Source organism: Pezoporus flaviventris, unplaced genomic scaffold (assembly GCF_033815535.1).
Source record: "Pezoporus flaviventris isolate CSIRO_AGI_PZ_B2104156 unplaced genomic scaffold, CSIRO_AGI_Pfla_v1 ptg000045l, whole genome shotgun sequence".
Classification (NCBI taxonomy): Eukaryota; Metazoa; Chordata; class Aves; order Psittaciformes; family Psittacidae; genus Pezoporus; species Pezoporus flaviventris.
In genome coordinates, this window is record NW_026892593.1 from 3,369,622 (window position 1) to 3,511,445 (window position 141,824).

Genomic DNA, 141,824 nt, shown 5'->3' on the forward strand with positions numbered 1-141,824 from the left:
CTTCATTTGAGGGGTTTGGTTCAGGGTCCACCTTGCTTCATCAGCACCAATCTCAGTATTCCCCTTCAGCAAGTGCCAGGGGACAAAAGACTGGCTGTGCTGATATACAGCACCCTCCTCTTGCCTTGCACCCATCGGGGTGGACATGGATCCTCTGGAAGTGGATCCATTGCAGATGGATCTGTTTTGAACCCACCTGAATGCCCTGCTCTTCTGCACAGCACCATGGGTGCCTGTCTGAAAGTTTTGGGCTCTGATTTTGGCAGCAGGTAGATAAAAGTTCAGGTGTTTCTTTTACCTCTTAACTTTTAAATCACTTCAGTTCTTTACTGGATTTGACCAGGGATGCTTCTTGCTCTCAATTTCTAACTTACTAAAGGTAGATAATAGTACTTGTTTGTCTCATGGATGTTAAAACATTGTGAGCTGTATCACAGCACTGGAAGCCTGACAGGATCAAACTCTCAGATCAGGGAACTTCAGAAGCAGAGGAAGCACCCACAACCCTGGGTATCCATTTGAGCCTTACAGACCCATTGAGGATGTCAGGCTGGATCTGTGTCACAAAACAAGCTTTCCCATGGGATTTCTGGTGCCTCCATTCAGTCTTGGGCCCAGCAGGACAACGGGCACAGGAGAAATGTTTCCAAGAAACTACTGAAATATTCAGATCCTTGGAAGAGGATCAATTTAAGTCTAGACATAAACAAAAGATTAGAGATTATCTTATTTCTTGTAGAGCAAGTCCCCTCTAAGTACATTTCCCTTTACTAATCCTTAGGCTTCGTAAAAATGCCTAATAAAAGGTGGTAAAACCCTCTAGGAGTTTCTTCTGTGTTACTCTCTAAACATAGCTTTGCATTTCTGAGTGTTTATATATTATCCCATGACTGGAGTAGATATCGTACTGCTTGGACATGTGATGTCCAAATGTTGATAAAGCCATTTCTCCATGACTGTATTAAACAAGGATGTTCAGGTGCTCTCAGCATGTCCAGAAGGTCATGGGCATTGATTACAAAAGGCTTTGTGGTCCACAGTGGCTGAGACTTCAGCAGCGGACAGACACCAGGTACAGAGGCCTGAGCAGTATAGATGGCAGTGGGCACACAGACAGGTTTGGTGGCTGTGAGAGGCAGCGCCAGACAGCCAAAGCAATAACTGCTTTCATGTGGGAACAGCATTCAGTGTTTAGATGGGAACAGCGTTTCAAAGTGATGCACAACTAAGACTTCAGGCAATATGACACATCTTTAATTACACAGGAAAGTGTCCTTGGAATTAAAATCATTATTTCAGCAAGTCAGTCAGTCAACAACCTACATCCAGTTCTTTCCAGGACTTCAGTTGGCCATGCCAGCATTTCTTCAGCTCTGTCTGAGATACTCGTGAGTTTATAGGGATGCAAAGAACAGCTTAAAGTCACTGTGCAGCACAGATGAACACCTGTGTGAAGAGGGGTTGTTCTGAAAATCAGGCGTCTGCTTGTATTATCTCTGAGGAGGGAGAACATTCAGTGATGCTTGCTGTGAGAGCCACAGAGAGAGGCTTTTTCAGTCAATAAGAAGAGATAAATTCTTCATTATAATTCCAAGAGAACTGATCAGGACAATGGTAAGTAATCCATGAGTTTAAAGGAAAACATAAGAACTCTTCACAAGACCAGAATGTCCAAACTGAACTGGTGACATCTAAGAGGTGATAGCCATGAGCCCCAGCAGTTAGACCTGGGCCCAGCCTTATCACAGCTTGGGGCTGCCTTAAGCCCCATCATTCCAATTAACACTAAAGACACAATTCAAGGTTTCTCTCATTCAAGCAGATCTCCTTGCACCAATCACCCAAGCGTGCTGCCATATCTTTATGGGTGATGAGATGCTATAGCACAAGTGACAAGAGTCACCTTATTCTTCCTGAATTTGCTCATAAATTAACTATGAGCTGCAATGCACTGTCTTAATGCCTCAGCAAGCTGGACATGTTGAGTAAATGGAGAAGGTGAAGTTCAGCCAACTCTTCACCTGTCTTCAGCATTATTCCTTCAAGAGACATTTTTCCTTCACATGGTTGGTATTATACTCCCTTCTCAGCAGGAGACACAGGGTCAGATTTAGCTCAGGTGCCCTATGCTTACAGCAAGGACTAAGCCTATCTGCTTATGTCACTGTGCAGGAACCAGTTTTACAGCATGTCATCCTGCTTTTGTGTTTCTGCGTTGTCCCTTCTTTCCTAACCACTGAGCCCCTACAGTAGCACTGACTCCCTAAACATCTCCCAAACTCATGTCTGCCTAATGGAGGTTGGCAATGCTCAGTATTCCCCAACATCTCCTCTTCCTCCTCCTGCCATAAGCCCCAGCCTGTTTCTGCTGCCTCTGTGCTTCCTGAAGAAGGAATATATTCATTGTACCAAAGTAGGTTGTAGATTAAATGTGAGAGGTTGATGATAAATAAAGCTTCACTGCCTTCAAGTTATGGAGGTCTGAAAGGGTGATCAGAGAAATTAAATCCAGTCTCTGGCTATCTCCTCTACCTCCCTTCAGGCTGCCCAAACTTCAGCTGAAAACCACCTAGGCTTCTGGCTTCCCCTACTTCACATATACTTTCTATATATACACACTATATATATGTTCTATGGAAAAAGGTGAGTAGAATGTAAAGAGAGTGTAACTAAACCATAAATAAGAGCTAGAAGCAACTTGGCAATACCTAGATGGAACTTAATAGAAGGGAGTTAAGAGAAGAGCAATGTGATGGCAGAGGGAGCAGCTCACGAGAGAAGGTTTAAAGAGCTCAACTGAACATGCAACAAGAAACCAGTAAGATAAGCAATAAGATAAGAGGCTCTGTGTTTATCTGAGAAGCATGGGGATTGAGGTTGAAAAAGAAGCTGATTATGGTAGACAAAGCATTCCCTAATAACTTCAAAGTTTCTTTCATCATCTGTTGTACCTGCTATTAGGCATCGCTGAGGGTAGCTGACTGGGTTACAGGAACCATTAGTCTCATACACTTATGGCAGAACCTGTCTTTCTAGTCACAAAAAATTTACACTTATTAGCAAAATAAATTATTTAATAGTAAACCAGTTTTAAAAATGCAAAGGAAACTCCTTCAGTTGTTTGGTTGGGGATTTTTTAACTCTTTTTCTGAAATTTCTTGATGTTTTGACACTTTTAAGACATAATCACAATGTCTGATGTTTGAAGAATTCCAGCTAACTCCGCAGCTCAAGCATTCAACAAAAAATGCCCCTTTTTGTCAAAAAAAAACCCCAAAAAACCAAAACCAAACAAAATAAAAACCAACATTCCACTGGAAATCTGAATTCTGAAGGTCTTGAGCAGAACATGTTCAATAAGCTCCAAAATCTTGGTCTTGGGAGGCTGCAAAAACCCAATACCCAACAGGACTAACAATCAGCTGGAGGTAGATCCTGGTTGTAGCCCTATCTGTCTTCCCAGGAAAGGTGAAAATACTTATCCTATAAGGGATTCATGCTGGCCACTGAATAGCTGGGTTAAAAACACAGGTAAAAAATAAACTCAGCTGGTGAGATTGCAGAAGGCTGGAAATGAAGGGCTAAACTAAAATCCTTTTCAATGGATTGTGTTATCCTACTGCAGAATTAAACACAGGACAATTCCCAAAGTTGGATGGATGCACACATAGAATCATAGAATCATAGAATGGTTTGGGTTGGAAAGGACCTTAAGATCAGCCACTTCCAACCCCCTGCAGTGGCACTCTTGAAGAAAGTCACTGTTCAGGTTTTCTAGTTTTGGCCATGTAAATTGTATTCATATCAAACCAAAGTCCTGGGAGCCAAAACCTTTTGTAAACCAAGACTTGATTCTGCTGCTGAAAGGGATACAACAAAGATGATGACATTTATTCAGACATTTCCTGCTGGGCATGAGTGGAAGCTGGGAAAATCTGAAGGCTGCTTAATAAATTAATTCTATTACAGTAAATGCTACCAGTTTCTGAGTTGGACTTAGAGCCTTGTTCTTATACCTGGAGTAACAGCAATGGAAATGAAACTTCTGTCTGAGCAGAAGTTGCCATAGAATCATAGAATAGTTACAGTAGGAAAGGACCTTAAGATCATTAATTTCCAACCCCCCTGCCATGGGCAGGGACACCTCACACTAAACCATGTTGCCCAAGGCTCTGTCCAACCTGGCCTTGAACACTGCCAGGGATGGAGCATTCACAACTTCCCTGGACAACCCATTCCAGTGCCTCACCACCCTCACAGTAAAGAATTTCCTCCTTATATCCAATCTAAACTTCCCCTGTTTAAGTTTGAACCCATTACCCCTTGTCCTATCACTACAGTCCCTAATGAAGAGTCCCTCCCCAGCATCCTTATAGGCCCCCTTCAGATACTGGAAGGCTGCTATGAGGTCTCCACGCAGCCTTCTCTTCTCCAGGCTGAACAGCCCCAACATTCTCAGTTGTTTCAAGTTGTCCTTGAGACAGGAGGAGAATCTCTTCTGTTTGTAGTTTAAAAGATCGAATATTAAAATCATATTGCTGTTCTAAAATGTCCTTTCAAACACTAATGACACTTGAAGCTTTTATCGACACTTGTGTAACCGATCAGCTTCATTTACTTTCTGCTGTACTCTCAGTTACACAACCAGCCTTCCCAGCCTCAAACATTACAGCAATTTTCCATTTTTCACTCTCACCCACTGATGTTAACATGGTGTGACTGCGAGCATTATGTAAAACAAAGGAGCAATGACAGGATACTTCCTCAGCTTCAGTGGTTTTACTTCATGGAAAGAATCCTTTTGAATTCCAAATAAGCACTCTAGCCTCTGTGAAGCCCTTTTTAAATAACACAGACCTGCCCAATAGCCGATTTTTAGCAACCACCCCAAAAGACAGAAATAAAAGAAAGGGAATTATCTTGTTTGCAACTCGGAATCACAGAATGGTTTGGATTGGAAGGGACCTTTAAAGCTCATCCAGTTCCGACCCCCTGCCACAGACAGGGACACCTTCCACTAGAGCAGGTGGCTCCAAGCCCATGCCCAACCTGGCCTTGAACACTGCCAGGGATGGGGCAGCCACAGCTTCTCTGGGCACCCTGTGCCAGTGTCTCAGCACCCTCACAGGGAAGAACATCTGCTAAGAGCTCACCTCAGTCTCCCCTCTGGCAGGTTAAAGCCACTCCCCTTGTCCTGTCCCTACAGGCCCTTGTCCAAAGCCCCTCTCCAGGTTTCCTGTAGCCCCTTTAGGCACTGGAGCTGCTCTAAGGTCTCCCCTTAAGGAGCCTTCTCTTCTCCAGGCTGAACCAGCCCAGCTCTCTCAGCCTGGCTCCAGAGCAGAGCTGCTCCAGCCCTCGGAGCATCTCCATGGCTTCCTCTGGACAGGCTCCAACAGGTCCATGTCTGTCTCATACTTAGTACCCGAGACCTGGACACAAGACTGCAGGTGGGGTCTCACAAGAGCAGAGTAGAGGGGGAGAATCCCCTCTCTTGACCTCCTGGACGCTCTTTAGCCTGGAAACATATCTTAGATACAGCAAGTGCATCTCTGGACTCTCATGGCCAGATCCAGTGCCCTGGATCCATAGTCCCATCCCAGCCATTTGCTCTGCTGGCACAGGTTATCATATGGATGCAGCAAACTGCCAGATGCCCTTTCGGAAATGGGTGAGACAAAGGCCACTTTCCCGGTGGGGATTATCTCAAACAACTCTGATTCTTCCAGCTTCTGCATCACTGGCATTGGAAAGTGGGGGTCTCAGCCTTCCCTTTGCTGGTCTGTAGTTGTATTACTGCTCCCCAGTGCAACAGCCAGGCTCTGCTCTGGTATAAACTGAACTGCTGGCCAAGCCCAGACTGGGTGAATCATTCTCTGGCTGCCCCTTTCCTGCTCTGCTGGCTGAGCCAAGCCCCCTTCCAGTTGCACACCACAGATGGCTAATTAGGATCATGGAGAGAGGAAATCTGCTCTGTGGCCTTCTGTGCTGGGAACGCGCTCTTCGTTATGCAGATGAGATCCATCACTGTGTAATTTTGTCTCTACAGCATGAAATGCAGGCAAATGGAGGGAGCCCGCATGTTGCAGTGGGAGGACAGTATCCGAGGCTCTGGCACAGTCCTGCCCTCAGGGACCAGGAATATGGCCTCAGGTATGGATAAAGCAGAGAAATGGGGCATGCAAAAGAGGGAGCAATGTCTGGGAGAAGGAAAGCTGGGCTTCCAGGTTCTTTTAGTTCCCACTGATCTCTTCTTTGAACTCTCCAGGCATTCACCTAACCAATATCGTTAGTGCTATTTAACTTCAAGGCACCATCATTATCTCTCACCCTTAAAACTGCCTTTTTCTGTTTGAATATGATAACTACAATGCAACAACTAACTCTCAGTATAAACTCACCCAATTCTTTTGTCTCTGTGAGTCCTTAACTGACCAAGTCTCTGTGGCTAACAGAGTGATCTGCAGATTTGGGAGGAACTGTGCCAGGTACCCTGTGTCACATATGGGACATGCAATCTCACTCTGAGACTTCTGATGCAGGGAGAAGTACTTGTATTTCCTTCTCCCTTCACAGAGGCTTGAAAACACATCATCAGATACGGTTTCAGCCATATGTTGTTCTTCCTATTCTGTGTGCTCACCGAACAAAACCTGGTCTTCATCTCAGCACAGCAGTGATTTGAATTGACCAGAATCAATTTAAAAGGGCAGCACAGTGAGATATGTTAAAACTGCGTAATTGCATTTTGGTTCATATTTCCCTGCAAACCTTTGGGTGTTCTGTAGAAACACTGCAAAAATGTTAATATTCCATCTACATGAAGAAAACCTCTTTTTTCTCTGAAATAAAGAAGTCATCTTTCTTGCTAAGAATGAAAAGAACCTACCAAAGCAATTACCATCTGACAAAATGATTACTTTGGTAAATGACCTTTCTTTTTTGGAAGCCTATTTTTAAAAGCTCTGACTAAAACCTGCACTTGTGATGGCCCTGAGCAGAGCTAAGTGATTAATTCAAACAGGCTCCTCAATCATTAGGCTACTTTCAATTTAGTGTTGGCTATGTCTGCACACCACTTGGCTTTGTTTACTTTGCAGCATTCTTGCTTGATGCTTCAGAAAATGGATGGTCATGCCTATGGCCAAGATCCTATAGTTAATCAAGGAACAGGATCACAGGATTGCAGAAAGGTTGAGGTTGGAAGGGACCTCTGGAGGTCACCTCATCCAACCCTCTGCTCAACCTACAGCCAGCTGCCCTGGACCATGTCCATACAGTATCTCCAAGGACGGAGACTCCAGAACCTCCCTGGGCAACCTGTGCCAGTGCTTGGTCACCCTGACAGTGACAAAGTGTTTCCTGATGTTCAGAGGGAACCTCCAGAGTTTCAGTTTGTGCTCACTTCAGGTTGGTCCTGTCACTGGGTACCACTGGAAAGTGCCTGGCTCCACCCCCTTTCTCCCTCCCTTCAGGTATCTATATACATCAACGAGACCCCCTGAGCCTTCTCTTCTCCTAGCTGCAGTACCAGCTCTCAGCGTTTCCTCATAGGAGAGATGCTCCAGATACTTGATCATCATCATGGTCTTTCCCCGGACTCTCTCCAGTATGTCCATGTCTTTCTTCTACTGGAGAGCCTAGAGCCCAATGTCATGCTGCCTGCCTGCATATGCAATACAGGCAGTTTCTGACCAACAGGCTGAAATCCATGTGTGTGCTGATGCAGTGCACTTGCTTAATGTTTGCTTACAGTGCCTCAGCTAAACACAGATGGTAGGGTTTGCTACTGCCTCTGCACCAGGGCTCTGCAGACATTTCACTGCCTCAGCTCCTTGCTGAACCACCACAGGCAAACAATCCAAAGGCATCCCTGCAATATCCTTGTACCTCATTATCCAGAACTCCAGGCAGTGGGAATGGTGACCCTGCTACAGAAGTTTAAACTGAGGGTTGTCATTTTTACAGACATTGGGAAATGTTCCTAAGCACAGATGGCTCCTCACCATGATGCCACGAATCCTCTCTCAGCTGAGCCTGCAAGATGGTGTGTGATGGAGCTGCTGCCATTTAACCTCTGTACAGCTTCCACACTTCAGCTTTCATTTGTTTGATCAAGTCTTTAAACCTCTTCTTCTTCTTAGCCCCACAACAGGCACATACACAGCTCATTGGTGCAGCTTTCCATCACTTGACATGCCACGGGTGGTTGTGCTGTCTGCCTCCAGCTGCCTGATTAAACAGGCAGGAATTCCCATCTCAGTGCCCACAGTGCATCTAACAGCTGCCCTGCTCTCGTGGACTGCTCTGATTTTAATGAAAATGGTTTTAAATAGCTGCTTCCCCTTCACACCCACCCTTCGAGTTCATGGCAGTATAATCAGGTCACGATCAACCACAGCACAGGTGTGTTTGGCTCTACTTTCAAGAACAAGTGCTTGGCAAGAACAACGGTCACAGGTGCATTCAAGGTGCTTCACACTGGGAAAATCTGGCCATTTAGTTCACATGCCTCAGATCTGTAACAGCCAAATTTAACGTGTGAGTGTTAAAACCTTACTGTAGGAAAACGTCTTCTGAGGACAGGAGGTAACAGCAATCCAGAGTGCGATTTAGGTGTGAAAGAGCTGAGTTGAGCAGTTGTAGGGTTGTTTAAGGCTGGATGAAGGAGTTGGTACTGCTGTGGTTGGAACTCCTGGTTCCCAAAGGCATGTGAAAATGCCAGAATTGCAGATTCCACTTCAAAAACACATCACTGAGCCGCTGGGCTTGTAAAAGAGCTTCTGAAGCCTTACCTTGGGAGTAATCAGTAATGCTATGGCTCTGAGCAGCTTCCAGCAGGGAGGAGACAGCAAGCACCCTTCGGCAGAGAGGGAACAAATCCTTCATTACCACACAGCAGCGTGCTATCAGAGCAGTGTTCCATACTGCACCCCTCTTCTGCTCTGCACCCGCTGCAGCAGACACGGGATCACAGTATTGGTGTCCCACCAGATCTAGCTACATCGAGCATCCTGCGGAAAGGAGCAGCAGGGGCTGCTGGGCTCTGGAGGGGACCAATACAACGCATCTCCTGTGCCCAAAGGCACCTCATCCTGCTGCTCTGACACTCCGGAGCTGATGTTGCACAAAGAGGACAGGCACAAGCAAAAACTGTTTAGAAGGTAAATTTTAGCAAATAGGAAAAGATGCCAAATTTGGCCAGCCTGAAAGCTGGTCAGCTCCCCCCTCCTCCAGGATGTTATTTCATCTGGGATAGCTACCGAGCTGCATTTTGAGAGCCATGGCAATTGCCCGAGTGGCAGAAATCCCTCTGTAGAAGACTGAGGGGAAGCATTGTCCATGTTTCCAACATGGACCCAGATCTCTGCCCCAGCACTAACAGTGCTGTTGACTTCCAAGGAGTTCTTGGCTCAGTTCAGCACACAGACCACCTCCAGTGCCCCCTACAAGGCTTCACCTATATACACTGGCTATGAGCACTGAAAGGAGGTCAGATCCCAGCCTGTGTCCTTTTGGCAGAACTCTCCCTTATGGCTCACTTGCCAGCAACAGTAACTGGTGTTTCACTACTTCCTTCTCCTCCACTAACTCTATTGTAGGCAGACAAAAGGCTTTCTCTTGGCATGTGATGTTGGGAGACAGAAGGCACCTCTTTTGCCAGAGCCTGTGAAACGGTGGTCTCAGCAGTAGGGAAAAAACAGCTTTTCAGGCTGCTGAGTTTGCTGGCATCAGCAAATGTCGACTTACAGAACGAGACAGCTCCAGAGCGCTGTGGGCTGATGGCAGCTATTTCTGCATCAGTTGATTGGGTGCAGGAGTTCCACCTGGTACACAAAGCATTTCCACTCCCCTGTTTTGTCCAGAGGGAATATTTCCCTTCCTAATTGTACAACTGTTACTGAAGCATGTATGTGGCTTGAGTGCCCTTCCTGTAAATGATTTTGCACAGGAACCCCCACTGATGGAAACTGTTTGGGCTCTGCTGAGCTCATTTGACTCATGGCAACTGCAGGTCTATCTTTATGTACACACCTGGCTCCATGCTCACTTCACAGGCAAATAAGTCACAGCTGAGCAGACAACAGGTCTTGAACCAGGATCTGAACATCTGTATATATTTATATATAAGTATTTTCGTTACTGCTGAGCAATGCTTACACAGAGCCAAGGCCTCTTCTGCTGCTGTCCCTAGGAATGCAACACTCCTCTCCCTCGTACAAGAACTGTACCAGTGGGCAGATGGATTTAAGCCCTCCAATCAGCAAAGGATAAGCCAAGTGGTTTGTAATGAAAATAGAGTGCATTAGTGTAAAATGTATTGAGAGTCTTTATGGAGCACCTCTGATGTGAAGACTACTGCGTGGAAATCTCAGAGCAGCTTCCTGTGTCTGAAGGGGGGTACAAGGATGCTGGGGAGGGACTCTTCATCAGGGACTGTAGTGATAGGACAAGGGGTGATGTGTTCAAAGTTAAACAGGGGAAGTTCAGGTTAGATATAAGGAGGAAGTTCTTTACTGTGAGGGTGGTGAGGCACTGACACAGGTTGCCCAGAGAAGTGGGGAATGCTCCATCCCTGGCAGTGTTGAAGGCCAGGCTGGAAGAGCCTTGGGCGACATGGTCTATTATGAGGTGTCCCTGCCCATGGCAGGGGGTTGGAACTGGATGAGCTAAAGATCCTTTCCAACCCAAACCATTTTGTGATTCTATGATTCTATGTGTTCATCAGAGCATTTCAACCACATTTGACAGATTAGTTTTAATGTAGATCTCCACTTCCTTTTTTTAAAACAGATGTACCCAAATAACTTACAAATACACAATATACGTAGTTATCCATCTATCTGTCTACCTATGTTTGTGGCAGGAAACAGTGAAAATTCACTGCAAACCCAAATAAGACAGGCTCAATTCAGTGACTTCAACACATGTATCTAGAGCCATTTCAAGCTCTCTCAACTGAGACAGGCACCCACTACAAGACACATTCAGCCCAGCTCAGCATCCCAAATGGCACTAGAGATGTATGCTCAGCCGAGCGATTCAAGTCCATGTTTTCTAGACAAGACAAGGCTGCCATGGTTTAGCCGTGAACTTTTAGGCATTTATTAATTTGTATCATATTAAAAGTTTGCTTTTCACCATTTTTTCCATTACATTTCAGCAACTGTGATCTGAGTCCTTTTTCTACTGGTGTTTGACATGTCACTGAGCTACAGGAATAACAGCATATTTTAAGGTCTTTCTATGCATGAACTAACTTCTTTCCTAAGTCCTTGTTTTATTTTGCTCCTCCAGCGAGTAGGAAGTAGGTCTTGTGTCTTCCACAATGGGTCAAGTTGCCAGAGGAAGGTTTCTTCCTGCCATTAAGGGACCTGCTGCCAGTCTCAGGCTTGGGGACCAGCTCAGATCCTCCTCTCAAGGCTGAAGCTGTTCATTCAGGACTCAGTAGGTCATAACCTGTCCTGCTTCCTCCAACACCTTTCATGGTATGAGGTTGCCTGGACAGTGCAACACAGGCTGGGAGACAGCACACTCCTATCTGGTGGGGTTGGAAGGAATTCTGCTCACTCTCACAGGCACACAGGGTCTTTTTGAGGTAGAAACACAATGAACAAGCCCTCTGCTTTCTTTTTACGAGTTGTACCATGGCCATCTGCTGATCTTCCTGTCTCTTTATTTTCTGTACTTAAAACTAAGCTCACAGACTCTGTCAAATATTCCTTTAAATTAGCAGAATGTCCTGGGGTAGTAGGATTTTCTGTTTGTGCTGTTATCTATTGTATAAATCCCTGGGATTTAAAGAACACCAAAATAAGAATAAGAGAGTTGAGAGCTCAAATTCTATCGAAATCCTCTAAAAACTTCAGTTCAGTAGCGTAAAATGAGGTGGGAAAGCCCTTGGATATCTATAGATTTTGGCAAAGTATAATACACCATGGTGGGAAGAGATGTATTTAGAGTAGGTCTCTACAACTGCCTAAAAGGAGGTTGTAACGAGGTGGGGCTCGGTCTCTTCTCCCAAGTAAAAAGTGATAGGACAAGAGAAAATGGCCTCAAGCTGTGCCAGGTATTTAGACTGGGTATTAGGAAACACGTCTTCACTAAAAGGATAGACAGACACTGGAACAGGCTTCCCAAAAACATACTCAAAAAAGCACAAACCCCATGATTGTTGCTAAACTTCAATTTTCTAATAGAACTCCATTGGGAATCACAGAATGGTTTGGATTGGAAGGGACCTTAAAGCTCATCCAGTTGGGAACCTAGTTGCTCATCCCATGGGCAGGAACACCTTCCACTAGAGCAGATCGTTCCAAGCCCCTGTGCTCAACCTGTCCTTGAACACTGCCAGTGATGGGGCAGCCACAGCTTCTCTGGGCACCCCATGCCAGCGCCTCAGCACCCTCATAGTGAAGTTCTTCCTAATGTCTAACCTGAATCTCCCCTCTGGCAGGTTAAAGCCATTCCCTTGTCCTGTCACTGCAGGTCCTTGTAAAAAGCCTCTCTCCAGGTTTCTTGTAGCTCCTTTAAGCACTGGAGCTGCTCTAAGTTCTTCCTGGAGCCTTCTATTCTACAGGCTGAACCAGCTCTCTCAGCCTATCTCCACAGCAGAGCTACTACAGCCCTCGCAGCATCTTCATGACCTCCTCCAGACTCGCTTGAACAGGTCCACATCCTTCTCAAGTTGGGGGCCCAGAGCTGGACACAGTCACATTTGGTCAGAAGACCTCAGCAACCATCAGCAGACTGCAAATGCATCACTGTAATCCCTCCCACTCCCAGCCTAAACCCTAGCAGAGCTTGGATGCATCTCTTGCAACGTGGCCAGAGAGATTTAAAGCTGCCCATATCAATACATCTTGTGCTTGTGAATTACAAATGCCACCAGTGTCAGGCAAGCTTAAAATCAATGGGGAACCTCATATCTGCTCCAGTTGGGTATTGATTTAACTGCATTGACTTAAATTCAAATACAGTAAATCAACACACCTTCCTAGCATTGACATAAAAACACAGGTTAAGGGTATTTCTATCAGTGTAGCTTGTCCTAAGAAAATAATTTTAGCAGGATTCATTTTTTTTTGCCCAGGTTTCCCTCTGGATATGGTTGGATGGTCACAAGCAGGCAGGTGAGTTCCTAAAGATATATAAGAGGCAACAGCATCGCTGAAAGGAAGAAACCTCCAAGAGAGGCTGGAAAACTGGAATTACATATGGCTATGTAAAGCTCAGCTGTCCTGTCTGCATATCCCCTTGTGCATAAATAGGAATGTGAATTCTGTCAGTTTTTTCTGCCAAAACGAAGTAACTGAAGCCACTTGCAGCAGTCTGAGGTTAAATTAAACCATCGTTGGACCTGGAGAGGACTGGACTCTGTGCCAACCTGTAGTGGAAATTCCTTATTGGGTCTGAGACAAAGAATATGAATAAGAAAGTCAGAAGAGTGGATGCATACAAATGGCAGCAGGGCATAGGAAGAGGCAGGGTGTTTCCTAGCAACACCAGCTTGAGGCTGCTTAGTTTTGGTTAGCATTTTGTGACTAATAGCTGTGATTTTTATCTGTGCTGCTTCTCACTCGCCTACCTGTGCTGAAAGAGAGAGAAAAAGCAATAGAGAGCTTAGCATAGGCTCCATCTGTGCTAGACCACATGTCTGAAGTGAGACCTCTGTGTGTGAGGGACCTGCCAGCACTCTGAAAGCCGATGGGCTGACAGCGTCTTTTGAGATGCTCATTTCTGCCATGGGTGAAGAAGCTCAGACACGGACCTTGTGCTTCCAGCAGCTAAGCCAGAGCACATGAGTTTCTCCACTGTGTTTTGGCACTTCCTTCCTTCCCTATCTCCATTCCATGTGCTCCAGGAATAACCCATGATTAATTCTGCTCTCAGTGTCATCAGTGAGAGACCCTTGACTTCACTGGTAATAGAGCAGAGCGTTTTTATTTATTTATGGATTTTGTCTATGGCTTTATTTACACCATGTCCCCAAAGAATCATATAGGAAACCAGCTTCTGTGTGTGTGTCTGTGTGTATGTACAGGTCTTGGCATATCAGGACCTCTGTTCATCTATTGCAAGGTAAATAATTGATGATTTTATATCTGTTGGTAACCTTTTGGAAAATGCCTTCTACTGCTTGGGTGCTACAAAAGCAACTCCTAATGAAAACTCCAGACATCCCTTTAGACTGTACTATGACCAATACGGGCTTGATGCCAGCATCAGCTAAAGGTCTGACCTGTGGTTTCTGCACAGACACCTCAGGACAATGCCTTTAATCAGGAGCTCAAGCTCTGCTTTCCCCGTACAGACCCTGCTCACTTCTCTCCAGCCTGTCAGTACTTCCAGAGCTCAGCCTCTCTCATCCTCCTGGAGAGTTCCATGTGTTTTAAGTCCAGTTTCCTTTCTGCAAGAGGAAAGAATGTGAGAGATGCTTTAGAGAGCACATAAGTTTTCACGTTGTCCTTAACTCCTCTGTGCTGCCAGAGAGGAAGAAATCCCCCACTTCATGCATAGGCTGTAACACAGGGGGTGATGGAGTCAGGGGGAGCAGCTGTGCCCCAGATAACATGGGTTTGCACTACTGTCCCTCCAGGGATTTGTTTGGAGAAGATTTAAAGCCAAGGAACAGGGCTTTGCCAGTCTATGGCATCTCTAGAGGTGATTGCACCAGCTCCTCTGTTTAATTCTTTCCCCACAGTTTGGGATCTTCACAGCCTTCCCCTCCCCAAGAGAGAGGCTGTAGAATAAATCTCAGTAGACACTAGAGAAATCAGGCAGGAGAATGAATCGCAAGTGCCCAGCCATGAGAAAAGCTCATGCCAGCCCTTGCACTTCACTAGGACAAGAAGCCACTGGAAATGAGGTTTCATTCAGTCCATGGGATTGTCTGTTTCTGTCCTACATTCAGTTTTTCTCTGCCATGAAAAACTGCTCGGGTAAGAGGAAAGCAAGCAGGGTTTTGACGTATAAAGAAAGCAGGACCTGATTAAGTGAAGAGGGAAAAGAGGCTGCATTTATCCAGGTTATTTAAGACTCGGCAGCCTTTGTTAACAGCTGCTCAACTTGAACAAGCAACCTCTCTCTGATGGAGTCAGCGCTGCTCCTCCTGCACTGCAGAGCTGGGAAGGTGCCATTGCAGCTGTGAGTCACCCGCACAGGCCTTCAGCAAAGAGGCTCTGGCTGGGAGGAAACCATCAGACCAAAAACTCTACGTTCCTGGCCTAAGCTGTAAGTAGATGAGAAGAAAGAGTAAAGAATTATTTATTTCCCTTTCTACTTAGGTTTAGAAAGGCTAAAGAACAGAAAGAGTCTGCGGGCAGGGACCCAGAGGGATGAACAAACATGACTAGACAATGAGACCGCAAAGGGCAGCAATTTGCTCTAAAACCTCACCCTGCTCTATCTGAGCTCACCAAGACGGATATCTGCTGTCTTAAACTTTTTGCAGATGTGTTGAGTTTGCATGGCAAGCTTTTGGTAGAGGGGGGTTACAAAGGTGGCTTCTGTTGGAAGCTTCCCCTATGTCCAATAGAGCCAGCAGCTCCAAGATGGACCCACCGCTGGCCAAAGCTGAGCCCATCAGCAATGGTGGTGGTACCTCTGGGATAACATAGTAAAGAAAGGGGGGAAATGTACAGCTGCAGCTGGAAAAGGATTGAGAATATGTGAGAGAAACAGCTCTCTAGACCCCAAGGTCCATGCAGAAAGAGGGTAGCAGGTGCTCCTGGCATTGGAGCAGAGATTCCCCTGCAGCTGGTAGTGGAGACCATGGCGAGCCAAGATATGCCCTGCAGCCCATGGAGGTCCATGTGGAGCAGATCTCTACCTGCAGCCCATGGAGGAACCCACGCCAGAGCAGGGGGATGCTCAAAGGAGGTGTGAGTTTGTGGGAAACACACACTGGAGCAGCTCATGAAGAACTGCAGTCCCTGGGAAGGCCTCGCATTGGAGATGTCCGTGGAGAACTGTCTGCCATGGGAGGACACCACACTGCAGTAGTGTTCTTAAGATTTAGTTTTATTTCTCTTTACCCTACTCTGATTTGATAGGCAATAAATTAAACTGATCTCCTCAAGTTGAGTCTGGTTTGCCCCCTTTCATGGTTGTCCTGGGTTCAGCAGTAGCAGTCATGTTTCTCCTCCTTGGTAGCTGGTGCAGTGCAGTGTTTTGACTTTCGGCTCGGGAACAGAGCTGATAGAGATGTTTTGGTTTGGCCAAGGACTTTGTGAGCCTCATGCTCTGCCAGGGAGGAGGGGAAGCTGGGAGGAAGCAGAGACAGGACACCTGACCCAAACTGACCAAAGAGCTATTCCATACCACAGCACGTCATGCCCAGGATGTAACTGGGAGTTAGCCGGAAGGGCTGGGAGACTGCAGGGTTGGAGGAGGTATCGGTTGGAGCTTGGTCGGGCTTGGGGGGCGAGTTATCGGTCAGCGGGTGGTGAGGTGTTGTATTCTGTTCCCTTGTTATTTCCTTTATCATTATTATCATTGGTGGTAGCAGTAGTGATTTGTGTTATACCTTAGTTACTAAACTGTTCTTATCTCAACCCGTGGGAGTTGCATTCTTTTGATTCTCCTCTCCGTCCCTCCGAGAGCAGGGGGAGGGCAAGAAAGGGGGGGAAGTGAGCGAATGAATTACCTGACTGGGTTTAAACCACGACAATGGTAAATTACCTTGACACACAAGCCTTTTGTTGTATTTTCTCTCCCCGGTCCTCCTGCTGAGGAGGGCAGTGACAGAGCAGCTTTGGGGGGCACTTGGCCTTGACCCAGGGTCAATGCACCACAACAGATCTTTAGCAGAGGCATGTGGGCACCCACCATGCAATGATTTTTATGGGTATGTTACTGGCAGCTCCACAGTAACAGAACTGAAAAACACAGGACAGGGAGTTAATGCCAAGACAAAAGACAGGGGATGCTACAACGTGGGGAATGCTTTCACACTCCTAGAAGCCCATGGAAATAGAAGGCACTCAAAAATCAGGGATGGTGACTGCCATAAGCCACTTGCCAAGATCATGGCACTCCTTCCATGGGATAAAACACATGGTAAAGTGGAGGGCAGAGCAGTGCCAGACCTGCTCATAAAGGATGTTGATAATGTGAATATAATGGATTTTCAAGGTGATATTGGATAATATTATTACAATTTGGCAACATTTTGTTTAATTTTGTACCTATAATAAATCCTAAAGGTATTGTGTCACTCTGCCACATGAGAAAACATAACGAATGTACAATTAACTGAATTAATGAGTAAGGTGATACACCAATGAAGCACTCCTCTTCATGGTAGAATGCATCCCATACTTTTACAACCTATGGGAGGCAAACCGATCACTTGTGGCAGTAAATCAAGGAGTCATAGAATCACAGAATACCAGGTTGGAAAGGACCTCAAGGATCATCTGGTCCAACCCTTCTTGGCAAAGCATGACCTAGATGTCCAAGCACCCTTCCTAGCCAAATCTTGGAAGTGTCCAACACTGCGGCACCCACCACTTCCCTGGGGAGATTATACCAATATCTTCTTCCACCTCTACCCATCTAATCTGCTCCACCAGGAGCCACAGTGAATAAACCCTCTTCAACACAGGGGGAGGAAGCTGCACCTTGCCTGGCCAGACTGATGCACTGTTTCTCTGCACCAAAAGGAATTCTTGATGGTTTGGCTCTTCCTTCACTTTCCACTTCTATTATGACTGTAAGTTCTTTGAGTAGATCTTGTCTTTTTGCTCTGTGGTTGAACAGCACTCCGAGGAATAACCTCTGGGCATGAGAACAGGCCGGGAAAATCCCCAAATGATAACCTGGGAAAATCCAGAGCTGAAAATGCAGTGTGTGCCTTTCTTCAAAGGGCAGGCCTGTGGAAGAGATTGGTGCTGCAGATATGTCTGCTGAGGATGTCCTAAAACTGCTTCTCAGTGCAGTGACACTTGTCCCTTCTGCGTTATCAGAAAGCACCTTGCCTTCTGTAGCAGCTCTTCTGCAAACACCTTGGGATTCTCCTCCCACTTCCCAAGAAGTGAGGAGTCCTTGCAGCATGACTGGTTAATATCAGAGCGTGGAGAGACTTTACAATATGATGTAATGTGTCCCAAGAGCTTAGACCTCAGGTCTGTGCTGGACAAGAAGTCCTTCAGTCTCTGTAAACACATGTAGCTTTCCAAAGGAGTGACAGCTTTTCTTGTAGAGGCAGCTCTCTGGAGCTGCTTCCTTTGAAGCAAAATTCGATCGACACCAGTGAACAGGGAGGATGATGGTAGCTCCTCATTCTGGAAAGTCAGACATCCCAATCTAGTTGGCCTACTTGTATGCCTACCCAATGTAATTTCCTTTCAACTCCATTGTAACACTGGTGGCAAAGGCATAAAGTATGGCTGTTGAGTCCCACCACTGCTGGGTGGATTTCTCCTTCTCATTAGAGTGTCTTTTTTTTCTCCACCTTCCTAATCACACTTGGACATTCATGAGGGAGAGCATGCATTTGGGTAACTGGTGAGGAAGCACTGAGCAGCCAGGTGGTCTGAGCACAGAGGTGTATCAGAGCTGGGTAGCTACAAAGGAAGTTTTGCTTTGTGGCCCTGTTTTCTTCCCTTTTGTGAATTGCCTTGGGTAGACCCCACTGATCATAGAGCTTTTTATCTTCATTAAAATAGTAATCGACAACAGTATTGGTCAGTATCTACCTTGATACGAGGCACTGGAACAGATTGCCCAGGGAAGTTATGAATGCTCCATCCTGGGCGGTGTTCAAGGCCAGGTTGGACAGAGCCTTGGGTGACATGGTTTAGTGTGAGGTGTCCCTGCCCATGGCAGGGGTGTTGGAACTTGATCTTAAGGTCCTTTCCAACTATTCTATGATTCTGCAATCACACATTACAAAATATTGTGTGCCTGCAATATTTGTGAAGCCCTGAAGTTGTCACCAAGGAAGAACAGCGCAGCCGTTGGCACCATATCCTCCCTCCTCTCACCCCTGGAAAGGTGGAAGGGGACTTCAGTGCATCTATTCGGTCATCTGCTGATGAGCTGCCAACAACTATGTTAATTTTCCTCTGTTGTAATAAGCCGTTTAGGGCCCCAGCCAATGACCAGGGAAGCTGCTGGAAAGAGTCCCATTGATTTCAGTGGCTATTCAACAGCTTGCAGCCATATATGCTGAAAATTAAACACAGCTCCTCCAAACTCACTTCACACAGGCCACAGGCCTGCCCTTTGTTACTCATAATTATCATTATTATTGTCATTACTGGATCGGAATTAATGTCCATGAGCACAAATGGACAGAAATTTTTATTGAACACAAAATTGTGCCATTTAACTGGGACTTGCTCAGAACTTGAAACAAAGGAGAACGGTTCCAGATGCTGTTCTTTTCCCTCTGCACCCCACAGCTGCTGACCAGTTTATGGGCTCTGCAGCAAAATCTGAATTTAAGTGAATTGTAAAATCTGTCCAAAGATTCTTTACATACTGCAACAAGAACATAAAAACCTTAAGCTGACCAGCAGAAACTAATAAAGCTGCCAAAGGAATGTTAACAAGTTATAGTTTAGACAGTGATCTTTAACACTCAAAACCAAAAATATGACTGCTCTGTAGTTTAAAAAGAACTCTGATTTCATCTTTCATCTTTATAGATAATGGTAGTTTTGTGGGAAAGGAAATTGCTCTATCAGCTCTGCGTGTATCCCATTAACACTTCCTTAACAAAAGGAGCTCAGAATCTATCGCCACTTTGATCTCAGTCCTATAAAGCTAATCTTAGCCTTGGTTTTAACATGGACATTTAATTGTGTTTAATCACCTTCTGAGAAAATCAATTTAATTGACATGATACTGACCAGGACTGGTCAGCAGAGATAAGGAAGAGCTATGTTCCAGCTACTCCATCCTATCGCACACACCTCTAAGCAGGCAACTAATTAATGTGGTTATCCTCATAACACTCTTGGGAGCAAAGGAAAATGTTACTCTTGCTTATTGGGGATGGCGAACTCAAGAAACAGTAAAAAGACTTCCTCAACATCACACAGTAAATCTCCGGCAGTGCATAGAAGGAACATCTTGTTTCAAGCTGGTACCCTCATGCCTAAATCATAGAATCATAGAATGGTTAAGGTTGTGAAGGACCTCTATGCCTAAAATTTAAGACATCTATTACTACCTAACCTGATGCTGATCACAACTTGGTTTGGTAGCTGTCTCTCCTCAAACTGCTAGTATAAACACCACTCAGTTCTGTATTGAACTCTTGCCCTGCAGAGTATAAACTGCACTCCGGTGTTCAATGAACACAAGGTTTTCCACCCAGAGCACAAACATGAATTTCAGGCATATTTTATCATGGAGTTTGCCTGGAAAGCTCTAGGATTGCCTCACAGCACCCTTTGTAATTCATGTCATAACATAGGTCTGTATTATTAACCATAACATTTTGTATTTCCAGAGCATCCTCCACCCAAGGATCTCAGTACAGTTCCCATCTATTATTAAAACCTTTCAACTTTCCTGCAAAATGAATTTGACATCATTTAGGAGATGGAAAAACTGGGACATGGAGAGGAAAAGGGCCAAAAATGTAAAACAAAGTAATTTGAAGATTTTCATATTATTTTCCTTTGGGAAAAAAAAAAAAAAAAAGATGTTTGTATGTGTAAAGTTCTCAGACTTTACAAGAATAATAAAGTTATTCATCCAGCTGTGACCACCAGAGATGCGCCTAGAGATGACAGAGCCTGATACGGTCTACTGCAGTTCTCAAAACATCAATGAGAATATCACGCATTTCTTGATTTATTAGCACAGACTGCCCATAGAACTATCTGTGGCATGTTTTGTTCTTACTGTAAAGACCATTATATATGTTTGATTTTCACAATAGACAACAAAGCCTTGTCAAAGATGAGGTGTGCTGGTTCTCTGTTCTAGCTATGAAGGAGGTTTGCTATGTTTCATTAGCTTTTAGCGCCTCCTTACTCCTGTCAGGAATAATCTGCAATGAGCTGAATGGCAGCAAAGAAGAACCAAACTGGATCTGCTTGGATGAGGTTCGTATCGTCAGTGACACATTGCTGTTAGAGAAAGCTGGGTTCCCTGGGTAACTCCCTTGGGATACTTCAGCATGGGCCAGCAGCTCCTCCAGTGAACACTGATCAATGTCCCAGGGACAGGCTGGAGGTTTGGTTGTTTGGGGTTGTAAGAAATCCAGACTTTCTGATTCAAGTTTGTGATGTGGAGTGCAATAAAGAATGCTTTATTTAGCAGGCACTCAAAGGTTCATAAGGAAAAGAGAAAGGAAATTAACATTCTGTATGTACAAGCAAAACCAAATAGATGCTTAATATACTTTATGTCTTCTAAGGGTTTTTTATAAAACGCTTGGATGTTCTCTAATAAGCACTCTGGTGTAAGTGAAAAAAAGAAATAAATCTGGCTTCAACTTCCCTGCAAACCTCCTGAGCTGCCAAACAGACTAAATGCTTCGCGTGAGTTGTAGCGCTGCAATTACATGCTGCATTTATGCCACCTACAGGCACTCCAGCTTTCCAACAGTTCTGCCTGCCAGGCTTGCTGCGCGCTTCTTTTGTGGACTGCTGCGAGAAGACTCCATAGCAGTGAGCCCTGCAAACATCCTGGTATTAAAAACTAACACAAGTCTTTAATTAATCTGATCAGCTGAATTTGCCTCCCCACATCATTTAGGTACTGAAATTACGAAGTAATGACAATACTGACATCAACTTATCAAGTACCTTTTGCAGCAGGTGGCAAGTGTTAGAGAAAACCTAGGAATCACATCCAGCAAGTCTGGGGGTGATACACAGACAAACCCCCCAGCAGTGGGCACTCCTGTGTACAAAATAAGCAATGCAATGAGTAATGATGGTGTCGTCACTTCAAGGGATTTAGGCAATGAGTTTGAAGCATTTTTGTTTTTTTTTTCATGCAAAAAAAAACCCTTATATATGCTTTTATGAAGGCAAGTGGTGCTATAGAAGTTTTCCAACATAGACATCAGCATCTCCTCAGGGACTGTAGTGACAGGACAAGGGGTTTAAACTTAAACAGGAGAAGTTTAGATTGGATATAAGGAGGAAGTTCTTTACTGTAAGGGTGGTGAGGCACTGTATGGGTTGCCCAGGGAAGCTGTGAATGCTCCATCGCTGGCGGTGTTGAAGGCCAGGTTGGACAGAGACTTAGGTGACATGGTTTAGTGTGAGGTGTCCCTGCCCATGGCAGGGGGTTGGAACTGGATGATCTTAAGGTCCTTTCCAACCCAAACCAGTCTGTGATTCTATAGTTCTATTTTCAAAGCTGGGGAAGTGCCCCATGGGGGACCACTGTCCAGGTCCCTTCGCTGCTGGCGTCCTCCACAGCTCTGCTGAGTATTGACTCCACTGACTCCGTACACATCCCCAGGCTGGAGACAATGACAGGTCTGGTCTTGCTGCTATCATCTCAGACTCCTCAAAGCTTAATTTCCTAAGATTTAAGTCAGAACACACACAGGATAATGAAAAGAAGTTCTCTCATCCTTCTTTCCTCACCCCAGGAAACATTTTAGAGTATATGCTACTCTAAAACAGCAAACAGACTGTTGTTCAATACAGGTACTTGCTTCTCCTTTAAATATGATGCTATTTAAAGTTATGTTATGTTTAAAGATGTTATTGCCCTTCTGTTGTAATCGCTGTGTATCCCTACAGTCAGCAGCTACAGCGCTGGGGGATCCATATCTGTATTCAGACTTCTCAGGGTGCCTGCAAGCAGCTCTTGGTACAGAATGAGCTTGTGCAAGCTCAATTGTACCAGGTCTGATGTTGGCTGCCCTAGTTTTAATGGCTGAGGTGTGCCACAAACGACTAGAGAAGGGGCAGCTGTGATGCTGTGAAGATTTGCGCCATTGCTTTGTCAGCTGGGAACAATGCTAAGATGTTTCAGCAGAGCATGTGGCTAACCCAGAGGTGAGTGTTGCAGGGGGGAGTATGGCAGGATTGTTTGATGGAGAGCTGGGCTTGTTCAGCCTGGAGACAAGAAGGCTCCAGGGAGACCTTAGAGCAGCCCCCAGTTCCTAAATGGGGCCTGCAAGACATCTGGAGGGGTACTTTTTACAAGGGCCTGTAGGGACAGTACAAGGGGGAATGGTTTTAAGCCGAAAGATGGTAGATTTAGATTGAGTATTTGGAAGAAGCCTTTCCCTGTGAGGGTGCTGAGGCGCTGGCACAGGGTGCCCAAAGAAGCTGTGGCTGCCCTATCCCTGGCAGTGTTCAAGGCCAGATTGGACACAGGGGCTTGGAGCAACCTGCTCTAGTGGAAGGTGTCCCTGCTCGTGGCAGGGGGTTGGGACTGGATGAGCTTTAAGGTCCCTTCCAACCCTAACCAATCTGGGACAAGGAAAAACTTTACTTTGGAATGACGCAGTGAGGTGGTATTGCAGGGTGTTTGGATTCCCTGTAGAAGTGAGAGGCAAGCAAGTACCACACGTGCAGCACCACTGTCATCTTTACTGTGAGAGGCCATGAATACAAGGTGACCAGCTCCCCATTAAGGCACAGAAAGCTGCTGTGCACCCATGATATGACACGAAATCTGAGGAGCCCAGATGGCCAGGATGAAGTTAATTCTGTATGGATGATGTTAAATTCCCCCAGGATTGATTAAATTTCCTTCTTTTCTATTTACATGGTCGCCATGTGCTTCATTGCCCAGAGCTGAATCATAAGAGATGCTACAGACATAAAACATACACCCCCAGCACAGGCTCCATTTGCCATTCTCCATCTTAACCCATTTCCTATGCCCAGCTAGCCAACCACATCCAGCCAGCGCCAGCAGGACTAAGGCAGTGATCATTCCCTGCACTGGGCACTGGTGAGGCTGCACCTCAAATCCTGTGTTCAGCTCTGGGCTCCTCACTGCAAGAGAGACATTGAGGTGCTGGAGCGGGGCCAGAGAAGGGCAACGGAGCTGGTGCAGGGCCTGGAGCACAAGTGTGATGGGGAACGACTGAGGGACCTGGGGGGTTCAGTCTGGAGAAGAGAAGGCTCAGGGGGGACCTCATCGCTCCCTACAACTGCCTGACAGGAGGATGGAGCCAGGAGGGGCTGGACTCTTCTTCCGAGTAACAAGGGATGGGACAAAAGGCGACGACTACTACCCCGGTCCCGGTCCCGGTCCCGGTCCCGGTCCCGGTCCCGGTCCCGGTCATCCCCCCCCTCGGAGTCTCCCCCCATGGCCATGCATGATGACGCCCCCCGCCCCCCCCAATTTTTCTCATTGGCTGTTCCGTCCCGATGACGACACTTCTAAGCGCTCCTCTCCGTGATTGGTTGAGGATTGAGCGCGGCGCGGGCTTTGATTGGAGGCGAGGGAGAAGAGGGGAGTGGATTGGTTGGGCGCGCGGTGCAGTGTGGGGCGGCCGGTTGTGGGGAGAGGGAGGTGCTCATGGCGGCCATTGGCGTACACCTGGGCGCCACCTGTGCCTGTGCTGCCGTATACAAGGTGAGGGGACCCGGGGGGAGCAGGTGGTCTGCGGTCACTTTTAGTTCTTTGGGGCGCTGCTGGCTCATAGGTGGTGCCTGTGTCCGCAGGATGGTCGCGCCGACGTGGTTGCCAACGACGCCGGGGACAGGGTCACTCCTGCGGTGGTTGCGTTCTCGGAGAGCGAGGAGGTGAGGCTTTCCTTGTGTGTGGTGGGTTGGGGAGGGAGAGAGGGAGCTCGGTGCTGCCTGGTGCTCACTTCTGTTTTCCCTTCTTTTCCATGCAGGTTGTTGGCTTAGCTGCAAAGCAAAGTAGGATAAGAAATATTTCAAACACTGTAGTGAAAGTGAAGCAGATCCTGGGGCGGAGGTAAGAGAACGGGTGTGAAAGGGAAGGTGATAACGGTGGCTTTCCCTGTTAAAGCTGGTCTGTGAAATGTAGTCTCAGTACCGGTGTTGAAGGCATCTTATTCTGGTGTGCGAGTAATAACAGGAGGGTAAGTCATATCTTGAAGATTTCTTATATTATGAACTTCTCATCCTATATTTCACTATAGGAGTACAGAGATGTAGGATTTTGTGTCTGAATTTGCAAAAGTAAAAAGGTGAAATTTAGTAATGAGTTGCATATGTTCTTTTGATATACACTTAAGTTTCTTAACTAAACCGCCTTGTTCTTACTTGCATGATTTCCTGTGGCTAAAACCCGCTGCAGTTTTACTCGCATGAAACTTTGTATTGCTTTTATTACAACTGTGAAACACACTGATGTAATGCCTGTTGTGATTTTTCAGTTAGTGGAGCTGTGACAGTTTGTGCTCACAGGTACGGTGATACTGGAACAGAGCTTGTTGGTTCAGGTCTAACATCAGAAACATGACAAAACTCAGTGATAACCTGGCTGTGTGGTAGAGCCCATTCACTGAAAGGAGTTGAGAAGATGATGTTCATTATGATGTATTTCTTAGCACTTTCCGTATGTGTAACTTCACACAGGTCATAGATGATTAAGGATGGTCAGTTTATTGCTGTGACATTATTTCAGGGAAGGCAACAAAAGTGCCACTAAAGTGATTGTTTGGGATAGCAGCTTAGAACAATGTGTTGGAGTTTGGTTTTCCTTTTCACTATTTTTTCCGTCATTGGTTTGGGGAAAGGAATTTAAAAGATACCAGCAGTCAGAACTGTTAGTTTTTCTTCTCATACATGAATGTGTTCATACACTGGAAATGGGAATTTTGTTTGAAGTAGATCTTCATCTGCTGTAGATGTTACAAAGAACATCAGCAAGATGAATTACCCTTGAGCATATGATTGATTTTGTTATTTTCAATTTGTTTGAACAGCCCTGGTGATCCACAGGCAGAGAAATACATTGCAGAAAGCAAATGTTCAGTGAGTATGATCTATTTTTTTCTGTTTTGCCCAGAATAACTTGTATCATCTAATACTTCTAGCGTTGTTATTCGTGCCGTGCCATGCCATGTTTGTGTTCTGCAGTGAGGTTCATTTTCTGATACATAGGATATTCGTCTTTATAAAATAGAGAACTTAGCCATGGTCTGAGATCTGCCACTATAACATAGTCCAACAGAAAAAATAGAGCTCTCTCTTTGCCATTCCCAAAAGGGACAATTCTTAATATATCTGGGTAGTAGCATTGTGGTGCTTCTTAGCAGGCAAGTACATTTTGTTCTAAATGTTGGCTTTGTACTGAGTAAAACTTAATAGGAAAAGGAAGTCTGGGGTCAAATGTAGTTCATATGAATGTCACTGTCATGTGTGGTGGGTAAGGCAGTTTATTTTGTGGATCATTGATAGCATCTTGGAAGCATTTATTCTGTCATCCTAGAGTTTGAACACAGTATTTACACAGAACAGAAACTAAATTAAACATTACTTTTTGTTGGAATGCAGGTTATGTGTCTAACAAAGGTTTGTTGGTTTTGCTTACAGGTAATTGAGAAGAATGGAAAACTTCAATATGAAATAGATAATAAATTTATTACCCCAGAAGATGTGGCAAAATTAATTTTCAGTAAAATGAAAGGTAAGTATAAGTAAAATCATAACATGTTTTAGTTAAAGCTGTCCTCATATTTTTAAGATGTGGTATACTGTTTCTTTTGCTTTTAATCAATATGTTCTGCCTGTGTTTATAAACAGAAACTGCTCAGTCTGCACTGGGCTCAGATGTGAATGACGTTGTTATCACCGTACCGTTTGATTTTGGAGAGAATCAGAAGAATGCCCTTGGGTAAGGGGATTAAGATTTTCCTGTTATTTAATATGCCTAAAGCAGACCAGCCGGCAGCTCAGCAGTGGGAATTATCCTTCTGGACTCCTGTCAAAACATTGGGATATTATTTGAATTGGGAAAATTTTGAAAACAGGAGATTAAATCCTGACTTTAGTAACTTTTCAAGGAATTCACTGTTGTAACGAAAATGAGATTCTGAGTCAGCTGAAGTGAAAGGGAATATTGGTATCATCCAGGATAGAATGTCATTTCAGATATGGATCTTCAGTGTCTCCTGGGATATGCAAATTGTTTCTGAGCCGCCCTCCATAATTTTCCATCCCTTCATAGAACACCAAACCAAGTGGTGTTCCATGGCTGTTGAGGACTGTTTTGTCAGAGAGTAGATAACTGAATACACAACTAGTATCCCACTTGGAAGCTCTGTTTGGAAGAAGTTCTGCTGTAAAAGTCCCTCCATATGAAAACATAAGTAGACTTGAAACTGAATAATTGGCAGCTTCTGTTTCTTGCTTAACTGTCAGGAGGTACTTAAAACGTGTTTGAATTTAGTCATAAAACCTTGGTGAGCTGGGAGTTTGCAGTATGTATAATGAAACATCCTGTTGCTTTGGTGTACAAGTTTAAAAATGGCTTCAAAATGGAGAAGAAAACTTGCAAGAAAACATGTAAAGAAAATGTTACAAGTGAGGTGTGGTGACTTGATTTGGAAGTAAAACCAATTTTCATAGCATGATTGAAATAATGTTCCAGGAACTTTTAGAACAACATCTAAAGATAAGTTACCAAGTTTGATTGAGGGTGGGTTTTCTCATCCTGTAGTTGAGCAGGGTTGCTGTTTATATGGGGTAGGTAGACTGATACATCAGTGTTTCCTTTGACGATGAGCATGCAGCAGATCCAACTACCTGAAGAACATGGTAGCAACTGAACATCTTGATACCTTTCTTTTCCAGTCACTTAGCTTTGTTAATACCATGCTGTAAACAAGGTCTGAATCAGTGACATATGTAGTTAGATGAAAACTTAATAGCATGCATGACTATAGCGGAATCATTAAAATAAAATGAACTGTTCCCTTATCACAGGGAAGCAGCTGCAGCTGCTGGATTTAACATTATGAGATTAATTCATGAGCCATCTGCAGCTCTTCTGGCTTACGGAATTGGCCAAGATTCACCCACTGGGAAAAGGTAAAATCCTGGTATTTTACTTCTTAGATTTAAGCAGCTGTACTTAAGTCCTGAGAAATCTCAAATGAGGGAATGCAGTGCTGCCTTAGGAGTCAACACACAATTAATGATTAGAGGCTTGGTTTTCTCTTCTTTTCTCTCAGTAAAGCCAATAACAATTTAGAAGCTGTAAATCCAGAGTGGTTTAAATACCTTTGTTTTGGATTTTATTTTGTCTTTAAAGATTTGTCCCCAGATTCTGTCTTGCTCTTTAATGAGCTGATTGGCTTGAAGAAAAATCCATCCCTTCTTAAACAAATTTGGGCATAGCTGGTTTTTAAGTGAGGGAGATGGGGTCATTTACATACACTAGCAGAAATGAAGTGTTGTTCCTGGGTTCAGAGGTTCATTGGATTTCCTTTATGAATATTTAGATAATTCACATAATTTTCAAATACCAGAGACTGCTGTCAGTTCAAACAGATGGGTTTTGTCTTGGTATTTTTTTACCCTTCTCATACAATTCTTGCCTATAACCTTGAATGTAATGTTCAATTCTCAATTGTATTACAGGAAAAATGTTGGCTGCTCTAGCTATTTTTCAGGGAACATTGTCAAGTAGTCTGTAGTACTAAGATGCATTAAATACAAACACCCCAAGTCAAAGTCGCTTGACAAAACTTGTTAAAACCTGCAATACATGATATGTCAGTAATGTTTTTAGACAGTGTATCAAAGTTAATATAATTTTTGATGGCTTATTAATGCTAATTTCTTTTTTTTTTAAATGGAAGCAATGTTTTGGTTTATAAACTTGGTGGAACATCCCTTTCTATCACAGTCATAGAAGTGAACAGTGGGATATATCGTGTGCTTGCTACGAACACAGATGATACCATTGGTGGTATTTGCTTTACAGAAGCTCTAGCACAACACTTAGCTTCTGAATTTCAGAGGTAGGTACCGAGTACCAAGCATGTTGCTGTTAGTACAGGAACTTCATTCTCTCATGGTAGCTTTAAAAAAGATGCTGTCAGATGTAGCAGGTTGTCTGTGAGTGAAGTGGCTCAAAGATATTAGAGGAACAGTCAATTGTTGGGGGCCAAGGAGGAAGACTGGTAAATACTTGGGTTTGGGTTGGTGTTGCCTGAAGTTGGTGTTGAACTATAAGGGCTCACCTAGGAACCACTCTGTTTCAAGTGATGTATGTGACTGCAGGCTGCTTATGTCCTTTCAGTCACAAGCTTTTGGGATGGCAGGCAGTTCACCTGTGTGGGTTTTGTTTGGTTTTCTTGTTGGCTTGAGGGACTGTGAAAGGGCTTAGGTTTTCAGATTGAAGTCCGTGTGGCACATCATCCTGTGATGAACAAATATGAAGATATGCATTACCATTAACTTCAGTGAGCTTGAGGTGGTCAGTTGCATTAATTCCACAGGAAGAGACTGTTTGCATGAAACATACTACTTTGTGAGGTGCCTCATTTTTAGTGTTTTATTTCTTCTTATCTGTGGTTAAAATGGGTTAACTTGAAGCCCTTGTCTAGCTTTTCTTTGCAGTTATGGGATTTGTTCAGCTGAGAATCTGTTCGAAAAGACTCGCATCTGTATGAGCAACACTAAAGCCCAAGGTCAGGGTGTCTCTGCACAGAGTTCTTTGGTTGAAATTGAAAGGCAGTATTTTTTGTGAGCTTTAAATAGTGGCATTGTAAATAATACTAGCGTGTCTACAGAAAAACAAGTTCAATAGCTTTAACCTGGTTTTCCTTTCAGAAAGTTAGCCGGATCACAGAAATTCCTGCATTTCTAAACTAATATCTCTTCTTTTTTTTGTAATCTAGGTCTTGTAAACATGATATTAGAGGAAATCCCAGAGCCATGATGAAGTTAATGAACAGTGCTGATATTGCAAAACACTCTTTGTCAACCCTGGGAAGTGCAAACTGTTTTGTGGATTCATTGTATGATGGATTGGATTTTGATTGTAACGTGTCCAGGTAAAGCGAATTTTGAAGCTGTTGCCTTAATATAAATTGAATGTTGTGGTTTAACCAGGACAACTATGCTTGAAATCCTTCTAGGTGGTACCTAGTATATTCAACAGGATTTTGTTTTGGTGGCATTAATTTTAGAAATGAGATAGAAGACCAACTTGCTTTCTTTCAGCTTTGTTTCATGTTGATGGTTCTGTAGTAGTTAGGGTAGTAACGCTAACAATATTGCCATAACGGTTAGAAAGTAAAGTACAAAAAGGCACAAGGAGGCCTTTGGGGTCTGGATGTTGATGAAAGGGAAGTAGATAGTGTCATTACTTAAGGTAGTTCCACCCCCTGACTGGTTTTGTTATCATAGAATGGTTTGGGTTGGAAAGGACCTTAAGATCGTCTGTTTCCAACCCCCTGACATGGGCAGGGACGGCTCACACTAGACCTATGTCACACAAGGCTCTGTCCAGGCTGACCTTGAACACTGTTGCTGTTGGGTTTTCCTTTAAGAAGTCCAAAAGCTTTCCCTGTTAATCTAAGTGAGCTCCAGAGTGACAGGAGTCACGGGCGTTTTGATGTTGCCTCTTTTTGGCAGCTCGAGTAAAAGATGTTCTGTGTCTTTTTGCTCATACCGCTGTGTCCTCTGAGCTTCTTCTCTCTTGAAATGATCTCTCATTGAGTGAGATGTTCAGCTAATTTTGATTGCTCTTCCAGCCAGCAGCAGCTTTGGCAAAATAAACCACTGTTCAGTTCCAGAAGTGTGCATCCACTGCTGCAGCAGTTGGAGCTGGTAAAGTAAGGCATAGTGTATTTACAAGTGTGAGAAGCAATACTGTGTAACTTGTTTTGCCTCAGTGTTGGGTGAGGATGCCAGTCCTGTGGATTGGAATTTGACTGCTATTCTCACACAGGGTAAAACTTCCTTGTCAGGCTTGAAAGAGCCTGAAACAAGCACAAATTTGCTTTTCAAGTTGCTTGAGTGCAAATCAGGACATGGCTTGATTTGCCTGTGGAAATTCAAAAGACACATTTGCATTTTTGTGTCTCCATTTTAAAGGGAACAGAAGTAGTTCCAGGATTGTTGCTTTTTTTTCAGATGTGGATCAAGACAACAGTACTGGGTTTTGTCAAGACAACAGTATTGAGTTTTCTTTACAGTACACTGAAGAAGAATAAATGTTCCGTTAGGTGTTAATAGTGGAATCAATAGCGCAGATATTTTCACAACAAAAATCACTTTGTCAAGATGAATAATTGGGAAATGGGGATTTAAAAACAAACAAAAAAAAACCAAAACAAAAACCCCAACTCTTTAGTACCAGATATAACTAGAAAATCAAAGTATATTCTATGTATTAATCATAGAATGGTTTGTGGTGGAAGGGACCTTAAAAATCATCTACTTACAGCCCCCTGCCACAGGCAGGGACACCTTCCACTAGAGCAGGTAGCTCCAAGCCCCATCTAATCTGGCCTGGAATACTGCCAGGGATGGATCATTTACCCCCTCTTTGGCCAACCTGTTCAGTGCCTCACCACTCTCAGTAAAGAACTTCTTCCTTGTATCTAATCTGAACTTCCCCTGTTTCAGTTTAAACCCATCACCTCTTGTCCTGTCGCTAAAGTCCCTGATGAAGATATATTCTTTCATTTCAGGTATTTGTCTTTAATGGATGAGATGACACTGACTTACTGTTTTTATTTTTCTTCATTGTAGGGCCAGGTTTGAACTTATCTGTTCTCCGCTTTTTAGTAAATGTGTAGAAGCAATTAAAAAGCTCTTGCAGCAAGTTGGATTTACAGCAGATGATATTAATAAGGTAATAATAGAAATCACTTGGCTGTAGTATGCTTTATAACTCCACAAGAAGAATATTTATGGGGGCCTGTTCTCTTTGCAGACTGAGATTATTTCATTACATACTTAAGCATTTTTGCTTAGATCCAACAAAGTATATAGACTCAAGATCTTTAGAACTCTTCTCTTTGCTTTGATTATAGGTACCTGAAGCTAAGTTTAAGGTAGAGTCAGAGTCATAGAATCAGAGAATGGTTTTGGTTGGAAGGGGCCTTAAAGCTCATCTGGTTCCCAACCCCTGTCATGGGCAGGGACACCTTCCACTAGAGCAGGTTGCTCCAAGCCCCTGTGTCCAACCTGGCCCTGACCACTGCCAGGGATGGGGCAGCCACAGCTTCTCTGGGCACCCTGTGCCAGCGTCTCGGCACCCTCACAGGAAAGAATTTATTCCAAATATCCAATCTAAATCTACCATCTTTCACTTTTTAGCTTCTCTCCGATTTCTTGCAGCCCCTTTAGGCACTGGAGCTCCTCTAAGGTCTCCATGTAAGGAGCCTTCTCCAGGCTGAAGAAGTCCAACTCTCTCAGCCTGGCTTCAGAGCAGAGCTGCTCCAGACCTTGCAGCATCTCCATGGCCTCCTCTGGACTCAATCCAACAGCTCCACATCCTTATGTTGGTGGCCCCAGAGCTGGATGCCTGTAGGAGGAGGCTTGGTGGAGACTATTGCTGCTTACAGCTACAAAGTAGGAAGGTGTACACAAGACACAAACTGACTTACGTGACAGATGGGTGAGTGGCAAGCAGCCCAAGTGACAACACAGGAAAATTTTGGATACCAAGAAAAGAATTTGTAGTGTAAGGGTAATCAGGCACTGAAATAAAGGCCTTCAGAGTCTCTGGAGTCTGTATCCACGGAGGTATGGTCCTGAGCAGGCTCTAGTAACTGCTCTTGGTCTGGACAGAAGGTTGGACTAGATGACTTCTAGAGGTCCCTCCCAGCTTGATGTTATTTTGTGATTAACTCCTTAAGTTTTAAAAATGGAGCTTACTTCAGTAAGCTGATGCTTACTGTAAGCAACACTTTTTTCAAGACACCATTCAAACTTGCAAGCTCGCTCTTTTCATTTCAAATACAGAAGTAACAGAAGTCAGGCAAAGATGGCATCAGTTTTATTTCTAACACCTGCAGATGGTAAAATACCCCAGAGCTGTTTGCATTTCTGTATTGCAAGTTATGATCTGTCTCTTATCTGTCAGAAGAAAGAATTGAAATGATTAAGGTATGTTTTCCAGGTAGTCCTGTGCGGTGGGTCTGCTCGAATCCCAAAGCTACAGCAGCTGATCAAAGACATTTTCCCAACTGTGGAATTACTGAATTCAATTCCTCCAGATGAAGTTATTCCCATTGGCGCAGCCACAGAGGCAGGAATCCTGCTAGGGAAAGAGAATCCTTTGTTAGAAGAAGAAGCACTTATTGAGTGTTCTGCCAGAGATATTCTTCTTAAGGTAAGGCTAAAATGATTTATCATAGAAAGCTTTACTGCTGCAGTGAACGTAGAACACTACTTATGCATGACTGATGTTAGAAAAACAGTATTGTTTTGTATTAGTAATTCTACAGATTTGCTGTAGATCAGCAGTGAGTCATAACTTCTGTTTATTGACCAAAAATTGACAGGAAAAGCTGCCTGATTTTAAGGGGAGATAGATTTGAGTCTTTGCTGTATTGTAGTAGCTGGGCTTTTACATTTATTTATGTCAGTTGCATTTCTTTATGTCAATTTTCTTTACTTGCTGTGATGATAAATGTGGCAGAGAGAACCAACCTGGCATTTCTTCTCTCATGGAGCACTGTTGTAACACCTCCAACTCAGTCAAGTACTTAAAAAAAGGCATGAATTATCTTTGTTTTCTTTTTAAAGGGAGTGGACGAGTCAGGGGCTGACAAATTCACAGTGCTGTTTCCATCAGGGACACCACTGCCAGCTCGAAGGCAGCACACCCTACATGCTCCTGGAAACAGTTCCTCCGTGTGCCTTGAACTGTACGAGTCACTGGGGAAAAGCCCCCTGGGTAAAGAAGGTAAATTTGCACAGGTGAGTATATGCATGTTCACATGCAACTTTAGTATCAACCACTTTGAAATCAAGTAGATCTGAAAAGAACCTGAACCTTACCACATCCCTACCGAAGCTTCTGGTTACAAAATTGGAATGAGACGTGTCTCATTGGAAATGGTCCTTAAACATTCTTATGTAAAGGTGTTATGAAATATTGAAGCTCTTTCCAACAACATTGAAGCTTCCCTTTTGCATTTCTGAATGTCTGTGTTTGATGTTTAGCACCACTGTAGTAAGTTCACCTGGGATGACTGATTGTAACCAGTCATTCCAGTAGCACACTAGAAGTTCAGTAGCATTCTAGAAATACAGCTGCTGGAGGTGATGATTTAGCAGGTGTCTGTACTGCTGGTCACTTCATCCTTCCAATCCAGTCTTCATCCTTCCAGTCTTCCTAGATTGGACAAGATCTTGGTATTAAAGACTACATTTGATTTTTTTTTTTTTTTTTTTTTTTTTCCTACGGTGATAAGATGATTAAATCCTCACCCAGTATAAAGATAATTACACAGGAGACAACCCGTTGGGAGAATATGGTTTGTTTGAAATGGTGACAATGGGCTCACCTTGGCTTCAGGACCCTTAAAGCAGTGAGGAGGTTGCAGATGGGGCTGAAATGGATGGAATACTTGAGAAAATTGTTATTCCACCTCAGTCCTGGCCAAAGATCTTCAAGGGGGTAGGGAAAGGATGTTCCCTAATAACTACAGAACTGATCCTAAGTAAAAGAACATGCTCAGCTTGTGATGTAGTCTGTGGGAGTTGCAGGTTGCATTTCCAGTTGTATTCCAGTTATCCTGGTGATAGATCCTGAAAGAAGTCCGCTGAAACAGTAGTGGAAGTAGCTAAAAATAGAGATTTGCACTGCAGATGAACACAGTCCAGCAGGGCATGCTTTGATGTTGAATTACTAGTATGAGCTGCTAAATAGAAGGAATTGATTACCTTGGCTATTGTGTGATTTCCATTAAATTGCTGTGCAAGGATTGAGTTAAATTCTAATCAAGTTCTTTTTTGGTTTGTTTTTAAATAGATTGTACTCCAGGATTTGGATAAAAAGGAGGATGGCCTACATGATATACTGACTGTCCTTACTATGAAAAGGTACCCTAAACATTTGTTGTTCTGCTGCTTAACTTGCTGTTTCATACTTGTGACAAGCAGTCTTTTCTCCTGTTACAAAGTGCTTAATTTTGTGTTGAGATTTCAGGATCTCATTGCTTACAGTGTCCTGTGTCTTAGCGGGGTAAATTTTGCAGGTACTTTCTGCACATTCATTGGCGGATTCCTGAAGAGATAAAACTTAACACAATTTTAAGGCTGATCTTAGCAGCTTTTGAGGTGTGGATCAGTTTAACCGTGCTTGAGAGCAGTCATGATCTCAAATTCCCTGTGGAAGGGGGACAGGTAGTTCTGAATGCCCACACGCTGAGATAAAAGTGAAGTAGAATCTGTGTTAGTTCTTAATGGATCCACAAAGGACCTCTCATGCAGCACTCATCTGTGATGAGAACCTGTGGCTCTGTCTTTTCATAGGCAGGGTTGTTAAGCGTGAGAAACAATGCTACAGGAAATCAGGCATCATAAGTCTTACTTTTTACAGAATTAGCTGTATATTACAGGGAAAATACGAAGTATTTCATGTCAGGGTGGGATAACATTAAAGTTCAGAAAAATTTCTTCAGGCCTTAATGGGAGTGCTTGTACTCATTTGAAATAGTCTAAATAGTTTATATGGGTACCAGAAAGTGGAATTTGGAGTACTCAGAGCATGTTTGCCTTCTGAGGACTGCCCTGAACTTTATATTGCTTTTGTAAATCGCATGAAAGTTGTCTGGATGTTGCTAAAAAACTAAATCCCTACTTTCTATTTGAGTTCGTAACACTTAATTTCCATATGGTAACTATCGGGTGTATTAATGCTCTATTGAAGGACTTCACCTAAAATACCTTGTTGGTCATGCAGAGATCTGCACTTAGCATTAGTAAGAACAACACCTTACGGATTGTATGTGCAACTGTGTAGTGCAGGAAACCTCCATTATTTTAAATGGGGGTGTTAGTATTTGTTAGTACTTAGTTTTTAGGTTTTAGTAATATTTAAATGAAAAAGATGGAAAAGTTCACTAGAACACATCTATTTCTATCTAAGTATGATGTGTGATGTCTAGATGAAGTAGGATTCAGTGTTGTCTCTAGTTCTTGGACTTTGAAAACAAACGTTTTCCCTGTGAAGTTTACCCTTGGTATGTAAAGACTACTGCATCTTAAAAGTCAAGTTCTGGTGCTTTGTGAAGATGTGCTTATCTGTTGGTTGTTGCTACAGTTCTCAAGATGAATATTTTGGATGATAATGTTGCATATTCTATTTACAAACCTGTGCTAAATAAACTTGGTTACAATATTTAAGCGTGTTTCCAAATCTGTCTTCTGTGCCGATGTTGGAACATGCTTTAATGGAGGGCAAGAAGTGCACATCTAAGTACTCAATAAACTCGATTCAATTTATTGAAACATGTTCTTCTCTGGATATTCTGAAAAATAATTGTTCTTCCTTCTGCCTGTAGGAAAACTGTTGTTTATCTTCTCTGGAACACGCAGTAACATACTATGTGTTGTGTTGGGGTAGACCTAAACATACCTTTCTCTTTTATCTAGGGATGGCTCCTTACATGTTACCTGCATGGATCAAGGTACTGGAAAGTGTGAAATCATCACTGTTGAAGTGGCATCATAGTCTTTTTGGGAAAGAAGTTGATTTTTTGTCTTTTGTTGGCTGTTCTGCCAAACCACTGACCCCAAGATGTCATTCATGAGTCTTACAGGACTGTAATAAACTGAAATAGTAATTTGCTACAATGTCTGTTTGGAGTGGAAGGTGTGGTGCAAACTGTTAACCAAGACATGCAGACAGTAAGCATTGAATTACAGCACCCGGTTTCAAAAAGGCAGAGGGCAAATCCTTGTGCTTGTTACCAAACCACAGGTAAGTTACATAGTCCAAGAAAAAAAATCTTTAGACTAATTGGGTCATGGACCTGTTGAACCAGAATACCTGTGACTTTTAACAGCACAGCATTGAAGCGCTGAGAGCTGGGCTGGGGAGAAAGCATTGTAGCTGTACCAAATGCTACTGACATCCTGTGTAGTTTTGATGCTGGCCTCTTGAGCGGGATGTGGGGTTTTTGTTTTGTTTGTATTTCTGGAATTACTGTAAGATGCTTTCGTGGTGTGACCTGGACAATGTGTGTAAGGGTTATATGTGCTTATTTATGTTACTAATAAAATACATTTTCTTATGCAGTTCCTGGCATCCTCCATTCTGTATGGTGATGTTCTAGTCCATATGCTGCATATATTGGTTTGGGTATAAGTTGGCAGCTTTTCTAATTTTAGGTAGGAGGGTTATAAGGAGATGGAGCAGGCAAGTGAAGTTACGGGAATCGAGGGTCTCAGCCTCATGTGCAGTCAATGGGCAATAGCTCAGCCCTGAAAGTGGGATGTTAGAAGGGCAGGGACCTGCACAAGAGAGTCCAGAGGAGGCCATAAAGATGCTGCAAGGGCTGAAGCAGCTCTGCTCTGGAGCCAGGCTGAGAGAGCTGGGCTGGTTCAGCCTGGAGAAGAGAAGGCTCCTTAAGGGGAGACCTTAGAGCAGCTCCAGTGTCTAAAGAGGGGCTACAGGAAACCTGGAGAGGGGCTTTGGACAAGGGCCTGTAGGGACAGGACAAGGGGAATGGCTTTAACCTCCCAGAGGGGAGACTGAGATGAGCTCTTAGGCAGAAGTTCTTCCCTGTGGGTGCTGAGGTGCTAGCACAGGGTGCCCAGAGAAGCTGTGGCTGTCCCATCCCTGGCAGTGTTCAAGGCTAGGTTGGATACAGGGGCTTGGAGCAACCTGCTCTAGTGGAAGGTGTCCCTGCCTATGGCAGGGGGCTAGTGCTGATTCGGAGAGAACTCCAGGAACTCGCCAACAAAGTTTAAGTTGACAAGCAGGTATTCTTTATTGTGGTGCTGGGAGATCACAGGGGATAGCTCCTCTAAGCGTGTCTCCCCCAGGCATCAACCAGACTGCAATTATATTGTCCTGAAACATACATATTCATTAGATCACATACATTACATCATACTTCTTAGACAATGCCTCCTGTATGCATACAAAAATGGGGTGGTGGGCTTTTGGACACCCGGTGGTTATTTCTTCATCACTTTGTTTTAGGATCATTGTCATATCAGTAACCACCAGGTCTTTCTGGCAAAGCTTATCTTAGTAATTTTGTTTTCTCTATAGTTGCTAACAAAGCCTAACGTTCTTGAGGTTACTTATTTACAACCGTATTCTTCAATCAACCCCATTTTTCTATCAGCCCCACTCGTCAGTGCTTTAAGATCTCTTCCAACCCAAGCCAGTCCATGATTCTACATTATCTCATATAAAACTCAGACACATAACAGAGCAAAGGATGCCTGTCTGGAGCTGAAGAGACCAGTGTTCAATTATCTGTTTCTCTACAGCCTTCCTAAACTGTCTTATATTTGCAGAACGTGTATTTCAATATTCTTCAACAGATGCTGCATAGCATAGATCTAACCTCACTGCAGATGCCTATACTGCATGTCTTACGAGCCTGGGCATGGAGATTGAACGTGTGAGGCTTCCCAAAGCAGAGGCAGTGCTGGGAAGGTCCTCCCTCCTTTACCCTACGGCCTCTGATGTCCGCACACTAAGCGGATATCTCACTCGTTCCTGTGTGAAAACAAAGGGCTCCTGTGACCCCCCCAGAGCCTCCTCCGCGCCGCTCCGCGAGCCCTCAGATACCGTTGCCGCCAACGCCTTTTGCGTGACCCGGGGGGCGGAGCCGCGCAGGCGCGCAGACGCTCTCTGCCCCCTTCCGGAGCGGGGCGGAGCGGAGCGGCGGGGGTGTCCTTCCCTCCCCCTCCGCAGGATGGAGGGCTGGCGAGGAGGTGAGGGAGCGGCGGTGTGCGCGGGTGGCGGCCTGACCCGGCCCGGCCGGTCCGGTGTGACTGCCTCCCGCTTTCCTTCCCTCGGTGCTGGGCGGGGAGGTCTCTCCTTCTCTGTCGGTTGGTGGGGGCCTGCTGCAGGTTCCCCTCCCCTTTCACCCAGCTCGGGACCATTGCCGCTTCCCTCCCTTTCCCCGTCCCGCTCTTAGCTACCCGGCCGCGCCTTCGGGGGACTCTACCCTGAGGGAAGGCCGGGGGGCGCCTGAGGTAAATATGGAGGGCGGGAGGACGGGAGAGGCGTTAGGGCCGCGGGAGAGGCGTTAGGGCTGCGGGAGAGGCGCCCGGTGCCCCCTGAACCCGGAGGTGAGCGGCGGGGGGGGCGGGGCGCTGAGGCGGGAAAGCCCCGGGGTGGAAGTCACGGCGCTGCCGCACCGCAGCTCCCGGGTCCCGTTCCGGTCTTCCCTCCCCCTTCCGTCCATTCCTTCCCAGCGCTGTTCTCCGGGCTCTGGCCGGGAGCTGGCACGATCTCCGTCGCGTCCCTTTAAACCCGCCGAGCTGACCAGGCAGCCGGATCCTTCTGGAAGAGCGCTGTGGATCCCTTCTTTTCCTCGTCCGGTCACCATGGTTGCATCGCAAGTGCTTGACTCCACTTGAGTAACTGCAGATATTTGGCGGGTTTACTGAAGAATGTGGCCATAGTTCAGTTACGGGATGCTGTAATGGCAGGGAAGTGGTTTCTTAGTGCAGCTTTCACCCATGGAAGTCTGTGCCCTCCAAAATGTTTGTTGTTCTTTGTAAATGTAAGTACTGAACAGAATGAAGGTGCAGGGAGGGAGCCGCTGACATGTTCTTCTTCACCCGTTAGAGAAGGGCTGAGTTTGACGCTGTAGTTGTACAAGAGACTCGCGCTATCGCCAGTGACAATGTGGGGGCTCTGGGGTAAGGCGTAATGATTTCGATTCAGCCGAGACATTAAATAGGATTCTCTACCAATTTTCTTATTGTAGCTTGGTATGTGCCATGTCTAGCTTCACTTGAGACCCTCCAAGAATTATGTAGGAAGGAAAATCTCACATGTAAATCCATTGGAATCACCAACAGGAGTCTAAAGAGTTATGAGGTGGAATATTTGTGTGACTACAAGGTAGAAGAGGTAAGAGAAACACAGACCGATTTGATCACTCTTTCAGCTGGAATTCAGAAGCGAGCCGAAGGTAGTTTTGCTCTTAACATAAAGCTGCAGGCTTGTGAGGACAAGGCTTTTGCTGACGTTGAATGAAGTATCTATAAAACTTTGAACTGTAAACAGAAAGTGGTACAACTGCTGCTCTGGGCATGTTGAGGGAAAGGACTTTGTGTTTTCTGAACCTACAGAGATGTTAGAGTATGAAATGCTTCACCTTTGCATATCTAGAAGTTAAGCAAGATGCTGATGGTTTTAGGTTGTAGCTTGGTATGTATCAAGATGCTTCTTTATTTGCAGGTAACAGTCTGTATTCCTCCCTTGCCTGTTGTAGTGTGTTTAATGAGGAGTTAGGGCCATGTGCTGCAACTGGATTCCTATGGCTTCATCTTGCCAGTGAAATTCAGTCTCAGGATTTGGCCTTGTAACAGTTATTTAGCCTGCTTTAAAACAAGTATTAAATGTATTATATACACAATATTATGTGTTTTGAACAGATTACTCTTTTGGGAGGACAGTTAATATGGCAAGGAGTGATTTTAGAGATTTTTTTCTAAGTTTACAATTATTTCTGTGTGTGATACCACTATGTCCTACTTGTGCATATGAGTTATACAACTAAGTTGGCATAACTGCCTTAACAAATGAGCTTCCTCCAGGTATGCTGTTTGCAGTCAGAGTTCATCTCAGCTGTTTATTTCTTTCCCCTTAGAGATGATACGTAAAGTGTCCAAAGTTGTGCTATAAGTTAATGTGCAAACAGAAAAGTTGATTTTCTTTTCTTTTTCTCCCCAAATCTAATTGCTATGGGGACATCAAGGCCTTCTGCACTGCATGCTGCTGCTTAACTCCAGAGCTCTTGTGTTTGTATACTCTCTGATGCTGGATTGCGGCAAAATGAAATGTGGCTAAACCTGTATCTGTTTCTGTATTTCAAGGGCACAGAATACTATCTTGTGAAATGGAAAGGATGGCCAGAATCTTCAAATACATGGGAACCTCAGAAAAATCTGAAATGCTCATTGCTTTTACAGAACTTTCTTAGTGACAAGAATGAATACTTGTCTCGGGTGAGAGAAGGCAAAGCACTGAAAATGAGAAACCATGTTAAAGCTTTGAATCCTGCGGTCGCAGATTACATTGTAAAGAAGGCTAAGCAAAGAATAGCACTTCAGAGGTGGAAAGAAGAACTCAACAGGAAAAAGAATCATAAAGCAATGATCCTGGTAGAAAATACTGTGGATCTCGAAGGCCCTCCTTTAGACTTCTACTACATTAATGAGTATAAACCTGCTCCAGGAATAAATGTGATAAATGGAATAACGACTGGCTGTGAATGCACTGACTGCCCCGCTGAGAAGTGCTGTCCAAAAGAGGCTGGATTTATTTTGGCTTACAATAAACAAAAGAAGTTGAAAATCCAGCCTGGCTTGCCCATCTATGAATGCAATTCCTTTTGTAGGTGTGGGCCTGACTGCCCTAATAGGATAGTACAGAAAGGTACACCTTATTCTCTTTGCATCTTCAGAACTAGCAATGGCCGTGGTTGGGGAGTAAAAACCCTCCAGAAAATTAAAACCAACAGTTTTGTGATGGAGTATGTTGGAGAGGTATGTATTTATCTCATCTAGATGAGTTATTTACAGTAAAGGAAATGTTGGGAAAAAATCTTGATGCGCTTTCTCTCAGTTTTAACACTTCTTGACTTCTATTATATGATAGGTAAGTCTACTTTTAGGTAGAGAAATAGAGTAAGTAGGCATTCAAGATGACTGTCCAGAGTGTTCCTCCGTTCCAAATCAGCTGTAAAAGGTTCAGTGTAAAGAGAATACTTACCCCATATATGACTACAGAATTATTTTAGGCACATGTTCTAATAGTATTTCTAAAAACAAGTCCTTTTCTTTCACAGTAGTCATAGTCTTTATCCTTCCCTGATCATCCTTATTACTGTAGTTTTTGCTGTCCTCAGGCACCATCATTGCCATACTCCCCACCCAGTGTGTCAGTCCCTTCCTGTTTTGTCTGAACTTTTAAGGTAGTATATACAAACATACTGCTTTTGATGAGCAACAAGAATAAGACTTGTAGTGTGGACATCACTTGTTTACTCAATATCCTCCTAGTTCAAACAGAACTGTAATGTTATAAAAGACTGATCTCAAGTTACTCTTGAGATTCTGTACTGCCTTACATTCATCTGGTCCAACCTCTGCTCAGCTTCAGGGCTCCTTGCAGCCTCTCTGATCCAGTCTGGTGGGATTTCTGCCACAGATTTGCTTTGCTACCAGGTTGACTCGGGAATTCCTTCTGTCCCTTCATATAAATGTTCATGGTGTTAAACTGGCCTTCCTCCTCCCCCAGATCTCACTTCTCATGTTCATACCTTGCAAAGATGCAAGAGGTCAAAGTATCTCTGAGGGCTTAGTGCAGAAAGATGGTATAATTTTGGTGCTTAAAGGAAAGTGTGTATTTACACTTTCACCTAAATTTACTTACTCCCTACTTCTAAATTCTCAAATCTGATCTGTCAGAAAGATTTTGGGGGGGATTTTTGTCCAATTCCACCACATTTTGTATCTGTCTGGCTGCCAAATTGCGGTTTCTTTGCTGAACAACAGTGCATGTCGCTTCACGACACAATGAATGTAACAGGTTGTAGATGAAGTTTTTTAAGTTGTTGCTTCTTTCAGAGGTGACTAGTTCTCTGGGGATTTTGTGGATTTCCACCTTGTATTAGTCTGATTGCATAGCTTCAGCTTTGTCTGTCAGAATTGTCATGAACAGGATCTTTCATTGCAGCCAGAAATAGCAGAAAGATGCTTATAGGGAGGGAGGAGATGAAAAGTGGGCTGTAAATGTGACTGGGTTAAAGACAGATACATGTTGGTCTTTGTTCAAAGGGAGAAAGTTAAAGTTTATTTTACATGAAGCAAACAAGGCTTTCTGGGTCTAATGGCAAAATTGCACTTTACAGAAATTTCCAAGCAAAAAAAAAATAGGTTACATCTGTCATCATCAAAACTCTGAATAGAAGGTGCTGATATCTTTTTCTCCCTAGACAAGGTAGTGCTTTGCATCAGCTGGAGATAAATTACATCCAGAGGAGCCTCAGTCATGGATCAGTTTAGCTGCATGTGTGTCTTCTTTATTTGTAGAATAGTTCACGATGGAAGGGACCAACCCCCCTGCAATGAGGGGCATCTTCACTGAGATCAGGTTGGAGATGGAATTCTGGTTCAGCATCAAAAAGTGACTGTGGAATTCTTTTACCAAGTAAAAACTTCTCTAACTTGACTGTGATACTTGTTTTAATTTAGTAATAGTTAATAATATGATGCAGGTTTTGGTTTTTCTCTCTTTTTTTTCTTTTTAAGGTGATCACAAGTGAGGAAGCAGAGAGACGAGGCCAGCTGTATGACAACCAGGGAAATACATACTTGTTTGATTTGGACTATGACTCAGATGAATTTACAGTAGATGCAGCTCGCTATGGAAATGTGTCCCACTTTGTGAATCACAGCGTAAGACCATGTTTTGTATACTAAGAATCTGGTGAATTACCCTGATTGTGCCAGAAATATCTTCTCCTGCTTTAAGCATATTCTTACCATAGGCACGGTGTTTCTGAAGTAGTTTGTTTCATACCAGCACGGTCTGGTCAGGTAGGTGACATGATAAATAGAAAGGAATATTTAGCCTTAGAGGGCAGTAAGACTACCTACAAAAGTCTGGGAATGAGACGCTGCCTGAAGAGGGCACCTGGTAGGACAGGGGTTGTCACTGAAGACAACCAAAATGGGGTTGGTCTGGCTGTGTTTTCTTCCAAGTAACTAAAAGAACTTAATAAAAGTACTTAATAGAAGAATCAAAGATGCTAGGAATGGATGCATTATTCTGTAGCAGGGAGGAGAAGGGGGTTATGCTGAATTTCATCCTTCAGATGTTGGTAGAGGAGAAAAAAGAAAATTCATATGCTTTCATAATCAGGCATTAGAACAGGCTTCCCAGGGAAGGGGTGGAATAACCATTCCTGGAAGTGTTCAGAAAGCCATGTAGATGAGGCCCTTAGTGACATGGTTTAGTGGTGTACTTGGCAGTGTGGAGGTAATGGTTGGACTTGATGATCTTAAAGGTCCTTTCCAACTTAGTGATTCTATGATTCATTGATATTTCTTCTCTGTAGGTACTTTTTTTCCACCTAGATCTAAACTTGCCAGAGAACTCTAAAGTAAATTTTAAACAGGGCATTTTTGTAGCGTTTTATTTTGTGTTTAACTGAAGTACCTAAAGCAAGAAGGCTCAGCTGCATTTGTAAAGATGCCTGAACTGAAAAATGTATTATTTCTCACCAGTATAATGTTTGTGAGCTATGCAGTCAGTGTTCTACAAATACAGTAAATTCACGTCTTCAAAACTGTGAGCTAATGGTGTTTGTATTTTATGCAGGGAATTGCCAGGGAGAAGGGTGAAGAAGAGTTTTAGGTACAGAGAGTTGCTTTTCACTTTTGGAAATGGGAGTGAAGTGTTCTCAGTGTAATTGTAAAATGTCATACTTCACTTCTGATTCTTTAATGTGAGATATATTTTACTGTTAAAGAAGCATGCAGGGTTTAACAGCCTGTCTCAGTGACTACTGATTTCTGACACTTACTCCAGAGAAAATGATGAAGTGGTTTCTAGTTCCTGCTTAGTGTCCTTTATCCTTCTCTTGCCATGTAGCCCATGGCACATAATTCAGAAGCCGAGCAATTGAAGGTAGAAATTCATGCATGAAAATATTAATTTATGGCCTGGAAGCAATGTTTAAAGCGAGATACAGATGGGGAGTGTGTGGTGCTTGAAACAAGAGGTTGGGTTTTCTGCCAACTGTAATCCTTTTTATGGGTTTTGTGGGTAAATACTGATCTCTAAATGGAGCTTTAATTGTTTTCTTTGTCACCGTTTTTATTTTTTGTCATCTTTTGAAGGTATCTTCATTTGGGCTTTTTTTAATAAGCTGTTGCATGTAGTCTACGTGCTGTGTAAGGGCCTTCTTGAAAGGATTTGCCTCTCAGCTGTGAGTGTTCTCCTTAAATGCTATTTCAAGAATGTGATTTGTTGATTTCAGAACATAACTTACTTCAGACTTCTGTTGCTGAGAGCAGAACAAGTCCTTACTTTCCTGTGACCATGGTTTACTTAAGCACTTGATTGAAACCCGATCTGTGTTTTTCCTAACAGAAACCACATTAATTTTTGCCTTACAGTGTGACCCAAACCTTCAAGTCTTCAACGTGTTCATCGATAACCTCGACTTGCGTCTTCCTCGAATAGCACTGTTTTCTACACGAACTATCAAGGCTGGAGAAGAGTTAACCTTTGACTACCAGATGAAAGGTCTGCAGGCTTTAATGCTGTTCTTGCAGGAGGTTTGGGGCAGTGGTGGCCTTTGTTGCAGCTTGACTGATGATAGTATTTTAGTGCATCTCCCTAAGATTGTAGAGCAGCCATCATATGTCATTGTATGTAGATTGTCTGCATACAGTCTGACATGCAGACAAGATTGTACCCAGGAGCTTTAGCTTTTGGCTCCTTCAGCACTGCTAGCTCACAGCAAGGGGCTGTGGTCAGGATGTCTGCCAAGGCAAATTATAGGAACGCTCAAAGCAATGGTTAGGCTACCATTAAAAAATGCTTTCCTTTATTTACATTGATATTTCACTTAAACTATTAAATAAAATCTGCTAGTTACAGAGACAGTAGGAACAGCTGGGTTGTCTAAGGCACCATTCTCTCTGGATTCTGGTGTCTGTAGGCCTGGGCTGGGGATGTAGGTCTTATGATGCAGTTCAGGCTGGAAGAAGTACAGTCCAAAGCTGACTTCAGTCTGTCTTTCAGAACTTCCTGACTTGTGTTTATCTGTGTTGCAGGTTCAATAGATCTGACTTCAGACTCTGCTGATGGTCTTAGCCCATCCAGAAAGAGGATCAGAACTGTGTGTAAATGTGGAGCTGTGTGTTGTAGAGGATATCTCAACTGAGTTCGGGTATCCAAAGTCACAGATACTTTGTTCTTTTTACAATGTGTTCTAAGAAGACTCTTCTTTCACACATATATTCAAGTATTCTTACATCCAGTGTAAATAAGTACAGTGAATGAAAGGCATTATGTTTGTAATTGAAATGTCATTGGCCAAAAAGAGATGCAGTGTTTCAGGCAAATAGAAAACTGATAATGGGGATTAAAAATTGTCTTTTCTAGCACTGCTCTTTAGGAAGCAGGAATATGTGTGCTGAGAAACCTCTTGAAAATATACCTTGATTGGAATACTAGAGTGTGAGCTCACAGCCATAGGCCAATGGGGAGCTGATGTCAGCAGGATGAAGTGACATTACTGTGAGAAGTCTGGAGACATTTGACTTGAATCCTAACTCATAGCTGACGCTTGTTTTGCTGCTTTTGTTGCATAAGGAAAAGCTTCACGAGATAGCAATAACATTTGTTGTACTGACATGGAGGATTAAGGGCAGCGGCCATCAGACTGTGTCTGAATGAAGCTTCACAGGAGCACAAACTGTAAAGTGCCATTGAACTCAGTGCAAGTCAGGCGGTTGGTCTGAGCAGATTCCAGATATAAGATGAAGGTCCTGAATGTTTTTTAGGTGACATTCTGTTATTTAGAATTTTTACACGTAGGAGTTTCTTCAGTTGTTACATTCTGATGTTTAGGTAGGATGCTGTAGGAGCTCTGCAGCTCTACAGGGAGTTTGTGAGCACTGGACTATGGGTAGTAACACAAGCTGGCTGTTAGCAGTCCTTGTTGAAACAAATTACTGGCTATGGTTTGGCAATAGATAACACAATAGGGAGAGAAACCCATTGCCTAACAAAGCTGATGTGCTCAGTTATTCCTTAGGTGCACAAATACCCTGGGAGTTGACTTATATCCACAACTGGTTTTGATTAAATTTTTACATACTGTGACTATTTTTTATCTAGTGACAGACTTCTAAGATACTAGGCCTGTATTTGTTGCAAAAATGTTAACTTCAGTGAAGTTAGACTAGGGGTGAGTTTACCCATTTTCTGTAGACATTTGTAAGATGTTCTTGAATGTAAAGGCTGAGAAATGTACTGTTCTTCAGCTATATGAGTTGTATGGGTTTTTTTTTCCTGATCATCTTAAAGTTGTCTCGATCTATTCATAATGTATGCAAAGTTTTGCTTGGCTTCATGAACACAAAGAGCAGTTGAGGTAGGTTATGAGGGCAGTTAAAGCCAGGGATGATCTAAGTGCTTTATTCTCATGGATTAAAAGCTTGTCAAACTTGCACATTGCTTACAAATCATGTTGATAGTGTAAGGGAGAATAACGTTGCTCCATCAATGGATGCTATGTATCATAGGTCAGCTCATCACCTTTATAAGGTGCATGGCTGTTGGCTCAGGTGAATGAAGTCAAGTACCCAGCATAGAACTGTTTACTTCATTTGTTAGAAAATGCCTTAAATGCCTCATTAGTTACTAGCACTCCAAAACAAAAAGCACGTTGGTTGTTCACTAAGAAGCACAATTGATCCGGCTCTTTGGCAGACAGTGGAATTTTATACACTACTGGCCAAAGTCAGCTTTGGTTGGGGTGAAGAGTGTGGGCCACTGAAGTGCTGTGTCAGCACTGTCTCACAAAGAGATGTGTTGAAATAGAAACTTTATCTGTTTAATGACTAGGAGAAATTTGGCTTAGAAATGAGAAGGATTTGATGGTACCAGGCTCACCTGTATCCACGCACTTGGATCAGTGCTGAACGCAGTCAGTTTTTATCATTCCACATCCCTAACCATTTCATTTAATATATATATATATATATATATATATATATAAAGTTTAAGTGAAATGTGGAGCTTTAATGTCAGCAAACTCGAGATGATCTTATATCATTTGGAGTTGTTACTGTTTTCTCTTGCATGTAGCCCAGTGGAGTGACGCATTCCACATGGATGGAGTCTGCAGTCTCCAGCTCCTTAATCCACTGCTATCTGCAGCCTTCCCTGTTGGAACAGGATGGAGATAAACTTCGTAGTAGTTGTACATGAGTTCAGTGGCTGCCTTGTCCAAGGAAAGTGTGTTACCATCAGCGCTGGATTATTGCTGCTGTTCCCTGAGGTTCTGTTACCTCTTGTGTGATAAATAAAAGCTTCTTAATTTATATCCAGGAGGTAACAGCAGTTTGTATTTATTTGCAGTAAGACCACATACCCAGTTTCCAGTTTAGAGCCTTGAACAATATTTTGTACTCAGATATTCCCAGAGCATTCAGATTGCGATCAGTGAATGAGCTTAACAGGACACTGTGTCGCTTTTAAAATTCCTCCTACTGTTGTTAGGAGTTTTGGGGGGGGGGGGGGGGAAATTGCCAAATTGGAAAAGAAGAAAAAGCTATTTTCAGTTTTTTAAGGAGCTTAAACCAGCTGAGCTTCTGTTCTTGTTCTGCTTTGTGGTCTGCAAGCATCAGCAGGGCTACCAGCTCAGGTGTGTAGATGTACCTCTTGGAGGCTGGTCACCTGTGAGCTCACCTCTCACTGCTCTTCTGTTGGCTTTCATTTTAATTTTGGTGGGGTTTTGGTAGCAAATCTAAAGCTGCCAGATCACCATAAGAAAAGCTCTTGTCTATTTATTTAATCTCAAAAGTTAAGTCAATCTTTTGGTTCTTTCTAATGTATGGTTTAGGACTGTGTGCATTAGAATATGCAGTTTGTAAGCTCAGGAACATTTTCTTTTCAGGATATGTAATCTCTAGTATTGCTATCTTCCTCTAGGTTTTGATAAAATAAATTAAATTTAGTTTTTCTCTTGTTGTTGTCATTCTTAACCACAAAAAAAAAAAAATAATCTTAACCTGCCACAATGAGCTGGAGCAGCAGGATTTAAGACTACAACCTCTTAATTCCTGTACCCAAGTCATCTAGCACTGTAAGGACTATAGAAGAGCAATGGTGAGGAAGTGGTGTGTTTCCTATTCGGTTTATGGCAGGTAAGAACTGGTATAAATTTACACAATTGACTTGTTATTCTACATTTAAGCACACTGTAAATGCAGCCCTGAACTTCCATACGGAGAGAAGCCAATGGAAGAAGTTCTGCTCTGTAGGACTTTATTCCTGGAGGTTATTACAACAGCAGGTTCACTCACTTAACCTTGATAATAAAAATGATTGATAGACTGTTTGGAAATGAATGTTAACAAATCCCAGGATGGAGTGGGTGATGGGCCAGTGGAGAAGCACGTGGACTTGAATGTCCGTAATACAATATAGACATGATAGCAATTTTTCTTGGGTTGCTTTTCCACATATCAGAACACTGCTGGTGAGACTGAAGACGGGGAAGAGCTGTCATACTAAAAGTCTGCTTAATTCTTTGGGACTTAAGACCACATGGATAGGAAACCTCATGGCTTTAATTTAGGTGACTTTTGCTGTTCTGGCACTGTTGTTGGGCCTGCAGTTTAACACAAACCTGAATGACATTTCCATTTCAGATGCTAAGAATTCCAGCAGAGTTGGTTACAATGGCACTCATGCATGGAGAGATTTGATTGTCTTGATTTAAAAACCAAACCTGAACATGTCTTAATTCAGTGAAATCAGCAGAATGTTGTAGAGGAGGTGAAATCTGGTGACACAAGAGCCTGAAGTAACCCAACAGCCTGGCCAGGATGACGGGTTACCTGCTATTGCTGTGGACTGGCCTTGGAGCAGGCTGCTGCCAGTGGCTGTGAAACCACCCAGGTTTATTTGTAAGTCATTCTGAACAATTCAGAACAACCTAACACATGGAGGAATGGTGGACAAGGTGTTTGCAATAAGTTAGGTTTAAACCAGTGTGTATCAGTCACCTCATTCAGGAGTTCAAGGGGATGACAATGCTGCTCAGTGTAAACAGACTGCTGGAAAAGAACTATTTGATTTATTAAAAAACGCACTTCTCAGTAATTCTGCTACGTTTTGCAACCAAGTTAAAAACAATTGCAGTGAAAACTTGGATTAAATTACAAGTGCAACTATTGCATAGTTTGCATGGTCATACCTGAAAGATGATGTATTCCTACAGTTAAAAATGTGACATTTCATGAAAACCTGAGATCACTTCTATCTCAAAGGCAAACTCTTAGAGCTCATGATAAAGAGAAACACTGAACTTCATCCAGTGTTTAACCCTTAGTTTTGTCTGGTTCGTCTTTTGTCTGCTTGCAGCTCCCAAGAGCTGAAGCTCAGGAGATGGAAGGCTTTCTGGTTCCTCCTGGGAATACCACCTTCTCAGTAGTTCATGGAAGGAACAATAGAGTTACACAGACTGCAGCTTCTGAGTTCTGACAGCAAGAGATTCCTGAAAGCATTGCCTAAACCAGCACAGCTGCAGACAGTAACCAGTATGAAAAACAAGTCAGTCAGCGTTTAATAAGCTTCAGCATTTGTTACCATGATGTGATCAGTTCCACATGTCTTCAGGAGACTCTCTTCTCACAGACTATGTTTTCACCTGCTGCCAGCTTCTTATACAAACAGCGCAGTTTTTCTGGCTGAGGCACTTCAGCATCAGGAGTCAAGGGAATTTCAAAGTCGGAGGAGCTCTGGGAGTCCTTCCTCGGCTTCAGATCCATTGTCCTGGAGTTGTCACTTACTTCCACCACCCCATCTCCAACATGAGTGGTGCTAGCATCTGCATCTTTCTCAGTGTCTTTGCTTTTCAAGTCACAGGCAACATCATGGGCACAAGATCTATTCTGACTCAGTGGCTTGCATGGGCTGTTGTCAAGTGAAGTGTATTTGGTGGTGTCCTGTGATACAGGAACTGTCCTGCTCCCACCTCTGCTCATGTCCAAGGCATTCCTCTCTTGGGTGGTAATGAGCACTGTGTCCATTTGGCTGTCCCAGCCCTGGCTGCCTTGCTCTGATATGTGTGTTGACTGGGAAGAGTTTTGGGAGGAGATGTGTGTTGAGTCACTGACACCATCTGAATCACTGAAGAGTGACTGGGAGCCACCGGCATCTGCTGAGGAGGGGAAGTTGTCCTCGACGTCAGAGGTTTCTTCTAGTCTGTCACACTTAAAGAACATGTCCCAGCGAGGGATGTCACTGCTGGACTCCTGTTGGTCACTGGTTACCCCATTGAAGTTTGATGTGGAAGTGGCATCTGGCTCCTGGGAAAGAACTTCAGCTGTACTGTTTTCAGATTCTTCTTCATCATCATCATCATCATCATTTGATTCCTCGCAGTCCATGAAGTCTACCTTGAGCGAGGTGTAAGTTGCAGTCATTCTGTAACTTTCTGTGCTCTCATCGTTGTTTCCTCCAGTGTTTTCAGACCGTGCTGTGCTGGAGGGCCTGCTCTCTCCTCTCTGCTGTTTCAGAATCTTAGGCCTTGCAGCAGTTAGTTCTGAATCAAAGAGATCATCTTCATCTGCCAAGAAACAAACGGGAAGAAAAACACTAAAACTTTGTTGAGACCAGAGTTTTAAAAAAAATTCATTTAGTATAAAGAGGAGAAAGTTATTTTCTTTGTCCCAGATAAAGACCCAGCAGGACATGACTGACAGTGTTTGCTTTGCCATGTCTTGCCCAGCACCTTAAGAGAAAGCTGCTCATTGCCAGCAGCAGCTCACATGTCGCCCTGGCAGACACATTTATTCAGGCCTCTGATGTGTTTTGCCATGACAACATCACCCCTGCAGGGTGCTCAGTGCTTGGTGCTTCATCAATAGCCAGAGAACCCAGCAGACCCAAAGCTGCCTTCTGGTTCCCAAGTGACTTCTCCAGAGGCCATGTACAGCATCCACTGACCATCATAAGTTAAAAAAGCTACTAGGTGCTAAAAAGCAGTGTGAGAGAATGAGGAAGAGCAATTCCAGTGATACACCACTGTCCTCCATGACACAGCAGGCGATACAAGTCGGAAGAAGCTTTACTAAGGCTGGTCTAGGACTGTGGATCTCTTTCAGCAAAAAAGGGGCTGTTGAGCATTAAGTACACCTTAGGATGGCAAACAAGTGCGTTTCTACACAGCTATGTCCTCTCTCACCCTCCTAAAACCTAGGTTAATTTATGTTTCTCCTTTCTAGCTTTACTCTGGACAGACCGTGATGAACACCACAGCTTGTACCACCTCTGCTTAATCTCAGACTTTCATTTAAGGCACAGCAGCACCAGCAGAAGCTTTACCTGTATCAGATAAGTCTCTCTTGCAGGCTCTCTTCAGTGTTCCTAAGGGCTTGTACCTGGGTTCTGCGTTTCTCCAGTACGACCTGCATAATGGCTTTAGCCTGAGGTGAATGAGAACAGCAATGAGATTCAGCAGATACTTTCAGGAGCAAAAGTTAAATCTTGAAACTTGATCTGAGTATCTCCTTTTTCGTTAAGGAGGAAAAGGACTATCTTCATTTTGGTTCAAACTGAACAACACCGCTGCTCCTCTGCTCTGTACGAGTGCTTTCTAAGCTGCCAACATGTAGCAGCACAAGAGAACAGGCATCTGTGACACCATACAGGGGACAGGAGTGCAAGACCCAAGAGAAACCCTCTTTAAAGGAAACTTCTGAAAAGTAGCAAGGACAAACAGAAACAGGTCACAGGATACACTGAGATGAACGTGCATTCAGATTCCACCCAAATGCAGTTTAACAGCAGGAAAGCCTCTACATGGATATGAGTAGTGCATGGAACACAGACTCTCAGACTTAGCACAACATACAAGTGTTCTTCACATAATATCTGAACTATCAGACAAGCAAAAGGCTCTGGCCTGCAGAAAAGGCTGGGACTCAGGAGAGCTGTCCTTACAAGAACAGAGATCAGTCACCTCTATCCAGCAGTCACTTGTCACTTACAGTTCCATAACTTTCTCTTCTGTCCCACCCACTGGCAGCACATTGGGATACACATTCACAGGCTGGATATAGCTCAGGAAATCCTTAATCTAAATTCCAGAAAAGAAGCAGAAGTTTAATAATTTAACATGTAACATCAACAGTTGTAATTGCACTTTATGGCAGCACGGATCAAAGCACACTCAAAACAAGTACCAACTGTTGTCTCATGTAAAGACCAGTATGACCCATGAGCCAAACTCTATCCAAGCAGATAGCTCCATAACAAGAAGACAGGTCTGAAAGGACCATACATCATCAACAGCTACAGAGACCATCACTATCTCTGAAAGAAAAGGCTGGACAGACCTGCTCCTAGGGAATGTGGTCCTTGCTGCTGGATCTTTTCAGGCCTGCATTTTTCTTACTGGATTTCAAGTGCCTACTTGTGTGGATCAGGTACTCTCTTCTTCAAAGACTTCTGGAAAAGTTTCCCTTCAGTTCACTATAAAAGGTCATCATGACAAAACCTATCACTTTTTCTAAGCCTTACTGTTGTCTTCTAGGTTCTCTCCAGATAGCGAATTCCTTAAGGAATTGTGTCAGTTTTGGAGCATTCCCCATGAGCTGAGGCTTTATCAGTGCTGTGCACTGAAAACACTTGCAGGTTACACTCCTGTCTATAGACAAGTAGGACTCATCTGGTTTTGCTCATGGAGGTAGGAGTTTGTTACAATACACTACCCCCATATGCTGCCATGTTGTATGTACTACAGGATCTTAAAACCAGGACTGCCTTCCTGGTTTCCAGGGCTCTGAATTATCTCCATTTTGGATGTGCAAGGCTTTGTGACAGATCAATTGTCCAGATTCAGTTCAGCTTCTTAGGAGAGAGAAGTATTTTAAGAACTGGATTAAGTCAGGTCAAATGAATGTTTGATGCTGGAGAGGATGCTGCCATGACCAGTCTCCTTTTAGTGTTTAACACAGAAAGAGGACTAACAGGGGCAACTATGATGTCAGAAAATGTGTGGGCAGGGAAAAGAAGGAAAAAGCATTCAAAACTGAGTCACAGCAGATAAACAATGTATTGTAAAGCAAAATTCCAAGCTTCAAGCATTGCATAGTTACGCAATAATCTATCATAGAAAGAGTTAAAACAGTTGTAGCAGTAACCTATACTTCAAGAGAGAGAAAAAAAAAACATAGGCTTATAAGCATGCCCTACCTCATCCTGTTCTTCTGCAGCTATACTGAAACAAACTTGTGTCTTCAGTATACAGAACTTCCTATCCCCTTATGTCTCATGACTGAAAAGATGCTTTGTTGTTGATAAGTCATGTCATCTACTCCAAAACAATCCAAACTCCTTGAATTGTTTTAACCAGTGTGTACTCAACACAACAAATATACAAACCTCACTGTATGAAGAGTGAAAAGAGAAACAAGCTCTGTAGGTACTCTCCCCAGTCCTAAAAAACAGAGGAGGCACAAAAATTAGGTGACTGCTCTTCACCCTCAGTCAACAGGCAAACATTACCTACTCTTATAAAGCCATTTTTAGATTCAGTTACACAAGCCTCTGACAATATATGCACCTAAAACAACAGGTTTCTCTATGGCCCGAATGCTCACCTCACTATTACACTGGTTTTCTTGATCCTTTCTCCAAACCACATAGTGGAGGGTTTGATGACGATTAAGTGCAAGGGGGTTCCATTTTGGCATGTCATCCCACAAGGCAGCCTATTCCATCGAAAGCAGTCATCATCCTGTAGAATGCCATACTAGATTAAGTGTAATCCTACATTTTTCCTCCAGAAATTGAAGAAATTTAGTATCCAGCCAGACCAAATATGCATCTTACTTCCAACTCCTTTGAAACACTGCTGTTGCATCGTACTTCAACAGCTGGAATCAGAGCACCCCTTGGGAAAAGGACCTGGGGGTGTTGCTCAATGAGAAACTCAAAATGAGCCAGCAGTGTGTGCTTCAGTCCAGAAACCAATGGTATCCTGGGCTGCATCCCCAGCAGCATGAGCAGCAGGTCAAGGGAGGGGATTCTCCCCCATCTGCTGTGCTCTGGTGAGACCCATCCTGCAGTCCTGATCCAGCTCTGGGGCAAAAACATAAGAGGGACGTGGAGCTGCTGGAGCAAGTCCAGAGGAGGCCATGGAGATGCTCTGAGGGCTGGAGCAGGTCTGCTCTGGAGCCAGGCTGAGAGAGCTGGGTTGGTTCAGCCTGGAGAAGAGAAGGCTCCTTAAGGGGAGATCTTAGAGCAGCTCCAGTGCCTAAATGGGCTACAAGAAAGCTGGAGAGGGGCTTTTTACAATAGCCTGTAGGGACAGGACAAGGGAGAATGGCTTTAACCTGCCAGAGGGGAGATTGAGATTGGATATTAGGAAGAAATGCTTCCCTGTGAGGGTGCTGAGGCACTGGCACAGGGTGCCCAGAGAAGCTGTGGCTGCCCCATCCCTGGCAGTGCTCAAGGCCAGGTTGGACACAGGGGCTTGGAGCAACCTGCTCTAGTGGAAGGTGTCTCTGCCTGTGGCAGGGGTTGGAACTGGATGAGCTTTAAGGTCCCTACCAATCCAAACTATTCTGTGGTTCTAAAGTGCAGCCAACAAAGTAAATCAATCAGAAACACCAGTGCCCTAAAGTGCCATCTCTAGTTCTACCTGCATTCCTCCAAGCTGGAACCTTCAGCTTGACAGCCATCCTGCAAAGGAAAGGCTGCACACTTCAAGCACATTACGTGGCTGCAGGAAGCACCATCTAAACTGCTTTTAATATATTTAAATGGGATCTAATCTGCCACTTGTCTTACTTCATTTAAAAATACAACTTTTAAGTTTCAAATACAATTCTAGCACCAGCTAATATATTCTCCCCCGCCTTTTTTAAAGTGCTTACTGTTCTTTACATTAAGCCACCACTAACTCTTCAAAAGCACCAAAACATCAGCACCCATGGCCTGTCTTTCACAGAAAAGGTAGCAGAGGATCTGTATAACAATACCCACCCGGGGATGTCGGCAGGCGTGAATCTGAGTATGTTGATCTGTAGTAACGTGGTAGAGGATTTCTGGCATGTTTCTGAACATATCAAGTTTGTTCATGTGCACCTAGAGAAAGGCAGAGTTTACTCTTAGTTAGCTCAGTGTGTTTGCCAGGCTGCAGCTGGAGTAACTGTACAGAGGTGGTTCTGCTCCCAACAAATGATGGCAGGCATTTAAGCAACTACTACCTACTATAACATCCAAGCAGAGAGGTGTCAGCCCAAAGTAATTTGGACATCTAGACCAAGCAGAACATTCGTCCCCTCCTCAAGAGGGATGAATATGCATCAAAGTCAGAATATATCTGCCAACTATTAATGTCATATGTAAATGAGAAGGCTTTTATCATTCACAAGATAAAAGAGGGAGATAGAAACACTAAGCTTGAAAACTGGGAATTAACTTCTCCCTGGAGACTCCAGATGTTCCAGACTGAATCAAGCAGTTAACTCATTTTGAGCACAACTGTAGCTTATGTGAAGTTAACAAAAGTAGGAGCATCTTTCACAGGCAGCAGTCCTCTGAACAGCCACTTCCAGCTCACGACTGGCCACTGAAGATCTGTTCTAAAGCAACAATGATAGAAAAGTTACCTTGACCCCAAGTTCCTCACTGAGGTTTATGAATAAATATTCATATCCATAAGCAGCTTTGCAGTTCAGCCAAACAACATGGTTGCGAGTCAGGGAAATCCAGCTTCGCACTAACTCCAAGATCCCCTTTAAACATTCCTCCTGAAGGGTTTAAAAAAGGTTGTGAATCATCTTTGAAGATACTCTGGTGATGGAAAATAGCATTGCCTTGCAGGACTTGGCTATCAAAGGGATGGGTAATGAAATTAGCAGTTTTAAGGACCTTTCCTCTCACAGCTTATTTAGACTTACCCGGCTTGGTATATGATAAAACTTGGGATCACAGAAAGTAGTGTCCAAATACACACTCTGGATGTCTTTTACTCTGAAAGAGAGAAATGCGATACCAGAGTGAGCGTTGTATCACAGGACTAAGACATACCACTTGCCTCCCTCTTCAAAAGGAGGCAATTCTTCCTCTTTGTTACAAAGAACAAGTCAAAAGGGGCTTGTAAGTGCACTGCAAATATATTAAATTGATAATTAAAAAAATGAGGGAAAGCAAGTCCGTTATTCCTGAATAGTCCATGCCTGTGTGATCTTTTATTCTCCCTAAATCCCATTAATAGTTGAAGTCTCACCTGGTCCCTGAATGCAAAAGCTCCATCCTGGCTGCTTCTCCTTTGGCCAGCCTGAAATCCCCTGTGTACAGCACAGTGCCATTTTCACCTTCAAACAAAAACCTGCACACACAAACGCTCTGGTCAAACTCAACAACATAAAGCATGAAGTGCCACATGTTCATTTGTTACCTTGCTTAGGGCAGCCTACATGGCTCATGTGTGATACAACAGAAATACTGGGCTCAATTTGGTCCTAGAGTGATTTCAGATAAATCTAATCATTCAGACTCTGTGTCTGGGAAATAACCTGGAAAATAAGACCAAAGCCTCACAGATTCCATGAGGGCAACCCAGCTGCTTGTTGTAGCCAAAGGAATCTACCCCAGGGATCTGCATCAGGAAACCTAACACCTGCTTTTTAGGACAAATTTCTCAGCAGATATTTAGAGTATTGAAAGGACATACATGACTGATCCTGGACAGTGCCCAGCTGGTAGGAGTGTCACCTCTACATCTTCTTTCTGGAAGAGATGGGTTGGCATTACTTTCACACTGTAATAAATACTATGAGTACTTTCACTGACACAGTGAAAGCAATGCATTACTGCCCATAGCTGCTTGTAGCACTGCTTTTGAATGAAGAGTCGAGTCTCTTCACATTCCAGCAACTCCTGAAGAGCAACAACCATCCTGTCGTGCCACGAGAGATGACTGAGTATGGCATGATACTCATAAAAGCAAGACAGGAAAAAGACCTAACTCCTTGGTTCATGAATCACAGAACAGTTTGGGTTGGAAGGGATCTTTGAAAATCATCTAATCTGGCTCCCCCTGAGATGAGCAAAGACATTTCCAGGTTGTTCAGAGAGCCATCGAACCTGACCTTGAACACTTCCAGTGATGGGGCATCTACCACCTCTCTGAGCAACCTGTGCCAGTGTTTCACCACCCTCCTCATAAAAACATACCTTCCTTTTCCCTAGTCTAGATCTCCCCTCTTTTAGGTTAAAGCCATTCCCCCTAGTCTACCACAACAAACTCTGTTAAAAATATTGTTCCCATCGTTTTTGTCAGCCCCTTTAGGCACTGGAGGTGCTCTAAGTTCTCCCATTAAGGAGCCTTCTCCAGGCTGAACCAGCCCAGCTCTCTCAGCCCAGCTCCAGAGCAGAGCTGCTCCAGCCCTTGCAGTAGCTTTGTGGCCTCCTCTGGACTTGCTCCAACAGCTCCACATCCCTCTCATGCTGTTGTCCCCAGAGCTGGACACAGGACTGCAGAGGAATCTCATGGGAGAGGAGTAGAGGGGGAGAATCATCTCCCTCAACCTGCTGCTCATGCTGTTAGGGATGCAGCCCAGCACACAGCTGGCTTTCTGGGCTGTGAGTGCACATTGTCATATATGTGCAGCTTGTCATTCACCAGTATCATGGAGATATCTTAGGATACACTTTGCCCGGAGATGCTCTAGAAGACCTTTAAGTCCTGTGCTTAAAGCTTGTTAAAATAAGCCAGGAAATACAAAGTGAAAATATTACAAGAGTAATAGAATCATAGAATGGTTTGGGTTGGAAGGGACCTTAAAGCTCATCCAGTACCAACCCCCTGCCAGGGGCAGGGACACCTTCCACTAGGCCACATCACCAAAGGCTCTGTCAACCTGGCCTTGAACACTGCCAGGGATAACGATTACATTACAACAGGTAATTTGGTAATCACTAATACCCTGGGAAGGCACTACCCCAAGAAATGCTATGATAGTAAGAAGAAAGCAGGCAAGAAGAATTCATGAGGCTGCACATCTTGGAGAGAAGGGGAACATACACTTCAAAACAACTTGTCCATTTGGGATGTGACAGTGAGATCTGTTTCCAATGCTCATGTGAACAGTATTACTGCCCATTACAAATACATGAATCTGCTTTTTGTGTGACGTACCTCACCAGTTGCTTCATCTACCAAAGAAATCTGAGTTGGGGTTTCAACTTCCAGTGCAACCTGTAACAAAAGGGAAAAATTCATTACAGCATTTACTGAACATTTAGTTTCATGCTTATGGCTTTATAGTCATTATGTAGACATCTTTAGCATGCACTGCAGCTAAAGCTAAGCCTGTAAAATTGAGCACATTTTCCTGCAGTAAGTCATGAATATCCATTTCCAGTGGAAAATGGTAAGTTTCCTAAAAGTTTTCTAAAAATGAAATGAAGAAACCTCAATCAAGGTGTGCAAGCTAAAATGTTAGTGTGTTGGACTTCTAACAGCAACAGCTCTCATTTCTTGTAAGCCTTATTTTTGGGTGACTACAAAACCTAGTCCCAGAGCTCACCGGCAGATCTCACCAGGACCCGTGTCTGTGCTGCAGCACTTCCCCTCACTGTTCCCTATCCCCAGAAGCAGAGCCCACAAATCACATGCAGCACGTATTCTGTGTTTGCATAGGGGTGACTGATCTGTAGACCACAACTGATCCCGTTTTGCCATATCCTCTGCTGAGTCCTGCACCCTACGTGCTCTGTGGCCCTCTGCAACGTTAGTGCTGCTATGAAGGCTCCTCCCCCATCAGAAGCCAAAGTGAAAGGAAAGTCTCCTGTCATTACCCTCCTTTGGTGTAACCTCTTGGCTGAGCAGTCTCTTCAGCACCTGGGGTTTCACTGCACTAGCTGGAGTCACAAAACACCAGACACCATGTTCCAAACTTCTGGGAAGCTCCACCAGATCCATTACAAAGGTGGTAACATTTGGCTTCTCCAGCAGAAACCACATCACCAATCAAACTCAGAGCTTGCTCCAAAGCAATTATGTGTCCCCAAAAAATATTTTATCCTAAGAATGCAAGCCACTGGCAATACTTGATTTGTTTAAACATCAATACTGATTTTATTATCTACAGTTTCTGAAGCTGACTGAACTCCAGAGGCTGATCTAAATTCTGCATGCTCAGTATTGCTCAGCAATTCTCAAAGTTCTTACTGCAGTGAAACAATTGGCAAGTCTCCTTCAACCATCAAACATGCCCAAGAGATGCTCAGAGTCCTTTTTACAGAGCCCCAAATCATGTTCACTCCCTCCCTAAGTCATTAAATCTTTCAGTTTCTCAAGGTTTCATAATAGCAAGTTATTGCCTCCCTCTGCTTCACAAATATACTATGACCTACAACAGAAAACATATTTTTCTTACCCAGGCTTACCTCCCAGGTCCCACTCATATGAGTTTCTTTGGACATGGCCCTTAAGACCCAGACTTACAACCTATTCAAGGAAACTCCGAGCCATAACTCCCCCAAGAAAACAAGTTTCAGCTTGCCTGAAGTCCTTCTTGACCTTCCACTTGACTAGAAAACCCTCCTGTCCTTGCTTGGGGGATACAGCAAAATCCTTACATTATGTGATGATGTGAAAAGTGAGATGTGAAAAGAAACATGTTCAGTTTCAAAGCCCGCATCTGCAAAGGGAAGGAAATCACTACAAGTCACACCCAGAATGACCACTGAAGTTTGGCTTCAAACAGTGGAAATAGAAGAAACTAATCAAGTTCTTTAGTGATTTTACGTCACTAAAACATTTTCATGTTTGAAAAAGTCCATTTTCCAAAAATCAACAGGAAAATAATAGAACTAAAAGGTTATAAATAGTCCAAGTAATATGAGACTTTAAATGAAGCAAAAGAGAAATTAAGGACAGGAGCAAAGAGACATGAGCAAGATAAGAAAATGAGGGAGTGATATAAAGACCAATGGAAAACAGTTAAAGCTGAAGTTGAGAGAAAAGGATAAATTCTGTGAAGGGAAAATTAAGATTAAATAATAATCCAATAAACCAATCCCACATTGTATCAACACCAACATTTAGACATTCCTGAGGAGGGGAAGCTCCCTCTTTCCTAGAGGCACTCCTTAGAAAGCCTTCATTTAAAAACAAACAACAACTCACAATGTGATTCTCCCAAAATCTGTACTTCCAGTTAGTCAACAGCAATTCCTTGGTTACCGGGGAGCAGTACAATTTAACTTTCAAGCTGCAAGGAGAGAAAAAAACACAGATGAGAGGGAACAATCTAACGACACATCAACACCTGGCACCTACAACATCAAACACAGTGCTCAGACAGTGGCCTCATCTAAAGAGACCTACAGATGTAAGCCTGCAAGAGCTGTTCTGTTCCAACCTGAAGTGGGATGGGGTTCCTCCACCTCACTGGTCTCCCCTGGAACAGGCATTTGGGACAGTTAGCATTCAGCAGAACACAGAAACATCCTTTTGCACAGTGCATAAAGAGACCTGATGAGCAAAGACAGACTCTGCTTGCATTTGAAGATATGCAATATCTACACTAAGAAACTAAACAGTGCCTAAGAATTGGTCCACAACCTCTCTGGGCCCATTGCCATGTTTGACCATGCTCATGATGAAAACAAAAAGGTGTCTCTTCTGTTATACACTCCAAGAAGAGTATGGCTCCATCTTCTCTACCCCTGCCTGCACACACTGATTGTCTACCACTCTTACAGCTGAAGACACCTAGCTCTCAGCCCCTCCTCACACATCAAATGCTCCAGCCACAGATCAGTGTGGTGGACCTGCTCTAAAACATCAACGCTGTTTTTTGTCCAGGACTGGACTCTTACTCTAAAGTCTCACAAGTGCTGACCAAAGGGGAATAACTGTCTTCCTCAAAACTGCTGGCTGTGTGCTTGCTCATACACTGCTGGTCTCCTCTGTGCACAGCACAAACACGGTGCTATCTCCACAGACTGACCCACTTCCAGAAAATAATAGCAGGGATCCTCATGAAGTTCAACATGACCCGGGGCAGTGACAGTATCAACAGAGGCTGGGGGATGAATGGATTGATAGCAACCCTGAGGAGAAGGACTTGGGGGTTTTGATGGATGAAAAATCAGGCATGAGGCAACAGCATGCATTTCCAGCCCAGAAAGCCAACTGTATCCTGGGCTGCATCTTCAGCAGCAGCAGCAGATCAAGGGAAGGGATTCTCTCCCTCTATTCCACTCGTGTGAGACCCACCCTGCAGTCCTGCATTCAGCTCTGGGGGCAACAACACAAGAGGGATGTGTGTGGAGCTGCTGGAGCAAATCCAGAGGAGGCCATGGAGATGCTCAGAGGGCTGGAGCAGCTCTGCTCTGGAGCCAGACTGAGAGAGCTGGGCTGGTTCAGCCTGGAGAAGAGAAGGCTCCTTAAGGAGAGACCTTAGAGCAGCTCCAGTGCCTAAAGGGGCTGCAGGAAACCTGGAGAGGGGCTTTGGACAAGGGCCTGTAGGGACAGGCCAAGGGGAATGGCTTTAACCTGCCAGAGGGGAGACTGAGATGAGCTCTTAGGCAGAAGTTCTTCCCTGTGAGGGTGCTGAGGCGCTGGCACAGGGTGCCCAGAGAAGCTGTGGCTGCCCCATCCCTGGCAGTGTTCAAGGCCAGGTTGGACACAGGGGCTTGGAGCAACCTGCTCTAGTGGAAGGTGTCCCTGCCCGTGACAGGGGGGTTGGAAATGGATGAGCTTTTAGGTCCCTTCAACAGAAACCACTCTGCCTCCATGCCTTTATGATTCACAACAGTGCCCTTCTCTTATTTTGATCACATTTTGCTTTCACCCACCCACCTCCCCTCAGGGTCTCACCCTGCCGGGCCGGGCCGGCACCCACTGAGGCTGCGGCAGCGCAAGTCAGCCCTGCGGGTCCCGTCCTCCCCTCATCCCCCGGAGTCCCCCCGTACCTGCTCTCCATCCTCCTCCTCAGGGCGGGCGCCCGCAGCCCCTTCATGTGGTCTGTGGAGACAGGGCACAGCCATCAGTACGTGTGCGGGAGGGGTGGGGGGTTGCCATGGTGACGGGCGATACTCACCCTTGTGGCAGTGCGACAGGAAGTAGGCGCGCGCCAGCAGGTTGTCGTGATCGAAGCGGTCAATGGACACGGACGGGTACTCACGCACGCGGCCCCCGAAACGGCTCATGGCGCCCAAAGCCGCTTCCTTGTCGAAGCCCCGCCTCTCCCTGCCTCCAGCCAATCACGAAGAGGATCCGCCTCCTGACAACCTATCAGAGAGCGCGGCGGGAGAGGAAGAACCGGCTTCTTAAAGAGGCAACGGCGGGCGGTTGCTTGGCAACGGCGGGCGGCGGCGGCCGTTGGCGCTGTGAGGGGAGTGCGCCGCCATCGCGCTTCAGCGGCCGTTCCGCGCCGCCGGACTCGGGCATAGTCCCCGTTCTGCGGCTCTTACCCGAGGTGGGTCGGTTCCAGGCCTGGGCAGCCGGGGTGTGGAGTGGGGCTGTGGTCACCTGGTGACTCAGGCTTAGACATCTGGCTGAGCACCCTGGCAAGTGCAAGGAGCTCTCACGTAGTCTGTGGAAGTCATTGAAAACCTCTTATTGGTTCTTATAGGATGTCAGATAGGTATTGTGTGTGCTTACTTGTGTTAAGTGGTTGGAGAAGCACGGGCATCTCCTAGTGCATGGCATCTGCTTTGGGATGCCTGGGGCCTCTGCCTGGGCCCAGGGATGGAGCTGATGATTTCTTGTTTGCAGGCTCAACCCGTAACACAGCTGAGCATATGTTACAGACAGGGCTGGTCACACAGGCTGTTGCAGATGAGGTGTTGCCTTCACCAGAAAGTACAGGACTCACATAAAACAAGGCATAAGACAAGTCCCTTCCTCCTCTTCAGCTGCTACCCATAAAAGGTCAGCAGTTCAGGTATACACACACCACTCAAGCTTCTCATGCAAGTGCATATTTGTGGATCCTCTGAGGACTAGCACAGCTCCTCTGTCTGCCGAGCACCCCTCCACAGATCCTAGGCCCCCCAGCCTGGTTCCTGGGTTCCCCGCTTACCTGTTAGACCAGTTGATGATCACAACTGGATCATCAGTTGCACTCACGCATTCCTCATGTACTCCATGTTCACAAGTCCCTCTGGGTGTACCAGCATGGCTCTGCTGCTCACTTGATACCCTGGCCTGGACCTGAGGTTGCCCCTCCTCGCCAGCTAGTCCAGCTTAAAGTTTCCTAGCTAATATGGGTATACACCCCATGTGTACCTGGATTAGAGAAGATACAGATGATACACAGATAGACTCCACAAGTCATTAGAGGTGTAAAGTAGGTATGCTTTTATTCAGCGCTGAGGCACATGGGGATTGCTCCTCCAAAAGCATGCGCACCTTTCCTTTGCCACTCAGTTCTTTTATATTACATATAATGATTACCTAAACATGAGATTGCTTCACGCCTAATACATATGCAAAACCTATTCCTATCTAGTATTATAATTAGTTTTCTGGCATTTGTCCCATTGGTGCGCCTGCGCAGTGCCTCCTGGTGGTGGTCGTTAGGGGGTCATGAGGATGAAGGCCTGTAGTTCCTCTTCATCACTGCAAGTAACCTCTTGCTTTCACGCAGACTCAACAGGGTTTCAGCTCCTATCCAAACCTCATGTTCGGTACAAGCCGGTTTTATGTATCTTAGAGCAGAAACTTGTCAAGTTTGCAAGTTTTGTTACTCTGGCTATCTTTTGTTCCTTTTCTTTCTAAAGATACTATTTAAACAAGAATGTCTTAAATGTTGAGTTATGAATCTTATCTACTACAATTCTGCCTAGCAGCTGTAACTCTTACAATTCTGCTTCACCGTTCTAGCAACTTTGACTCCGACGGCTGCTTCACCAAGCACAGCAACTGCTTAAGCAAGCAGGCACAATGTTAACCCTTTATTTCCCAGTACACTCCTCCTCCCCAGCACAAGCTGTGATCCACAGTCATGCTTCTATTCCTGGCATAGAGCCCCTCATTCAGCCAGCACTCCCTCAACAGCGGACTTGTTTAGGACACATACTGCTCCTGCTGCAGTAGCTGGAGTTGAAAACCCCTGCTCTCTCCAGCAGCTGACATCTCAAGATGTCATACCCAGGAGCTGGCACCAGTTTTTCACTTACACAGGTCACACCAGTAGCTGGTATTTAGTCCTTGCAGCACATATATGCTCATGGGACATAGAGCAAGATTACTCAGAGAGATAATTAAGAAAATATTTAATATGAAGATATAAGAAGGTAGGACAAACTGTAATGATCAGGTGCAGCCAGGCAAGTGTACTGACTGGCCCTCTTTTGTACTCCTTCCTGTCTATTGCCATCTTTGTTCCTCCCTGCTCCTCTCCCCCTGCTCATCCCTCCCTTTTTTATACAGCTCTTAACTATCGCTGCACCCCTCTGATTCTGGGCTTCCCCAGGTTTATAGTCTTACCAGTTGGAAAGTCCAGACTGATCTTCCTGGGGGTGATGCTTGTGGTTTCTTGATAGCCCATTGGTTAGTGTGAGTGGTGAGCTTTGGGTTTGTTGTTTTTTTTTATGGTCTCTATGTTTGTTTTTTCAGGTGGGTGTCTCTGTATATTTTGGTTTGAGTTTCCCCTTTTCCCCTTGGTTTTCCAACTGATAAGGTCCCTGATCAGATAACCTTGCTGGAATAAACACTCTCACACTCCCACATCCCCTCATCAGTTACTGTGACTGACCTGGTTTGGTACTCATCACCACCTCCCTCATTTGCTGCTCAGGTTCGTGTCTCCCTATGTTCCTGTTTTATGGCTTCCTCCCTTTCTTATTATCCCTTGTTGCATTGAAAGAAGTCCTTGACCAGAAACTCTTAAAGGAGCAGACACTTTCCTCCCACGTACCCTTACAACCTGTGTGAGCATTAAGGAAACTGCCATCTGCCAGGCAGGCTAATTAGGATTCCATGGAAATTATGCTGGGATTAGCATTAAAAGATGTTTTCCCAAAGCTAAAACAGAGGTGTATGAAATCTTAGTATTTCCCTTAAGGCAAACGTTGTCTTAGCAAAGTCCACTTCAACAATTCCCTTTCAATGGGTAGTGTTAGTATCATGCTGAATGTTTTCTTACCACTCTCTGGCATTCTTTCATTTGCCTGTATATGGCTGCTGCCTTTGCCACTTCCCTGAATTGCAGGGAAGGCTGTCTGGTATACAGCTTGTTTCCTTGTACAATGAAACCAGTTCTATACCTGGAACTCAAGACACACTACCATAGACAAGCAGCTGCAGTTTTAAAGAGCTTAAATAGCAGACTGCAAATATCAGGATGGCACTTTTATTATCTGAAGTCACACTTTAAATGTGTGACCTTTGTGTATGTATATGTATGTGTGTGTATATATATATATATATATATATATATATATATATATATACTGAGCAGGAACACCTGTGAACAGACCATCTGAATTCATGGTGACTCAGGAAGGGCCACACATAGCTAGCTGTCTGGAAGAAGCACACTCATTACAAGAATTCAGTACATTCCATAAGGAACTACTTAACACTTATGTTACCATAAGACACTTAAATTCATTATAACTTAGCATTTATTAAGAACTAATTGCTCTTGCTAATCATATTGACTGGCTAAAGTCCCAGATTGACAGTACTTCTCATCAAACATCAAAGATCACATACAAGGCATGAAAAAATTCTGTAATGGATACAAAAGAGCCCTTTGCAGCAGGAGACAAAGAAAATTATATTGAGATAGATATCTCAAAGTCCATGCTATGGATTTAAAACAAGGATATCTGTTCATCATATTGATTTATATGTGACACCTCATAAATGGAGGGTAAACTTTTTTTTCTTTTTCTTTTTTATAGTAAATGGTTGCCTTCAATTACAAAGTGCTGCAGAGCCTGGTAAAAGAATGTTTGGAGTGCTGAGCTGCACTGAAGTAGTTTAGTATTGCCAGAAAAGAGCCCTTGTGCGTTTTTTATTGATCTTTAAAAAAGTGTATGCAGTAAGTGATGAAAGGCCTTTTCTTTGTGTGCTAATGGTTCTCATACAGTTAGAAGACAGAGATGCAGGCATCTCCTATTTCTACAGTCTGATTACAGTCATTCTTGATAGACTTTTCCCAATGATTTGTATGCTATGGTGAGATTTTTTATTCTCCTTTTCTGCCTTTCTAACAGATTAAGGGCATTTGTGTGTTTGACAAGATATCAGCATTCAGCTTCTTGAGCTTTCAGTTGATATAGGAACTTACTAAGTAAGAAAAAATACACTGTGTGTGCAGGATTTGGAGGCAGCACCCTACCCCCAGGGAGTGAGACTCTGTTCATCCTCTCACTACAAAACCCATAAGCACATCCCTGGTGAGCTGTCACTGACTTTTCAATGTTTTCTTTTTATTTTTTGATTATTTTATTCCTTTTTATTGGTTTGTTTTTGTTTTTTTTTTGTTTTTTTTTTTTCAGTTTGACTTTCATCTTGTCCCATTTCTGCTCTGTTGAGGTTTAGCAGTTGATGAACCTACATACTATTTCTCAGCAAATTGAAAAAGTGGGTTTTGCGTGAAGAGGTAGTCAGTGCCGATTTCATTGGAAAAGGGTAAAATAGGATGAATTTGGGGAGGTTCTGTGCCTTTCCCCCTTGTCCAGTTTATTTAGTAAGACTTCTGTGTTATCTCTGCTGTGGCCATGTGACTAGCACTGCATTTCTCCTTTCCCCTCCTCTCCCACCCTGAGTGTTTGCTATTCTTCAGTAACAGCCCAGCTCTTCATTTTGTAGTTCCCACTTTGATGTACCTTCATACTGAAGCAAGAAAAACCTGAAAAGCTGCCTGCCCCAAAGGGATAGCAACTGTGAAGCTGTGAATAATAATAATAAAAATATACTGTATTTTGTGTATTTTTAATTGATTAATACACACAAATACATTTTAGGTACATGAAGTCAAGCTGTATATAGTATTTAGATGAGTTGGGTTAGCTGGAGATCAAGTAGTGCATTTAATTTGATCCCAACTGCTTACAATGTGTTTTAACCTCAGACTTTGAGGGGAAGATAATATTGTCCTGTCTGTAATTCCTTTACTTAAAAATTTTGCTCTACCCACTCCTGTATGTCCCCAACAAAATCATTTGCTTCCATCGTCTCTATTTAATTTGTAAACATCTGATTTCAGGAAAATGTCTGAAGTTCCTGGAGTCATTGCTAACGCTGACATTGAACCAAAATCTATACATCGTGCCAAGAAATGGTCGGGTGATGTAGAGAACTTATACAGATTCCAGCAAGCTGGATACAGAGATGAGATTGAGTATAAACAAGTGAAACAAGTAGATACGGTAAGATTTAGAACTTTGCAAGGGTTATTTCTTTAAAATTCTGTCTCAATTAAATGATTAAATAAAGATGGAGGTGCTGAGTCTTTCCTGTCATTTAGGATTCCATTCATTCCTTTCATTCCTATCTTTTCTGATGCATTTTTTTCTCCAAGGTTTGACTTAAATTCTTGAGCTACTATTTGCTGTGTAGAATAACTTATGTCACAGAAGTGAAACAGAAACATTGAGTGGCCTGTGCTTTTGTTCCCCTTCTCTTATGAATTTGGAAGCATTATCAATTTCTCTGAACAGATGTAGCTGCTATCTAAAAGAATAATTCAGTTTTGAGAAAAGGAGTGTAACAAAGTGAGTTATCTGTGAAGTTTCCCCATAACTCTGCCAGTAGAGCCAACAGGAAGCTCACTTGCTGTCCAGGGAGTCAGTCCTGTGCCATTGCTACCCACTGCAGTTTTACAGTTGCATTGTGTGGTAGCATAATCAGACTTTGTGCACACTCAAAACTTGGCTGCTATTGAAACCATCCACAAAAGAAATATTTGATGCCAACTGTAGTAAAGGGAGCTGTGACACAAGCTTTTATCAATGGAGAACATCAGTGCTCTGCTCACTACATTTGGTGACAATTCTCCCTAGCACTTCAAATGAACTAATGGATAATGGCTACTATAGATATTCAGTGGCTACTTGAGATTTAAAATAGCAACCAAGAGCTTAATATGGCAAGCAACATATTTTCTCTATTGGAGCTCTGGAATTTATCTTCCAAAGCAGCATATGTAGTATGAAAAATCCACTTTTAGGAGACCTTAAAGTCACTAACATGTTACTCCTTATCCAGTTAACTGAAAACACAGCAAAAAATTGATGTGCATAATAAGATGCAGTTCTTTATTTGATTGTGGGCTGGGATACCACTGTAAAGGCTGTGGTGTAAATTCCCTTAACTGTGCAAAAGGAAATACTGTAATTAGTGTGGTAGTATCAGTCTGTTTGAAGTTTATGGCAGGTCATAACCATAGACAATTAAACCTTGATGAAAGTTAAAGAACACCACTTAGCCAGTGTAAAATGAGCATGCATGCTGCTCAAAATTGCCAGGATCTGGTAGTTCTTCTCTTTCAATTTATGCATCTTGAAATGTCTTTGTTTACTCCACATTATGTTTCCATAATGCAGGTGTTACTAATGGTGCAATTATAATATAGATGGAATTAATATTGAGGCTGTTACATTTAGGTGGAGAATGCAAATAGCTTGGCTATATGCCTAAAGTAATAAGGTTAAGTGTTGAAACTACCACTTCTAGCACTCTACAATTAGAGAATGCTCTAGGATGACATCCTCTCATCAACTCTGCCTGGAAGAGAGATAAGATTCTCATTACCTGATTTTTAAGGTTCAATTGGACCAGAAATAGTCATAGGTGTTCAAGCTGCAGACAGCTACTCAGCTGTTGAATGAACAAGCCTGTTGAATGCTCACGCCTTAAAGTTTCACACTGTGGAACACTGAAGAGCACCAGGATGGTTCTGGTTTCCTGCAGGACTGATCCTTCCATCTGTGAGACTAAGATACATATCACTCATTTTATTTGTATAAAACTGCTAAGGAAAAGCACATTTTTCATGGTCAGAAGGATCCCAAAGGAACCATTAAGTGTTTTCAGTCTTCCAGACGTGGAATCTTTCAGCCTCTCCGGTTACTGAATAACTGAATAGTACCAATGTTTTATTCCTAAAGGAGGTATTTTAAAAGCTTTGACTAGTATACTTATTTAAATTACTCTTATCAAATATTCTTAGATCCTTATTTCTAGACATTTCTGAGCATATAATTCTTGATCATATAATTCTTAATCATATAATTCTGATCTATAATTCTATAATTCAGACCAGAAAACTAGTTTTGACATCTTGTTCTTCATCATCTTTTTAAAGTTAAGCAAATGAATAGCAAAGTAGTGGTTAGATGCAAATGGAATTATACCCTGTATCCCTTGCAATATAATCCACAAACATTTAATGTGAGCACGTTCTGGTGAATGTGTACCCTTTTCATTCTATTCTTAGGTAGAGTACTGGCCAGAAACTGGATTTGTTAAGAAACTTCAGAGAAGGGACAATACATTCTATTACTACAATAAGCAAAGAGAATGCGAAGACAAAGAAGTCAACAAAGTGAAAGTTTATGTGTATTAGTTTTGGGTTTGTTCTGATTTGCTTGTAGTTTTTGTGATAAATCTGCTTGTTAGAATCAGAAAGTGAATGAGATTAAACAATCTGATTTACCTGAAGTGTTGGTGTCATTCTTAGGTAGAAGAGGGAATACTGGAAATGCAGGAAAGGCTGGAACTTTAGACATAGGAATTTCATATTTTTTCCTGCTATAACCAAGTCTTCTTATCCCTCTTTTTTTCTAGTTGCAAATATTTTGACATAAAGGTAAAAAGCTGGTAAATGAGCATCATATATTTGGTTTAACTGCGTGTAAAGTCCATTTTAAGTCCAGGCACCAATCTTCATTCAAAACAACATAATCTTACTGACAGTGGCTAATGTCAGCCATAGTCTCTTGGTATAGATGAGGGTTATGAGACTAGAAAGGACTGAAGCAAAGCCCAAATGCTAATTGAAGTTCCCTTGGAGAATAGGAATAACAAGGAAAGAGATTAGTGAAGGACACCAGACAATCAAGCAGCAAGGACCAGGGATGAGCTGCTGATTTAAGAACTGGCTATTGTGATAGAAACAGTCACAACGAAGATGTCTTTTCGAGCAATAGGTAAGGGATCCCCAAAGTATTTTTGTCATGTGAAAGTGCTAATTACTGGAGGAGGAAATATTGACATGGTAGCTATACATTTTGGGGGGGGGGGGATTTACAGATGGTGGGAGCAGTGGGATCAGACAGTGTAAAACTGCAAGGAGAACATGAAATCCATAGTGTGTAATATATAAGGTTAGGTAACGTACACAGATGGTATGTGGAGAATTCATCTCGTTTAACTTCAAAGTCACATTGTGAACATCTACACCTCATCTTGTCTTTTGGAAAACTTTTTTTTCTGAATGGGGAAACACTGGCTCTGCTGGGCACAATTAATTTCTTCATTTCTTCTAAATGTGGGTATGTAACATTTGCTTTGGAAACATTGCAGTGACATTAGCCCTGCAGAAGCTGTCTATGTGCGTGCTACACTGAGACAGTGAACACAACGTACCCTACTTACTTTCACTCCTTAGGGTCAAAACTCTGGGTAACTGACCATCAGCACAGTAGTATGGGTGCAGTATTCAAAACATCTCATTGGTAATATGTGAGCATGATCTAGTCACTTTATTTAGACTGCCTGGAAAGTCTTCACTTAAATTTGTTTGAGCTCTGTTAGAGGAATGACTGAAAAGTACTCAGAAGCAACTGTGAAGCTTTTTTTTTATTCCAGGCAGGTTTTAATGGCATATAAATAGTGACTGCAATGACAGAAATAAAACATTGCTTCAGTAAATGTCACATTACATTTTCATGATGATTTCTTATTTGGATTGCTCTTGAGGTGCTTTTTAAGAGAGGACTTTTTGCATACTTTGCCCATTAAATAGAGGGAACAGAACAATTGTTGGGATAACCCATCTATTTTTTCACTTTTAGAGAGCAGATTGTACTTTGTTAACTTCATAGATTCCTAAGAAAGAAACCTTACAGTGGGCATGAAAAAACGCCTTTAAGAAATTCGCAAGAATGGATGTGTTTTATACCCAACTCAATTGTATTGACAGAAATCACAGCTGTTGACACACACACAGTAACTGAGCAGGTTAGGTACAGCCATTTTCTCAGTCTGTAGAAAAGACATAGTTGCTCATTCAAGAACAGGAATTAAAACTGCAGGTAACTTGTTTACAGCTTAACTTTCTTTTACAGGAAGACTTTAAAATCCTGAAACAAATGTAAAAGATTAGTCTGGGCTTCCCTCATTTCACCTGACTGCATCTCAGTGATTCTGCAATACTGCTGGATAATTTCTCTCTTGTATTATGTTTTAAAACAATAAGTCTACATTTCATAAAGCCCATGGAGATTTCATTTCAAAGCGGCAGCATGGAAATCCATGTTCCACTTCAGAAATGCTGATTCTCTGTGAGTTGGCAGATTCTTCTCACTTTAAGAGAGTGAATTACCTAGATTTTATTATTCGTATTTTTCAGCATTGTCACTGTCCTAAAAGCTTGAATCTGACTGTAACATTTAAAAGATTAATGGAGTGAAAAGGAAAAAAAAGCATCATGATTAGCGCTGGAGACCTGTTTACAGACACAGTCTTTGTCAGGACTAATGCTGTATTCTGGAGTTCACTCACTTTATTAGCAAAACAGCAGGTTTTGTATAGGCAGTCACAGTTTTGGTCTGGAATTGTCCATTGACATTCAGTTTATATCCGTATTTCACTCCAGTTCATGCTATATTTCAGGTTACTTAAAACCACTCCCTTTTTCTAAAGACTGCAACTGTGTAATGGCTTTAGCTACAAAGCCAAAGAGGTTCCTCTCTTTAAAGAGAAACAGGTACAGGGGTTCTTGCCCGAGTTCAAGCTTGTTTGCGATCCCAAGATAAAATTAATGAAGTATAAGGGTGTTTGCTTGAGTTAATTCTTAGAATCACAGAGTGGTTTGGGTTGGATCTACTTATTCTAATTTCACTTAATGCCTTTGTAAAAGACAAGAATAAATGCTTTCTGTGTCAGTTGAAGCTCATAAAAGGAGGTAAAACAAACTTTTCCGAGACCTACTTTTCAGGCTTTGTGTTTGACAGCCCCAAGTGAAATGGCAAGGCTGCAACCTCTCTGAATTCACCACCTTACACTGTGGGAATAAAGGCCGCTTTAGTGTGTTCTAGGCAGATTTTCCACGTTTTCTGCCTTAACTCAAATTCATTATGGAGCAGTGTTTTCTGTAAGTGATAACTGTAGCTATCTGATTGTTTTGCAGCCACACAGATAGTTCAAGCATTTTAATTTTCACTGTGGTACCTCAGTTGTCTCTCCAACTCTGCAGACAGTTGGACCTCAGCCCTTTGGTTGGTTCACAAACACAGTGTCCTTGTTTTAAGGTGTTGAAAATGATTGAATGGCTTCAGACTCCCTAAAGACAATTTTCTAACTCACAAGTTCTTGGTGCCACTGTTCTCATGGTGTCTGATACAAGTGAAGTCTGACTGAAAACAGCTCAAGTGGAGTTGCCTTATGGTCTCTGCAGGATCTCTCATGTTAGCCCAGTCCCACTGGGTTTATATTTATTTGTAGGAGCTGCTTTCCTAGTATCCTGCCTGTGCTGCGCACCTCTTGACAAGCTGTAATTGCTTAGTAAAACACATTTTCTTTCTTGTTGCAGTTGAGAATTTGCATTTACCTCAAGTCTGAAGCACAGCGTGCTCTCGAGCAGCGCTTGTGAGGGTGACTGGTGAATGTCTGCTGTCAGGAGAGTTCCAGGTTGGCACCAAAAAAACCCTGCAGTGTAACTTTGAAAAAACATCACCATTTGTATGGATATGCTGTTCAGCCAGTGTTTTACGTGTCTCAATGCTGGGATTGTCCGACGCCCTGTACCCAGCTTTGGCTCAGACTTTGAGTCTTCTGCTCACCAGCTAGTGCAGCTTGATGTTTCCTAGCACATTGCATACACATGGGACTACATTCACTAAGGAAATACAGACACAGCCCAGTTGTTGTGGGTGCTGGCACTTACACCCTCAGATAGGCATATACATCACCATCCCTCTAGTGATGGCACACAGACCTGCAGTCCCTATCACGCATGGCCTCTTCTTCAGGCTCACAGGATAGATAGATGACACTGAAGAGGTAGCTCAGAGTGGGGTTTAGCAAGAAGACAGCCCAGACTTGCAGGTGAACATCCTGCCTGACAGCCTGCTCATTTATATTTCAGCCCTCCAACCTTCCTCCTAGCTGTCTGCCCATACTCCTTCCACCCTGGTCCTTCTCCTAAACATCCCATTGTAAATTTTACTCAGTCCCCTAAGATCCTCACACTTCATATTCACACTAATTATGTTCTTATGAGCTACAAAATCCAGGCTGACCCTCTCCAAGGCCAGAGTAGTTCTTTTAATGGCCCATCACTCAGTGCCTGAGGAGCTCTGGCCTCTGGTGTTCTCTTTCATCACCTGCTCATTGATGTTTGAGTGTCTCTGTGTTTAATTTAGTGGTTTCCTCATTACTTGTTATTTTTATGATATTGGGTAATCCTCAACCAAATAACTTTCTGAACCAGATGCTCTCATATCTCACATGTTCCTGTGCCACCCTCCCTGAGGCAGGCACCGTGGCTTCAGTGTGAAGGATGATGCTGTGTGGAGGCACCTACACAGCAGGATCTCTGCAGTGCTGCTGCACCAAGTGTCCAGGCAGTTCTAAGGACATGGAGACAGAGGGAAAGGAATGCCTAAAAACAGGAATAGGAGGGGGATGGGGGAAAAAGGGTGCAAGTTCAGGGGAGGATAAGTGTATGTAAGAAGTCAGCCACAAATGCACCAACATTTTGCCAGTGATCTGGTACCCGCAGAAGCTTCCTCCCTTGCTGGCAGTGGCTCAGCTCTTGCTGGCTGGAGAAGCAGCACATGCTGCAGATGCTCATCCTGCCTTGGCAGGAACACCCGAATGCCTCAGCCAAGGGGAAGGTGTCCTGCTCGGGTGGGTAAGCTGTGTGGGTTTGCAAGAGGGATGGAGCAGATAGAAGGAGGACTGGACCTGGGGCAGGTTGTTTGCCCAGGGTGTGCAAAGGATGTGAGCTGTGCTGAAATGTAAAGGGGAGCACCCTTGTGCCAAATACATGTTTTTGAGGAACAGCCAGTGCTGGGATGTGAGTAGGGAAAGGCCAGCACATGGGCTGTGAGTGCTAGGAGCCAGGATGCTGTGCATGGAGAGATGGGCTGGAGCCAGGCATGTTTGATGTAGGGATGTGTTGTGCAGTGTTTCTGGAGGAAAGGACCTGCAGATCTGCCTCCTTCCATGGCTCTGCTCTCCAGAAGCTACTACAGAGAGCAGAACTCTTCCTCTATAGCCCTATTCTGCACCTGCAGTAGGAAGAGCTTCCAGCTCCCATCCTAACCTCCCTGAGGGATCCATCTTCATCTTGTTCAGCAGGAAGTTGAGTTGCAGCCCAGGGGATCCCTGCTTTTTCTCCATCAACTCCTGAAAAAGGAGCAGGTCTGTGTACCAAGGGCTGAAAGTCACTCGTGTGAGGAGACGCTAATTAAAAACATGAAATATCTCTGTGGTACCCTATCCCTTACAGCTTTGGTCTCAACCAGTGAGGAAGATACACTTAGAGCAATGAAGACAGAAATTTATTTTGAATGTCATTGGATTAATATTTTGTCAGAGCTGTATTTCAACACAGAAGAAAAATATATGTATTTGAAGGATGAGTTCAGAAGAGGTGTTTAGATAAGATATTCATTGGATATTGCAAGCAGATTATTGAGAATGCAAGTCAAGAGAAATAGAAGAAGTCTAAAAGCTTAAGTATGCTGCAGACAGCAAGAAGACATTAAAATGCTGTTGAGGATCTAAGTTTAGGAACAGCTTAATTTTACCATTTGTATCTATCAGATAGGAAAAATCCCACAGCAAATGTTCGTAATTCCTTATTTACTATATCAGAGCACAGCAGCAGGATCCATCTACAGATGAACTCATTCACCATCTGTAACTGAGGAGGATGTGCGGCATCACCTACTAAACTGCAAACACTTTCAGTTCAGAAGCCTGGCATCATGTACACTCCCAGTCTTTAGAGCCATAGCTCAGGACCCAGTACTGGCTGGTGATACTAGACTGGATAAGCAGCCTCTAATCAGGGATAAATTAATGAAGTGGTTACATGGGGACTCTTCCAATAAGGAAAGGTTATTGGAAGTATTTTCCTCTGTGCACAGCTGACCAGATGCATCTTGTCTGATATGAACTATGATCAGCAAGCCACAAGAAAGAGGAAGAAATAGGCATTATGGAGGTTTTGTTTCTGAAACACCTCATATTTTCCTCCCTGAGGACCAGCACAGTTCCTCACCACTATCATCAGTCTCAACCCATAGTTACCTAACTATGAGCAGTGTCTGTTGCTGTGAGGTCCCATCTCTGGTGGGAAGCAGCTCTCTCCCTCAGATCCATGAAATGTGTAAAATTCCATAAAATACCAGCTCTGCTGTGCAAACAGGATTAAATTCCTATATTAGCTCACTCAGAGGCTGTACATGTGCAGGTCTTGCATTGCACAGCCCACGGTAAGGAGAAGGCTTGTGGCTGCTAACAGTGCCAGCTGGAAACAGCACAGGCGGCAGCAGGCTGGGTTTTGTGCAGGTGTTTTAGTCACCCTGAGGCTAACCACCAATTAATGCAGCCTGTGCCTTAGGGATCTGAGCTTTGGGAAGGAAGCCTCCTTCTCCTGGATGCACTTTGGGAAACACAAAAGTCACACAGACCCTTGCTGTGGTGGGATCGCCTCTCCTGGCACAGCAATGCATACTTGCTACAGACAGGGAATGTCTTTCACATCACCTCTCTGCAGAGATCATCACAAAGCGCCTTGTTTCAACGATGTGGCTGTGCCAAGGTGACCGTATGTGCATAGTGAAGAAGGAGATTTTTCTTTCCTGTTCATCCCACTGTGGAAAGCTTTAATGACAAGATAGAAAATGTGCAAAATCAGGAGGTGGTACTGCTGCTCTATGCCCTTTTGGCTTTAAACAGGAGAGGGGAGATTGAGATGAGCTCTTAGGCAGAAGTTCTTCCCTGTGAGGGTGCTGAGGCACTGGCACCGGGTGCCCATAGAAGCTGTGGCTGCCCCATCCCTGGCAGTGTTCAAGGCCAGGGCTTGGAGCAACCTGCTCTAGTGGAAGGTGTGACTGCCCATGGCAGGGGTTGGAACTGGATGAGCTTTAAGGTCCCTTCAACCCCAACCAGTCTGGGATGCTATGATTCTATCACTGTTTTTTTTCCTCTTGAAAATACAGCCACAAACCAGATTTCCGTGTGATGTTAGTGCCGCCCCCCCCCCCCACCACCCCCAGTTGACAGGGGATGCTGTTCACAGATACAGGAGGGGAGAGGCTGGTTTCACTGCTCAGGCTCCAAACAGAAGCCACCGGTGTCAGTTCGAGTGTCTCTGCTCTGCTCTGCTCTTCGAAGAGGCCTTCTGAAGCAGGCCCACAGGTGCTGCCCCCTTACAGGCTGTCTCCAACCCGAAAGAAGAGCTGCATGTTGGTAAATCGCTTATATGCATATCAGAAGGGAAATTTTCACAATATATGTATATACATATAGATATAAATTAAGCATTTATCTAATTTAAGAGATATTTTCCCTAAACCAAAAAATCTTGAAGATGTTTTTCTCTAAATCTTCTGCTATCAAACACTGACTCTTTCAGGTGAGATTTTGGGATGATGGAGCAGATGAGAAAGCTTCAGTGATACATGAAATAATGTAAAAGAGAGAGAACCCACAAAAGAATGGTTAGGGTCGGATCCTCCTGAAACTCAGACTGCAGGAAAACCCAAAGGAAAGCGAATACTGTAGTGAGTAATTCAGGCAGCACATCCCTGGCTGAGTGTTTCAGCTTCCTCATTTGTTCAGTCTCTCCCATGATCCCCAAGAGCTGACCATCAATGTGAACACAGTAAAACAAAATGGTTCTGCAGCACCATTTAGAGCCATCTGCCTTGTATTTCCTAACACGGAGGGCTGAGGCTCGCACTGAATCTGTGAGCTCCTGCCTCCCTCTGCTGACAGCATCCCACAAACCTCCCCTTGACTGCAAGTGATAAAAGGCTGGGATTGCTTTTCCTGTTCCTAATGTTCCTCCGCATGTCCCCAGCAATGAACAGAGCATCCCTGGAGCTGGTGGATATGTGCTGCCCACATCAGACTCAGCCCTGTGGTGTCGCATTGTCCCACATGGCATCTGCCCCTCAGGTCCCACGGGAGCTCTCCATTAACACCAAAGTGATCCAGAAATCCTTGTTTAAGGGAAAACCTCCAAAAGCTGGAAGGCAGAGCCTTAAAGATGGTTGCTATAAGTTGAGAGAAGCAAGCAAGGGCCTCTGGCTGGCTCCCTACATGGCAGCTGGTGAGCGGCAGACTATTTTTGCTGAATTTTGATTTTTTTACATGTGTTTCAGTTTGAACATGTCTGTAACACGTGGCACAGCCTTCAAATCATCCTTAGAGACAGCTACTAAGTAAAACTGACCATGGGAGCTGTGAAACATGAAGGGTTTAGGTTTCTCTTCTCTTTTCACATGCAATTTTCAGGAACCCCGTGTACTTGCAGCAGAGCACATCCCCTTTGCACATGCAAAGGCAAGAAAAGTCCAGTGTCAGCTTTGCAGGATTAAACTGGAATAAATCATGGCTCTTCCTCTGGGATGGAGGCACAATGCTGGAAGTCCTCGAGCTGGTTTCCCTGTCATGGTCTGCAAGAGCCAGGTGACCCTTCCTATAGAGGGAGACAAACACAACTCTTGTGGGACAGCAGAGCGGGATCTCAGTGTCATGAACATCCACTTTTTCCTCTCCCAGGGCATTTCCTTGGGTTGGGGGCTGACAGAGATGAGTTTAAAGTCCATTGTCGTGCAGAAGGTTTGTTAACCAGGACTTGCCAACCAGGTGAAAACAGTTCCTGGGTCCTCCAGGAATTCTGGCTTTCTTTGAAAGCCAAATCGCATCCTTTCATAATAAAACATGCCAAATAGAACAGCCAAAGGGCCATTGCGGTGGTAACTGGAGGCTGATTTAATGGTGCAAAACCCAATTACCACCCTGTAATCACTAACGGCTCTGTTGGGAAGCTGAAACCACCACAGGGAAGGAGACAAGAGAGTGGTGGCTGCTGGAGCTGTGACCAGGATAAACAGCAACAGAAAGCCAGTGCTAACAAAGAGTTACAGGATACATTGGTGCATTGGGGAACAGGCGATCACTTGAAACAACACAGAGCATCAGCAAGCTGGATTGATGAGGAGCTGAAGACAGCGTTGCCTGCACAGATGAGTTACAGACTCCACCTTGGGCCTCCTACAGCCAGCTGATGGGGGATGGAGGCAGCAGCATCAGTTGCAATGATGTATAATTAGCTTTGGGATGTGTTACAGTTCTCATGTATGTGCTGAATTGAATCCTTGCCCAGAGAACCCTCATGATGGCCTTTAGGATAAATAAACTACCAGACAGGAGAGAGTTTTTTTATGAGTCTGTGGTGCTGGTGTTCTGAAAAGGCTCCAAAGCTCTCTGCAATTTATGGGCCAGATGCACTTCTTGGAAGCAATGCCAGGACTGTTTCTCAAAGCTGGAGCTCAGCTTGTAAACCTTGGAACTGCTCTCAGAGCTGTGACAAATGTGAAGCGCCATAAACAAGAACAAGGGAAAAGCACATTGTGTCCACCCTGAGCAGAACAAACCTCTGCAATGCACACACGAGATTCATGTGATTTCCTCTATTAAAAAGCAGGTCAGCTTTTATTTCAAACTTGATTTCACTGAAGATCTATATACTTCAAATTACAGAGGGAAGTGAGCCAGTGTTATGGGGCATCAACACTGTGGAAGTCATGGATGCACTTGTTTTGAACTGGGCATCAGCAGCTTGTCTTTATGCTCAGACAATAAAACTTGATTCAATTTTTGCATCACCAAGCAAATGGAGCACATGTCCTTTCAACTGTCCAATTCCACAGGGTAGTAAAGAGGGAAGGGAGGATCCCCAAAGCAAGCACACCAAATGCACCCTATTCAACGGATGGAGTAGGATCTGCTGTCAAACTGATTTATCCCTGAGTTTGTGCTTGTGTAAAGAGGGCTTCAGGCTGAGAAGGAAGTTTAGTTTCCAATTCCAATCCCCTTTCCCTACTTTATGCTATTTTTCACAAGTCAAAGAAACTCCATCTTTAAAGCAATGGGATTTTCTGCTCCCCACAACTCTGCCTGGAAGGATGTCCTAGAGCTGCTTCTACTGAAACCCCCCAGTCTGAACACCACACTGCAAGTGCATCCTTCACAGGCATTTGCTCTTGTGCCAACATAACCCAGTAGCTTAAACATTTACCTCCCTCTCTGCCATTTACTCCTCCCTGTGCTGCATGTAAAAACCACAGCGTCCCTTTTGCAGGGCTAACCAAGCCAAGCTTTTCAGTCCTCCCCTGGAAGACAGGCCCTTGTGCCTAGCACTGAGTTCCTCCCAATGCCTGTTTCAGAACAAAACAGCCGCTCCTGAGCTTGAGTGGCCAAATGGATGAACCCATTCCAGGTGGGATCTCACTGGTACCTGTTGCCATGGCAGAAATCACTCCCTCATAACATCATAGAATGGTTTTGGTTGAAGGGACCTTAAAGCTCATCCAGTTCCAATCCCCTGCCACAGGCAGGGACACCTTCCACTAGAGCAGGTTGCTCCAAGCCCCTGTGTCAAACCTGGCCTTGAACACTGCCAGGGATGGGGCAGCCACAGCTTCTCTGGGCACCCTGTGCCAGCGCCTCAGCACCCTCACAGGGAAGAATTTCTTCCCCATGTCCAATCAAACCCTCTTTCACTTTAAAACCGTTGCCCCTTGCCCTGTTACTACAGTTGGCAAGTAAGGAGTAAGGAGGGGAGTAGTTGGAAGGGAGGTTTAGTAAGTTTGCATCCTAAAGAGGTTGAGTCAAGCACAACCCTCCCGCCTTGGCCAGAAATGTGAAAGGAATCTTGAAATGCCCTAAACAAGAGAGAAATGATTTTGTCTCATGGAACCCTCCTCCTGTAAACTGTGTTTCTCAGTGCCACCAGCTGACACCTTCACCTCATCTGTTAACTGTTTATTGATGCCGCTTATGTCCACATAAGAGTTTGCGTTTTTCACCACAGTTCATATGTGTTTTGGATTTGTTCTCAATGACGGGTAATTAGTGAACAGATGTTGGAAGAACACTGTGTCCCTGTCACACAGAGCTGTACCTCCAAGCATAGACACAGTCACAACGTGAGGAGCTCCCACAACCACTCCCTTCCAATGCCTCATCACATCACTGACCCTCAGCCTTTAATCCCATCAGAGCCAGGGGCTGCTCACGAATAAACCAGTGCTGAATCACGAGTGCGCAAGCACCCATAAGGTCTCTATGTGTCAAGAGCACTTGGCTGTCAGGAAGCCACATGGGATTTATGCTCCTGAGTGGCTCAAGATGACATGGAGAGCCTCTCCACTGAACCCTGAGACCCTCCAAACCAAACACTGAGCATGGGAGCAAATGCTGGAGCGGCACCGGGGGACTTTGTGACTTCCCACCCGGTCCTTCAGCTCAGGATGGAGTCAAGCTCTTGAGGATCTTCCAGCATTGCTCCAGTTTAATACCTTCTACCACTGAAGTCAAAGTGGCACTTTGGTCTTCCAAGTGTGTTGACTGCCAGGGGATGAGTGGGGATGGAGTACACAGGATGTGCCCTGAGGCCAAGCACCTAAACCACTTCACATTCAAACCACTGAGAGGTTTTGTAAGGACAAGTGACTGTGTGGCCAGGATGGGAGTTCCATCCTGCCATGGGCAGAGCCCCATGGGGACCTGGGTGACAGGGGCAGCTGTATCTCAAAACAGGACAACTGTGGATACCTGTGACTGGTTTTCTCCTTTCCGGTCATTTTACCTGCAGGTCCAGCTTCTGCATCTTTTATACCCAGCAGGAAGGAAACCTCGCTGGTTGTGCCTACTGAATTACACTGATGTGCCAGGCTGGACGGGGCTTGGAGCAACCTGCTCCAGTGGAAGGTGTCCTTGTCCGTGGCAGAGGGCTTGGAACTAGATGAGCTTTAAGGCCCCTTTCAACCCAAACCAGGCTGGGATTCCATTTCATCTTCTGAACAAGGAGCACCCTGCAGAGAGGTGTGAGTTAGGTGAGGACAGGGTCAGAGCAGGAACACCCTTGCACTGCTGTGGCCCAGCACAGGGACAGTTGCTCCCATGTACCCAATTTATGGAGGGAACACATGTGGATGTGCAACTGGGAACATCGAGCAAGTCCAGTTTCAGCTCTGCCACCAGCGACTGCTTGTAAAATAAAGTGAAAAAATTAGAGGGAAAAAAAAAGGGTAAATAAATAAATAAAGAAATAATAATTAAACCAAATTAAAATAAAAAATGTATTAATTTTTATTTTAAATTTAAAAACACAAAAAAGGGAAAAGTAAGAATAGAGTAAAATAAAATAGAACAAAAAGTAGAATAAAAGAAAAATTAAATTAAATGAAATAGAATAGAATACAATAAACCAGAACAGAATACAGTAAAATAAAATCTTAATTTCCCCGAGTATCACCCCCAATGGTGAGATTCGCTTAAATTACACAGCTCTGCTGAGTTACACCCCACCCCACCCCACCCCACTCCACTCCACTCCACTCCACTCCACTCCACTCCACTCCACTCCACTCCACTCCACTCCACCCCACCCCACCCTACCCTACCCTACCCTACCCTACCCTACCCCTACCCTACCCTACCCTATCCTATCCTGTCCTGTCCTGTCCTGTCCCGTCCCGTCCCGTCCCGCCCCGCCCCGCCCCGTCCCGTCCCCAAGGCAGCAGTTCCCGCGGATAGCTCCTCGTGACCGCGCGTAAACCCCGCTCTCCCCGCCCCCACCTCCCCTCCCCTCCCCTCCCGGCGGCGCGCGGGTCGGGGGCGTGTCCGTGCGCGGCGGGGACGCGCGGAGCGGCGCGGGGACGCGCGGAGGGCGTTGAGGCGCAGCATGAGGGAGCAACCGTCGCCGCGGCGGCATGGAGGGGTTCACCGGCCGCGGGTACGGCACGGACGGGCTCAACAACCGCCCGCTGTTCGGGGAGACCTCGGCCAGGGTGAGCGGCGAGCGCGGGCACGGCGGGGCCCACCGGGACACAGCGGGACCCCAGCACAGCCCCGGGACCCCCGGAGACAGCGCCGGGACTCCCAACACAGCTCCAGGACCCCCAAAGAGAGCACCGGGACCCCCCAGACAGAGTCCCACAACCCCCAAGACAAGCCCCGGGACCCCAAACACAGCCCCGGGACCCCAAACACAGCCCCGGGACCCCAAACACAGCCCCAGAACTACCGGTACAGCCCCGGGACCCCCAGATAGATCCCGGGACACTCCAATAGAGCCCTGGGATCCCAAACACAGCCCCAGGACCCTCCAATAGAGCCCCGGGACCCCAAATACAGCCCCAGGACCCCCAAAGAGAGCACCGGGACCCCCCAGACAGAGTCCTGCAACCCCCAAGACAAGCCTCGGGACCCCAGACACAGCCCCAGAGCAACCACTACAGCCCCAGGACCCCCAGATAGGTCCCGGGACACTCCAATAGAGCCCTGGGATCCCAAACACAGCCCCAGGACCCTCCAATAGAGCCCCGGGACCTCAAACACAGCCCCAGGACCCCCAGTACAGCCCCGGGACCCCCAAACAGAGCCCAGGGACTCCAGCACATGGACCCTGGCAGACGTCTTTTTACAGACCTCGCCCCACAGCCCTGGTGAGGAGCAGGGCCTTGGGGTGCAGAGAGCGCCAGGTGTGGGGGACCCCCGGGAGGGGCTAGGGTCACCCCAGGCTGTGGCCCCCCCATAGCAGGGCTGGGGGCTGCAGCACCCTCGGTTGTGTGTGCCTGGGTCTCGGCCATTGCTTTGATGGGGATGGGGTGCAATGGGATGGGGGCTGTTTGGACTTTCCAAGTACTTGGAACTGCTGCTACAACGCTAATGTTTAGTAGAAATACAAGTACAGTGATTCCAGCTGAATTTAGGGGTGAAACAGGAATGGTGTGGGATGGGAGGAGGACAGGGGGGACATGTGAGAGGATCAGTGGAGTGGGGATGGCTCTGACAGGGAGTGCTGGTGCTAAGACAACCTTTGCTGGAGCAGTGCCCTGTGCTGGGGCTGTGGTGGCTGGTTCTTGGTCAGGGATCTGGGGAAGTTTCCAGGGATGGGGACTTCAGGGACCGGGATGTGCCATTGGAGCGGGCAGTGATTCCAGCAGCAGAGACCCCAAACTCTCCAGCCCAGGTCAGGCCTTTGATCCCTGATCCCTGTCTCTATCAGCTCACAAAGTAAGTAATAAACATGGGATGCAAATTCCAGATCCTAGGCTGGAATGGGGATCTGATGTCCTACATGTCATCCGCTCCTGCGGCTGCTTTTGGAACCCATTGTATAGGCCCAGTGGTGGCCATTCCTGTGTCCAGTGGACATAGGCTCACTGTGCTGGCTGGGGTGGTTTCATCCCAGACTCCCTTGGTTATAGATGGATACTGGTGATGTCCAGAGCTGGAAATGTTCCATCTCGGGAATGGCAACACTGAACTTTGCTGTGAAGCAGGAGCAGATTTGCTGGGAGAAGTGTGTCTGCCCATGACTGGCTCTGCTTATGCCTGCAGGCGATGGCTGGTGCTGGCACACCAGGACCCTCTGCTTGGGCTGGCCATGAGGCCACGGGGATGGGCAGGGGCAGTGTGTATGCCCCAGGCACCCAAAGCAGGGGTCTTGCACCCTGGCTGGCATTTGGACATGGATGTAGAGATGGGGATGCCCTGTTCTTCCCACCCTGTGTCCTTCTGGTGTCCATGCTGGTGGCTTTGGGGCTATAGTGGGAGCTGTGCAGTAGCACTGGCTTCCTTCCCTTGCCATGGTCCGGGTGCTTCACCCTCCCATACTGGCTGCTGAGGCACTGGGGACAAGCTGGTACCGAAGGAGTCTGGTGGGATGCAGGAGAGTAGCAGCAACGTGGTGCTGATGGATGCCAAGCACTGTGGATTCAGCTGTGGTTACAAGAGATGCAGCGCTGGCAGTAAGCAGGTATAAGGTGATGCAAAGCAAAGGCACAAGCAGTGTAAGGTGGCAGAGATGGAGCGTTGCAGATGCAGGACTTAGGAAAGGAGTTGGAAGCGGGAACTGCTTGGGCTCCTCTGTGATGGGAGCCTGTAAATGTAGGTGGGTGGGTGTTAATTGCTGTGGGTTGGATGCAGAAAGCAAAGGGAAGAGCCTGAGCAGCTCGAGATGGGAATGAGGAGCCTTCGAGGGCACAGCAGCGTGGCCCTGAGCAGAGCTCTTTGCACAGGGAGCATACGCTGTCTGCTCTTCCATGTCGTTTGGCATGGGATCACGGTGTTCCCTGTGGCTGGGATTGCTGCTGCCCATCTGCACTTGCTCAAGTAAGTCATAAAAATGGCTTCTCCATCATGCCTGCAGAGTACCACCAGGTACCTGCCCTCCAGAACCAGCCTGCACCCTTCACCAGGCTTCTGCCAGGGCCTTGTTCCCCACGGGAACAGTGCCCACAGGACACTAACCTGGAGGATGCAAGGTGCTGAGCTGGAATGGGGTGAAGAGCAAAGCTGTTGCTCTGTCAAAGCCTGTACAGCGGGCACAGTGGTGCAGATACACCCTCAGTTTTCCTGTTGCAGCCATGACCCAGATCCCAAAGGATCCTGGCTTGTGCCCTCCTGCTTTGTGAGGATGCTTCCTGGCCTGCCTCCCTTTCCCAGAGGCAGCTGGAGGGAATCTCTGCCCCAGGACAAGCCTGATGCCTCCAGCCACTGCAACACCCTCCCTGGAGCAGGAGGAGAGGCAGAAAACCTCCTGTGTCGAAATGCAGCTTGTGCAATGCTGGAATTCATCGCCTGTGGGGAGCAGCTTTGTCCCAGCTGAACTGGGACCCCCATCAGCTGCAGGGCTGGGTCAGGAATCGGCATCCATGTGTGACCTGCGTCCTCACTTCTCCTGTGCATGCTGCTTTAGTCTTTTCTCTATAGCAGCTACCATAACACAAGAGATGGAGAACAAACCCTCCCTGGATGGGAGGACACTCAGCTCCTCACAGCCCGTTCCTGCTACCCACAAGTGTCTGCCTGGGCTGTCGGACACAGCATGGAGGTGAAAGGCTCCGTCATCCCCAATCCCTTTAGCTGCCTTGGCCTCTGCTTGTGTATTTTTAACCTTTTTGCTGTGCTAAGCTGCCTGGGGCTGAAGTGTCACTGGGCACTGAGGAATACAGCCACTGGCTGCTCTGCCAAGCCTGGGATTTCAGGATCAGTGGCTCTAATCCGTGGAGCCTGAAATACCTTCTTCTGCTGGTGGAACGTTGTAGTGACCACAGGTGTAAGCATGGGGAAGGGGATGCTCTGACCTGCAGGGGCTGGTTGCCACTGAGGGCATCTATTACTTGGTGGTGTGGGATAAAGGGTTGCTGTGCTGGGGGGATGCTCTCATTGAACACCACATAAAATAGGCAGAGATAAGTGCTCTGTGGTCACCTCTGGGTCCAAACCCCTCATTTTCTCTTGTCAGACCAGTCTCTGTCATGGTAAACAGGTTGAATTCTCCCCATATTAAAATTGTCACCATCCAAGTCTGTAGTTAATTAGGAGAAACTTAATCATGGCTGAGTGTCTGGTGGTGTATCCTGTCCATAGGTATGTGACCATGTGTCCATCCCTCTATGGCGCCCTGGTTGTGATTTTGCTCGCTGGCTTAGCCGTAGTGGATGGTGACCCACTGCTGCTCTGCAGCTGGCTCCTTGGCTTTCCTGCCCCTTCCTCTGCTGTTCAAACACCATGGTACAAAGGGAGAAGGGACCCAGGTGCTCACCTCCTGCCACCCCTTGTGTTCCTGACCTGCTGAACCAGAATGCAATCTCTGGGCCCCTTCCATAAAGCCGCCTTGTTGGGCTCCACTGGGTCTGCAGAGCAAACCCGCTGTCCTCTCCTGATACCAGAGTCGGTTTTGGGGGTAAGGACTCCTCCATGTCTAGATTTAGTGACATGGTTTAGTGGTGGCTTTGGCAGCCCTGGGGTGTTTGAGGATCTCAAAGTTCTTTTCCAGTCCAGTTGATTCTATGATTCTATGAATGTATTTCAGTTCAGGTGGAGGAGCTCAGCTGAGCTGTCGTGACACGCTCCCATGGAGGTAGGGTACTTGCGTTCCCCTGGGTTTATTTCTCTTGGTTTGTTTTGGGGGTGGTGGGTACCTTGTACATGGCTCCACGGGGCTGTTGTGCTATTGCCAACACTGTGTATGGAGATACTGGTGAGGAAAAGGTGTTTGTGCCTGGCTAGTGAGGACCTCGCACAGGGGATGCTGGTGATGGAGTCACTGCTGCAGACACCACTGTACCCCCATGGCTTGGGGCTGTAAGAGCACAAATGGGCTGGTTTTATGCCGGGGTCTAACAGAAGAGGTTTTAAAGGGTCTGCTGCTGGCTGTGGTCCTTTACTATGGGGATGAACACAGCATCTGCCTGTCACTGAACCGCAGGCTCAGGTACCTGAGCTCCACCGAGCCTTAGGTCAGGTCTTGCAAGAACATCTCTGCTCTCTGCCTCATCCTCTTTGCTCTCTGCTTTCTTCTCCTGCCATGTGGTACTTCATAACCTGGGGCTTCTACAACTCTTCTTCCAAAATGCAGTGCTAGGAGGGAATATGGATGCAGGACCATGAGGAGGGAAACCTGGGCTGCCCTCCCTGCCGGCTGGGATGTCTTGGGCAAGATGCTGTCACTGCTTGAACTCTTTTCTCCCTTTCCTTTAACCATACCCAACTAATGATATAACTAAAGATACAATCTCAGTATAATTAATTGAAATTCTGGGGGTTTATTCTCTGCACATCTTTCCTGCTGTAGCTGCTTTTCTAGTGTTTTATTTGGGGTGTTACACCTGACTGAGTGTAACCCGCTCTGACTTTGGCCATAGATGTTTATCCTCAGAGCAACACCAAGAAGAAAGGGAGGAGGAGGTATCCCAACAGGGGTGGGAATGTTCTCCTCTTGCATCAAGGCATTTTTTTACTCCAGTGAATGCATCACTATGGGGTCCTGCCCTGGGCACTCACACAGCTGAGTGTCACTGCCAAACCTGATGCCATCTGGGGTGGGATCGTGATGCTGACACCGAGGGATACCTCTTCCCAAAAGGTTGTCTCTTCCCAGCCAAGTGTTTTATGCTCATGGAGAACCACAGAAAGAAGTAGGGGGGAATACATGTCCATCCTAGCAGGGCCCCCTGAGGTGTGTTCAGGTCTGGTGGTGTTGGGGGGGGATGTTTGAGGTGCAGGGAACATTCCACCTCCTTGCCACAGCCCAAGAATTCCCACCTCAGACAATATCAAGCTATTAGTTCTGAGGCTAAAATAAGCTTTTTTGACAACCTCCATCTGTCCATTCCCACTTTTTAAGAAGGATTTGCATAACTGTAATTATTTGGATGCAGCAAAGAATCCAGTTGCCAGTGAGCAAACCTGCTGCACAAGGAGTCAGAGGGAGGGAAACCCTCCTGCGTGGCACAGCTGAGCAGGGAGCCTCGATGGTGCTGCTGGGTGTGCTGGGTTTCACATGGGTCCTGGCTGATGCTGTGCTCTCAGTGTGGTTGGTTACCAGTCTGTCCTATGTGGGTGTTTTTGGCACGACAAGTGTAACCATCCTTTCTTCTCTTCAGGACAGAATCATCAATCTAGTTGTTGGCGGCTTAACGTCCTTGCTGCTTGTTGTGAGTATCCCCCATCCCATCCTGTGTTTCGTGCCTCCCTTAGGGGATGGGCTAAAACCCAGAGTTCCTCCCCAGAATGGGTGGTGACACTTCACTGACCCAACAGGCTGTAGTCTGGGGCCCAGGCTGTCCCTTTGAGGCACATCTGTATTTTGAAACTCTTTGATAACAGGAGAAGGACAGTACCTGACGTCAAGCCATGTTTTAAGATCTGTCTGCACAATAAAAGCCCCAAGTCCATGGGCAGATTGTCCTTCCCCAGCTGGATCTGAGGCTGGGCAAGTGCTTATGACCCAGCAGAACATGTTTACTTCTCTTTACTTCCTTCTACTTGTAATTTATTGCCCTCTATTTATGGCTTATAGAAGTTTTTCCAACTTGTCACTCTGCCGAGCTCTGCATTCCCCAAGCTTTAAAGACATTTAAAGACAAACCCAGGGCCATTGTGACTGGAGAGCACCAGTTCTGTGGTCCATGGTGGCACCATCGTTTGAGAGAAGGCATGCCAGTGGAAAGCTTGGCTAAGCGATGCTCCTACATGGGCAGTATACACCCCCGTGCCTGCTGGCTTGCTGGGTGCTTGGAGGATGTATCCAGCAACAAGCCAGAGTAGCAAACCAAAGCTTTCAGTGTTGTTTTCCACCGCTCTGAAGTCTGTAGTTGTGCAAAGTGGTTTACCTCCTGAATTTTACATCTGCTTCCAGCTCTTCACGGGTGGGAGTTAAAAAGCAGGGAGGGAGGTAAGGATGTGAGCGCTGTGGTACACCAGCATCCTCACTGAGAGTCTTCATCTGTGTTTGCCTCCACACAGGTAACTCTAATCAGTGCTTTTGTCTTCCCGCAACTACCTCCAAAGCCTGTGAATGTATTTCTTGCTTTCTGCATCTCCTTGTGTTGCATCTCTGCTGGCATACTTGTGAGTACCACCAAGTTGGCTGTGTGAGCTTTTGAGTTGGTGAGAGGGGATGAATCTGAGTAAGATCTGCTCGATGTGGTGCCACCTTTTCCACACTCTCCTAGAAAGCCTTCCTGCCTCCATAAAACAAGCTGACAAAACTGTGGTAACAGTTTTGCATTGAGTGCAGAGTAAACGTGTGGACTAAGCCAACTTCTGCAGAGCAGCAGTGATGCAAGACTTGTCACCTCTGTGACAGTGACATCTGTAGCTGCCAGTGGGTACATGAAGTAAGAAGCCAGGGAGCAGAGCAGTGGATTGGGAACAAAGGTGGATTATGCTGCAGAATACCCGGGGTGGAGCAAAACACTTGAACTTGAAGTGGTGGGGCCAGCCAGGCACTTGCAGAAGTCAGGCACAGGGCATGAGTTGCAGTGGTAGGAAGCTACAGATGGTGGCTTTTCATCAGGGTGGTACCAGAGGTTCCTCTATTCAGCAGTTGTGGCATCCCAAGAGAGTTGGTCCTAGGCACTGGCAAAGGGAACTGGCAGGCCAGAGTTCATAGAACAGTGTGGGATGGAAGGGACCTTCAAAGACGTAGTCCAGCCCCCCTGCCATGGGCAGGGACATCAGTGGCTCCCTCTGCTGTAGCATTCACACTCGGAGCATTCTCCTCACCCTGCTGTGACCTAGAACAGTCACAGCCCCGAGCCTCTGCCCCTCATTGCTGGATAAGCTGGGAAGTTGCTCTGTGGTGCCTGGTAGGTGCTGGGTTCTGGTTCACTGTAGCCATGCCTCTGCCCAAGGTAAGACAGTGCAGTGCAAAACCTGATGTTTGTCCTTATCCACCAGCGTGTAGCCAGTTTTGAGTGTTTTAAAAAAAACAACCTGCCCACCTGCAACAGAGCTGACAACACAACCCACGTCTTCATAGCTAACCTGGCACCCTGGTTTTGCAAAGAGCCTGTTTTGGGGAGAAACACCTTGCCAAATCCTTCTTTATGTGTTCCTCAAGCATGCTAAGAAAACAGGTGGTATTTTTTCATTTAATTGTTAAGAGAAGTTGCAGGATTCTACACCTGGTCCTCTCTAGGCAGGTGAAGCTCAGTTGTTTTAAAAGGCAAAGAAAGGTCTCTAAGTTGCCAGTTCAGTTACCACAGAAGGTTTCCTCAGGAGTACCTGGCCTTTTAAAGTAATACAGACTCCTCTCTTCTAGATCTACTGGTATCGACAAGGAGACCTGGAACCTAAATTCAGGAACCTGATATACTATATATTGTTTTCTATTGTCATGTTATGTATATGTGCCAACCTGTACTTCCATGAAGTGGGTAAATGATGGACATTGGGAAGCCCCAGCAGTGATGCTGAGGCCGTGTCAGACTGCTTTTAGCTCTGCTCGAGATGTCGAAGTGAGGACTATCAGCCTGAAAGGCAAGAAGTGGGTTGTGCAAGGATAAATCAGTACATGATTTTCATGTAAATGTATATGTAATGTCCCTCTTGGTCGGGAGAACTACTGCCGTAAGATGTGACATTCTGCTTTCTTTTGAAGAGCTCTTGTTGCGCTTGATGAACATTCCAGTTGTGCTGATGGTTCAGAATGGCACAAGCTTTTTCATTTTGGAAAAACAAAACCCCCTTCATTTTTTATGACTGTACAAACTGCAGCACTGCAGAGGATCTGTAGCAGTACAAATAAATGGCATCTTACAGTTCCATAAGACAAATACTCTTTATTTCGTTGAAACTGAATATACAGTTATTTCTGTTCCCTAGGCAACCATCTGAAACTACAGCTTATTTTTCCTCATGTTAACAAAACCACAGACTGAAAAAAAAGACCCACTTTGGATTATGAAGAACTAATTACGGAAATAAATAAAATAATTTATACAGGAGTCTTTAGTTTCTGTAGCTTTTTCTCTCGATTCCCTAGCTAAAAGGCTGCTGCTCAGCCTAGTGTCTGTTTCAAAACCTTGAATTACTTGGCTTCCTCTGCCTTGGGGCCCTATGCCCAGCTCCTCACAGAGCTGTTTCTCCAAGACACCCTGACACCACCCCCCATCCACTAACTTGCTGCAGAGGTGACTGGTAGTGTCATGTAAACAGCGAGAGAGAAACTGTTCCAGCCTACTCACTACAACCTTCAAAGGAGTTACAAACTTGTGGGGGAGGCTGGTGGGTCCCGGTAGCTTCCCTTTCACACAGCCTTCCCTTTTGATTGAGCTTGCTGTAGTGATGAAGGAAAATTAAAAGCAAAGAAGAAGGAGATTTTTCACAAGTGGTCTTTCTGAGCTCTGCCTGTTGCCAGCAACGGGCTCCTCAGGAACAAGCAGACCTGGCAAGTCCCATAAGCTTCTGTGTCTTCTTCCTAAGCTGTACGTGCACTGAGCCAGGTGAGATGGGAATACAAACCATTTTTCTTCATGATGCTGCCCATGCTCCCTGAAGTCTCTGATGGAATATATTTCTTCCTGAAATGTAACAGTCTCTCACTCCATGTATCACAAGAGTCAGTAAGTGCAGAAATCCTCACCCATTCTTCATGAAACGTGTGCAAACTAATTCTTGCTGCTGCACTGAGGCTACAGTCCACGATCTTTGACTTGCATCCAGTTTTCCAGATGTGCAGTCCAAGCACATCAGTAACGCGTCGGATCCGAACTGACCACGTGGATGCTACCAGTGAGCACTGCAACAGAGGCTCTTTAGAACACTGAGACACCCTGGCTGAGACACAGTACACCAGGCTTCAGCTGGCTGCACTGTGACCCTTTACAAAGGAGGTAACCAGCCTGAGCAGAGAAAGTGCACTGTAGTCATTTCACACTGGAAGTTTCTGTTTAAGGACACAGACTGACTCCTTTCTTTGGAAATGCGGCACAGGGTTGTAACTGATTTCACGATGAAAACATGGTCAATAGAAAACGGACACCATTTCTGCTTCTCAGTGACAACTCACTAAATCTTCAACATCCTTTGAATTTTCTGAGTCAGGACTGCCCAGCGATGAGCCAATGATGTGGGACCCATCTCCGTGATGCTGCAGGATAGGATCTGTCAAGAGACACAGTACATCAGAACTACTTACTGTGCCATTATAACAAGATGTAAAATACACTTAGCAGACAGAATTGCCATCTGGAATTTTAAACAACTTTAAGCAATATTGCTCGCACTGGGCAGTTCTCAGTTTCTAGTGTCAAGGTAAGCTATGACTAATACAGATGCAGAGTCACATTTGGTCCTATCAATCAGTGACTACTGTATCAGGCCTAGTGCTGATCCTCTGATGGCTCTACAAGGAGATCCCTCCTCTGGAAAGCAGTATTTATTAGGTGCAGCAGTGGGAGAACGTATCTGTGCTGCTTCCAAGCCTTAGACGACTCTTGGCACTGGGAAGCGTGGCACAAGCTGAGTGCTGTGCAAACACTCCCCCAGAGAGCCCAGCCCCTCACCATGAGAGGCATCAAGTGCATTTCTGATGCCTCTGGTTTTCTCTCAAATAAGAACTAAGTTTCATTCAAGCACCAGGCATGAAGAAATGCCACTAAAGAAGGAGTTACTTATTAGCCTGTATGCACTAATTTCAAGGCTCAAGGGTGATGGAAACAGTTCAGCAGCAGATGAAGCAGCTGCTGTTCCAATGCTTTTCTCACAGGGTTAAGTGGGACTTTCTTCCATTTCTCCTGCTACCAGCTGGGTAACCAACTTGCTTAGTTTCATAGCAATGACATGGAAAACTACTTAAGGGAAAGCAAGGATCTAGAAAATGTTGTTTACAGGAACTCTCAAGTGCCATTTATGAATCCTACCTCTGGCATCGACCATCTGAAAGGAACTGTCGTACCTGTTAGAGTTGTCAGGGGCAAGACTGATTCACTGTCTATATCATCTGTTGTCTGGATAAAACCATGGGAAGAAGGAACAATAAGCACAGTCTCATCATCTATCGTAGGCTGATCAACTTGTTCTTCTATCGTTGGAGAACCCAGGTCCTGCACAACACAGAAGAAGAGGATGTGAGAGTGTACCCTTGGTAGCATAAACAGAAAAACCTGCCTTGCTCAGCCACACTCCATAGTAAGCAATGGACTCCCTGGATGAATTCTCTCTCATTAAATTGAAGTATCAGTTTACCTCAGCATTTATAGAGCATGTTTCATCTAGTGCAGGCATCTAAAACAAGATGAGAGGAATTCGAACTTGTGAGCAGCATAAGTGCAGGAGAGACTGCAAGGTGGTGATGAAATGTTCCCTTTTAAGCCAAATGTTTTGTGTACAAAGAGGAATAACTAAACTTCTCCACTAATTGCTGCCTAGATGTTCTGAGATACTGAAGCATACCTTTATAGTACTTACCAGCTGCACAAACTCAGTAGCTTTATCTGAACTTAGTATTTAGTTTCACAACCTCTACATGTGTCAAGTTTTAACTACTGAACACCCAGCTCAAAAGACCCATTTTAATCGCTGGGTCTTGCCTGCCCCCTCGCTTGCTGACTGCAGGTTGGCTCCAAACTTTTTTAGCTGAACTTCATGACATAGAAAAGTTGTTAACACGCTGATTTTTAACAGGTACAAGTTGTCAATACCCCTGGTCTCTTTCAGTCCTGTAATAACTGCTCCTGCTGCCTCTTCCTGGGCTCTTGTAGTACTGCAATGGCAATAATACATCTGGCTTACTCACTGCCACGCCACACTCCATCACAATCCTGGTTCTGCAAATGCAGTGAAGACATCCTAGACAGTACTGCCAGAATAAGCAGAGGTGTTTGGATTCCAGTTTGTGTGCATGACATGCTTAAGGTTTATGATCTTTAAGGTCCCTTCCAACTCTAACCATTCTATAATTCTATGAATCACTGATGTAGAATACTAGCAAATGTTGCTGGCAGAATGGGGGGTACCTGGACTTACCACTCTCTTCAGAGGCAGCAGGAAATGTCTGGGAGAGGTTACAGCCCTCTCTGTTCAAGAAAATCCTTCCGTTCCTCCATCTCACAGGGTTTCTTTTAGGAAAACTTGTTCCCCTATATAGCTTCACAGTATTTTTATAAAGGCACCTGCCAAAAATCTCCTTCCCCAGTACTGCTGAAGGGGAGCTGACTACCTGTGCTGCAGCTCAGTGCACTTGACTTGGTCCTGATGTGCACCCATTCACACAAGGTGCTGTACACCTGACCTGCAGAAGCAGCTTTCTGCTGAGCACACTGCAGGACCTGCCCATGACAAGCAGTATGCTGCAAGGCTTGAAACTGGGAAGAGGAGGCGTGAAAAACTAAAGAAGCCATTGTGGCAAATGGGCACCTTTCCCAGCCAGAAATAAAACCCTGCAGCATGACTGCCTGCTTCCCACTACCCACACCCACAGTGACAATACTGTCAAATGCATAAAAATAACACTGACTGAGAGAAAGCAACATGCAGGCATGTCTTCTAGAGTAACTTTTCACTCAGAGTTACTCACGGCCGGTTCACTGTTTCCTATAATTTAAACACACATCAAAGTTGAATCTGACTAGAAGTGTAAAGCAGATTAGAATTACAAACTCAGTTTGTTGTACTGTATAGCAAAAAGTTTAGTAGCTCTTTATATTCTGCTTGCCGTAAGTGATTTCTACAAAGTGTAACTGGGAAGTAGGTTTATAGCAAAAATTTACTAATTCTACCTTGAGAGGCTGCAACTTTAAACTGAGAATAGAAAGCTGATAGGCTGCCCCAGCTGTTGAGAATCTCATCACAACTGTATCAACCATGAGACAAGAAAGAGGAAAGTAAACAATAATCCCCAGCTTTGGATGTATTCAGGATTCAAATGCTTCTGCAGTAGCAGACTGGTGAGAGGTACACCTCTTTGTAAAGGCATAATGCATGTGCAGTCTCTATTAGAAACTGTTTCAAAGCAGCAGCCTAACAAAGGCAAAGCCTATCAACAATGGATTTTCAAGTCTGATAAAGCAGAACTACAGCAGCTATAGAGCACTGTGGTTTAGAGAACAGGATGGGGTATTTAGTTTTAACTCATCTTTTTTCACAGTCTAACCTGCTCAAGTTTCTAAGGAAAGTATCTTCCACCTACTAAAGAGAGTTTTCTTCTTTGTAGCATCTCTATTTTCCTTGACTTACTCATTATCATAGTTCCAGCAACTGAAAGATGGAGGAATTTAGTATAAACAATCCAAATACCTGAAATCAGTGGGATAAACTCATTTCTGCATCTCATGTGTGGGAGTGGAATAAAACTGAGGGCAGAAACAGCTTAAATGCTTTGAATTCCAATTTAATAGATATTTTACTGGAGTTCGATGTTTTGTAGAAGTCCTCAGAAATGGAAACTGTGATGCATCTCTGTTACTAGTTTCACAGACCAAAACCTAAATATGCTACCTCACCTCCCTTGCTCAGCAGTCTATCTGCCTGTAAAATATGTGTTGGACAATTAACAGCCTAGTTTAAAACAGCAGAATCAAACAGTAATCAGATGAAGTTGCCAATAATATTCCTACTTTCCACATCATCATGCAAAAGTACCCTGAGTAGTGAAGCAACTCCATAGCTCCTGAGGTATTCCATGTTCCAGATGAAGTCAAATAAAAGCTTTAGTACCAAATTAAATGTCATTGCTTTCACACCCATAACATGTTAATGAAGCTCAAGGATAGAGGGTCTGAACAAAACACTCAGAGAACCATGATGTACTTGAAATCACTGACAGATTTCATATAAATAGCTTAATGCAAAGGTTGAAGATACAATGAAATTATTATCCATGCAGAAATGGGGAAAATATCAAGTACCAGGCACTCCCTTACCTCAGTAACATAAGTGCTGGGTAAATCAGACTGTGTGTCCTCTTCCTGTTTCAGGCTGGCATCTGAAATCTCCTCTTCAGTTCTTACCATAACTCCATCCATCAGTTCACTACTATTCCTGCTGCTGAATTTGGAGGCCTCATCTTCATTGTAGGCTGACTGTTGGTCACTCAGCTTGGACTGATGGATGTCTTCTGGGAAGGTATTCGTTTCTAGGGTTGGAGGATCTGTCAGATGAGCCGACTGAATGTCTGAATCAACAGCAAGTTCTGCCTGAGTGACAGAGGAGGAGATATCTTCGGCAGCCACGGTGCGGATTATGACACTTGGTGCGTGGCACTGCACTGTGACATTGTCACTTGTATTTAGCAAATGCTCTGGCTGTAAGCAGTATTTGCAAAGAGACAAACAAAATCCACCGAGAATCAGAGACTTTCCTCCAAGTATTTTCAAATCTTAGACCAAATAAAAGCAAAAGGATTCAAAGAACTCAGTACTAAGTGTAATTTAGAGTTTTACATATATACTTTGCCTAGAAAGGTTGAACCAGATGACCCTTGAGGTTCCTTCCAACCTGGCATTCTAGAATTCTATGATATACATAGTATGTCACCCAGATCATCTCTTGACCTTCCCTGGCCTTAAATGATGAAATTCATAGACTGAATTTAGTGTCAACTGTTCCTTTAAGTCACAAATAAATAGGCAATATGAAAGAAGCAACTGTTCAGGTGAGGATCACTGCAGATTCAAAAGATCATTTTTTTCCCCTGAATTTTACATCACTTTTATTGTTCTATCTTCAGTTTGCTTCCCTTTCTCTCCAAGAACAAATAACACTGTCACTACTGTACAAGTCTTGTGAACACCAACATTCATTTGCAAGTGTAACTGGAAGCTGTAACAGGAAACTAGTTTTGTTTCACTGGGGAGCAAGCCACTAGATTGAGACACCTTATTCAGCTACAGTAAGCATGAAGTTGCTCCCTAAGCTGTTTTCAAGCAACCTGAAGTTGCTTTTTACAAACAATACACAAAAGTTCTAACTCTGCAGTATTTTAAGCAAAATAACACTGTTACAACTTAAGAACTACTTTTTTAATTTCACATGCACACACAGGGGCCTGCATTGTTCTGTTCCCCTCCCCACACTGCCCAGACTCCGTTCTTTTCCCGGCTCAAAATACGTACCGATAAGGCGTGAACTATGATCTGTTCTGGGGAGGCTGGAGCAGCAGCAGCTGTTAGGGTCATGGTAGGACTAGTCGTCAGTGTTAGAGGAAGGCCTTGGCTTGAGCTTGTCTGTAGTAAGTACGTACCTGGTGTGCCAGTCGGCTGCAGATGGAAAGACTACAGAAGACAATGCAAGTTTAATACACAAACACACTGCCTCCCTAGGCCATGCTCAGAGCATGCTTGCTTACACAAACTAGCTACCTGTAACTCTCCTGGAAAACAAACAAATCCAATCCCTACTGTTGTACTGCACTGAGAAGTAGAAACTCATCTACAGGCTTCAGCTACCAAGAGAAGTATTAAGGAAAGGACCTTAAGATCAAGTTCCAACCCCCCTGCCATGAGCAGGGACACCTCACACTAAACCATGTCACCCAAGGCCCTGTGTCCAACCTGGCCTTGAACACAGCCAGGGATGGAGCATTTACCAGTTCTTTGGGCAACCTGTGCCAGTGCCTCATCACCCTCACAGTAAAGAATTTCTTCCTTATATCCAGTCTAAACTTCCCCTGTTTAAGTTTTGACCTGTTACCCCTTGTCCTACCACTACAGTGCCTAATGAAGAGTCTCTCCCCAACATCCTTACAGAGAACAACAACAAGCACAAAGGAAAACTTCACATCAGTAAAGCATTAGGATTTAAAACATTTAACCCCACTTCATATTTTACTCCACAGCCCTAATGAACACCACTTTTAGACATACATTTTGCTCTGAACTTTTACCTTTTAGACCTTGTAACTTTCAACTTGAGAACTGTTTTTATTTTGGGGGGGAAATGCACAGTTCCATAGTCTAAGAAGTAGCTGTGCCTAACTGAAAAAAGCACAGTAACAAATATCAGTTCTCTTGTTACTTACTGGAAGAATCTCAAAGGTCTGTAGTGTTCCGCTGTTTAGTGCTATTGTCTCAGAGTCAACAGTAGCAGCAGGGGAATCAGTTGAGGCTGCAAAATGAAGAATAGGAAGTATGTATGTCAACAGGTTTCAGCCTTGCAGAAAGCACAATGTACTATAATTGCTACATAGCAGGGTACTGTTAATTCCAGTAAGAGGAAAATGAAAACTGTCTGCAATCCTAATGACAAGGTTCTTCGATTGGTACCCAAGATACAATACTATTTAAAGAGGGCATTCTAAATCCAAAAGAGCAAAAGGAAGAAGGTATGGTTTTAGTGCACAGGGATAAAGGTAAGACAAATAGTTATCTTATGTGATCTAATTACTTTTGTAATGAGATTTATAAGAGGTTTTGGTGCAATGACAGCCTTTGGATTATGTATTCCTTGTTTTAAACTGATGTCAGGGTCTTTCTGTATTTTTAACCTTTTCTGCCCTCCACAGTAAGTCCACCACTGCTGAAACATCAGATGCTTTTCAAGATATCTGCCACCCTGTGTGTTATGATTGCAGTGTACAGAAGCTGTCAGTATTCTTACTACAAGTGTGTAATTATTTATGCAATTAGATCCATTAATTCTAAAAGTAACAAAAAAGAAGCACTAAAACCAGTTTTGATATCAGATATTTCAAGATCATCACGTCTGAACAGCTTGTACCCACAGATTTATACTACATCAAAAAAACTATTCAGAACCATAATTATGGTTAAAAATCTCACAAGTTTTGGGATGCTGGAGGCAGAGTAATATTTTGCCTGGGACTAATTTCATAAATACATAAAAAAAAGGGCAAGAGATCTACATAACAACAGCATTGCTCCAAGCATGGGAAACCTGGCCATCTCAGACTCTGTGGCTTCAAAATAGGATAATTTTGGTCTCTTAAGAAGATACAAGCTCCAATTTTGAAGCTTTTATTGTTGTAGTGGCATGTTCAAGGTTTCCTGCTGCAGATTTCCTGGTACCTAGTAGCAGACAGCTGTAAGGTGTGGCCTGTCTGTTACCTAGGCAGTTATGTTCATAAAGCTTACAGGAATTACCCCTTTGAAACCCTGAGCCTTCTATCAAATGCAGCTGAAAGTGGCTAACAGGTTCAGCTCTCCCAGTTCTGGGGAAGACACAATACAGAATTCACTTTGATTACATGAACAGAAATTCTTCGGGAAAGCTGACTGAAATGGGGAAAAGGCTTGTGAGGCAGACAGGGGCAAGTGGCATCACAGAATAACCATTACAGGATTCAATTACAAAGGACTAAAGGTTACACAACACCAGCACATCTTGCCTGCTCACCAAAACACAACAGCTTTGGCCAAGCTGGGTTGGGAGTCTGAGACCACTGATGCATTACGATAGGTAAAAAGTTCCTGGCTTGGTGTTGTGTGTCATTCTAATTACAAAATAGATCAGATAAAATGAAGCTGACACTTAGTAAGTAGATTTAGGTAGAATAATGTAATGAAATTATAAAGAGAAATTACCAAATGCCTATCTAGTCACTGAAGAGTCAGTTCTTAACCTGATGAACTAATTTTGCAGTCAGCAAGACTGAAGCACTAAGTTTTCCTAATGAACTTCATAAATGACAAACAATGCAAACCAGTACACAATGGCGACCACAGGCTGCCCATGGGGTGACTCAACTAGAGGGACTAGAGTCACTAAGTAAGATTAGTTACAAGAATAAGCAGTAAACACTACAATCAGAATAGACCTGGTAATAAATGTTCGATAATGAGCAAAGTTCATCCTTAAGAGCACAGGAAGCACCAATTTACAACACAATAAAGTGGTCAGAGGGGATTATCAGTGTGACTCAGCAGCTAACACCTTCCAGAGTGATTGTGCCTGGAAATAACTCCGTAATTAAGAGCAGGACTAGAAAAAAACATTATATGCCTTCCCTTGAGTGTCCTTCATCAGAACTCAGGGACAGCAGTGTATGTATTTTACAAAAAGAGATCTTGTACAATGATATTCACTGTTCTGTACAAGAGCTACCAGAAGAAACTTAAGGAATAACCCTTATTCCTTAAAAATAGATACATGTTGCATCTTCATTAAGAGGCTTATGTACTGAAGCCTTTCCAAAGAACAGGTCATACGGCAAGCTCTTGTGTGCATGCAGACAGAGAGACAGCTACAGCCCTATGTGCAGGTGCTCCAATGGCAGCTTCTTGGTACTACTGTCACAGGAACAACTACACTTGCCTAACAAAGTTATAAACAGGCAAATGGAATCCAGAAATCCTTAATGTGAAGTTATGGAAACACCAAAGAAGATTGAACAGAATTCTTTAAGACATGCCCACTCCTCCTTCACCATCTTAACATAAGAAAGCTGTAGGTTTCATTAGAGGACAGTCATTTGTTTCAGCTACTTACAGACATGGGTAATCTGGACTGGAATCTGCAAAGCTGCCATAGGGCTCGGTGCATTGCCTGTGTTCTCCTCTAAGCGAGCCACCCGAATCTGCACGTGCTGCACCCCCGAACTGGGACTGGTGTTTGGTAATCCACTTCCAGATTTGTTCTCCAAAAGCTGGTGCCCAGGGTTGTTTTTTTGGTTCTCATGGAGCTGTTTAAGACCCTTTATCAGCACTGAGAGAAAGAATACTCATGCTAAAGCACACTGAAGAGGCACTCTTGCTCTTGAAATGCTGCATGTGAGATTTACAATGAAACAAGTAACCAAAATCCTTCTGAATCACGGAATGGTTTGGCTTGGAAAGGACCTTAAGATCATCCAGTTCCAACCCCCTGCCATAGGCACGGAAGCCTCACGCTAGATCATGTCACTCAAGGCTCTGTCCAACCTGGCCATGAATTTGGAACCTTAGAGAGATATATCAACTAGAAATGCAGCACATACATAAACCACATTTACAATCAACTACTGGAGTGAACTTGATTTTCTCAAGGAACCTAGACATTTTAGGATGCTTGGGAAAAAAACAAAAAGCTCCTAAAATTTTGTAGCTCTCCAAAAGCATGCATGGTATATCCCCAAGCTACAATCAAGTGTCACTAGTCATGTAATGCTGCTACCAGAAATAAACCCTCAGATCTTACAAAACATGGAAGCGGATTTGCTCAAGAGGTGTCACTGATAAGAGGGAGCAAGAGAGAATTAATCTCACAGTGGTTAACCTACATCTCTTCATCAGTACACGAAGTAGCCCACTGCTACAGTAAACCCACCCACCTTTCTTCCCTGTGATCACTTCAGTTCCACTGAGAGACCAGTTGACTTACATAAGGTTACAAAGGCTGAGGCCTCTGTTTTCCTAGCATTCAATACAGCAAAGTGCTTAAACATCTCCCACTCTTGACAGCATGACATTTTGTCTGGGAAAAGAGAGTGGAGCCTGTTGATTCAGTGGCATATTTATATTATGTTATTAATTATTTGGTACAACTGCTTATTAACGTATAGTAAGTGTAACAGGGCTACCCTCTTGACTGTAGCCTCCAGACACAACCAATACGTAATCACAGCAATGACCACAGCAAAAGTGTCCATTAAATTAAACCTTTAATTATAACATGATTAATCTCACTGATTTTTTTTTCCTCTCCCCAAGTCAAAATAAAGGAGGACTCAAGGTCATGGAGACTGAAATACCCTTTGGCCAAGCACTAATTTCTCCAACCAAGAATGAGAAAATGCTATGAGAGGTGTATATTCTCAATTCCTCCCCTCCTCCTCACTGCATAGATGGTAGTAAATTTACCTTCTGTCTACAGCAAAGGTTCAGTACCTCACACAGACTACATTTTAACATTTTAAAGGTAACAGATCTAACCTGAGGTGATACTGTTAGGCTGCAGATACATATCCTCTTCCACCTGAAGAGGTCACTGCCCTCCATAAAAAGATCCTCATCATCATCTGAGATCTGCCAGCTGAGCTGCTTATATACATGCTCTCACTTAAACCCAAGTGAGGTTAAGTTGGTGTACAACTAAAGAGTACATTTTACATCAGCTTGGCTTGTTTCAACTGAAACACTTAATGACTGCAATCCAACCAGCAGATCCAAGGGGCCCGTAACTTTCAGCAAAGGAGCAATGTGCTCTTTGGCCAGCAATGCTGTAAGTAGACAACAAAATGCACGCTTATTCCTTTGCCATTTGTGAAAGGAGCTTTCAGAAGAGAAGTGTGCAAGTAGTACATTACCAGGGAATGAAACATCTTTGTGGTTTGCAATCTGTCTTTTAATGGTCCACCATTTACTCCGAAGCCACTGTGGTGAGCGGACACTACTCCATCCTTCAGCTAGTAAATCCCAATTGATGTCATTTTCATCAGACACTTCAAGTTCCGCTATCCTGGCAGGATACAGAAAATATTTACCTGTTAGAAACTACCCTCCAGCCTGGAAGGGGTGTTGCACATCTCTGGTCTCGTCACACGTAACAGCAGCAAAATGGCATGCTAGTGAATAGTCCAACAGAGCTCATGAATCGACACAGGCTTCCAAGGCTCCACGCTGCCAGAGGTCAAGCAGAATCATAAACAACAGAAGATGGACTAGACCTGTTACATGATCCAGCCTATCTCCTTGCCATGCAGGATTATTCTCCCTATTTACATAGACATTAGGACTTTGATCAGATTATTGTGAAGCATTCCAAGTGGTGGTACTTGCATCTTTTCTCTTTGGAAAGCCATTCCCCAAACACATCTTCAAGGCAGGAAACACTTCCTGAGATTCATTCTGAACTTTCACTTACTTAATTTCATGTTATGATATTTACTTCTATTTTCTCATCCATCCTTAACATAGATTTTTGCCTCCTCTCAGATGCTTCCTTGCCAAAGCAAATGAAGCTAACTACAGTATAGAACAGTTCCTCCTAAGTCAATCCCATCAGACTCTCTAGGTAAGGGACAGTCTTCACATAATTTTGGCACATGTTATTCACACACTGGATTCTACCAGAATCTGTCTGAATACTACACATACCTCTGGGCTGCCTCCACCTCATCTGTATGTGGAACATATGAACAAGAGATGAACAGTGACAGAGGAAAAGATATTTTTGCAAGTCAGGAAAAGTTCTCTTCACAAACCAAGCAATAGCACTCAAAACTTCCAGACTTAAAAAAAAAAAGGGGGGGGGGGGGGGGCGGAAGAAACAAGCTACCAAAACCAGCCCTGCAGGATGAGTTAAGGATTCATAGACAGACCAAATCAGATACCATTTGTACACAAATACTAAGAATTCTAAGCAGCGCATTCTGAAATGTGGAATCAGATTCCTCATCTGGAGTTCACATCAAACAGCCTCAGTAAATCAGTGAAAACTGCTTTGTAAATAATGCTTAGATTCCCTGGATGCCTTGTTTATTTATTCCCACCCAAAACTATTAACCCATAAAAAATCCACTGGCTAAAAATGCCTGAGTTAAAGGCACTCAAAATGGTAGGAGGACTGGAGAGAGCAAAAGATTTCCAAATTGCTTTCAGGTTGCCAGTTCAAATGTAATCAAACATGTTGATATTCAATTAGTGTTTGGTGGCCTACATGAAATTAATTTGCACTCTCAGTTTAGTTCTTTGCAGACAAGATGTCCACATCAGAGAAACCACTATTACACTTGACCCTTGCTGGTCATCTTAGCAGAGAGGCCAAGGACTGAATGGGCAGGGAGACTGAACTACCCTCCAGTTAAGAGTTAAAGCGCACTGGTGGGGCAATGTGTGGGAAGCTTGCACGGTTGCTGCCTGTGCTGTACCTTTTCTGTGGAATAAAGAAGATTTAAGTCTCCAGGGTTTTCAATCTGACACCTTTCACAAACACTAACATTCACTAAAAAAACAACAAAAAAATTATGTTCAATAATTAATCTCTGGGAACTGTAAACACAGCAGTGATTTTTGGTGGGTTCTAGAGTTTTTAGTGCCTAAGAAACCAGCAAAATGGACCCCAAGGGAATCCTGCTAGTGTCATGTGTTACAAACCTTTAAAAGTAACTAAATCAACAAACCTCAAGATGAGATTTATTTCATCTTCCTTGGTCCACTCAGTACCCCCACTTTGTTTCCAGTTGAGATAGTTGAGCCATTTAGAGCGGCACTGCTTTTCAGAGCGTGTCCCGACCCGTTCTGCCACAGCAGCCCATGACACACCTTGTGTGACAATGTCACCTGGTTCTGTGCTTGTCAGCTCGTGCACTACTTCTGCTAGTCTTTTTTCTTCCTTCTCTGTCCACTTTCCTGAAAGAGAAAAGCAGCAGATGCCTTGTTGCCTTGTTCTGATCCATAACATACCAACAGACTTTTATCTTCAGCACCTAACACCTTATTTCAGATTGATTTGTGAAGAAAATGTAACTGTTCTTACTAACCAACAATATAAATCAATTCTTTGTTAGCAAATGCGTAATTGCATCGTTTCATTGCTTTGCTGCCAAGTTCCTTTCCCTTCCTCTCCCAGATGAATGAAACCACAAACAACTTATCAAGATACTGATCCAAGCAAACTGGTCCAAGCTATGTGAACTGTGTATTTGTTAAGTAAATTAACCATGCAACGATTTACCATCCAGTAATTACATGAGATCTGACTAAAATTTCCTTCCATTTGGATATATACACTACAAAATAAACAGTACTTTACTCCTAAAGTGAATCTGTCTCTTAATTGACACCAAATATACAGTGGATGTTTATAATCATCAAACACAAGGGAAAGTACTTTCTAATTTACCTCAATAAAATATGCTCTGGTGGCATAAAGGTATGATGGATAATGGATTGCAAAAATAAACTGAGTGTTCTGATCTTTAAGAAGTGAAACTGGAGAAACCTATAGCAAATATGTGCTAAGTATGTCCCTAGATTTCACACTCTAAGTTCCTCAGTTCAGAGTGACAACACTGACAAAGGCAAAGGTGACAAGTTTTAACTGGAGTGTCCATTATTGACACCAGCATTTACCTCACCTGTGTTGCAGGTATCCTTCATCAATCTACATCGATCTTTTACAGATGAAGCACTTCTCCCCAGTGCAGCTCCTATTGTGGCCCAATCGTTTCCATGCTTTACTCTTAGCCTAAACAGACACATGCTCATTAAAAACCAAATAAATGTGCAGTTTACAGGCTTAAAGACAGAATGGGGAGTCACTCTGATATAATTCAATGCCAGTATTAATGTTTTCTATCATCACTGCTAATTTTTATGTCTTTCTAGAAGCGTTTTGGGCCAGCTAAGCCACATGATACTCATAAAATGCTTAATATCTGTCTTGCAGGAATGTTCTGAGGTTTAATTACAGTATGAATGCTTAGATAAACAGCCAACATCCATTCTACACATGTTCCTCAAGGATTTTCAGGTGGAACAGAGATCACTTGAGAATCCTAAATAACGCCTGATGAAAATCCAGGCATCCTACAGTTTAAATGAAGTAAACCACTGCATAATCGTGTTCATCATTTTAACTGTTATTTCCCTCCCGCAGATGACAACAGGCTGCTTAACATGATGAGCCATGACTACTCCTGACACATCTGGAACTGCTGGCAGCTTGCAAATGACAAACAAACTAAACTGATCCAAACATATCCAGCAATGAAATGAAATACATTCCCTTCCTCATTTCAGTCCAACCTGGTTTCTTCAAACTGCTCAACCCTAGAAAGCTGTAAGAGCAGATGAAATCTGCAGCCCCTCCTCCTTGATTTATCAGGTTCACAGCCAAAATCAAAGAGCCTTACTGACAATTTATGTATCTCTAATACTTCATAGGGCAGATCTTACCCTTGACCTGCCACTTTCTTTAAAAATAACCTTTGCATTTTCATTTCTCCTCTGATTAATTCAGTGGCTGCTATTTTCTGATAGAGTTGGAACAGTCACATTTACTTGTAAATTAACCACTTTTCAGTGATTTCATGTAACAAAACCTGTAGAAACTGCTCAAGCTACTAAATACAAACAAGGTATACAAACAAGGTATACAAACAAGGCAGCCTGACCTTGATAATAAAAAAAACTTACTCTTTAAGCTTTTCTATTTCCTCAGGAGTATACCTAAACAACAGGCAAATAAAAAGACATGATTTTAAACATAAAGCATACAGCAGAAATATTTTTGTTTTACTAATCACACATTTAGTTGCAAGAGATTAAGGAATTTCAGCTATAAGGAACAATCTGACTGAAAGAACATGAAGAACAAATGCCATTTTCCACATTGGTGCATTTCTAAGGTGATCTGCTCAGACATTCCTTATTTGTCAGCAAAATTCCTCATTCTTGGTGATCTTACTACTAAGAACAAAATCAGAATTCTGTGTATTAGTGTCTCAAGTAAACAGCTGTTTTTTTCCCCACCCTTCTCAGCTCACAATCACCCTAAAGCTGTCCATTAAGAACTGAGGTGGTATTTTTCATTTTCAACTACCTTTAAAACTAAAATCTAACATCCTTTTCAGTACTTCTGAATGGCTCCACAACCACTTATGTGCACTGCTTCACAGGTGGCAAACTAAGAGCACCCGGACGAAGATCAACTACCTCAAGGTCGCAGTTCTAGAAAGAAACACCTCATCAGATCCATGCTTGTGTGAAAGTCTTCTAAATTTATCAGAATCCTCTCTACATCTTTTAATTTGTGAATGCCATCAATTTAACACAATTATTGTCAAGGTTGATCTACCAGAATTCAGCAGAGGTGACTTATGATTAAGAAGAGTTAGGTCTGTTTGGCTACAATCTTGTGTGCTCAAATATAACATGTCAAACATTAAATATGTGACCCTCCTCATACCAATAAAACCATGCAGCATTAGAGGTTTTCATACTTTCCAACATGATTTCTGTCATCATACATGCGAAGAACTCTTCTATAGACAGCAAAGAGAGGCCGATTCAGACCCCAAGCTATTGTCCTGTAGAAATCTTTTCTTTCATCTTTTGACATTTCAAATATAATTTCGGTGGCATCTTTTATTCCACGAGTCTAGAAGAAAGCATTAAAAAAAAACAGAAAATCACAAACAAAACACCTTAGATAAAATTTCCTAGAAATCAAGAAGCAGAACACGTATACGTGTATATCAAATGATGCAACTTTCTCTGTATCACAAATACTACAGTCCAAAAGCTAAACTGAGTATGAATTAGCTATTTCAAGTACAAACCCCTGAATACAAGGTTTGGGGTTTTACTCATCACAATGGAGCTCAGGCAGACAGAGAAGCTCTGACTTTAATCCACATTTAAACTGTGGATTTAAAAACTGGTCAAGTAATTCAGGTCAAAAACTGAATTATCAATTATCATTTAGAACATCATGGAAAATAAACCGTGGTGGAATTAGCCTGGGGTCATAAAAGGGAAGGTTGTCAAATTATGCTATATCAATTTATTACATAATTTATTTCTTATCTGAAATAAATTGTTTTTTAACTGTTTTTCTTGTTCTGATGGAAACTCAAAGTAAGCTTGATAAGTATAGAGGAGGGAAGTATAAAAGGAGAGCTTCGGTTTAATTTCATCTTCAACTAAAAATCACTGTATTTCACTTATTTGAAGCAGTGCAAGAAAGCAGGTAAATGGGAAAATAATGAACACAATAAGCTATAGGTAACTCTAAAAAGTTATTTGGCTAGCTTAAAAAAGTCCCTAGATTTAAAAAATAGTATTACTTATTAATAATATTTTAAATATATTATAATATATAAACATATTAATATAATATAGAATTACATTAAAATACTATTTTTTAAATATATTAAAGTACTTTTTGCGGCAGAAATTCTAATACACATGTAGGCAGACACACATTCTACAGCTAATACTGAGGTTTTTATACCAGTAAAGACTAAATACAGGGCTTTTTCTGACCCACAAATGAATGATGGTGAACCTGTAATATCCAGCCTATATATATTCAGCTTTAAGGACTCGGCTCAACTATTCTCAGCTGTAAGCCTAACACAAATATGACCTATGGGTAATTATCACTGTCAGCATGCTAACTGCAGGCCTATTTTTACACTGAAGTCTGACACCGATATATTAAGGGGAAGAAAGCAGATCCTGACATTCTATTAGTGTAGTAAACAAATACAGATATGGCATCAAAGAAGTCTGCAAGTTGTATTTAATGCTTTGTAAGGAAAATTATCTCTACCCCTAGCACAGTATTTTATCTGTTTTCACCAAAGGTTTCATGAATCATGTATATTCAGAGAGAGGGATTAAGGCACTTGAGCATCCTGACAGGGAATTCTAAAATGGATTATATTCAGTACACAAATTAAAAGCAATGTTACACTCACTAGTCTTAAATCCTGTGTATGGATACAATTTTCTTATGTATTTCAAATGGGTAACGACCATTTCTACTACAAACGGCTCAGCATTACTTATTGCATATTCTGGGAAGTCCTAAAGAAAGCTGGTTTCTAGCAGGAGCTGCATCACCATGCCAACCAGCCGACAACATACTCTAACACATACCTTTAAATAACGCTCAATGTTACTCATCAAAATATCTATTTCTTCTTTGGACCACATCCCTTGCTTCCACTTATGGCCTGAAAATAGAAATGACCAACTAATTACTGAAGTCAAAGTCAGCAAAACAGCAAGAACAGAAGGATCAGAACACGACCCTCATTACTGCAATTAACAAAGAGTAATTTTAGCTACTTAAACTAACTAGAATATCAAACAGACATTATTTCAGAACTGACAAACAATCCCTAGTAACTGTCAACTAAGTTTAAATGCGAGTCAAACCCCTCTTCAAACACATGCATTTTTAGAAAGCCAGAACATCAATTCCTCTGTGCTGTGAAGTCACATTTTCAGTCTCTCTCTCCAGCCACAAGCAGCAAACTTCTGTCTTTAAACTGACACCTGTACTTTCCATGCACTCAAATGATTCCAGAAGCTGGCATTTAAATTTGTCACTCTTAATGTTACTTGAGGACTTAGCAACAACATGGGGTTCTTATACGCCTTACCACTTCTCAACGTCTGTGTGTAGCGCTACCTACTGTGAGTGCTTTACATGGAGATAAATGCTCTACCTAGTTTATTCTGACAAGATGGTCCCTATCTGTCTCATTTTTATTTTGTACTGGGAATAACACCAGTGGTTACAGTTAAGACAAAGAATCATGGTAACTGTTCTATCTCTGCCTATGCCCTTAGTAACTACAATGCCAGTTAAGCTTTCAAAGCAAACCCGATGGACTTTATTATTCAGAGAGAAATTTTGAAACCCGAGGTCTATCAATAAAACATTAAAACATTTCTACCCTAAATTTATACTTTTTTCCTTTATACTTTTTAAATCTCTTTTTTCTCCTCATACCGTACTTGATATTAATGGTCACTTATAATTAAGATAATGGTGGTGACCCAGTTTACATACTTGTGTGTGCTGGCTACCCGCCTATCACTGCTCAGAAAAATCAGGGTACTTCCTTCTCAGCCTGCTAATTACCAGAGCTGAGAGGCAGAACACACCAAGAGCCTGTTTACTCAAATCCAATTATAATGGAAAGTCCAGGCATTCTTACTAATTTTGTTGGAAGTGATGAGAGAAAACTCTTTCCTGTGTGCCTGATGGCTTCGATCTCTTCTTCCAAAGATACAGGGACAGAACAATAATCTACTGCTGTTGCCAATTCACACATCCATCCAAGCACCCGAATTGACTTAAAGGGACACTGGTAATCTTTCCAGGGAATAACCTGTAATACCCAGCTATCTTAGGAAAGGGTATATATTTTGCACTTCATGTGTTTGCATATGCAATGCAGAGATTATTATAACCTGGCCACAGGTCTTGAAAGAAAACATTATCAGGTGGAGACTGCTATAAAATGATGAGCTCAGGCAACACATGTCAAACTCCCAGCTATTGTAAAGGAGGACACATACTGGGATTCCTCCACAGCTGTGACAAAACATGGAGACCCCAAGAACAGTTCAGCTAGTATGGACTCTCAGATATTTTTCTTGTTGTATTTTATTGGCGATGTCTTCCTTAAATTATTAATCTCTTAATTAGAATCACCGTATTTAGTGCCCTTGTTAATTCATAACTGTAAATGCCACCTGTGATATATGGCATGTTGTATGCCTGTGAAACAGTTAAAAATGCAGTCTCTAATATATTTAACAAGACCTATCAAACCTGAGGCCATCATGTCAAATGAAAACACTTACTTATTTCTCTGACAAATCATTAGAACATCCTCCTCCAGTCACAGCTGAGAATGTGCTGCTCCCAAAGTTCTTTACCATCCACTACTGAAAAGATCATAAGCCCTGTGTTGCTTGTCACCCTAGAGCACAGGAACTGTAGCATGATGATTTTCCACTACTTCCACCAAGCTGCATCAGTGCTGTAATGCAAAGCGATCTCTCTGCTATCTCATCTCTGCCCCAGTCATTGGACTGAACACTGAATACCTCTGAAGCTCTATAAATGTAATAAATGAGGATAGAGAAAAGAGGGAGCAATTATTTGTTAGCTGTTATAAGCAACTGTTGGTGCACACTTGGGATAAGGGAGTGGTCAGTGACAAGAATCACTTGACTCCCTTTCTTTGATTTTTCTATATCCAACACCCAGGTTCCCTGTGCCTCACACTCATTTTTTCATTTACTCCGCAGTACAATCAGCCCTCTGGAGCTGAATTTGCTGGGTAGAAGATCATTTGCTTCTGTGAGAGAAAACCATTACTTTTTTTCCTAAATTCTTTTAGTAAACAAGGGAGTTGCTTTGGACTGACTGAAAAGGTTTAGATTCCCTCCCCCCCCCCCCCCCCCCCCCAAAAGAGGAAAAGTCAGGTTAAGAAACATAGTAAAGACTGAGGAATCTGGAGAGGCAACATGTCTTCATTTGACACTAAGTTGTTTCTTTAAGTTTAGAAAGGTACTTCCCCTGGGGGAAAGAAAAAAAAGCTCTGAAGTTCAGCAACTATCAGATAATTGCACAGATATGTTTTTAAAAGGGAGGAATGCCAATGGGTTGGCAGTTTTAGGAGTAGCAGAGATTATTTCAGTAGATCTTGGTCTGCATGATCCCTCTATTTCTGAAGCAACTCTGTGCCAGAAACTGTTTCTCATATGAACTACAACACACAGCCCAACTAATAAACCCTCCGTGAGTGAAGATGTATTCACCTGAGCACAGATTCTTTTCCTGGTGTAACCCCCTTTTCTGACTACAGTTTCCCACCTCCTAACCAGGCAGAAGTGCCAATGGAGCAAGCACAACTGTCTTCCCCAACTGTGCCAACACGTTATAGAATGAATCACAGCCGGCTTTGGGTTGGAAAGGACCTTAAAGCTCATTCAGTTCCAGCCCCCTGCCACAGGCAGTGACACCTTCCACTAGAGCAGGCTGCTCCAAGCCCCTGTGTCCAACCAGGCCTTGAACACTGCCAGGGATGGGGCAGTCACAGCTTCTCTGGGCATCCTGTGCCAGTGCCTCAGCACCCTCACAGGGAAGAACTTTTGCCTAAGAGATCATCTCAATCTCCCCTCTGTCAGTTTAAAGCCATTCCCCCTTGTCCTATCACTACAAGCTCTTACAAAAAGTTCCTCTTCAGATTTCTTGCAGGCCCCCTTTAGGGATTAGAAGATTGTTAGAAGGTTTCCCCTGAGTCTTCTCTTCTTCCATCTACAGAAGTTCTCAACCATGGCCACTAGAATCCCTGTCACCCCTGCAAGTATGACCCCACTTTATCTCCAAGTGTTCCAACTTCCTTCTTACATACAAGTGTAAAAGCAATGGTGACAACTTTACACATTAGATCTCTCACCATTTTAAGAATCAGTCTACTCAAATACCTCCACAAAAATAGCCATACCAGAGATTATGTTATATAACCTGAAAATGTTACGTGATGTTTGGAGTAAGTTACCTTTTCACAGTGTGGGAGAACTGCATTTGACCTACCTTTATTTGTTAGAGAATCCTTATCCTCTTTGGTTGTGAACCAGGCTTGACTAACAGCTGACACTTCTTCATTGCCCATTGGGGAGATTTCATCCAGCTGTTCATTCTGAAGAATCTTGAAAAGACCAACATGAAATCATCCACTAAGATCTCCAGTTCTATCACCCGTCATTTAGAATGGTGGCATAACTCGAAGGCAAATGAAACCAGCACACCTCACTGGCGTGCTGACTGCTCAGAAAGCACCACTTTTTAGATATGGCATGAGAAATACATTCACCGCTCAAACACTAGAGCGAGATTTAGCATTTTAACATACAGATATTGTGAGAATTAATTTGGTGACATTATTCACCCTGTTTAGTGTACAGTGAATAGGATGAGTATCACTGGCTTTGGTGGAAAGAGGACTATGTCCAGCATCTCCAATCTAGAACTTTCAGACATGGTACATTCACAGTCAGAACTCTTTGTGTCGCTGACAAGACAACGCATATTTAGGCCTGTTATAAGGCATAATGACAGAAACAACATATAAACTTGTCTTCCATGCAGATCATAGAGTATAAAATTATCAGTGGAGGGTTACATCTATTACTGTTTACTGTACTGCTCTTTGGGCAGTAAGGCACATTGCAAATAATCTTCTTCAATCACATTCCCATGGAACAGCGTTTTACAACAACATGCATGCTCAAATACATTAGTTTCATGCTAAATGTTATTAATTTAATAAGCCCTCTCTGTTATTTGTTTCCCTTTTGTTTCAATTTAAAATTAAGCTGTACATCAAATAGGTCGATTCTGAAGTTTTACTGTACCTGAATCTGAGTAACAGTTCCTTCATTAATGTCATCTTCAGCTACCTCAGTGGTAGCAGTCATGGTCACCTCGAAGCTCTGATCATTTTCTGAAACTTCAAAATTGGTAAGTCAGTTGAATGACTTTTATAAATTGCTACTTTTGCACTGAATGAGAGAGGCTTTATTCAGTATTTATTTAATAACACAGTAAAATCATCAAAATTATTATTAGCTGTTCCTCTTAATAAATTTAAATAAAGGTTTTGAAACCTTCAGTTTTACACTACAATTAAGACTTACTGTGAAACATGTAAATCAAAGGTGTTTGATTTGATTCAAACATTTGGAACAGAATTAATGCTTCCTTTTCAGCCCTATCTTTAGTGTTACCCGATTACTAAAGGGCAATGTTCAAATCTTTCAGCTGCATTCTTTTTCCCCAATTTTCCTTCAACAACGTGATAATGCCTTTACTTTTAAGGAGTTTCTACTAAGGTCCACCAAATAAACAGCCACTCTAGGTACTGTAAACTGGTATTTTAACTTGCCAGATATGGTTTTGCCTTCCTTGGCAGATTATACTGAACTATCTAATATTTAATCAATACACAGCTTAGCTTTTGTACAACAATCTCTACCATATAACTTCATATTACAAAACATGGAAATACTAACTGTACTGTTTGATCATTAAAACAAAACTGATCACTTTTGCAGGAGGAGAGTATCTAGTTTGCTGTTCATTCACTTCAACTCATTCAATGCACTGTGCCTGCAGGCCTCTCTCTGTAAGGCAGGCTTAGTTTACCAGTACTGTACAGATAATGATTGCTGCATAATCATCCAAGGCTCTGACATGTAGAGACAATACCTAAGTATATGAAAAAAAATTCAAAATAAAATATGCAAAATATTCTATTGTGATCCGAAGAGGCCACTTTTAACCTTCACCAATAGAAACACATGCTACAGGAGTACATGAAAGACTTACTTGGAACTGCAACAACAGAAATGCATGGGGTGGAATCATCAAGGCTTTGATCATCCTCTGATAAGCAAAGCCTTTTGTGCGGAGGTTCAGTGCTGTCTTCAGAGTCTACTTCATCAGCTTGTAACAACAAAAACACACATGGGTTACTTTCTGTTAATGAAGTGTAGCTTTGGAAAGAGTTCTACTAACAAAGTGGACCAAACCAAAAGGTAGAAGCAAATGCAATAGGTTGGTTTGGTGTTTTACTACTGCCCAGAAACTTAGTGTAAGTTTACAGGAAACAACAGTTCACATGCTTTCTTCAACATGCATTTTCTGTGAGACTCTCTTTGTAAATTCTGTCCATAGTCCACCACACACAAACCAGTACCTGACATCTACAGAAATCTGGGTACATGCTTGGTTGTAAGAACCCACTTCCACTGAGGTAAGTCAGAACAGATACATCCTTGTTGGGCACACACACACATAATTCTGTGATTTACACCTATTTTGATACTTTATCCTTTTTAAAACAAATGAGAACTAACTGCAGCACAATAATCTAAATCCAAGTAGCTCACAGAATTTGGAGACAGCTAAATATGATGGTTGGACCAATGGAAAAAGAAGGAAAAACATTATGCAATACAATTCTATACCATTTTGAGGGCAATGAAGTATAAGGTTCCCTTCAGTGTCCTGAGTCAAAGTCACAGAGTTCACGGTTTCTACTGTCACTGTGTCAGACTCTTCTTCAACTGTGCTCATACTCAAACCTGAAAGAGCAACACACACATTATTTTTCTGCAGTCAGCCTCCCCCTTTGACCATAACACTGCTTCCTTTACTTCAACCAGCAGCAGCACGCGCAGAGAGTGATAAAAGTCTGTCCTTTCACATGAAAAACTCCATGGTTTAAGACGTTCACGTGCCTTTACCTTTCCTACATACTTACACACTGCAAAGGGTAACATCAGACAGCCTCAGAGCTACTTTTTCACTAAAATTATACCTAAATTCCCTATTCAGGACTATTTGCAATCTATTTGTTTTAACGCAAACATAGGCTATTGCTTTTCCAGCATTTCTAAATTCTCCACATCTGATTCTTTTTGTCTCACTAATATTTGTTCCACAGCTCATTTTACTATTCTATAACCTGAGAAATATTTTGTAGTGTCATACTACTCATAGCTGCACTATTCATAGATTGCTAAATTTCTTCCATGCATATAGCCAAATGTGGAGCTAGTATTTTTTCTTTAGCATTGAAACAACGCGAGCAACAGAAAAAACTGAGTGCAAGCAATCACCAGTGTAAAAAATACCTCAGAAAATAAGTTATCCATGATAAGCAGCATACACTGAAGTCAGTAAACAGGGGCAATACAAAGTGCTTCTGATAATCTCATTTCCACTTAAAAGCAAGATGAAGAAACGCAAAGCCTGTAAGAACTTCAGCGTAAATGAAGCACTAATTTGAGATAAAACTAAAGAAAACCCCACAAGGAAGTTCTAATCCACCAAATACAGAAATTGACATTTCCTGCTGAAGAAGCAAATGAAATCACATCTAAAATATCCAGAAGCTTTGCAATGATTTTGCCAGCTTTGAGCACCTGGGTTCAGGGACTGTCCTGGGCAGAGACTTCCAAACAGAAAATACTGGTTTTCCCTTGAAGTGCCAAGTCTCTTTAATATGTTTTCTTTAATATGTTAACAACTGAAAAAAAAGTCTTTTAACTTTTATTATGAAGCCAAAATAGTGTTATCAACATTTTTAACTTATGCTGTTCAAAAACCATTGACTATAGCTAAAACAAATCGTAATTACATTACAAAGCTTCCATGTAAAAGGCAGGGACACCCATATATCCATCCATAAATGGGGTTTACAACCTGGATTTTAAATCCCTTGTGTTAATAATACTGCTTGAGCAGGAAATTATTTAACTTTTAATCAGAAAATGTGTTCTTTGGTACTGACAATTCCCAAGAGGAGTGTTTTCTTGGAAGGTTAAAACTACTGCCAATCTTTCAATAAAATTACTTATCGCCTCTCAAGCTTGGTGAAGGTTTGGCACATCTTTAAGCACATGTAGTGACTGATTCCTAGAATGAAGTGATGTTACCCTTCTGAACACATAAAAAAATTCAGATACCATTGACATTTTACAAACTTACTTTCACATCTACCATCAGCAACAGCTCCTTTGCCACACAGAAGTGTAGGAGGCAGTAACTTCTTCAGGATTCATCTGCTTCTGAGTTGTACAGCCCCTGTTCTACCCTTTACTAGAACTGATGTTTGCTGCACGGCTATAGTACTGCCTTTGAGAACCAAGAAAGCCATCCTTAACTGTAAAATCTGAAGACAGAAATCCAAAGTGTTATAGCTAAATTAGCAGACTATAACTATTTCAACTCAGTTTCGAGTTACTCATTTAGCTTTTTGGAAGAGAACAAATCAGATCATTCTGGAGGGCCAAAAGAAATAGACTGTTTTTTTACATGTTTGTAATGTACTTTCAGAGTAACTTGTGCTACAGGCAATGCTTTAGTAAAAAATCCCAAAGTTCCTGAAATGGCATGGAGGATTCTTCTTTAGTTTTAAATTAACAGAGTGTGGTAACTATTTTTCTGGAAAGCCTGCACTTTTTTTCTGAAATAAGCTGAAAGCACCTATTTTACTTTTTGCCAATATAAAAGCTTGAAAGACATGAGATTTACTTTTATAAAACATGTTATGTCAAACATGTACTTCACCTAAAACTGATCTAGAAGCAATGGAAAGTACAGCACTATCCAGAGCAGAAGATACAGAAGACCATTCCTTCTTTTTATTAAAAGAATGCTGAAAACTGAATACAGAGATAGCAGAGCTGGGTCATTCTTCCACCAATTACTCAAGACTTGCTGAGAATCAAAGAATATGTTTATAGGATTAAGCTCCCAAATCACAACTAGAGAGTAATTAGGGTTGTCTGTCTGCATTCTCTCCCTTGCTGATTTGCCATGTTAGAAAAGGACACAGCATCAAAGGGGACCTGGCATTTTCATCACAGGTGGGGAAGAAGATACACCACAATCAGCAGCTAGTGCTGACACTTCCATACAATCAGAGCTGTTAACAGAAGGAAACAGACAATAGGCTGAGGCACCACATCTAACAGCAGCACTGACACTCCTGATCGAGTTAGATGCCTACACCCATCATCTTGAGCTCCCAGGTACTCCTTATACAGCACAGAAACTGTGGACAGCACGTTGTTCAAAGAACTGTGACCTCCTCAGAAGCATTCCTTGATGTAATTCCTGGACTGAATAGGGTTTTAGAACTTTCTGCTAATCTCCTAAGAACAATATATCCCAACAGTAAGTGCAGGCTCTCCTGAAAATCACAATATTCTGTGTTAGATACTTGAGATTTAGCACATCTCAAGTTTTCTGAGTAAAGGTAATAATAATATAGGCAATATTATACTTAATAATCATAACCAAGCCTTGATAAAAACTCAGGCCAATCCTTAGCCAAACCCTTGATTTGAGTGGAAAATTCTCCATCATCCATTATTGGATATGGACTTGGACCTCACCTGAAAACTGACTGCAAAGAACACAAGGAGTCAAGTCAAAGTCAAATGAGTATTTTCACCATTAATTTTTATTCATTAGACTACACAAATAGAAGAAACCCAAAGGAAATGAACAAATGTGCTCTTTCAAGATACATTTACACCAGGACAGCTAACTCTTGAAGACATGAATTAGTAACTGAAAGGTAAGAAACTGGAGCAACTGCAGTGGTTTTTCTTTGTGAATAGGAAATCTCCAGATAACTTCACCAAGCTGGCTTTTGAAAATGCATTGCTCTCTATTTGAAACAAAAAGCTTGTTTTCATTTTAAATGTGGGACCCAAGATCTTTAATCCTTGATCCAAATACATTCTTCATAGAGATACTGATCTACCACTAATATTTTATGTTCCGAAGGAGGATGGGAAGGGAACACCGTAGGATGTACATATACTATCAGTATGGATGTGTATTATGAAATGCAGTGAAGATATCATCACCTTAAATTTTTAAGATAGCACCTCAGAAGTCGAATAAGCATTTTTTGCCTTGTTAGATTTTTTTGGGGGTCCATTTACCAAACCTAACGTTTTTAAGAGTTGCACTGCAATTTTAAACGGGTTTCAACACACATCCAAACAGAAAGGATACCTATAAGAATCATTTAATACAGAATTCCAATACAAATTTTCCACTAAAACCATGTAACACAGGAGCTCTTACTTATTTGGGAAGCATGCAGCAGACTTGGGCAGGAAAAAGCCCACAAAGCTGATTTTATACCAAGTTACAAAACAGTTTAATGCAAAATTCCTGTACTCTAAATCACCTTCATTAGGCAGATGGGTTTGATCATTCTGTGTGCTCTAAAAATTAAACACTTCTAAGAAATAGTGTTTTTACCCTTGCAGACAGAATTCTGTCATTATGGCTCATTAACTGAATGTTATGCCTAATCTTCAATGGACTCTTGTAAATCTTACATGAGGCTATATTCAAGGATCTGTTCTCTGCACTGGGCAAAACATAAAAGTTTACTCCGCTAAATCCTACAAAAAGCAGAAGTTGAAATTAAGGGAGGTTTCCAGCTCTTGAGGTATTTAATTGGAACAATCACATGGAATGCACTGGGATTTCAAGGTGTTCATTCAAGAGTAACAGAGGAAACAATGTAATTACAGGACCTCATATTTAAAGAAACCTGAATGTTTATTCCGTATCAAGTCAATACTTCCAATACATAATCAGTTTTTACTATTCAACCAGGGCCAACTGTCTTGTCCTGTTATTCAACAAAAGCCCTTTTCTCCACACTGCTCAGATTTAAAATTCCACCAGACAGAAATGATCTTTAACAGCTGCAGTAAGACACATAAGAAGGACCAAAGAGATCAGGGATCAAACACAAGGATGCAAGACCCGAGTTGGGAGACATAAAAAGATTTATTAAACTGTATTAGCATGAGATTACAGCTCTTCAGGAACAGTTACATTCTACTCATCAGTTATGCCAGTTTATTTATTCCATCACAGAAACGGAATATATGAGAGGCAATGGGACAAACTGTTTTCATTTGCACAGGTCAAATTTTGGCAGAAGTTCCAGCCTATCCATTGATATTTTCATAAAAAGCACTCAGCATGCTTCAAATCTCACACAGGGAAAGAAAAAAGAAAGACAAAACCCCAAAGTTGTAGCTCTTTCAAAACACAGAAAGTTGCAAGTTTTCAGTTACAGAAAATGACTCTCAGGCACCAAGTTATGACTATGGATAAATATCTTATATTCTTTCTCATTCATGTAGATCGAGTTTCATTCTAAGCATTCAACTTCTTCACCTTTATAAACAGGCAGAAATTCAGCATGCAATAAAACATTAAAAGTTGATTGTTATCCTAAGATTGATAAGCAAAGCCAAAACTCTGTTGCTTTCTGATGGACAGATGAGCACAGAATTTATGCTCCTAACTTATGTACTATTAGAGTATGTAAAATACAGACATGGAGGTCTTTGTCTCCTATAAACCAGCTTTTAGAATTTTGAGTGGTTCAGACAAAACCCAGTATTTTTTAGGCATTCTAATTAAGGAGTTTTAAGGCTCAGCCTTTCTGGTAAGTGACAAAGCATCACCTAGAAAGTTTCAATAAGTGTCAGTAAAACAAGCATGAAATTGTCATTATTATATTCATGTGGCTTGGTGGAAATGAGAATCTGAATCCCACTTCAAAGCCTACACCTCCTGCCTTTGCAAAGGGATTTCAACTATGCTGTCAAGAAGCCAACGTACATCTCTGGCCAGAGCAATGCTGGCAAAAGCAAAGCGTTTTCTAGATTACTTCCAACACTTTAGTTACAACGCCAGGTGGGGCTGATCAATGGTGACTGTGAATAAATAAATACAAATACTACCTGTCAGCTGAAGAGGTAACCGGTAGAAGTGTAATACACTGCACTGTGCCCAACCAAGAACAGAGAGACCTCAAAAAAGAGCAAAAAAAAAAAGGAGGAAAAAAAAGGCTTGTCTAACCTGAATCCTTTATTTCGGCAAAACAAAGTGTAACTCTAGCGCAAAAAAAAGCCTGGTAGTGCTTCTAAATGAAACCCGTAATCTTGGCAGAGTTACACACTTCAGACTCGGCTTAAAAATAACGCCTCAAGCAACCTCCCATCACAGCTCTCACAGGAAAGGAAAGATTATGAAACAGAACAGATAAAAAGAGCCACAAGCTTCGGATACCCCAACCACAAAGCCAGCCAGGGGAAATCGGGAGATTTAAAACACGTCCGTGCAGGTGGCCTTTTATCACAGCAATGAAGGGAAAGGAGTTTAAAGCAGAAATAGCAAAAGTAATAACCAAAACCCCGCCGCCCTCCCCAGGGAGCCAAGGTTTGGTAATGTCTCGGTTTTCCTCTATTATGCCGTCCATCCGCCCCCTTCCTCCTGCGCAGCGTTCCCGATGCCTGGCAGCGCCCCGGGAGGGCGGGGAACAACGGCCCGCGGCCCAGCGGAGACGCCGGCGGGTCGCAGCCGTGCGGCCTGCCCTGCCCCAGGCCAGGGCACTGCCCCCAGGGCGGGGCGGCGGCTCCGCACCTCAGGGCCCGCCTCAGCCCCCCGCTGTCCCCCGGCCGCCAGCGCCGCCATTTGGTGCCGGACTGGCGCCGCCGACGCCATTTTCCCGTTCTCTCGGCGGGCAGCGGCGCTGGCTGAGACCGCCACCAGAAACGCTGTTAGCACGGCACGGCCCGGCCCAGCCCGACCGCGGCTGAAGCGCGGGGCCGGACATGGCCGCCGCCGCCCCCTTTTCCCGGTCCCCTCATCCCGCCGCGCTCCGCCGCTGGCCGGCCGCTCCCGGCCGTATCATCCCGCAGGCTCCCGCGCACTTACTTCCTGTTTTGGGTCCGGGCACTTGAGAAACCAGGATGGAGACTCCAAGTACCAGGATGGAGGCGCCGAGCGGCAGCGAGCGGCGAGGGGGGGAGGCGGAGGCAGCGGCGGGGCACGGCTCAGCCAGCCCGCAAGCCCGCCGGAAGGGCCCGCCGCCCGCCCAGCCCGGCGCTTCCGCCCTGCCGCGGCGCCACAAAGCGCGCGGCGCTGGGGCCTTGGCGGAGGCGGCGGCGGCGGCGGCACCACAAAGCGCACAGCGCCTGCCTGTCCTCGCTGTGGGGGAGGTAGGTGGGAGAGGTGACCCACTCCTCCCCACGCGGCGCTAAGGGGAGAGGAGCGCTGCGGCCGCGCTTCATCACGGGTCGGGGCGCGTTTACCGCATGTCTGAGGAAAAACAAAACAAGTAAGGGGAATATTAGAATGAAAAAAAAAAAAAAAGAGCCGTATTCGCAGCCCAGGAAGCCAACCGTATCCTGGGCTCTGTCAAAAGGAGCACCAGCTCCAGCAGGTCGAAGGAAGTGATCCTGCCCCTCTACTCTGCTCCTGTGAGACCTCACTGTGTACGATTCTGGTGTCCTTAATGTAAGAACATGGAACTGTTGGAACATATCCAGAGGAGGCCACGAGGATGATCAGGGGACTGGAGCACCTCCCGTATGAAGACAGGCTGAGGAAGTTGGGGCTGTACAGCTTGAAGAAGAGAAGGCTGCATGGAGACCTCATAGCAGCCTTCCAGTATCTGAAGGGGGGCTATAGGGATGCTGGAGAAGGACTCTTCATCAGGGACTGTAGTGATAGGAGGAGGAGGAATGGCTTTAAATGGACAGAGGGGGTATACAGATTAGATATTAGGCAGAAGTTCTTCCCTGTAAGGGTGCTGAGGCCCAGAGGGTGCCCAGAGAAGCTGTGGCTGCCCCATCCCTGTCAGTGTTCAAGGCCAGGTTGGACACAGGGGCTTGGAGCAACCTGCTCTAGTGTGAGGTATCCCTGCCTGTGGCAGGGGTTGGGACTGGATGATCTTACGGTCCTTTCCAACCCAAACCATTCTATGGTTCTGTGATAAAGCTGAGAATAAACAAGTGTTTAGCAGTGTGTGGCTTGTGGTGCTTGCTCTGTCACGAACTGGGTGCCTGCAGCTGCCCTGACTCTTGGCAAAAAAATGTCCCCCACTGTGTGCTGTCACAACAAGCCCGGAAGATAAGGGCAAGATGGCAGCAGCATCCCCTGCCTGCAGTGTTACGTGTAAAAACTTCATCACGCTTTAACCATGAGGCCACCTTTATGGCCACTTCTCTTGAGCAGTGGATCTCCAGTCATGTCCTCCCCCAGACCCTGGGAGCTTTAAAATGTGTCCTTGTTCCATGTAAGAGCTTTTATGCCAGCTTTCCCCACAGGCTGTAGGGATTCTGAAGCCTTGGGACAGGCTTGAAGAGTCTGTTTGCCAGGCAGGGTTGACTTGTCCTAAAGATCTGGTGCCTTTTATTACCTAAACCTCCCAAAACACCCAACATGCCTGCAGGGGACTGGTCAGTGTGACTGGGGAGCCCTGGGAAGCTGCAACAGCAACTGGAGGGAAGCAAGGCAGAAGAGATGCCCCATCTAGTCTAGGATATCATAGATTGAGCTAGATAGGCATGGTGGGGCAATTGCATCTTGCATGTAAGGTTTCAGGTCACTGTGTTTGCCCTGAGCATTCTGCAGCTTTGAGGTACTGGGGTGGACAGCGTCCTCTGCATGGCTCTTGCCAGGGAGCTTCTGTGGAAGGAGGAGCAGCAAAGCTAAGTTTTGCTGTCTCTTATTCTAGAGTAAAACATAGTAATGAAGAAAAGGGGGGGATTTGCACTTGTAAAACAAAGGCTTGTAGCTGGGATATGGAAACAGAGGGGCTAAGACTCAGAATTGTAATGGGGAGACAGGACAGAGTAGGGAGGAGATACTGCGCATGAAATTACAGTGGCGAAAGAATGGAGATGGAATCCATGGCTGGGACAAGAAGGCAGCTGAGATAAGGAGCTGGAAGGAGGATTTATAGCATCTGATTTGTTCAAAGCACAGTTAGATTAACTCGTGTCTGTGTACTTGGTCTTTCTGGACATCAACCCTCAGGGATCTCAAGTTCCTCATGCAGTAGTTCACTTCCGGGGAGTAGTTTGGTTTAAGTATCCAGTGCCCTTAGGCACTCCTTGGCCGAGGTATGGATGCAGTTTGCTGTTGGACTCACCAGCTCATGATCTCTTGCAGCTCCCAGACTTTTTTCCCTACTATTTTCAGCATGTGAAGCACTGACCTTATATTTGCCGCCTTTGAAGCACATCTCTGCTTTCTTTGTTTTGTTTTCAAGGTGGCTATGAGCTTGCTTTAAAAATAACAGGGTATCACTTTCTTGAGCTGTACCAAAATGCATCATCAGGAGGCTGAGTTCAGACTGTACAGAAAGCAATAATTTTGACATTACGTATAAGTCCTTACCACATGAAAATGTCTGGAAAGTCCTCATGTAGTAAGCAGCAAACACAATAAGGACTGCTTCCATGCTGTACTTGTTCTCCCCATACATTGTACCCTCAGTTACTAGCATTTTTCATTCTGGGTATAAAGTCTTTCTCCTTATCCTCCTTTTATCTTACTTATCTGCATGTACCTTGAATAAAACAATATTTTAACTGCAAAATCTGTACTTCCTTTTACATTGTGGTGTTGTTTTGGTGATGTGTTGTGAGATGTGAAGCTGATAAGCTGTTGCTGCTGCTGGATCACATGGCAGCACTTTGTGGATGGGGGCACCAGGAGTTGTGTGCCATTGTCCTGTGTTCTGGTCAGATCTGCAAGACTTTTTTGCAGTTTTAGGATTATGACCTCTGTTTGTGCCACATTCCCTGTTTGTGCAATGGGAATAATGTCACTTTCCTCACAGGTACATGATATAACCACATTCAGGAACATTTATGTCAAGTTCAAGGTACATATAGAAAAAACAGTGACTGGAGTTCTCTGGTGTTTCATGAACAAGATGAAATCTTACTCTGTATCGGACTCGTGTTCTGTGGAGCAAGTGAGATTCGTACGTCCTGTCTCGTGTTAAAGGAAAAATTACACGCATATATACCTCTGTAAGTTGATGAAAGAATCAGAGTTTGCTATGGACCTAACCATTCCTTTTTTAAAGTAGCAGCTGGGTTTTTAGCCATCCATAGGGTTTTCTTCAAGAGGATCTCTGTTCCTGGGTAGCCACCAGGTGTCTCCACTGCAGCGTGCTCTAGATCTGCAGTTGCATCCCGGATCTTTTCGCCCTTTGCTGGGATGAATTTGAAGCTGAATTAGCATTGCTCAGCACGACAGCACACTCACTCCTCATCGGGCATTAGCGGAAAAGTGAGACTGTGGCACTGCTTGATGAGAAGATGTAAGATGGAGGTTCATCAACATGCTGATGACTCACTGTAAATTGTGAAGGCAAAGCATGAATTTAATAACCCTAAACCTGATTACATGGCAGGTGACAGAAAGTAAAGAAGACTGAAAGTTTGGCATAGATCCTGTTTATTAATAGCAGAAGAAACTTATTCTGCAAGATTAAAAATGCAAAATGGAGAAGTTAGAGAAGGCCTTTAACTGGGAGGTGGGCAGGCTGGATGATGACAGGATGACAAGTGTGACTGGCCTTAGCAGCTTGCTTTTGAACTGACCGAAAAGAGTTAGTATGGTGTAAATATGAAGTAAGTGACAGAGAGGAGTAGTAATCAATATAGGAAGCCATGGAACAGATTTTGATATAGGTGGAAGAGAAAATTGTTAATCTTCATTATATGATCAAATCCATGGGCTAAGGTATGAACATGTCGCTTACTGCCTTCTGTGTCTCAAGTTAGGGAGACGGAGACATCCATGGTGGTGTGCAGCTAAGGGCTGGAGGGTGGGAAAGGCTGGTGGAGCATTTGCAGGGAGGGATGGATAGCACAGATAACACATGGATGTCCTCAGCTCCTCATGATAACATGGTGTCAGGAGGGTGCTTCCTTGGCATGGAGCATCTCCTTGGCTCTCTTTACCTGCATCTCTTACTTTTGCAGCAGCCTTGCTTCCTCAGATTTGCCTGAGGAGGGACTCTGCACACTCCCCTGGCCAGCTGTTGTTTTGGCCCAAAATGGCTCATTTTCAGGGGTTTCAGAGCTGGCCCAGTGCAGGCCATATCTTCTGATGCAGGGTACCTGCAGACCCTGGCTGCTCAAACCAGGTCCCATTGGGCCTCCTGCTTCTGAGGCAAGACAGCTTTACACTCCCTATGGTGCAGAAAGAATGGGGATCTCAAGAATTTTGATTTCTGGAGGTTCGTGTTATACATTAAATGATTAAATGCAGAAGGAACTACTCATTTCAGTGGACTGGATCTCACTGGGGAGGTCTTTGTTTGTGTGTCCCTAAACTGACATCAGAAGGAGCTTTGGTGCTCACCAGGAAGTGGTCCTTTTGCTTTATCTTAGTATGTAAGGCGTGCCTTGCTTAATACAGTCTGGTGCACTGGTCCTAGTTCAGATCCTGGACTGGGTTACTGTTCTTGTCTTAACCACTGATTCAACCCACCAGACATCCACTACTGTAACTCCATCCATTCCCAGTCGCACTGACAGGCACTGGGTCCTGAGCAGCAGTTCAGGATTCACATTCCAAAAATGCATCTTCATGTCAGTCATAAATTATGTTTTGCTCCAAGCAAAAGGCTACTTCACAGAGAAGAGCTGGACTCTCTTGTGGATTACCCCTTGACTAAGCCTTTGGACATGGGTTTTTCCCTTCTTTCCTGAGAACTGTATTTTGTTGTTGCAGGCATGGATATGTTGCCCTCTAGGGCAGGGTATTTTAGAGTCATAGAATTACAGAATCAACCAGGTTGGAAAAGACCTTTAAGATTGTCAAGTGCAACCATTACCCCAGGACTGCCAAGACCAGTGGAGGTAGTAGTTGGCACAAGCTGGAGGAAACAAACCCAGAGACAAAAATACCACTCCTCACTGCACTGTGCTGCAAACAGTCTGATTCCTGTTTGTTTATGGGACTGTTGATGTTTAAGTAGATTTCTATCTGTATAGGTATGTATCTAATCACATATGGGCATAGCAAATATATTCATTATTTATATCAAAATGTATTTTTTATATAAACAATCTAGTATTTATATCATAGTTGTTTATTCATTATTCATTCATAATTTTGTAGGTGCTGGTTATGGAGGACTGCTCAGGTTCTGAGGAGCTGCCGTGAGAGAGATGCCAGCGAAAGAGTAACAGAGCATGGTGTGATCTTGTGTGGCTTTTCTGCTGCAGAGGGAATCTCCTGTAAGAAACATTATTGCCCTGGGGGCTAGGAATAGTCCTGTAGAGTTCAGTCACTCATTTTGAGATCTTGTGTTTGGTGACAGTCAATCACATGTATTTCCTCACTTGCACCTGAGTGAGGCTGAAATGGAGTGACCTGCCTTGAAAGCCTCTGATGATACATTTTGAATGTCTGCTGTGTCCCTTACCCTCTGTCAGAGTCCTGGAAAACACTGGAGAATGTCAATGTATTCAGGAGCCTAGATACACAATCTGTAGAGCTGGGAAAGAGGGCATTTTCCTTTCTTTTTACTTGAAATCTCTACTGAGACACTTAAATCATGATCACAGCCTACACTGCATGGGCAAGCGCACTGACCCCCTGGGTTGCCATCTAGAGGTGCCGAGCTCTCCCCACAGACTGGGGCCATAGCAGTAGTAATCCCACTGAACCTAACCCAAGACTAGCAGTGTTTGTGTTGATACAGCTAAATATAAAGAAGTAAAAGGAACAGAGTCCCAGAGAGTGAGAGGCAGGCAAGCTGCCATCGAGGTCTACATGGGTCTGAGCAGCAGCATTGGCGTGATGCATTCTTCTTACTGTGAGTACAGCAGGAAGGGAGCTGTACAATTCACAGTATCCATAAAAGAGTTGGTGGCTGGAGGGGATATCCGGGAGAACAGGAAGGAGGAACTGGTTTCTGCAAGATGTATGGACAGTCAAAGAGGAGAAGGAACAAGGTTTCACAGAATCCCTGGTGGAAGGAAAGGGAGAGAAAAGGACAGAGCAGATGGGAGGAGCAGATGGATCCCAGCTGGGAAGCGGCTTATTGTGTACTACCGAAATCGAAGGTGCTGATGGCAGGAGGAGGCATGAGGAGAGGGTGGCAAAATTCAGTTCTTGTTGCAGGAGGGAAGGACAAAGTGGACAAATGCTTTGCTGAGCATCGTACACAGATTGTGTGTAGGGCCTATGGATGGACAGGGGAGCTCAGCTGCGTAGAGTAGCACGTGGGACAAGCACTGGTTCCTTGGCCTGTGTCACCCATGAAATTCCAGTAATGGAGGTGTATGGTCATGGTCTTGAACTCTTTGAGGAGCTGTGGGAGGAAAGTGATGGATACCACACTGGAAAAACGTGTCCTGTTTGGAGCTGCAGGCCGATTTAGCTTTCATATAGGCTCAGCTTTTTGGCAGTGTTTGCCAAATGCTGGTTACCGTGAAAGCAATGACAAAGTTCTGCATTTGAAGGACACAAAGTATTTTCTTTAGGCAAAATGTACCATTTATCGTGTAATTCTACCCTCTGCTGGCAGATGGTGCTGCAATACATGCAGCAGCTGGGAGCCAGCTTCACCTCAGAGAGGATGTGAGCCAGCAGCATCTACTTTGTGTTTTCATTCTGGTTGGTTCCTATATTTGTTTTACTATGAAATAATTTATTCTCCTCTTTTTTTTTTTTTTGTTCTGCTTCCAACTTCGACTGTCTAAGCAGGTCAGCCAGTTTTATTTTTGTCTCTTTGGATTAGCACAGAGCTGGCAGGCAGAACTCAATTCCAAACCCAAATCTTTCCTTTGGAAGAAAAGCTATGCATGGCATTATTGCCCTCAATGTAGCATTTTCTTGTGCTCACAAAACCTGCCTTTTGGGCCCATCCTGGTCTTGCAGCCTCCCTTTAATAGTAATATGGAGTTTCTATAAATAGATAAACCAGAGACACAACCTAAACAACGTCTGAGAGTCACTTCTGACCCAGTTTTTAATGTTTCTTCTTATCTCACTTGATATTGTGGACCATTTCTGATTGTTTTTCTTGCAAAGTACAGTGTAATTAAAAGTTTCTCTCAGTAGTTTCTTTCTGGCAAAAAAACCCACCAACACAAGCCATTTTCTATTGAAAAGAAACCCCCAAAAAGTATATTTGGAGGAAGGAGTGAAGGTGGGATCAACCTATTTAATCTGCAAATTTAAAGGTCTAAAAAGATGTTGAAAAATCAGTAATAAATCTCGTCTGCTTTCTAGAACTGCTGTCCAAGAGGTGCTTAAACTCTTCAGACATCTCCTTGCTTTGCTTGAAGGGACCCTGCACCCTTGTTCTTGTAGAGTAGGTGAAAATGCTATAGCTGAAGACCAGGATCACCAAGCAGAAGAAAGATCCTATTCCAGCAGTCAGCACACATGGAGCCACACAAGGATTTCTGTCACTAGCCTCAGGTTCCTCCAGTAAGGGTAAAAGCGCTGCACACTCCAGGGAGTTGGGTGTGAGACCCCCTTTTTGTCCTCTCCACATGAGCATCAGGATTCTTACTCCAGGCTTGTTGTCAGGCTCTGTGTGAGAAGGGAGGGAGCAGATTCTCCTGCCTTTGGCTCCCATGCAAAGAGAAGTGAGCCCTGGTGCTCCTCTCAAGCTCTTCCCTTTCCATAAGTAAACAGTCCATTAGGAACATGTCCTGAGGTGATGGCCAATGGATGGGTCCTTTTAGAATGCAGGTGTTTAGCATTTCATTGTGGATGCCTCAAACTCAAGAAGAGACAGAGACTAGTTTAGGCAGACAAAATCATCCTCCTGAAATCTCCAGGGGCACTTTTCTGTCTCCTCCAATATCTAAAGAAACATTTGCATTTACATCAGAAGCACCATGGAGAGGCCTCTAATATTTAGGTGTATGTGGGCCTCAGGTAGTAGTTTTCAAACTCAGCACTTAATAACTAACATGAGTAATGTCAGTCCAGTCCTGCATGACCGAGTTCTCCAGGTACATTCATCTTGCTAATTGCAATTCCACCTGAAGTCACAAAGAATCAGGAGCCTCAGTGCAAGTAAGTACCCAAGGGCCAGTGCCCAGTCTCAGTGGTGCTCATGTCCCTTATCTTGGGCTCTCTCCTGTTCAGAGCAAGGCTTAGACATGCAGAGTGGATTTCTATGCCTATACGCTGATACACTGATGTCAGGGAGACTAAGCGCAAGTGCAAGAAGTTGTTCTTCTGGAAATTCATTGCAGGGTAGGACTTGAAACCCGACCCACACCTGGTCTAGTTTTTTACTATCACAGATGTGGAAAAACTGGTGAGCAATCAAATCTTCAGGAGCAATTGAAGCAGTAAATGACATTTGGCAGCTTACATGACAGTGGCCAGGATAACACTATCCATTTCCAAATGTGACAGAGTGATAAGTTTCTGGACCTTGAACAGGCCTCTGTTTCCATGTGAATTAGCAGAAATATGTTTCATATTCTAATCTGATTTTCTAAGCTAGAGAAGAAGTGACTAAATGAGGTGGTAATTCTACCTGGCAGCTGTCAGACGACTTTTTACCATCTAGAAAGAAAATGGAAGAACATAGGTTCTGAACTCCTGGTACTCAAGTTAGAGGATGAAAGAAATAGAAGGGGTTTAAGTTGGAAATGAGATCATGCGTTATGCCCTTTGGACAGCGTGTAATCTGGCTAATGGCATCACAGAGCTATATAAATAACTTCATTAAAGTGAACTTGTTTCAAATGAGCTAAATAAATCAGACTCATTTGTCAAAGAGCTGGGATGAAATAATCAGGTTAATTTAAAGCTGCTCACTGGGGGGACAGTCCCTGAATGTGTTCCGCCAGGGAAACTGCCATCAGCAGCTTCAGACACCAATGGAAGTCCTGAGTTCAGCATTTAAATGCAGACTTGGTCTTCCACATCTGCACTTTCAGAAGCCCCTTTCTTGTGTCTGTAGCACAGATTCCAGAATTCCATGGCTGAAGGTATGTGTTCCAGGGCATTTAAAGGATTGTTCAAGACCCACCAGATCTAAATGCTTTGCTGGTGGTTGTGAGCTGTCCACACTCTGGCTCTGAATGAAAGGTGAAATGAATTTCCTGGAAATTTACTTGCTTTTGGTACCTATCCCTGCCTTGGTGGGAGGACTACATGATGCAACAGGTCTATACTCCACACTTAATTCAATGCTCTGCCTAAATTTTCCCTTACTTCATTAAGCCCTTTGCTTTAGCAATTTCTGCAGAAGTCAGTAGGACAAATCCAGTTCTTCCATCTACAGATGTGCTGCTCAGTGGTTCCAACAGCTCTTCCTTCTTAGGGATGAATAATTTCCTGCTGTAAACCCACTCCACTGCACAGTTGAGCTGTGCAGATTGAGACTGCAAACCTCAGTTTTCAGGCTGTGCTCCAATGTAACAAGAACTGCCCGTGTGTCATGATCATGCATTGTACGTCCCGTCTTTACAATATGACCAGTTTTGCTCTTTGTTGTATGTTGGATACTGTTTTTTTCTGTAGTGAAGGGGAAGGATGAGAACATGGATCTCATGGAAAATGAGTTTACAGTCAGCATTTACAGACAGCTACATTTCAAACAAAAGAGTGAGAAACTGATTCTTTGGGTTTGTGTCTTCCAAGATCAGAGTTTGGGGTATGGCACGCTGTGCTTTTACCCAAAGAATCTGTCCTGAAGTGTCCGTAGTTGACAGCTATGGATTTATCAAGCCTTGGGTTTATCAAATGAGAAACTGCACTGTGAATTTAACTTTCAGCAATAAAAAGCCTTTCAGCTGTTTAATAAATCTTAATCCTGCCCTTTGGTTGCACTCCAGCAATGATCCCCCAGCTCAGGTAAAGGCTTGTGCAAATGACTTCAGGCTGCAAGAGAAATTCCTTGTTCCCAGAGCGCTGATTTATCCAGCTTGGTTACTGATAGCAACATGTGGGCTATTCTAGCCATGTAAGATGAAAACAACTTTAGGGAGACCTTAGAGCAGCCTTCCGGTACCTCTGGGGGGCTTACAGGAAAGCTGGAGAGGGACTTTTTACAAGGGCATGTAGTGATAGCCCAAGGGGGTATGGCTTTAAACTGAAAGAGGAGAGATTCAGATTAGATTTTAGGCAGAAGTTCTTCCCTGTGAGGGTGCTGAGGGTGCCCAGAGAAGCTGTGGCTGCCCCATCCCTGGCAGTGTTCAAGGCCAGGTTGGACACAGGGGCTTGGAGCAACCTGCTCTAGTGGAAGGTGTCCCTGCCCGTGGCAGGGGGAATGGAACTGGATGAGCTTTAAACTCCCTTCCAACACAAACCAGTCTGGGATTCTGTGATTCTATGATCTGTTCATCAAAGGCATGAGGGGTACTGCAGTCTCATGCTGTCCTATCTCTATCAGCTGGGTGACACACTGATCGAGAACTGTCCTAATCACAGCTTCTCCTCTAGTTTCCAGCCTGGTCTCTAGCTGTAGATGGGGACATAGCTGTGTTTTCTTATGCTTCCTTCTGGTCCTGTAGGGTTTGGGTTGATGTTTTTTAAACAGTGATGCATGGTTTTAGTATTTGGGAACTTGTGGTTATGATGAAAGCTGTGCAGTCACCACAGACCTCTCAATGGAGTCAGATCAGGAGCAAGTGCTGGGCAGAAGTTAAAATGCCTTCCCAGAGTCTGTGGTACATGGGAGCACTGCAGAAATCCTCAGCTAAGAGCTGCAGGATTCAGCTAACAGACATCTCAAGCTAATAAATCCTAGCCTTTATTATCCAGATTTTTCCATTGGCTGAGATTTCCTTTTCCCCCTCAGGTCCAAGTTGCAGGGAAGCTTTCTCCTCTGATAGGCATTAACAAGCATACCAGCTCACTGAGGAACAGCTACAGTGTTCATGCGAATCACATTGATACCATATAGCTACCATATGTGTGAGGCCATAGGTTCTGCTGCTGCGGTACATGTGATGTGATGCAGAATGATGTGCTAATCCGTTAGTAAATGTCAGCATGCTGTCTGCAGTGGAGATCACATCCAAGCAGGAAACGTTGCTTCAAGTATGAGAACGATTTGTGTTGTTAGAGTTTCTTCATTACGATAATTTTGATAGTGACATTTTCTTTCCATTTGACTAAACCACATGATTCTCTTACTTTGATGAGCAGAAAGAAGTGATCCTCTTTGGGGCTTGAATGCATCTGGAAGATCTTGTCATTACGTGGGGGTTCTTTATTTATGCCAGGTGGGTCATATCCTGCTGTAAATCTGGATTTATCCCACCTGGCTGAGATTTGTTAGGTGCTGTCCAATGTTTTATAACAGATTTTCAGTTTAAACTGGTGCAGTTGGCCTGGAGGCTCACTCTTCCTACTGAAGTGAGCAAGATTTATGTTTCAGATATCAGTCTTATTCCTTCATCTCATTTATAGAAGCTTTCTAACCATCTTGAGCCAACCAGAATTAAATCACCAAATATTACACTTGTGAACATATGGCTGCTTTCCTGTCTTGCAGCAGGGACTGCTATAGTGCAGCCTGCATCCTGGTTCCTATTATGATTTTTCATCTGCTCACCTCCATTTAAGAGGAATTTGTTCTCAAATTAAATCAGCACAAATCTTTAGCTGGGGTTGCTGGCAGGGCACCTTTCAGTGCAACTCGTTATCTAGGACACAGGAGAAGGAGGTGCTGGTGAAGGCAGGGGTCACTCAGTGCTGATAAGGAATTTGGAATGGACATTTCAGCTAGAAGCAGAATCTGTGTTTCCTCTCTTACTAAATCCAAAATGTGTCTGAAACTCCAACCCACAACTTCTCAAACACTGATAACAAGGCAAAGTTACTGGCAGAAAATGAGGCATTATATCATAAAACCCCCAGCTTTAGCCATCAATCTGACAAACAGTGAAAGGATAGCTGGCCTGCCTCTAACAGGTGATTATGAGTTATCTGTATAGGAGATGCTTTTTTATCTGTGCAGCTGATGAAGGATGTCACCAGTGATAGAAAAATCAGGGGAAAAAAGGCATCTCTGCTTACAGGGCTGACAGGAAGAAGAAGGAATTCCAAAATCACTTTTCCCTCCCCTCAAATGAATGATATGCCAATTAAAATATCCTTCCATCCGTCAGCTAGTTTGGTTAGAGAGTCTAAAGTCCTCAATGTTAAGATTGTAGTCTTGAGATCCACTTCTCACATGTTGTCCCCTTTTAGACAACGTGAGCATTTGGATGAGCAGGAGGAAATGTGTGTTCAGCATCTGCAGGATCTTCACCTTTATCAGGGTGCCTGCTGGCAAAAATACCAGCCCTCGGGATTCCAAGCATGTAAATACTTAAGTATATCCTTGATTTCAGTCATGACTGGTTCTATGAATTTACATCAGGAACATACATGTTGGGAGCCAGTGCTGTGTAGTGTTTTTAACCATTATTTGGGTATTTAGGTCCTTTTTTCAGCATGGCTGAAATCCAGGGAGTCACAGGGTTTATAAAGCCTGAATTTGAACTCCTTGTGCAAGTATTGCAGATCCCTTTTAGACCTTACTTTGCAAATACCCTGCTGAGAAGCATTGCCAGCTATGGCAAACAGAAACACTTGCATATATGTAATATCAGAAATGGTGACAGCTGTGGCAAACAAACAGCACTAGGATCTGAAACCCTAGCAACTCCTAATTCTTTTTTGGAAAAAAAAACACACCAGTTCTGGTTACATATATGAAAAAATCTTGATAAATAACCTAATAGAATGCATGGTTGAAACAATAGCAGTTGTAACATCAGCCCTGCCAGGTATTTCACAGCATCTCAGCCCTCTTGAAGAGAGCTTTTAATAATTCAGTTATCCCTGTAGTGTGTATTAGGCATCGCATGCAGTTGTGAGGAGTAAATGGAAAAATACAGAAAAAAAGCCCCACAGAGGTACACTTCAATTGACAGCAAATATTGAAGTTTTAAATTCATTAAAAGAACATGTAAATACCACTGATAAATATGCAGTGATGAGGCTGAAACCGGTGATTTAATGTTTGAGGGGGTTTGGTTTTGGGTTTCTTTGCATCTTTGCTTTTCGATGCTGTGTCTTTCATCTCAGCGCTGTTTGCTGCCCCCTGCGGCAGCAGCTGTGCGTCAGGTCAGCTCTCTTTCAGGTCTGATGCAGGATGCTGCACACCGAGTCCTAGCTTTTTCCTTTGTCTTTCCCTTTCTAATGATTTGACCATAGAATCCCTTCTAATTGACACTAGAGAGGATCTAGCCTTTTATATCCTGCTCTCTCAGGCTGCTGGAATTGTCTGTGTCATCTGTTCATTGACACAGTTCATTGCTAAGAGCAAGACTCCAGCATTAAAAAGTAGGTTTCAGTGCAGTTTTCCAGTGTGCTTCAAACTCATCTCTGAATATTTCCTAAATGTGAAGCTGGTTGTACCTGAAGCCAAGGCAGAAGGACAGCAAAGGCCACTTGTAGTGATTATATCTACATCCAGCCTTCTCCCAGTTTTTGTAGCATTCAGATGAAGGGACTTAGATGTGCCCCCCCCCCCCCCCCCCCCCCGAATTCAGTAGGATAAGGTATTTTCCCTGAGTGCCATGTGAAATTGTGTGAAGTCCCTCTTGCTCTGTGACCTTTGTGGAGTCTGCCTGCCAAGTTCAGTCTCTTCTGTGTAGCTGTCTTTTAACCTCACAGTGTGTGAGGTTACGATGTGCGTTATGTGCATGAAGAGCTGAGATGTGCATATAGCACTGAAGAAGTGACAAAAGCATGGTATACTTTCCCTGAAATTATTTCTGTGCATCTTCATTACATTGGTTAGTCTCAAAAAATTGAAAAGGGAATTAACTTCTCAGTAAATTAACATAAATATCCATTTTGTGCTTTGGCAATAGCAGAAAGATGAACCAAGCTTAGCCCAAAAGGAAAAAAACCCTGAAAGAGCATTTCACCAACAGCCCAGCAGCATATATGAGAGTCAGACATATTAATTTAGGAGTTTCTTTCATTTCTGTTTGCTCATTTCAGGTGATCATTACCTTTTGATTTGAACAGCTCTCTACAAAGTCATTTTATTCTGCATCTGTATATAGGAAATCATGACTACTGCAAATCAATGGAAAGGAGTGTGGTATAGACAAAGAGCCACACACAGAGCAGGGAGCCAGGGGTTCTGTCTCTTCACTTTACTTCTGCATTGATGCTTTAAACCCTAAACAAAAATATCCTTTTGTAGAAAATGTATTAGTGTTTTCCTTTCTCTAAGAAGGAAAAGTCTGAGCTGTCCTTTTAAAATGCATTACCCTCTGGGCCATCATCTGTAACACAGCCTTCCCATGGTGTGACATATCTCAGTTTGGGCTGCTATACAGGTATTCACAGTTCCATAACATGATTATAGCACAGTTTAGTTCCACTCAAAGGTTCAAGACCAGTTTTAAATGCCAGCCCAAGCACTGTCGTATTCTAGTGTGGTTTAGCACCTCTTTCCCTCTCTCTCATCATTGTGAGCCTGACAGGTTTTCCATTTTTGAGATCAGGAGAACATAATTTAATCATTCAAAATGCTATGAAGTCTGATTAACATTAATGCAGTACATAATTAGCAAACATTTTTAACTATTTCTTTCTTGAATTTGAAATTGTCCCCTTAATTTTGCCTTCTAACATGGCCATTTAGATAGCCATTGCCAGTTTAATTTTCAGAACTGCATGATACATACGCCTCAGCGCAGCCTTCCATTATCTGAAGGGGGCCTACAAGTATGCTGGAGACTGACTCTTCATCAGGGACTGTAGTGATAGGACAAGGGATAACAGATTTAAACTTAAACAGGGGAATTTCAGTTTAGATATAAGGAAGAATTTCTTTACTGTGATTGTGGTGAGGCACTGGAACGGGTTGCCCAAGGAGGTTGTGAATGCTCCATCCCTAGCAGTGTTCAAGGCCAAGTCGGACAGAGCCTTGGGTGACATGGTCTAGTGTGAGGTGTCCCTGCGCGTGGCAGGGGAGTTGGAACTGGATGATCTTAAGGTCCTTTCCAACCCAAACCATTCTGTGATTCTATGATATGTGGATTACTCTGTGGAGGATGTATGGCTGTTCCACCATTTTGCCATCACGATTTGGGAACCACAATCCTCATTAGAGCATGGGAAGCTGGAGGAGAGCTTTTCTGTACCTGCCTCTGTCTTTGCCTCTGAGTTCCAGAAGTAAAATTTCTCTGTGGCAGAAACAGGACAAAACTGATAGATTAAGGACTCAGTGTGTGACAGCATCAGGCTTGAATCCTGACCCAGACCCCAGCTTCCCTCCTGAATACCTCAGGAACTGCTTCCTGGAGTGGATTTTAGTTTCTCCTGTGAGGTTTTACACTTTGTCTAACCAATTAAATAACCTTTGGGTCAGTCAGAGATTGCTCTACTTGTTTCACAACTGAGCTTGCTCTGTGGTGTAGAAAGGAAGCTGACAATAGACCCCAAATGTCAAATGATGGAAAAAATATTTCCTGGCCATCTGTGTTGAGGTTACAGCATTGGCAAACAAAGAAATAAATAATGGGATAACTTGTTTATAGAGCTATTAGGACAATTATGAGATTTTTCTTGTGATAAGCATGAAATGGGATTATTTTTACTTATCTGAGAGCTAATGCTTCTCATAGGAGCCAAGAGTCTGGATCAGCATTGACATCCATGTGGCTCAGCATCCTGCCCCCTGTGTGTTTGCCTGCACAGCTGCATTCGAAACTTCACATGAGCAGACAGGGGAGAAACCAGCTCCAGCAATGACCTCACCAACCCTGACCTTCTCTGGCCTTTGACCTGCTATGAATGAACATCCTCCCTGTCTGCTGAATCTCTTCCCTAAACATCAGTGCTTGTATACCAGTGTGAGTTCTGTGTGTTTCCAGGAGCTCTGCGCATGTTAGTGATTAAAGGTGAAATATTATTCATTATTGTTACAACTGTGTCCATAGATCCAAAGTGTCACAGCCAAGACCAGAACCCGTTTGTGTGACCCACCACACAAAGAAAGAATAGAAAGATGGTTTTGCTTCTAACAGTTTACAGTCTGTGTACCAGAGGAGAGATGGCACACAGATGCAAATCAACAGTCTGAGGAATGCTATGAAACAGGGAGTTTGGTCAGCAGGATCAGCAGCACTTTTAGTCTACCAGCTGCCTTTTCACTGCTGGTTTGTTTGGGGCACCACTCCTGTACATGCTGGGAATTGAGGGACTGCTGGGGTGAGGAAGACCTGTCTGCATTACTCACAGAATCAAATGTTTTTTTTTTACAAGCTTTCAGGTTTTTTTTGTTGTTTTGAACCAAACTGTGTTGTTAAAAAGCTCCATTTGACCTTTGCTCTCACTTTATTAGCATCCACAGTTCCAGCCCGTTGTTTATGACCCTTACCTGAAATTCATAATTGTTGAGCCAGCTGCTGTTTGTTTTGGCTCTTGTTTGATCTTTTTCTGTTATAACTGCAATGGAGGTTTTAGTGACTTCCCTTTTCCATAATGCTTGGAAAGAGGGTCAGAGAGAAAGAGTTTCTTGACTTACAATATAGATGTAGGCAAATGGTCACTATAGCATACAGTATCCAGTGTGCTGAAAACAGCCTTTGCTGGCAGGTTTCTTGTTCTCCCCATCAAACCATTTGTTCCCAAGGGGTGAATACTGTGCTGAGTATCATCTCCTGCTCAATGGAGTTTATGAATCAGATTTTGAAGCCTCATGTGCTTGTTGTTAGCAGTATCATTCTGCATCCACACTGACTTTAAGCAGTGCCACAAAGTCAGGTTTTAGCTACAGGCATCTGTTGTTGCCTCTAACTCGTCTCTTCCACAGCACAAACCTCTGAATCCCACTTAGTAATTTCTGCAAGGAGTGGAAAATTCTGTTTCAGCTGTAGCAGACCCTTCAGAATAATACCTGGCCATGATTTAAAGATTACTGGTAATATACAACCCACACATGTTGTTCCATGATTCATCTTTCCTGTCACCTTGCTATGCCTTATTTTTGATGTGGAATTATTTAGCATCAGCTTCCAGCTGGAGCTGATTCTCATGATGTTTTTTTTCTTTTTGTAGTAATGAACCACCTAGAATCCAAAATATGTTTCTCATAGAGGCTGTGAACAAGGTACCTATGAACAAAGCACCTTTTAACCTTCTTTGAATGAATGGAGGAAAAGGAGTCTCTTTTCCCCCTTTCTGCGAGCCAAGTTTTCCAGACTTAGATTAATTATGTCTGATGATTTTCAGTTGCAGATAGGATTGGGTGTTTTAGGTGTCTTCATTTTTGTTCCACTATTTCACAACCTCAGAAAATACCTGTCTACGGCTGACCTGACAGTCACACCCTATAAATATACTGTGGAAAGGTACAGACCATTACATGTACATCTTCTATAGCCATGAAGAATCAGGGCACCCAGCGCTGCAGCTCCCATGCATTGAATGAAATGTTTATTATCTTGATTAAGGGAGTAATCTCCATGTTGAATGAGAATTAACTTGGAAGAGCTGTGATTTCAGGAGCTGCAGAAAGCCACTCCTTTTTTCATTAGAGCTCTGTTAATTGTATATGGAGAAATCAATTTCAACAAGAATAACCTTTCTGGAATGTAATTGCATGTTTCCATTTTCTTTGACAAATCCAAAGAGACCTGCAGGATCTCTTTTTTGCTCCAAGCAGCCCAAGGTTTGAATTAGGACATGTTAAGTCAATACATTTGTCAAGTGAACAAATAGTTAACAGCTAAATAGTTCAATGTGCTGTCAGTGTAGGCTTTCAGGAAAGTATTAAATAGTCAAGAAGAAAAAAAAAGAAGGGTGAAACAAGCAGCCACAAAGCCTCTTTAGTGCTTTGTCTATACCCTGCTAATTTCTGCCCTGACAATCCTTCATGCACAGTTGCCTCTGTTTGCTTTACCAGTCATAGGCAATCCTGACCCAACCTAGTCCTGCCTGCAGGCTGAAAGACAGGGGTTCAGTTTCCATTTCCAGGGTACATGTCCAGCAAGAGAATTCTATTGAAAATGCTGTTTTTTCCTGTGAATTTGAAGCAAAGATGGTCATGAGCTCATGCAGCCACCTTTGTGGTAATGCATCATCTTCCTTCAACTTTCAAGCTTCTAGGCACTAAAAACCTTTCTCCTAGCCAACAATACCTCTGCGTGCTGATGAGAACTAATGACATGATGCCCCCTTCCCTTCCCTTCCCTTCCCTTCCCTTCCCTTCCCTTCCCTTCCCTTCCCTTCCCTTCCCTTCCCTTCCCTTCCCTTCCCTTCCCTTCCCTTCCCTTCCCTTCCCTTCCCTTCCCTTCCCTTCCCTTCCCTTCCCTTCCCCATACAGAAAGCAGCGGTCTACTGGTGCTGCTACAGAACAAGCTAATTTCTCTTTTAGGGAGTTAATTACATATTAACTGCATCTTCAGCCTCTGGGACTGGTACTTACACAAACCAGCTCTGCAGAGACAATAAGAGGCATCATAACAGTATGGAGCTTGGGGAAACTCTCCTGCTCAATTAGTGTTGATGTGACCCAGGCTTAATTTGTGTGAGCTGTGCTGTGGCTGCAGGCTGGGTCAGGCAGGCTATAAGAGCAGCAGAGCTGGGCTCAGAGGTAGAGAAATTGGGTCAGTCCACTGCAGATGTGCAAATCTTTTTGGGAAAATGGCTGCATTGCCACTCTATTGCTGGGGCACAGAATAGCTTCATTCTCTGGCAAGCCCTGAAGTGAATACTCACTTGTAGTTCAGGTGTTTATGTCTTATTTACAGTAGAATCATAGAATCACAGAATTAGCTCAGTTGGAAAAGACCTTTAAGATCAAGTCGAACCATTATTAGCAGCTTGGAAGGAAATAAAGAGAGGAAGGAGGGGGAGGGAAATAAAGGCAAAGAAAAAAAGCAGGTTTATATTTGAACCTGGTCTTTAAGTACGACCCATCTGGGCACTGAAAAAACCCTGACATACCTGAAGGGACAGTACTGGCTAAGTGGAATAAGTCTTGCTCACTACTTGTGTTTAAGTTTCATGGATGTTTTAATGCCATTGGTGTTGTTTTCTGGGGTCCAAACAGTAATAAAATCTCTGTATCTAGCCTCCGGGAAATTGCTGACAGGAAAAAACTCTGTGATACTTAAGCTCTGTAAAAGGAGATCTAATCTTTAAAAATTAGACCCAAATAGAAGTGCATGTGCTTGTTTTACCATTGCATTATCTTTATGAGGAGCTTTCCAATATACTAGATGCAATTACACTTAAGTAAGACTACACAGGAATGGGTGATGGTTCTTTGGGATGGTTGCACCAGAGGGTCATTTTCAGTGTTGTGCATCTCCACTAACTTCAGCAGGACTGCAGCGGAGCTGGCATTGAGGAAACTGTAGAATACCTATGGAGCCAGAATCCCATTGGAGACCTCATCTGCAAAGGACTGAATCACACAACTCACATCGAGTAGAGATAGGCAGAATCACTTTCGGAACAGATGCTCCCTCTACACAAATCAGCTTTCATACTGAAGAGAGATTTCATGTCTGGTGTGCAGCTATTTCAAGCCTGGTGTTCAGCTTTGTACTTTATTCCCAAAGGAGAAAATGGCTCAGGCTTTATTTTACCAAATGGGAGAACACTTGCACAGCCAGGAGTATCAGGATGACACATGAAAAAGCCAGAGATGAGAATTCAGCTCTGCCTGTTTCCAGACTTCTCTTGCCTGTATTTCGGTGGACATCCAAAAGGAAAGATGAAATGAGGAACTGAAGAGGGAGTTCCCCTATAACCTTTTCTGTCTCTCCTATTGAAGCTTTCACCTCCGTCTTAGCAATATGCTTTGCATACTTGTGTTGCTGTACTTGGCGGTTTCAACAAGTGCCTTAAAGATGTGTGACCATTAAAATGAAAAAGGAACTGGTTATTTCTGTGCAAACTTTGCCAGAAGTTTAGCATCCTGCAAATTGTAATTGCAAACCATCACCATGAATATTCATCTATGAAAAAAACAAGGTGATGTGAATGATTTATTAGATTCTAGGCAGACTTGGAAGTGATTTTGCAGCCAGCACAAATGAAAAGAGTGAGTTTGTCTTCATGAGGCTACAGTCTTTTCCAGACTGCAATAACCTCAGCATTTTCTATTTGTTCCCTGAGGCTGTGTATTGGGAAACCCAAAGGTATATTTCACAGGAATTAAAGATGGCATTCTTAAAAATCTTCTCGTGATTACATCTGATCAGCTTATTTGTCTTAGCAAAGGAAAGAGGCTTTTTCCAGCCTTGGTTCACTGATACTCACATCTCATGCAATTTTTCCTGTATAGACTAGCTGCAAAGTGGGCAATACTGAGAGAATGGCAAATGTACAAACTGAACGGGAAAGACAGAAATAATTGGAATAAACCCAGTCTGGTCTGATCTGCAATAGTTTGGTTTCTGAGTATTAAATGTTGCAGCAGCTGGATGGTTCAGAG

General features: G+C 43.7%; 6 protein-coding genes across 15 annotated transcripts; 4 read left to right on the forward strand and 2 right to left on the reverse strand.

Annotated features, from left to right (window-relative positions):
* Positions 1-24,389: 24,389 nt before the first annotated feature.
* On the forward strand, positions 24,390-36,686 carry HSPA14 (heat shock protein family A (Hsp70) member 14). Of its 2 annotated transcripts, XM_061467269.1 has the most exons (14): positions 24,390-24,516; positions 24,606-24,686; positions 24,782-24,864; positions 25,841-25,889; positions 26,451-26,544; positions 26,661-26,751; positions 27,843-27,947; positions 28,721-28,882; positions 29,765-29,920; positions 31,626-31,728; positions 33,001-33,213; positions 33,630-33,803; positions 34,861-34,931; positions 36,486-36,686. In XM_061467269.1, exons 1-14 carry the CDS (start codon positions 24,460-24,462, stop codon positions 36,562-36,564), a joined length of 1,518 nt encoding a protein of 505 aa, XP_061323253.1. In that variant the 5' UTR covers positions 24,390-24,459; the 3' UTR covers positions 36,565-36,686. The 2 variants fall into 2 exon arrangements, with proteins under 2 accessions (XP_061323253.1, XP_061323254.1); XM_061467270.1 differs by lacking the exon at positions 34,861-34,931.
* A 1,994-nt stretch (positions 36,687-38,680) lies between these two features.
* SUV39H2 (SUV39H2 histone lysine methyltransferase) lies at positions 38,681-48,796 on the forward strand. Of its 3 annotated transcripts, XM_061467272.1 has the most exons (7): positions 39,242-39,583; positions 39,791-39,936; positions 40,905-41,576; positions 43,344-43,490; positions 45,216-45,345; positions 45,879-45,994; positions 47,920-48,796. In XM_061467272.1, exons 1-6 carry the CDS (start codon positions 39,562-39,564, stop codon positions 45,986-45,988), a joined length of 1,227 nt encoding a protein of 408 aa, XP_061323256.1. In that variant the 5' UTR covers positions 39,242-39,561; the 3' UTR covers positions 45,989-45,994; positions 47,920-48,796. The 3 variants fall into 3 exon arrangements, with proteins under 3 accessions (XP_061323257.1, XP_061323256.1, XP_061323255.1); XM_061467273.1 differs by lacking the exon at positions 39,242-39,583 and adding an exon at positions 38,681-38,786 and having other exon boundaries at positions 45,879-48,796; XM_061467271.1 differs by having other exon boundaries at positions 45,879-48,796.
* A 1,160-nt stretch (positions 48,797-49,956) lies between these two features.
* DCLRE1C (DNA cross-link repair 1C) lies at positions 49,957-63,073 on the reverse strand. Of its 2 annotated transcripts, XM_061467268.1 has the most exons (15): positions 62,913-62,991; positions 62,785-62,836; positions 61,227-61,339; positions 60,992-61,076; positions 58,997-59,056; positions 57,530-57,585; positions 57,083-57,184; positions 56,754-56,826; positions 56,463-56,603; positions 55,834-55,935; positions 54,447-54,583; positions 54,229-54,283; positions 52,833-52,921; positions 52,168-52,268; positions 49,957-51,409 (listed from the first exon to the last, which is right to left on the reverse strand). In XM_061467268.1, coding segments are annotated over exons 6-15 (1,758 nt in total). In that variant the 5' UTR covers positions 57,532-57,585; positions 58,997-59,056; positions 60,992-61,076; positions 61,227-61,339; positions 62,785-62,836; positions 62,913-62,991; the 3' UTR covers positions 49,957-50,453. The 2 variants fall into 2 exon arrangements, with proteins under 2 accessions (XP_061323252.1, XP_061323251.1); XM_061467267.1 differs by lacking the exon at positions 61,227-61,339 and having other exon boundaries at positions 62,913-63,073.
* A 4,963-nt stretch (positions 63,074-68,036) lies between these two features.
* Positions 68,037-70,492, forward strand: MEIG1 (meiosis/spermiogenesis associated 1). The gene is made up of 2 exons (XM_061467258.1): positions 68,037-68,199; positions 70,269-70,492. The coding sequence occupies exons 1-2, from the start codon at positions 68,041-68,043 to the stop codon at positions 70,395-70,397; spliced, it is 288 nt and encodes a 95-aa protein (XP_061323242.1). The 5' UTR covers positions 68,037-68,040; the 3' UTR covers positions 70,398-70,492.
* A 12,434-nt stretch (positions 70,493-82,926) lies between these two features.
* Positions 82,927-91,042, forward strand: TMEM243 (transmembrane protein 243). 2 transcript variants are annotated; one of them, XM_061467265.1, is made up of 4 exons: positions 82,927-83,094; positions 88,702-88,752; positions 89,564-89,668; positions 90,864-91,042. In XM_061467265.1, the coding sequence occupies exons 1-4, from the start codon at positions 83,017-83,019 to the stop codon at positions 90,984-90,986; spliced, it is 357 nt and encodes a 118-aa protein (XP_061323249.1). In that variant the 5' UTR covers positions 82,927-83,016; the 3' UTR covers positions 90,987-91,042. The 2 variants fall into 2 exon arrangements, with proteins under 2 accessions (XP_061323249.1, XP_061323248.1); XM_061467264.1 differs by lacking the exon at positions 82,927-83,094 and adding an exon at positions 88,233-88,274.
* A 690-nt stretch (positions 91,043-91,732) lies between these two features.
* DMTF1 (cyclin D binding myb like transcription factor 1) lies at positions 91,733-121,483 on the reverse strand. Of its 5 annotated transcripts, none has more exons than XM_061467262.1 (17): positions 121,286-121,483; positions 114,982-115,098; positions 114,341-114,460; positions 113,368-113,462; positions 112,547-112,661; positions 109,084-109,160; positions 107,421-107,578; positions 106,615-106,647; positions 105,555-105,664; positions 104,598-104,826; positions 102,783-102,934; positions 100,988-101,203; positions 98,562-98,647; positions 97,657-97,815; positions 96,466-96,846; positions 93,501-93,648; positions 91,733-92,707 (listed from the first exon to the last, which is right to left on the reverse strand). In XM_061467262.1, exons 2-17 carry the CDS (start codon positions 115,088-115,090, stop codon positions 92,598-92,600), a joined length of 2,298 nt encoding a protein of 765 aa, XP_061323246.1. In that variant the 5' UTR covers positions 115,091-115,098; positions 121,286-121,483; the 3' UTR covers positions 91,733-92,597. The 5 variants fall into 5 exon arrangements, with proteins under 5 accessions (XP_061323246.1, XP_061323243.1, XP_061323244.1 ...); XM_061467259.1 differs by having other exon boundaries at positions 114,341-114,457; positions 121,286-121,418; XM_061467260.1 differs by having other exon boundaries at positions 112,547-112,652; positions 121,286-121,418.
* Between the last annotated feature and the right edge of the window lie 20,341 nt (positions 121,484-141,824).

Excerpts from the sequence above, each read along its gene's own strand:
- HSPA14 (XM_061467269.1), top strand. The coding sequence starts at position 24,460 with ATGGCGGCCATTGGCGTACACCTGGGCGCCACCTGTGCCTGTGCTGCC. Across the intron at positions 29,921-31,625 it reads TTTGATTGTAACGTGTCCAG|GGCCAGGTTTGAACTTATCT; the intron begins GTAAAGCGAATT and ends TCTTCATTGTAG. Across the intron at positions 34,932-36,485 it reads ACTGTCCTTACTATGAAAAG|GGATGGCTCCTTACATGTTA; the intron begins GTACCCTAAACA and ends TCTTTTATCTAG.
- SUV39H2 (XM_061467271.1), top strand. The coding sequence starts at position 39,562 with ATGTTTGTTGTTCTTTGTAAAT. Across the intron at positions 39,937-40,904 it reads GTGACTACAAGGTAGAAGAG|GGCACAGAATACTATCTTGT; the intron begins GTAAGAGAAACA and ends CTGTATTTCAAG. Across the intron at positions 41,577-43,343 it reads TGATGGAGTATGTTGGAGAG|GTGATCACAAGTGAGGAAGC; the intron begins GTATGTATTTAT and ends TTTCTTTTTAAG.
- DCLRE1C (XM_061467267.1), bottom strand. The coding sequence starts at position 63,021 with ATGAGCCGTTTCGGGGGCCGCGTGCGTGAGTACCCGTCCGTGTCCATT. Across the intron at positions 61,077-62,784 it reads AGGAGGAGGATGGAGAGCAG|CTTGAAAGTTAAATTGTACT; the intron begins GTACGGGGGGAC and ends CTCTCCTTGCAG. Across the intron at positions 52,269-52,832 it reads GAAGAGAAAGTTATGGAACT|GCTAAAGCCATTATGCAGGT; the intron begins GTAAGTGACAAG and ends CATTCACCTCAG.
- MEIG1 (XM_061467258.1), top strand. The coding sequence starts at position 68,041 with ATGTCTGAAGTTCCTGGAGTCATTGCTAACGCTGACATTGAACCAAAA. Across the intron at positions 68,200-70,268 it reads AAGTGAAACAAGTAGATACG|GTAGAGTACTGGCCAGAAAC; the intron begins GTAAGATTTAGA and ends TTCTATTCTTAG.
- TMEM243 (XM_061467265.1), top strand. The coding sequence starts at position 83,017 with ATGGAGGGGTTCACCGGCCGCGGGTACGGCACGGACGGGCTCAACAAC. Across the intron at positions 88,753-89,563 it reads TAACGTCCTTGCTGCTTGTT|GTAACTCTAATCAGTGCTTT; the intron begins GTGAGTATCCCC and ends GCCTCCACACAG. Across the intron at positions 89,669-90,863 it reads GCATCTCTGCTGGCATACTT|ATCTACTGGTATCGACAAGG; the intron begins GTGAGTACCACC and ends CCTCTCTTCTAG.
- DMTF1 (XM_061467262.1), bottom strand. The coding sequence starts at position 115,090 with ATGAGCACAGTTGAAGAAGAGTCTGACACAGTGACAGTAGAAACCGTG. Across the intron at positions 98,648-100,987 it reads AGTCCAGATTACCCATGTCT|CCTCAACTGATTCCCCTGCT; the intron begins GTAAGTAGCTGA and ends TTCATTTTGCAG. Across the intron at positions 92,708-93,500 it reads GCCCCTGACAACTCTAACAG|ATCCTATCCTGCAGCATCAC; the intron begins GTACGACAGTTC and ends GTCTCTTGACAG.